The sequence below is a fragment of the Hemiscyllium ocellatum genome, chromosome 17 (assembly GCF_020745735.1).
Source record: "Hemiscyllium ocellatum isolate sHemOce1 chromosome 17, sHemOce1.pat.X.cur, whole genome shotgun sequence".
NCBI classification, from domain to species: Eukaryota; Metazoa; Chordata; class Chondrichthyes; order Orectolobiformes; family Hemiscylliidae; genus Hemiscyllium; species Hemiscyllium ocellatum.
The window spans coordinates 19,812,287-19,956,465 of NC_083417.1; the positions used below are offsets into that span (position 1 = coordinate 19,812,287).

The 144,179-nt window shown below is 41.6% G+C and overlaps 1 protein-coding gene across 1 annotated transcript; it reads right to left on the reverse strand.

Moving 5' to 3' along the window:
• Positions 1-221: 221 nt before the first annotated feature.
• Positions 222-72,574, reverse strand: LOC132823656 (hepatocyte nuclear factor 4-beta-like). The gene is made up of 10 exons (XM_060837605.1): positions 72,460-72,574; positions 39,627-39,801; positions 30,205-30,299; positions 21,182-21,288; positions 16,911-17,066; positions 15,875-15,962; positions 7,608-7,760; positions 6,212-6,448; positions 747-869; positions 222-361 (listed from the first exon to the last, which is right to left on the reverse strand). Exons 1-10 carry the CDS (start codon positions 72,572-72,574, stop codon positions 222-224), a joined length of 1,389 nt encoding a protein of 462 aa, XP_060693588.1.
• Positions 72,575-144,179: the final 71,605 nt, after the last annotated feature.

Consider the following 144,179-nt stretch of genomic DNA (forward strand, 5'->3'; position numbering starts at 1 on the left):
TAATATTTTTCCACACTTTTGACTTCGGTGCGTATTAATGATATGAGATGGTATGAAAACTATTGATCATTCTCTTTGTAACCACAGTATATAACAGCTCACAACACACATTGTTGTTTCACTTCCATATTAACTGACATTTGTGGTTTGGAGAAGTCCTGATATAATTTGGTATATGTTTTTGCACAGGATCAGTGTGGGATTACATTAATTTTGTTATTTTACAATATTTCCCGCTTGGGAGTGATGGTTTGAGGCAGCATGCGTGCAGATGGTGTCTGAATCTGAGCAACAGGGTGCAGTTTATATTCTTCATTTCCTGAGCCAGAAGATGGTGATGGAAGTGGTGTCTCTGGTGATGCTGCAAGGAAGAAAAAGTAATTCAGATTAAATGCCATTGTCAATCTGGAAACATCCAAACTAGTAAACTTCTTGCGCAAGAAAACTTCCTGCATATTCCAAAAAAAAGGTTCAAGTATTGAAAATCTTCAATTCCTTCTGATTGTATCACTTGCAATTCATTTAAAAAGATTTGCAATCGCTTCTCGGTAATAACCATGGTCATCCTATCTGGAAGGGTGAATGCCATCAAGATTATTAACAATACCTTCCCTTAATTTTCAATAAAAGTGGACTGCAGAATTCAAAATAAGTGTTAGTGCAATATTAAAGGAGCATTAGGTACTCTTCAAATTCGGACATTTTACAAAGACTAGTTTCTGTCAAACTCCAGTGAGGAAACTTACAGATCTGAACATGATGGATTGCTGAAGGCACACCCGTTGTAATCACTGCATGGCCACTTAGAGGATTGTGAAGTAGACCAGAATGTCCAGAGTGTGGATACTGAGTTACTTCAGTTGTGGATCCTGTGACAAATAAAGATTATAAAGTGAACATTTTCAAAAAGAAAGAAGCTATAAAGTAGGCTTAGGTAAAATAATGTGACAGAATACCAGTCCTGTGTGGTTGTTTTTTCATAATTCATCAGTCAGATGACCCCACTTGATTTACATTATTTTAAAGTATTCACCCATGATGAGTTAAAGAAAAACAAATGATGCTTATAGCCCTGAACTTAGACATAGTATGTGAACTATTCGTGTAGGATAGGAAAAGGATATTGTAGAAGGAGTTGTCCATTTAGTCCTTTGAGCCTATTCCAACATTCAGTAAGATCATATTCAATAGATTGTGATCACAACTCCACTTGACCGTCTGCTCCTCAAACTCCTGGTTCCATCGTCTGTCGAAAGTTCAGCTCAGTCATAAATAAATTCAATGACTGTGCCCCACTTTTTTTAGGGAAAAACATTCCATTGACCATCTCAGGAAAATAAATTCTCCTCATCCCAATCTTAAGAGGTGTGGGAAAAGATCTGCCATCCTGCCTACACATAATAGGCCCACACAGAACATAGGAAAGTAAACTTGATCAAACTATACCAGAAACACGCAGAATGCCTCAGCAGTGACCAAAAAGGCTGACAAGTGAAACCATACAGCAGATTGGTGTGGGTGTCCGTTGCTCACGATGCGGTCTCCTCTACACTGGGAAGACTGGACGCCTCCTAGCAGAGCGTTTTAGGGAACATCTCTAGGACACCCGCACCAATCAACCACACTGCCCTGTGGTCCAACATTTCAACTCCCCCTCCGACTCAGCTGAGGACATGGAGGTCCTGGGCCTCCTTCACCGCCGCTCCCTCACCACCTGATGCCTGGAGGAAGAACGCCTCATCTTCCGGCTAGGAACACTTCAACCCCAGGGCATCAATGTGGACTTCACCAGTTTCCCCATTTCTCCTTCCCCCACCTCACCCCAGTTCCAAACTTCCAGCTCAGCACTGTCCCCATGACCTGTCCTACCAGCCTATCTTCTTTTCCACCTCTCCACTCCACCCTCCTCTCTGACCTATCACCTTCATCCCACCCATTGTACTCGTTGCTACCTTCCCCCACCCTCCTCCCTGACCTATCACCTTCCTTCCCCACCGACTCACCTATTGTACTCTATGCTACTTTCTCCCCACCCCCACCCTCCTCTCAATTATCTCTCCATCCTTCAGGTACTCTGCCTGTATTCCTGATGAAGGGCTTTTGCCTGAAACATTGATTTTCCTGCTCCTCGGATGCTGCCTGAACTGCTGTGCTTTTCCAGCACCAATCTACTCCAGAATCCCATTTGGCCCTTCAAGTCTGTTCCTCCATTCAATATGATCATGGCTAATCCAGTACCCTGTTCCTGCTATCTTGTGAACATTTGGGAACCATCCTGTTGTTAGAGAAAAACAATTTGAGACCAGAGCATAGCCAACTCACATATCCTGTCAATTAGACAACGCACCCATTCACGCAGACTCTGTTTTTAGCCAGCCAGCCAGCCAATCTTTTATCCATGCCAGTACGTTATTCCCTATAACATGCGCTGCTTTGCAGAATAACCTCCATGTGGTGCTTTATAAATTTTCTTCTGCAAATCCAAGTACAGTATATCAATAGGCTCCCCTTTTTAATAGTGCACATTTCTCCTTCAAAGAACTCCAATAAATTGATTAACATAGGCTCCTTTTCACAAAAATCACTTGGACTCTTTCTGATTAACTTTTTCTAAGTACCCAACTATAGCCTCCTGAATGATTGATTTGCCTATGACAGACATCAGGGTAGACAAACAGGAGGTGGGAAGAATACAGCAAGCCAGGCAGCATCAGGAGGTGGAGAAGTCAATGTTACAGATATAATACCTGAAATGTTGACTTCTCCACCTTCTGATGCTGCCTGGCTTGTTGTGTTCTGCTAGCTTTCTGCTTCTCTACTTTGGACTCCAGCGTCTGCAGGTTTTTTTTGACTCTAACTATTACAGACGTTAAGCTTATTTTTAGATTAGATTAGCATCCCTACAGTGTGGAACAGGCCCTTCGGCCCAACAAGTCCACACTGACCCTCTGAAAGTAACCCATCCAGACCCATTTCCCTTTGTCTAAAGCAGCTAACACTATTGGCAATTTAGAATGGTCAATCCACCTGACCTGCACATCTTTGGACTGTGGTAGGAAACCGGAGCACCCAGAGGAAACCCACGCAAACACAGGGAGAATGTGCAAAGTCCACACAGTCACCCAAGGCTGGAATCGAACCTGGGTCCCTGGCACTATGAGGCTGTTTCCTACCTTGCTCCCTTCTTGAATAGCAGAGTTACATTTCTACTTTCCATTCTGAAGCTCTAAGTTCTGGAAAATTAATGCATCTACTCCTCGTTAGTCACTTATTTTAAGACCTTAGGATGAATGTGATCAGGAATCTGTTCTCTCAGTACCACTTCCTTATTGATCGCAATTTCATCCAGTTCCTTTCTTCCTTCTCCCACCTGATATGCAGGTTTTACTTTGATTTTTTTTTGTAACCTCTATGGTGAAAACCCTTCTTCATTTCATTTGCCATTTCCTTATAGTTTACTACTAACTCCATAATCTCACTCTCTGGAAGACCAACATTCAATTTATTCAATTAAAAGCAAAATACTGCAGATGCTAGAAATCTGAAACAAGCAGCAAATGCAGGACTAATTCAACAGGTCTGGCAGCATCTGTGGAGGGAGAGATGGAGTTAATGCTTTGAGTCCAGTATGCCTCTTTTTCAGAACTTATTTAATTGATTTGTTTCCCTTTTAGATATCTGTGTAAACTCCAACTATCTGTTTTCACATTCATAGCTAGCTTCTTATACACTCATTTCTTTCTCCCAATTAACCTTTTGGTTATTCTCTTCCATTCTTTATTTTCTGACCAATCATCTGACCTGCCTCTCGTCTTTGATGCATTTATTCACTTTTCCTTAAATTTTACACTTCGCTTAGCTTCTTTAGTTAAACATAGATGATGAGATATCCCTTTGGAATTTTGCTTCATATTAGGAATTTATTTATTCAGAGTATTCTAAAGTATCCCTTTAACAGTCAGCCACTGCTTCTCCACATATCTGTTGCTTAGCCAGTATCCCAGTTCAGTTTAGCTTGTTCAGCTTTCAACATGACACAGTTACCCTTATTTAAGTTTAAAACATTAGTCTTAGACTCAGGCTTCTCCATTTCCTGTGTGTAAATTTCAGTCATGTTGTGGTGCCAGCTGCCTAGATGTGCCCATGCGCTGAGGTAATTTTAACCCCCTCTCATTAAACAATATTGAAACTAATATAGTCTGCTCTCTTAATAAAAATATAATACTGCAGAAGCTGGAAATCTGAAGTAAAAACTGAAAATGCTGCTGACACTCAGCAGGGTTGGCAGGATCTGTGGAGATGATAACAAAATAGTAGGATGGGGAAATTTGACCCTTCTTCAAAACTTCTGAAAGTTTCCAACATTTTCTGTTTTTGTAACCTGCTCCCTGGTTGGTTCTAACCCGTACTACTCAAAGAAATGATCTTGGAAAGCATTCTGTGAACTCTTCACCAAAACTACCATAGGCAATTTGATTTTTCCAGGTACATATATATTAAAATGATCTACAATTATTGCCATTTCTTTATCATAAGCACCCAATATCTTTTCTTGTGTACTTTGTCCTACATTGTAGTTAATGTTAGAGGGACTGTAGATCACTTCCACAAGTGACTTCTTCTTCCAACTATTCTATAACTTTACCCAAACCATTTTGACAACCTGACTCCTGAAGGAAGCTCATCTCAAATTATTGTGCCAATGCCATCTTTCATTAAGGGTTCTACACCTCCACTTTTTCCCAGCTTGCTATCCCTCTTGAATGTTCTCTAACCCTTAATATTCAGGGCCCAATCCTTATCATTTTGCAGATCCACCTCTGTAATGGCTGTCAGATCATAATTATTTACATCAATGTGCACTATCAATTTGTTTATTTTGTCATGCATTCTATGCACACTCAGGTAGAGTCTTTAGTTTTTTTGTTAACTTTGTAATATTTATTCTTTACTGTTAGTATATTCTAGTATTTCTTTTATCTCTGTCCCTTCCTGCAAGACTGTTACATCCATTTCTCATGCTGCTATTTATTCTCCTGCTTCAATCCTACCCATCAATTTGTTAAATGTGCTGACGCTTGACCCCTGACTTTCCTCATTTAAGTTTAAAGCTTTCCCTCTGTTCCTAGTAATCTTTCTCAATAGAACAATAGCCCTAGCACAATTCAGGTGTAGATGCCAGTGACCTGAGAACTGGAATCCACAATTCCCACGGCAGTCTTTGAGCCAGGCATAAATGTCTTTAATCTTACTTACCTGATATTAATTTGCACATTGGCATAGTTAGTGATCCAGAGGTTACCTTTAAGATTCTGCTTTTTAACTTAGTGCCTAATTTCTCACAGTCCATCAGCAGAATCTCTTTCCTAATCCAGCTTTCAAGCAGTTAAAATGCCTTTACCTTTGAAAAACCATATCACATTGGAGTCTATTACTCAAAATAACATGGGGCAGCAGATGAATCAGAATCAAAAACCCTTAAATGGCTGAGAAAGTTCACTCGCTGGAGTGAATATTTGGAGAAATGTTACCCCAGAAGCAAAATGGAAGGAAATGTGGAGCTGCTTCACCAATCACATGTTCCTTCTCTCCTGCACTTGTTGCTGATTGGCTTGCTAAACATAATAGACGTAGAAATTTACAGTCCAGAAGGAAGCCATTTCACTCACTGGCCCAATGAGCTCATCATGTAAGCCTATTAGCAACAAAGGCAGGAGCAAAGCAACCTGTAACTGGAGGAGTAAAGAGCAGTTAGGTTCAGAATCATATCATTGAGGGAGTTGCTGGGGCATGCCTGTACAAGAGTTGGGCACTGGTGGCTGAGATCAGGGATTGAGGGTCTAGAAGCTGAAACTAAAATCCAAGGTAGGGTTTGATCGGCCTGGTTTGAAATGAGAAAAGGCTTTAATTTTATCAGTTGAGACAAGATTTATATCTAAGTCTCAGAAGTGAACAGTTTAACGTCTCAAGGCATCCACATATCACAATCTACCTATTATGTTAAAGTTTTTATTCATGGGCCCAACTTTCTATTTTCACAAATTGTTTTTGAATTTCTTTTCATCAACACTTAACATAGGAACAGCTTATAATTAATTGTACGGTAATGGAAATTCCTTATACTGTATAAACAGATTGTTTCACCATGAGTTACACAAATTAGCTTAGTCTTATTAACAGTCTATAACTAAAAATAAAACCAGCTTCTCACCTCCCAGCAGCATTTCCTGCAAAAGATTATCAATTCTTGCCACTCCGAAGAGTCTGGCAAACTGAATTTGTTCAATCATCTGCCATGTGATGCTCTGCAGTGATGGAAGAAGTAGGAGAATATCACCGAATCGTCCACGGGAATCATACTGACGATCATTGATATAATCCTCCAGGTTGACCTGCACTTGGAATCGCATGTTTTTGATTTTTGCTGAATCACTAACACCCCTGCAATCTGTGATACAAAGGTCACAGGAAATTAACACTTCGGTATAAAACACTACATTTTACAGGCATTTGTACTTTTTGATGAAAAATGGATAAATACAAGCAATTTAAAGTTAAATAACGGTGATAATTAAAGATGAGAAAACAAACAATTGTCTCACTAAGTTCTTCTCTCTAGTAGACTGTTACTCCTACCTTAACATCCAGGCAATCACATAAGCACCGTTGATTGTTGTAAAAACCCATCTCGTTCACTAATGTCTTTTAGTGAAGGAAATCTTCCTTCCTTACCTGGTCTAACCTATACATGACTCCAGACCTGCAGCAATGTGGGTGACTGTTAACTGCCCTCTGGGTAATTTGGGATGGAAAATATTCATTTAGAGTATTGTGAGAAGTCTTCGGTCCTGTATCAAGGGAAGGATGTGCTGGCCTTGGATGGGGTCCAGAGGAAGTTCACAAAAGTGATCCTGGAATGAAGGACTTGTCATATGACGAGCGTTTGAGGTCTCTGGGTCTGTACTCAATAGAATTTAGAAGGATGAGGGGGAAACTTACAGAATACTGAGAGGCCTGGATGTAGACAAGATACTTCCATTAGAAGGAGAGATTAGAACCCATGGATATAGTCTCAAAGTTAAGGGATGATCCTTTAGAACTGAGATGAGGAGGAACTTCTTCAGCTGGAAAGTGGTTAATCTGTAGAAATCATTGCTGCAAAGAGCTGTGGAAACAAAGTCATTGAATGTATTTAAGACAGAGATAGACTGTTCTTGATTGGTAAGAGGATCAAGGATTACAGGGTGAAGGCAGGCAAATGGGTTTGAGAAACATATCAGCCACACTTGAATGACAGAGCAGACTCAATCGGCTGCATAGCCTAATTCAACCCCTATATTGTATGGTCTTATATTTCAGTACATGACCACCATGTTAAATTTTCTTCATATAAAAACTGATCTGAGAAATCAGATTTTATTCTGCATTGTGAGAAGAGTCATGCCAGAATTGAAAGGTTAACTCTCGTTCTCTCTCTACAAATGCTGCCAGACCTAATATGTTTTCCAGCATGTTCTAAGGTTTGATTTTGTCCAGGAGTCTGGGATCATAATAAGTAATGAGCTATGTTGGTACCTAAACTATGTTTAATCAACAAAGACACTTACCTGGATCAAAAAATACCACAGCTTTGAGGCAAGCAAATTCATTCTCATCTATCTGGAGGTCATGTAATGGTTTCACCAGTTCATCCAGAATCCTGTTTGCAACACGCATAATCTCTAACTCTGGGCAGTGCCTGGGAATGATGTAATCATTTCCTGTAGAAAAGGGTGGATTTTATTAGCAATGTACCTTCAATTCTCAAAACTAATATAATTGAACATCTTTAAACATATCTGAAAATCATTTAAAAACAGTCAACACATAGATTATATTTATAAATGCAAATAGTCTAGTTTGCATCAAACTTAACAATCTATCCAATGTTTGGAAAATGTTAAGAAGTATTGTTAATCATGAATGAGAATGTAAGAGGAGCATGCAGGAAGGGCCAAGAGCAGCATTGACAAACCATTGTTTTTTAACAATGATGTGTACTAATAGTGACTGTGTTACAGTTGCTCTTGAAGTTTATAATCTTCTGCATGGTGCAATATAAACTACAATACTGTTCATAAAATATACATATTGCAGATATTTTTAAAATGTTCTCTATTTGGTGGGACCGTGGTAATGTCACGAGAGTAATAATCAAGAGCTCAACCTAACGAGTAGGTTAAATCCCATCATGGCAAATGGTGAACTTTGAAGTCATTGAAATTTGGAATTAAAATCTCACCTAATGGTGATCTTGTGACCTTTATCAACTGCCAGAAAATCCCATGGGTTTCAATAATGTAATTTAGGGAAGGAGATCTGCCCTCCTTATCGTGCCCGGCCTACATGTGACTCCAGACTCACTACAATATAATTGACTCTTAAATGCTCTCTGAAATGGTGGAGTTTTAACAAAATGCCAGACGTCTAAAGAAAGTAATGAAACCAGATGAATCACCTGGCAGTGATTGAGGCACCAGAAATGAGAACAACAAACCCAGACCCAATGATATTGCATTGTCTTCCTTACCAACAACTTGGGCTTGGATCAAAACCTTTCTACAGACTGATCAAGAAACAGCCCAACGCAGTCATGGTCAGGGAATCATAACTTACAATGTCCCAGATACCACCATCACCGAGCTTTGGAATATCCTGATCAATTGGCATATCTGACCCAGCAGAGATAGCAGCACAGTAACATACATCAGCAGAAAGTTTCCCCAGGCAGCCTCGACATTCACGCCAGATCCCATGAGGTGTCATGGCATCCAGTCAAACATGGGAAGGAAACCTCCCTGTTGATTATCACCTACCACATCTCCTCAGTGCTCCTCCATGCTGAAAAACACTTGAAAGTAACACTGAGAATGGTAAGGGCACAGAATAATTCTGGCTGAAGGATTTCAACATCCATCACCAGGAGTGGTCATATGCATCACTATTGACAGGACTATTTGTGTGCCAAGCAGCAGAAGCAAACCATAGCTTATTACAATGAACAAACCGTTAAAGTTTACAAAGGTTCATGGCCAGCTGAGCCTTCCTCAAAGTGGACTTTCAAATTAGAGTGTTAGAAAAGGACTGTGGAAAAATTTCACAAGCTACTCGGAGAATGGAACGATGCTTATACTTCTAAGAAGGAGTTGTGCTTTCTCTGAATAGGATGTGGTGTAAATTTGTGTTCTAACAAAACTTTGTCCTCTCAAACTCTCTAAAAAAATAAAGAATTAAGAATTAAGCTTGTACCAACACATGATGCCTTTCTAAATGAAAAACCTATTGCCTCCATGTGGTCTGTATCCCTCTATTCCCTGCCTATTCATATATCTGTCAAGACTCCTCTTAAACTGTTGATAATGTATCTACCTTCACAACCTCTTCTGGCAGTGCATTTCAGGGATTTACCTCGTACTGTGTAAAAAAACCTGCCTCTAACATCTCATTTAAAATTTCCCCCTTTTACCTGAAACCTATGCCCCCCGTAATTAAAAAATACTCTTGACTGTCCATTCTATCCATTCCATAATTATGTAAACTTCTGTCAGATTGTTCCTCAGCTTCTGATGTTTCAATGAAACAAACCAAGTTTGTCCAATGTATCCTCAAAGTTAATACACTTGTGATAGTGTAAACTTCAGAACTTTAATAATTTTTCACAGATTGAAAGAATGAATAAAGATAAGCTGATTAGTAAGTCTGCAGAGGACAGGAAGATTGGGAGAGTTGCAAAAAGTAAGGAGAATTGCCAAAGGATATAGCAGAACATAGATAGACTGGAGACTTGGGCAGAGAAAAGGCAGATGGAATTTAATCTGGATGACTGTGAGGTAAACAAAAGGATCAGCAATAATTTTAGCTGGAATAAACCAAACTTTTCATTAACTGATACCTATTGGACAGGATTGTGCCTATTGATCAAATATTCTGGTTGAATCAGATGTCCATATATTCAATGTAAGACAACCATAAGGCACAGAAAAGTAATGCATGGTCTATATACCTCACTGTTATACTTTATTTACAGCATTATCACAAATAATAATGCAACTTTGCCTTAAATAAACTTACTGACAGACAGCTTTCTCGCTTGCATCCTGAACTGACTACTTGGATAGTAAGGAGGTCACAATACTACAGTAAACCTGTGGTATTTAATACCTGCTTATTGAGAATGCCAATTTATAGCAGGGTGGTTGTTATGGGGGACTTTAACTTCCCAGATATTGACTGGGAGAGCTATAGCTCGAGTTCATTAGATGGGTCGGTGTTTGTACAATGTGTGCAGGATGGTTTCCTGACACAATATGTCGACAGGCCAACAAGAGGGGAGGCTATATTGGATTTGGTTCTAGGTATTGAACCAGGCCAGGTGTTAGACTTGGAGGTAGGTGAGCACTTCGGGGACAGTGACCACAACTCGGTGACTTTTACTTTAGTGATGGAGAGGGATAATCGTGCGCCGCAGGGCAAGAGCTATAGCTGGGGGCAGGGCAATTATGATGCTGTGAGGCATGACTTAGGATGTGTGGATTGGAAAAACAGGCTTCAAGAGAAGAACACTAATGAGATGTGGGGATTGTTCAAGGAGCAGCTACTGCGTGTCCTCGATAGGTATGTACCAGTCAGGCATGGTGTAAAGGGCCTTGTGAGGCAGCCGTGGATTAGTAAGGAATTGGAGTCCCTTGTGAAAGGGAAGAAGGCGGCATATGTAAAGATGAGGCGTGAAGGTTCAGTAGGGGCGATTGAGAGTTATAAGGTAGCCAGGAAGGAGCTAAAGAGGGAGCTAAGAGGAGCGAGAAGGGGACATGAAAAGTCTTTAGCTGGTAGGATTAGGGAAAACCCAAAGGCTTTCTATAGGTATGTCAAGAATAAAAGGATGACTAGGGTAGGTATCGGTCCAGTCAAGGATAGTAGTGGGAAGTTGTGTGTGGAGGTGGAGGAGATTGGAGAGACATTAAATCAGTACTTTTCATCAGTATTCACTCAGGAACAGGACACTGTTGCTGATGTGAATATGGAATCACAAATAATTAGAATGGATGCCCTGGAAATATGCAGGGAAGAGGTTTTGGGAATATTGGAAAGGATGAATATAGATAAGTCTCCTGGGCCTGATGGCATTTACCCCAGGATCCTATGGGAAGCTAGGGAGGAGATAGCAGAGCCATTGGCCTGGATTTTTATGTCGTCGTTGTCAACGGGAATAGTACCAGAGGACTGGAGGATAGCGAATGTGGTCCCATTGTTCAAGAAAGGGAGTAGGGATAGCCCTAGTAACTATAGGCCAGTGAGTCTGACTTCAGTGGTGGGCAAAGTCTTAGAGAGAATGGTAAGGGATAAGATTTATGAACATCTGGGTAGGAATAACGTGATCAGGGATAGCCAGCATGGTTTTGTGAAGGGCAGGTCGTGCCTCACAAACCTTATTGAGTTCTTTGAGAAGGTGACTAAGGAAGTGGATGAGGGTAAAGCAGTAGATGTTGTGTATATGGATTTTAGTAAGGCGTTTGATAAGGTTCCCCATGGTAGGCTAATGCTAAAACTTCGGAGGTATGGCATTGAGGATACATTAGAGGTTTGGATTAGGAATTGGCTGGCTGGAAGGAGACAGAGGGTAGTAGTTGATGGATTATGTTCATCTTGGAGCGCAGTTACTAGCGGTGTACCACAAGGATCTGTTTTGGGACCATTGCTTTTTGTTATCTTTATAAATGATCTAGAGGAAGGACTTGAAAGCTGGGTAAGCAAGTTTGCGGATGACACAAAAGTCGGTGGAGTTGTGGATAGTGAGGAAGGAAGTGGTAGGTTACAGTGGGATATAGATAAGTTGCAGAGCTGGGCGGAAATGTGGCAAATGGAATTCAATGTAGCTAAGTGCGAAGCCGTTCACTTTGGTAGGAATAACAAGATGATGGATTACTGGGCTAATGGTAGGCTACTTGGTAGTGTGGATGAGCAGAGGGATCTTGGTGTCCATGTACACAGATCTCTGAAAGTTGCCACCCAGGTAAATAGTGCTGTGAGGAAGGCATATGGTGTACTGGGCTTTATTGGCAGAGGAATTGAGTTCCGGAGTCCTGAGGTCATGTTGCAGTTGTATAAGACTCTGGTGAGGCCTCATCTGGAGTATTGTGTGCAGTTTTGGTCGCCATACTATAGGAAGGATGTGGAAGCTTTAGAACGAGTGCAGAGGAGGTTTACCAGGATGTTGCCTGGAATGGTAGGAAAATCTTATGAGGAAAGGCTGAGGCACTTGGGGCTGTTCTCATTGGAGAAGAGAAGGTTTAGGGGAGATCTGATAGAAGTGTATAAGATGATTAGGGGTTTAGATAGGGTAGATACTAAGATCCTTTTACCGCTAATGGAGTCAGGTGTTACTAGGGGACATAGCTTTAAATTAAGGGGTGGTAGGTATAGGACAGATGTTAGGGGTAGATTCTTCACACAGCGGGTTGTGAGTTCATGGAATGCCCTGCCCGTATCAGTGGTGAACTCTCCTTCTTTATGGTCATTTAAGCGGGCATTGGATAGGCATTTGGAAGTTATTGGGCTAGTATAGGTTAGGTAGGATTCGGTCGGCGCAACATCGAGGGCCGAAGGGCCTGTACTGCGCTGTATCCTTCTATGTTCTATGTTCTATAAGGTGTCAGTTGAAATACAGTTTGCTGTATTAGGGGACAAGGACAGACTTATACAGGGGATTGAAAGTAATTAGCCATGTCTGGGAGAAGAGGGAGTCAAAGCTACAGCAACGAAACAGTTCTATCAATTGCTTTATGAATGGCTGCCTCATGCCACAAGGACAACTAATTGATCTGCAGAATAACTTTAAGGAGTTAATCACAGGAGAGCTGTGATTTCAGAGAGTTAAGGCCAAATGTAACAAGAAACATTTCTTGATAAGAAGGCAAGCTGCAGACTTGATGGTTTCACAGGAGGAGTCAATAATTTGTATGAAACAATCTGAAGAATCCTTAATAATATCACAACATAGACCTGAAGGACAACTGTACGATATAAGAATCCAACACCAGAACTCTCCTTCAGCTGAACTTCAAAGATCAACACAGCACAAAGATCATGCTCTGGACATCCTGAGACTGACACTGTTAGGTGGAATCTTAGTTAAATTCCACCATTAATCATATAATAGCCAAATTGAGTTGTGAGGTTTAACTTGTTTATTTGGGGACTCTCATTTTGGTTGCTACATGCAATAAAATATAAATCATTGTTTCAGTACTTGGTTGGCTGTAACATTTCTTATTCAGTGGCTGAATTAAAGGTAACGTGTGCTGATTTGCCCACAACACCCTCCAAACTGGGCAACATCTGGTAAACTTTTCCTGTACCTCTCGAAAGCTTCCACATCTTTCCAGTAGTGTGGTGGCCAGAGTTATACACAATATTCAAAATGTGGCCTAACTAAAGTTCGAGAAACTGCAACATGACTTACCAATTTTTATACTGTATGCCTCAACCAGTGAAGGCAAGCATGCCATATGACTTCAAGACCATCTTATCCACTTTTGTTGCCACTTTCAGGCAATTATAGATCTGTAAGCCTAGATTCCTCTGTTGATGCTACTAAGGGTTCTGCTATTTACTGTTTACTTCCTTCCTGCAATACCTCACAGTCGTCCAGATTAAATTCCATCTGCCTTTTCTCTGCCTAAGTCTCCAGTCTATCTATGTTCTGCCGTATCCTTTGGCAATCCTCCTTACCTTTTGCAACTCTCCCAATCTTCATGTCCTCTGCAGACTTACTAATCAGGCCACATACATTCTCCTCCAAATCATTTATATATACAAATAACCGGGGTCCCAGCACCAATACCTGAGGAACACCACTGGTCAGAAACACCTTTCCACCACTACTCTCTGTTTTCTATGGTAAACCAGTTCTATGTCCATCTTACCAGCTCATCACAGATCCTATGTGACTTCACCTTTGGTATCATGAGAGACATTGTCAGAGGCCTTACTAAAGTCCACATAGACAACATCCACTGCTCTGTTCACATCAATGTACTTTGTCATTCCCTCAAAAAACTCAGTCATGTTTGTAAGATAAAATCTCCCCCTCCTTTTTTATATTGTCGAACCCTGGAATATCAACATATCCCTTTCTAAATTTAACACCTACCAAGTCCTCCTCCTTTGTGAATTCCAATGTAAAGTATTCATTAAGCACCTTACCCACCTCCTCTGGTTCCTTGCATAAATTCCTTTATCCTTGAGGGGACTTACTTTTGCCCAGCTACCTTCTTGCTACTTAAAAATCCTTAAGTGTTTTGGGATTTTCCTTAATCCTGTTTGCTAAGGATATTTCATGGCTGCCAACTCCTTGTTTAAGTTCTTCCCTGCTTTCTTTCTATTCTTCAAGTGCTTTGTCTGTCTTCAGTTCTCTAACCTTACTGCTGCCTTATTTTTCATTTTGACTAAGCTCTCAGTTTCGCTTGTCATCCAAGGTTTACGAATCTTGGATTTTCATTTTCACATTGCCTGGTAGACAATGCCCTCCATACAGTATCTAAAACAGTATATTTATTGGGAGGGCAATAGCCACAGGTTCTCTTGCACTGCCTGCCTGTCCCTTCTATGGTTACCCATCTTTTTTACCTGAACCTTGAGTGTGACCACGTCTGTAAAACTCCTGTCTATGACTCTTTATGCCTCCTGCATGTTCCTATGTGTGCTGCTCTAATACATTCATACAATCTGTCAGGAGCAGCAATTGATTAGATTAGATTCCCTACAGTGTGGAAGCAGGCCCTTCAGCCCAACCAGTCCACACTGACCCTCCGAAGAGTAACACACCCAGTCCCACTTCCCTCTGACTAATGCACCTTACACTATGGGCAATTTAGCATGGCCAATTCAAATAACTTGCACATCTTTGAGCTGTGGGAGGAAACCAGAGCAAACCCATGCAGACACAGGGAGAATTTGCAAACTCCATACAGACAGTCGCCTGAGGCAGGAATTGAACCCAGCTCCCTGGTGCTGTGAGGCAACAGTACTAACCACTGGGCCGCCGTGCCGCTCTAATTGGACACACTTCCTGCAGTTGTAGTTGTTAGGAACGTTCAAACTGTCTCTGATTTCCCACATTCCTCAGGAGAAGCATATTACCCTGCTGACTGCCATTTTTACCCTCTAGCTATTATTTAATTAAAAATAAATTTCTATTAAATTAATTTACAGCTAAATAGATGGCCCTTAGAGTTAGATTCTCACTTAAAAATACCCAATACACCATTCAGTAAACAACATTGATACTTTACAAATGGTCAAATGGCATAATTGTTTTTTAACTCCTTCATGAATATTTGATAGATAATTAAGTGTCTCTTTACAATGCCTGAAAACGTCACTGTAATTACTGGTGGAATGAAGTAATGGATTAAAAAACATAGAGAAACTGTAATATTCCGGATATTGATGTGAGATTTACGTCAAAGGGATAACCCTAATTATCTATCCTTAAATTACAACACTGGAGCACTGAAAATAAATTACAACCTAATATTTTCAAAATATTACAAATGCAATGGCATACACACTGTCATGGAGAAAACTTCAGTTTTTGAGTGGTACAGTATGGTCTAGTCAGAGCATAGATAAACCATTGGAGGTACATATGGAACTGCAGCTAGAAGCTACAGTTCATTAAATGTTCCTTTCAAATGTTTTCTTTAGTTTTCATGCTGTAGAGAAAAGAAGACATCTTGACAATGCACTTGGGTGGTCTTAAATGTTATCAAACAGTAAGCCAAAATAGTTTGAAAATTGTTAATCCTCTTGCAATATTAGATACAACAATCATTACCTAACAAGAGGATGTCCTTGTAAGGTATTGAACGTTTGGCCAGACCCAGCAGCAAATGTTCCCCTGCATGGGCTCTAAGTAATGCAACCTATAGAAATAAACAGACAGTGATAAGATCATAGGAATATAAGTGTTCCATTCAGCAACCAATTCTAACATGGTAACGAATTTGTATCTCAACCTAATTTATTTCCCATTGTTCCAAATCTTTAGATACTGTTGTCTTCCCAGTGATGCTTCATGCAACTCCATGCAACCTCTCTTCATAATGTAATCCTTTGAATTCCAGTTGCAGTTTTGTGAATCTACATTGTATCTCCGCCATGATCAATAGTACCCACAGATGTACAGTACCCAAAACTGAAAGGTGTCTGACTAAGGCTTTAAACAACTGAAACATCAGTTCCTTCAGTTTGTATTACAGTCCGTTGAGGTGAATGCTAGCAGTCCATTGGCTTGTTTGATAATACTTGGTGCTTGTAGTTTTATTGATTTCTTCACCAGGATACACAGCCTCATTCACTACAATATCATTCTTGACCCCCCATGTTTCATTAAGAACAGATTTTCATTTGTTTTCCCAAGATCCCAAGTGGATGATCCCACATGAACTCCAGCTGTCAGTATTGCCTACTCGCATAATTTATTTCTGTCTCTTTGTTCCATCCTGTTCCCATCTTCACAACTTACTAAATATTTTCAACTTCAAGTCAGCTGATGGGGTATTTATTGCAATTACACATTTTATCATCAAAACGTTTAACAGCAATCATTTTAATCAAAATTATTACTTATCATGTAGGGAGTCATTAGATACATAGCCAAACATTTTCAAGGTACCACTCAAACACGTATACAAAATATCTTGCATTATCTCTCACATGAATCACACTTAGTTTAATGACTATGCTTGTTCAATGTGAAAGATGTATAGTGCATTAACTGTCAACTCAGCTGGGTAGCACAAAAAAAAATATATTTAGGAATTTTTTTAACAAGAATAATGTGTTTTCTATTTGCCATGCCTTTCACTGACCTGATCATCCAATAGCAATTCGCAGAATGCTGGGATAGATTTTGCCCATTCGACTAAAACAAGCAGCTGCTGTTTCATGGATTCACTGACATCGTTGATCGTTGCAATCTTCTTCATTGCAATATCAGCATGATGGACAGGACTGAAACCAGACATCTACCATTGGAGAAACAAAGTCATTCAGTTATTTGAATTTGAAGAGAAATGTAAGTAGGTAATTGGTTTTTATTCATCATATATGAATTTGGCGCATCCATAGTTTTGTGCCTGCACTAATCTTAGTGAGTTCATAATTTTAGCCAAACTATTGAAGTGAGGTGTCAAGAATAAAAAGGGCATTTCTATGATATCAGAAAGAGTTAAATAGATCAGGTCACTGATGAGTTCTAATTGTCAAGGAACCTTTCTTCATTTACAGACCAAAGTAGAGCTGAATTTTAAGCTAAATAATGCAGGCAGTCAAATGAAATTGACCACATGGAATTAAGTTCAGGAGCCCTACTACTGTCCTATTACTGTTGATTAGGCTGTTTTTTAACAAAAAGGCTTTTTGACTATTGTTAAGCCAGTAATCTTCTCGAGATACATTTAGACGATTAAATCAGACAAGGAGAAGTGGAAAATCTGTAACCAGTTTAATGGTCAGCTAGGTATGTAATGAACAGAAGTGCAACATAGTAAGGAGTCTTTAATAGCTGCAATCTTCGGTTTGAGAAAGCAATTTATTCCCACTTTTTGAAAGGCATCTAGGGATAGGTAATCAATGTGGGCCCAGCCAGTGATGTGCATCCCATAAATGAAGAAAACCAAAACCATGTAAATAATTTCTTTACGGCTGTCCTGTGCGATGTGAGAGGATGTGTGTGTGGAGCGGTTAAGAGAGTTTGGAGAAATACTGAGTGATTCAGAGGAACTGCGAACGAGGTTTGCTAGGAAGGAACTGAGGAGATAGCTAGGTAACATTATGCTATGAAGCAATTATAATCAGTTTTTGTCTTGTACCTAATTAAAACAAGCACAGAGAAATAATCACAGATACTAAGGCAGAATATCAATGTGACATTTCCAAAGTATGCTCAGGTTTCTTGTGTCTACTGTATAACAAATGATATATCCGATGCAGAAGTAACAGAGGTCATACTGTCTAAATGAGGTGCTATCATGTGTAGTCAGTTGTATTTATAGATACTGTGAGTCAACCCATTCAGACATATTTTCACACACTTCTGAAGAAAGTAGGACTTGAACCCAGACTACTATGCATCTAATCGCTGTTTCAAAAATTGTTAATGTGGGCCTCAGCTGGCTAACCCAGCATCAATTGTCCAGAGGGCAGTTAGTGTTAACTATATTACTGTGGAACTGGAGCCACGACAGGTAAACAGAGTAGATTTCCTTCCCTAAAGTGCACTACTAAATAAGACTTTTAAAAAAATAAATGACAATTGACAATGTTCACATGGTCACCATTAGACTAGTCCTTTGTTTTAAAAGTTGAACTCAAATTTCACTATCTGCTATGGTAGAGTTTGAAACTGTATACCCAGAGCATTAGTATGGGGTCTCTGGATAATTTCCCTAGTGATATTAGCACAATGCCATTGCTTACCCACTGTGGGATTGATACACTAACATTAATTGAACAGAGCTAGGGGAATGAAAACACTTTAAGCTGCAATATTTGGTATGATTCCTACATATAAATACTTTGTATATACCTTTAATACAACATTGTATTTAATAAATGAGAGGTAATTTATTATTCTAAGATGTTAAGCAATGTTTAATTTTGCATGAACCTAAGCGCAAACATCCAAAAGCAATCTCAGCTGCTAATGATGGACATTGTTTGCTCTTTTCAACAAAAGAAATGATGAAGGTATCTGAGAATGATAGCGCTGAACCACCAGCGACTATCTCAGTTCAACATTTCACTCTTATTGTTGGTGAGCAGCAACACAAGACATGTGCTATGTCCATCATAATTAAATCCCCGCTGACAGCATGGATGAAAGAGCCAGCTTTGGACAGAGTTTGCCTCTCTAGGACTACCTGTAGTATCTTAGTTATTTTGACAGTTAATTATTGTATTTAATATTATTTTTCTAAATGACCTTTTCTCTTCACATTTTCATTAAATCCTAAATAAATATTTTACCCTCTCTCATAACAAGTTCATATTTAAATTTTTCCTATAAGCCATATAAGAGAGCATTAGATGACACAAAACAGGGATGAAAGGATAACTGAAAATAGAAGCGTAGTTAATGCTAGATGCCATGAAACTCAGCATGGGCTTATTACTGGAAGGATAGTGACTGAAAACCACAGCAGATTCCTTCTGTAATGGAAATGGCTGATAAAGTGCAAATAAGAAACTGCCCAAAATTAGCTGTCATTTGGCAATGATCACAAGACAATACAGAACCATTGTATTATCCTTCAGTATCGTGCAGTTACATATATTTCTGCATCAGTAGAACCTCTTCTCTCATCACACGGTTTACTCTAGCCCTTTCACCTTTATGACTACTATATTTCCTATCAACCTCTCATTCTTTTAAAAATATTGCTACTTCAGCAATCCACTCTGACAGGTTACTGGTGACTAAGTAACTCAATGGCTGTCATAACCTTTAGAGCACTCTAACTGCTTATAAAGACAAATACAGCACAAGAGCTAGATATATCACCATTTTAAGTGTCTGACAAAAAAAAAGATATGGTATCTAGATGCCCTGATGTGTTTCACATTTGTTTTTAAATATTGGAAGGGGAGTCATTGAAACCACAACAGATTCCCTCTGTAAGGGAAACGACTGATAAAATATAATTAGAAACTGTCCCAAAATTAGCTGGATGGTGTAATTTGACAGTAAGCAAAAGACATTGAAGTTGATATATTTTTAGTTAGGTGACAATAGAAGAATTCCCTTCCTCTTGCTTGAGTAGCAAAGTGGTTCTGTGGTTAGTACTGTTGCCTCATAACACCAGAAACCTGGATTTGATACTAGCCCTGAGTGACTGTCTATGTGGAGTTTGCACATTCTCCAGTCCAAAGATGTGTTAGTGATGCTAAATTGCCCATATTGTAGAGGGATGTGCAGGTTAGGTCAACTGGCTGTGGGAAATGCAGGGTTAAAGGGATGGGGTTGGGTCTCGGTGGGATGTTATTTGGAAGATTGGTGTGGGCTGAATGGCCTGCTTCTACACTGTAAGGATTCTATTCAAGGAGTGTACTTTTGTAGTCACTGTTTTATGGTAGGAAAGAGTGGGTTTCATTTTGTATGGAAGACAAGAGTGTATATGCAAACTCAGCTGACCCACTTTCATTTAGTGCTGAGTTCAGAGAGGCTCAGAGGATTAGCCATGGGAAATGGAGTGTTGCAGGGGTGAGGTGGTGGTGGTGGGGGTGGGGGTGGGGGGGGGGTGGGGGCGGGGGAGCTGGTTTCTGGGTGGGATACTCTTTGAAGAGTTGGTAGGGAGTTGTTGGGCTGAATGGGCTGTTTCCACACAGTAGGGATTCTACAGATGTCCCATTTTGGCTGTTCAAGGGCCTTAACTCAAAACATAGGGAGTAAATGGAAACACTCTGGAAAGTCAGAGAATTGTCATGACCCAATCTTCCTTGGCACTGGCCCATTCTCTCCTGGCAGTTAGTTCTGGTGTCAATGGGCACCTTTTACTGAATGGGTCCTGCAAGTCGAGATATTTGCCAACTCTAGCTGCCACTGCAGTAACCAAAATCGGAGTCACAGTATTCAATTTGTACACAGCAAGCCTTACTCCTGTCTCCACTTCCAGAGCTGCAATGCACTACTAACTCAATAAGAGTTCCTAGAGATGTTGATTGAGGGATAAGAATTAACCTGGAGGCAGAGATAAATTCCCTGCTCTTCTTGAAGATCATGTCATGGGAAGGGCCTTTGTTTAACATGGTATCCAAATGGCAGCACCTCTGAAAGTGCACCACTCCAAACTAGGACTAAAGGATTACCATCTTTGATATTTATTCTCAGGTCCCTAGAGTAGATTTGAACCCACATTTTCTGGTTCTGAGGTAAGATGACAAACTGGGTGGCTTCCATTGACATACCTGATGAAAACATATGACCTAATTAATTTTGTCAAATGCGCTAAGTGAACTATTTTTCTGGACATAACAGTATTGAAAATAATTGTTCACTTACATTTTTTATTGATTAAAAATGTGCATGATATCATTAAACAGCTTTGACTACCAGTATGTTAACTTGTTTTGGTGAAGTTACCTGCCTAGCCATTGCTTCTGCTTGGATCAGTGTAGCAATGGAAAGAGAGCCAATATCTTCATAGCTGGTTCTGCGAATGCTGATTCTGTCCCTTTCATTCTGCACAGCTTTGCAAAATATAAAATCACATGTTAAATCACCTGTATCCAATGCTCTAAATTTAACTTATACATCTCTCCCTGAAACCTTTTGTTTCCAGTAATTTAGTAGCAAGAATCAACTTTCATTTCCATAGCACCTTTTAGGATCGCAGAAATCCCAAATTACTTTACACCCATGGAAGTTTTTGAAGTTTTGTCACTGTTGTATAAAGTGTAGCAATCAATTTTCACATACAGCCCCACAAATCCTAATGGAATAGAAGACGGGGTGATATATTTTTAGTAGCATTAGATGACAATAGGAGAATTCTCTTGCTCATCCTCAAAAAGAGCCAGCACCTCAGTTCAATATCTTATCCAATGCTTTGGCTGAATTATTGCAGCCATACATTAAAGAAAAATTAGGATGAGGGTGTCACTGGCAGGGCAAAAATGTATTAGCCATCCATTAGAGGCTGAGGGGTGACTTTACAAAGGTTTCTAAAATCATGGGGGTCTTGAATAAGGTGAATAGCCAAGATCTTTTTCCAAAGGTAGGTGAGTCCACAACTAGAGGTGAAAATGTGTTGCTGGAAAAGCGCAGCAGGTCAGGCAGCATCCAAGGAACAGGAGATTCGACATTTCGGGCATAAGCCCTTCTTCAGGAATGAGGAAAGTGTGTCCAGCAGGCTAAGATAAAAGGTATGGAGGAGGGACTTGGGGGAGGGGTGTTGGAGATGTGATAGGTGGAAGGAGGTCAAGGTGAGGGTGATAGGCCGGAGTGAGGTGGGGGCGGAGAGGTCAGGAAGAAGATTGCAGGTAAGGAAGGTGGTGCTGAGTTCGTGGGATTTGACTGAGACAAGGTGGGGGGAGGCGAAATGAGGAAACTGGAGAAATCTGAGTTCATCCCTGGTGGTTGGAGGGTTCCTAGGTGGAAGATGAGGCGCTCTTCCTCCAACCGTCGTGTTGTTATGGTCTGGCGATGGAGAAGTCCAAGGACCTGCATGTCCTTGGTGGAGTAGGAGGGGGAGTTGAAGTGTTGAGCCACGGGGTGGTTGGGTTGGTTGGTCCAGGTATTCCAGAGGTGTTCTCTGTCCGGGTGTCCCTCCTCCCTACCTTTTATCTTAGCCTGCTGGACACACTTGCCTCATTCCTGAAGAAGGGCTTATGCCCGAAACGTCGAATCTCCTGTTCCTTGGCTACTGCCTGACCTGCTGCGCTTTTCCAACAACACATTTTCAGCTCTGACCTCCAGCATCTGCAGTCCTCACTTTCTCCTCCACAACTTGAGGGCATAGATTTAAGATGAGAGGGGAAAGATTTATAAGGGATCTAAGGGGCAACCTTTTCATGCAGAGGGAAATGTCTATATGAAATGAGCTGCCAGGGGAAATAATGGAGGCTGGTACAATTACAGCATTTAAAATTGGATGGGTATGTGAATAAGAAGTGTTTAGAGGGATATGGGCCAAATGCTGGCAAATGGGACTGGATTAATTTAAGATATTTGGTCGGCATGGATGAATTGGATTGAGGATCTGTTTCCGTGCTGTACAACTCTGTGACCTTATCCCTAATTGCTCTTGGCAAAATGGTGGTCAGCCTTCCTGAACCACTGCCGTACATGGGAGAGAGTTTGCAGCAGCTTGATACAACTGGAATGCCTTGCCAGAGCATTTCAGAGTCAACCACATTGTTAAATATATGCCAATCAAGGGTGGCAGATTTCTTTCCCTAAAATACATTTGTAAAGCAGATGAGTTTTCAGATAGTGGTTTCATGTTCACCATTAGACTGGCATTTAATTTCAAATTTATAAATTAATTTCTACCAACCACAAATCATGTTCGTAGAGTATTCACTCTGGGCTCTGGATTATTCGCGTGGTGACATTACCACAAAGCTTCCACTTCCCCAAACCACACTGAAGTGTTAGCCTGGATAGAATCATTGATTCCCTACAGTGTGGAAGCAGACCATTACACCCACCAATTCTACATCGACCCTCCAAAAAAGCATCCCACCCAGACCACCTCCCCGCAACCCCTGTAACCCTGCATTTCCCATGGTAAATCCACTTAGCCTGCACATCCCTGGACATTTACCATAGTCAATCCACCTAATCTGCATTTCTTTGGACGGTGGGATAAAACCGGAGCATCCAGAGGAAATCCTCTCAGACACGGGGAGAATGTGCAAATTCCACACAGAGGGTGAAGGATGCTGAGGGTGGATTCAAATCCAAGTCCCTGGCACTGTGAGACGGCAGCGTTAACCACTGAGCCACTGTGCCACCCTTTGAGCACTTAAATATTTGGAATTGGACCTTGAAGTCATAAATTTTAAGAACATCACCAGTGCTTCATTGGGTAGCATCCTGTTTTCTGAGTCAGAAATTTGTGAGTTCAAGCCCACTCAAAAACATTTAACATGTAAACCAGGCCAATACTCCTATTGTTGTTGCTGAAGGAATGCAGCACTGTCGAAGGGACTCACTTTTATAGGATGCTGTCATAATTGTATGCAGAGATTCCACAGCATTACTTTAAAGATACTTTAAAGAAGAACGGGGAAGTTTTCCCTAGTGTTCTAGCCAATATTTAATCCCACTATCCATACCACAGGAATAGATTATCTAATCATAATTGTGAGATCTTGTTGTTATGTTGCTCCATTTCCTATATTGGGACATTTCAAAACTATTATCTTTGCTGTAGAGCTCTTTGAGATGTTTTTGGTTTATATAAGATGCTATATAATTACAAGTAGAACTGCCTCTGAGTTAGAAAGAAACAAGATGGAAACAAAAACATTTATTTCACACTTATCCCTAAATCAAGGCTCCACCTAGCATGGAACTTAATGTTCTTCTAGCCATGGTCTGGAGGCTCTGGGCATTTAATGGGACACGAGGGTGGTGTTTCACCTTAAATCTTCCCATTTCTATCCAATCAAGACTGATATTCATTGAAGTCCTGAGGTAGGCAATAGTTAGTACCCACTTCAAAGCCTCAACTGCTGGTATTCAGTTTAGACTTTGGGAGTTGCGGAGGGTGTGGGGTGTGTATGGCTGTGGTGGTCCTTCATTCTAAGGCATTCAGTGCCCAGTAAGGGGACAAGGGACCCCCTCCCTACAAATCCTGTCCTAACCTTACTCACCTGCAGCCTGATTCCCTCATTGGACCGCTTTCCCTATTGGCACATTACCAACAGTAGTCACCACTTTGTGGTAACACCAACCGGCAATGGAATGATGCTTGCTTCTCATTGGCCAAATGCATTTGGCAGGAGGATTTTAAACCCAGGTTACAAAATCCTGGCAGATTGTGAATTAAGAGTCTGTTGAACTCTTCATTCAAGGGGCTTTCTCCAAAGAAGGTGACTTGGGTTGTGGTTGGTTCTCCATGAGCTGACAAAACCCAATCACCAACATCAATCCTCTTTTCTAGTAACCCGTATGCCAACACTATTTTTACTAAGGTAATGAATCAAAAATCATGGACAACATACTTTCACACAACACAGTTGGGGAGTGTAAATTTCTAATGAGCAGGCAATTTCCAATTTTGGCTCTTTTGTTTGTTGGGCAGTCCTGCATTACATACATTTACCAGTAGATGGAAACCAACTGAAACATCTTAATTACTATATTTCTTAAAATCTCCAATTGCTATAGAAAGAATTGGGTTTGTCTTTCAAACAAAGATGCAAGTCATGTTAAACACATTGTATATTTGAGTTATTCATTGTATCTTCTTTTTAATGGTTTATATGAAAATAATTCCAATGTTAGTACTCATGTATCAAATACAAATCAATATCAGTCATGTACCTTTAATAGGTAAAGAGTTTCTGTCTGTACTAGCTCTTCTAATATCAAAATTATACTTTAAAAGCATCTAACAAACACAGGAAACTTTCCTCCCTTTTTGGTATATCGTGATGGAGGCATATAACAAATGGTTTTCAAATTACTAATGAATTGGTAAATTTCAAAACTGCAGTTTTGCAGAATCTGTATCAAGACATTCAAGGTGACCAAACTTTCCTGGTTTTTTAGGGATTGTGACATATTTTTGAGTGTTTGACCTGTGTGCCATTTACAAATCCCATACGTCCCTCATTTCTAAGTCAGCCTGTGGGGTTCTGAGCCTGGGAGTCTCTACTAGTAGCCTTTATTTTGCCTCTTTATTTTGTGCGTGTATATTTGTACAATGAACTTGCGCCACTAGGGGGAGTAATGGTCACTAGAAACCTCCTGACCACTGATAGCCTTTGCACACTTAGGGTCATTTCTTCCCTACTGCATGTGTTTATGCTCACTATCATATTCACCCCTACATCTTCCCTCACCTCCCCCCACCTAGATCCCTATCTAATAGAAAAAAAATTTCAAAAAGCTGTAATACTTCAAAATGACCATATTTTACCTCCATCTTAAAGAACAAAGACAATTTTGAGTAGTATGTGTCCTACGCATGTTTTACTAGCTCTTCTTTACTTCCACAGAAATGACCTTGTTTTATTTCCTAAAAGTTGGTCACACTGAGCACACTATCAACTTATAATCTGCTATGGGTTTTTCTTATAAGACCAGGTGTTAATAAAGATTATTTCCTCTGTAACTCCTCTGAATGCATCAGATTTCACATTCTATAAAAATGATGAGGTCCACTTTATTTACTTTATGATAGGTAAATAGAAAAAAGATGTGCAAAACAGCTTGGGGTGGATGTTGGATTTGTTTTGCCAAGATTTTCATGGATAGGGTGAATAGTAAAGGTTTTCTCCCCACTGTAAAGGAGCCCAAAACTTGACAGCATCAGTTTAAGATAAAAGGGGAAAGATTTAAAAGGACTTAAGGGGCAAACTTTTCGCGCAGAGGGTGGTGTGTATTTGGAATGATTGCCAGAGGAGGCGATGGATGCTGGTACAATTAGAACATTAAAGAGGCATCTGAATGATAATATGAATAGGAGGGGATTAGAGTGCTATGAATCAACTGCTGGCAAATGGGGCTAGATTAATTTAAGATATCTGGTTTGTATGGACCAATTGGACCGACTGTTTCTGTGCTTTCCAATCTCTATGACTCTGTGACTGTGCAAAATAGGTTCAATGAAATCCAATCTCTATAAAAATATCATGACCTCCCTTTGAGGATAGTTGCAAACTGAAACTTGGTGCAATGTTTTTCGGGCACGTGGGACAGCTGTATATGACAGATGCTAGGCCCCTTGCAGGGACTAATGATGGTAACACTAAGTTCTCAAAGACTGAAGACAAACATTAGAAGATATCAAGTGACAAAAAGCTAAAAAAAAAATCTGGTGGTAGTAAAACCACAAGTTGCTGGAGAAGCTCAGCAAGTCTGGCAGCATCTGCGGAGAGAAAGCAGAGTTAACTTTTTGAGTCTGATATGATCTCCTTTGGAGCTTGTGGCGAAACTCTGTTGCATGTGGTAGATTAAGAATAAGGTGTGTTGAATCTGGTCCTATGAAAAACATCCATTTACTGTGGTTAGATTCTACAACACGGGCTAAATCAAAACTTTTTTGAAAGCTGTATTTCCATCTTTTATTTCTGATTGCTGACTTTTTAAAAAAGTGTATCACTGGCAAGTGTAGCTGGCCTGAACCAATGGATAGAGCAATTAGTACATACACAATCTCTGAAGAAGCAAGTTTTGTAGATTCCACTGTATCTCACTCTCAAGACAGCCAGATCTATTAAGAGCAGCAGTAAAAGGATATTGAATCCTTAAACCTTATTAACAAGAGTTTACGAAGTACATGAAAGATATTTGGCAAATGTTTAATGTTCATGGTTTTAAAATTTAATCTCCATACTTGTATCTATCTATAGAAAGGACTTTAACATTTCAAATTGTTTTCAAGCAGAAAGGGGATGACATCAATGGAAATAAAGATTGAGAGGAATGTAAAACAGCCTGTTAATTCATTGTCACTCACTTGACACAATTATACAAAATCAAGATCTGCCCAAATGGTGAGTAAGGTAGTGAAGGGATGCAAACCAGCTGATGGCTTTGTGGCAAAATGAACATCTCAATGTAGCAGCAAGCTACGCAGATTAAAAATAAAAGCAGAAATTGCTGAAGAAGCTCACCAGGTCTGGCAGCGTTTGTGGAGAGAAAGCAGAGTCCTGAAGAAGGGTCATTGTACCAGAATCATAACTCTGCTTTCTCTCCTCAGACCTACTGAGTTTCTCCAGCAATTTCCATTTTTGTTTCAGATCATCAGCATCCACAGATCTCTGTTTTTATACACAATGTTCAGTTTGTGCGGATTGGATCCCAACCCTTCAAATAGATTGGCCTCAGCATTTGGAGCAGGGAAGAAAAAATAGACCTGAGTTCTGTTGTGTAAGAGTTTTAAGATCTTGGATCAATGACATCACAGACCTACTCCTCACTAGGTCCAAATTGCAGAGTATGGGCAGATTGACAAGAGAAACACATGGAGACTATGCATAAGTATGCAGATCAGCCACATGAATATTAGAAACATGTGTAGAAAAGCACATGGAGCAGACTAGCTAGCATTTGGTGGTACAGTTTATGGAATAGTGTTTGAATATTGTAAGTTTAGACCCTGGCATATCTTTGAATGTCATGTATTGCAGTACTTAGTCTTTATAAGCAATAAACAGTGCTATAAAGAAGTCCAAGCATTAAGACAGTTCTTGACCATACCTTCTCCTTAACCAATCCGTCTTGAACAATAGTGCATGGATGTGACCATAAAACCACAAGTTCCCCGCTCCTGATTGTTATCCAGTGGTTTGTGTTGGGCAATCACATCCAGCATGGATAAGTCAGAATAAAGGTTTATGTGGTTGGCCAAATGCTCTCCATGTATAATCTGCCAAAGGCTCTTGTTCAAGCCTGCACGAAGACTTGTGTAACAAAGCAGAGAGCCACTATGTCACTGAAACATTATCCCAGCACTCAAGCACATGATAGAAAAAGAGCTGTGGGACATTCCAAAATTATTATAGTATATATTGACAAGCTTGGCATTTGTATTTTCATTACATTTATTTTTCTTTCTCCTTGGTGCCTAACTGCAAGGGATTTCACCACAGCGCTTTGTTTAATTCATCTGGTTGCTGCAGTGAGGAAGCAAGATGACACAAAGCACTGAATTTTCAACTTGTCATACCAGTAATTTGAATGCATTCTGCACAATCTTCAATGCACAAAGCAGCGTTTCTGGAGAGCTGAGGTTTCCCCACAATTTCCAATATATGTGAAACTTAGGCCAACATATGAACAGTTTGGTAACTGCAATACATCGATTCAATGCCACAATAAGCAATCCAACAATACCAAAAGGTACTGAAAATCTATTAAATAGATTTTGCTGAGATTATTAGACAAAACTGCATTTGATGAATATATATTTTGTTAATCTCTATAACTGCCTGCAACAGTAGTAGACACGCCAATTTTAAGGGCATTTAAATTGTCTTTGGATAGGCATATGGATGATAATGGAATAGTGCAGACTAGATGCTCTTCTGATTGGTTTCACATATTGGCACAACATTGAGAGCCGAAGGGTCTGTACTGCGCTGTCATGTTCTGTGTTCTATGTTCTATGCTTTTCCTGTGCTCTGTGTTTTTGTTACAGTTTATGGAATCATATAATTAAAGAATGGTTACCAGACAAAAGGAGGTTATTCAGCCTATTATGCCCAAGTGAACTTTCTGCAAGAACAACCCAGCTAATTCCATTCTTCCATTTCCTCCCCATAGTCCTGCACTTTGTGTTCTCTCCTCAGATAATTATTCAAATCTCTTTTGAAAGCTTTGATTGAATGTGCTTCCTTTTTTCAGCACATTACAGGTCCCAACCACTCGCTGTGTAAAATACGATTCCCTCTTTTTGCCATCACTGTCATTCCTCTGTCCAAAGACCCTAAACTACTATTTGACATCATCTTATATTCTCATCCAGATGTTTGAAGTGAGAGCTATAAGGCATCAGTGTGACTACAATATTCTGAAAACAAACAAGACAGCTAATTAAATAATTAATTGTGGAAACTCCATTAGGTTGTGAATATTATTGTATAAAATCAAATGCACTCAGATGTTTTCTTTTATACATTCACAGGATGTGAGCATCACTGGCCAGTCCAACATTTACTGCCCATCCCTAATTGCCTAGATGGCAGTTAAGAGTCAGCTACATTACTGTGGGTCTGGAGTCACATGTAGTCCATGCCAGGTAAAGATGGCAGGTTCCTTCCTTAAAACTCATTCATGAACCCGATGGGTTCTTCCTGACAATTAGCAATGGCCATCTTTGGAATGTAAATTTCAGATTTTTATTGAATTCAAATTCCACCATCTGCCATGGTAGAATTTGAACCTGGGTCCTCAGAACAGTAGCTGAGTCTCTGCATTAACAAATCCAGCAATGATACCACTGGGCCATCCCCTTTCCTTATTTGTATAGTGCCCAGTCATGATAAGGTTAGGTAGCAAAAGATTGCAGAATCACAGAATTTCAGGGCGTAGAAGAGAACCGTTCAGGCCCATTGTGCCTGCAATTTTACAATAAATCTGTCAAACTTTTCCTCATAATACTGCAAAGTAATGCACTTCACAATTGAAACCATTACAAATCATTGTAGGCACATTTGAATGCAGGCTGAATATAGAAGGAAGATTAAAGATAGCATTTGTAATACATAAATTAACCAGATGTGAAATTTAAATAGCAGTGCTTAGGATTATCAAAATCTTATCTTTCAAAAAAAACTTAAGAAATATGAAATTATCATGCCATTAATCTTTTTTGAACAGCAGTCAGAAATATGAACTATCTTTATAACACCTGACCGTACATACTGGAGTATGAAGTTTGCATAGATCTGTCTAGAGAATGCAATTGAACAGACAAATGCTATTACCTTCCTTTCTCATTCCAGCTCTGAAGCACTTCTTGAGCCTGCAGTATCTGCATTGGTTCCTCTTGTCCTTGTCAACCACACACTGCCTGCTAAACCTTTGGTGAGGAGAGATAAATTGATTATTCCACTTGTTGATATGGCCTATTAATTATACTCTCACCAAAATGTAGCAGAAGGTTCAAAATACATCTCAGAATCAAGAGTGTGGTGCTGGAAAAGCACAGCAGGTCAGGCAGCATCCAAGGAGCAGGAATATCGACTTTTCAGGCAAAAGCCCTTCATACTCCGTTTTTCCTGCTCCTTGGATGCTATCTGACCTGCTGTGCTTTTCCAGCATCACAATCTCGACTCTGATCTCCAGCATCTGCAGGCCTCACTTTCACCTACCCCTCAGAATGCCCAGTGTGCTGTGCACAATGTCAGAAATAAAGTTTCGAATGTCATCGAGAAAGAAGAAGCAATGAGAAGAAAAATATTGCATATTGCTGAGGCTCACAGGATTGACCTTCCAATCAGTGCCAAGTATTACTCTGAAATCAGAATAAAATATAGGATATGTGGGACCCTGAAACCCATAGAGTCCTCCATTGGCTGGACACAGGTAGCCACACCTAAATGATATAACAATAGCAAATTTTGAGAAGATTTGTAGCTCAGATTGAAGTTTTAGATGTAGTTTGCTCACTAAGCTGCAAGGCTCATTTCCAGATGTTTCGTTACCTTACTAGGTAACATCTTCAGTGGGCCTCAGGTGAAGCAATGCTGAAAATTCCTACTTTCTATTCATATCTTTGGGTTTCTTTGGGTTGGTGATATAATTTCCTGTGGTAATATTATTTCCTGTGGTGAAGTCACTTCCGGTTCCTTTTCTCAGGGGGTGGTAGATGGGGTCAGCATTCCTTCGCCTGAGGCCCACTGAAGATGTTACCTAGTAGGGTAACGAAATGTCTGGAAATGAACTTTGCAGCTCAGCGAGCAAACCTACATCCAATGATATAACAATAGCTGGGAGTCAGTCTCAGACAGCAGTACACTGAGGAAGGCGAATTGCTTGAGGCCCTGAAATGCCAATGTGTGAGAGCTTGATGGAAATAGAGTCAGGTAGCAATGCAGAATCTAGAGGTGACGTGTATTGTGATTGTAGAGAGCGCATCTAGTGGGAGGCCCTGCAAAACGGTTCTAGGGAGACCTGCTGGGAGGCAACAATTGAAGCAACACGTGCTATTGATAATATGACTCCTGGAGACCTGACCAACTTAGACTTCAAAGTGGATGATACACCGTATGTCTGGATCTATTGGAAGTCACCAATACAGGTAAGAGGCTGAGGAGATCTTCTCAAGCAAATACTAGATATCACCCCAACCCATACCATTTTTCCAGACTAGTGATACAAGAAAAGAAAACAGCCACTACTGAACATGCAAGCCATCACAGCACAATTGAATCTACTAATCCAATGAAATGTTCTGACCTGAAGTGTGGACTTCCATTCTGCTCTGATGCTACTTGACCTGCTGTGCTTTTCCAGCATCACTCTTTATCTGACTCTCCAGCATGTGCAGTTCTCACTATCTCCAATCTACTAATCACACATCAGCTGGGCAAACAGTCACAGTGTGCTACTTGTAGTTGACAGAATCGTAAACTTCAATTAGGAAAATATGTAATGGAATCTCCAGCAACTGGTTGTGATGGTGAGGAACGGCCATGGGAGCAGTTGAATGGATCCAGTCTGGAAGGAAAGGGTGTCTTCTTTGGAAGGAGGCCCCATAGGAGGAAGAAGCAGGAGGACAAAGGGTTCATTGATAAATATTAACCCCATGCTTCATTCATGTAAACAGTTGCTTGTTTAGTTTTCATTTTTATAACATCATCATGCAAGTGGAAAAAAAACCCCTCCTTGCTTCATGATCTTTGGGCTATCCCTGTGTTCAAATCTCATGTTACACAAGGATGGGAGAATTGGTCACAACACCACAGGGAAAGCCCAGAATCCTGACTCTGGCCATTACCCAATTACAGCAAAGTAAGTGGGTAAATGTATAATACAGGGGAATATGATGTTATTCACTTTGTTCATAAGAATAGATTAGTAGAATATTTTTAAAAGTTGAAATTTTCAGAGTTAAGAATTTTATAACTCTAAGTGTTCAGAGTATTGGGTGTTTTTGTACAAGGAATCTAAAAGTTTGCACACAGGTAAGCAATCAGGAAGACAAGTAACATGTTGGCCTTTATTATGAGGGGAATAAGGAATAAAGAAGTCTTTCTACATTTGTGTAAGGTTTCAATGAGATTAAATCTGGAATACTGTGTGATGTTTCTTGGAGGTATAGCGAAGGTAGACTATATTGGTTCCTGGGGTGAGAAGATTATCAGATAGTGCGAGGATGGGTAAACACACCCTATATTTCCTGGGATTTAAAAAATGAGGTGTTTTAATTGAGACATAAAAGAGTGAGAAGGGACTTGATGCTAAGAAGGCTGAGAGTCTATTTTGGGATACCTAGACCAAGAGGATGTAGTTTTAGGATAAGGGGCCAATCATTTAGAAATGAGATGAGGAGACCATTGATTCACCTGGAGAATTGGGAACCTTTGGAATGCCACAGAGGGCTGTGGATACACCATTTTTGAATATGTTTAGGGCTGGGAAAGACAGACTGCTGGTCTCTGGAGGAATCAAGCTATATGGGGAGCAGGCAGGAAAATGGAGTTGCAACCCAATATCAGTCATTATCATATTGAATGAAGAAGGACATGTATGTGGTGAAATGGTATACTCTTCTACCTCTTGTGTTCTTATCCAGCACAATTATCATTTGTTTTATGTTATGGGATTCAAACTTTGGCTTCTCAATTATTAGTTCAATAATATAGCCACTATTTTCAGTAAACCATTTGATAAGGTTCCCCATGGTAGGCTATTGCTGAAAATACAGAGGGATGGGATTGAGGGTGATTTCATGGTTTGGATCAGAAATTGGCTAGCTGAAAGAAGACAGAGGGTGGTAGTTGATGGGAAATGTTCATCCTGGAGTTCAGTTACTAGTGGTGTACCACAAGGATTTGTTTTGGGCCACTGCTGTTTATCATTTTTACAAATGCCCTGGATGAGGGTGTAGAAGGATGGGTGAGTAAATTTATGGATGGCACTGAAGTCGCTGGACTGGTGGGCAGAGGGACATAGATCAGCTGCAGATTTGGACTGAGAGGTGGCAAATGGAGTATAATGCAGGAAAGTGTGAGGTGATTCACTTTGGAAGGAGTAACAGGAATACAGAGTACTGGCAGTGTGGATTGTTTTTAGGTTAGATTCCCTACTATATGGAAACAGGCCCTTTAACCCAACAAGTCCACACTGACCCATTCCCCTACATTTTACCCCTGCTTAATGCACCTAACACTATGAGCAATTTAGCGTGGCCAATTAACCTGGCCTGCACATCTTTGGATTGTGGGAGGAAACTAAAGCATCCAAATGAAACCCACGCAGCGAATGTGCAAGCTCCACACTGACAATCACCCAAGGAATTGAACCCAGACCCCTGATGCTGTGAAGCAGCAGTGCTAACCACTGAGCCAACATGCCACCCTAATGAGCAGAGAGATCTCGGTGTCTATGATCCCTGAAAGTTGCCACGCAGTTTGATAAGATTGTTAAGAAGGCATATGGTATGTTAGCTTTTATTGGTAGAGGGATTGAGTTTTGGAGCCATGAGGTCCTGATGTAGCTGTACTAATTTCTAGTGAGGCCACATTTGGAGTATTGCATACAGTTCTGGTCACCGCATTATAGGAAGGATGTGGAAGCTTTGGAAAGGGTACAGAGGAGATTTACCAGGATATTGCCTGGTATGGAGGGAAGGTCTTATGAGGAAAGACTAAGGGATTTGAGGCTGTTTTCATTCCAGAGAAGAAGATTAAAAAGTGATATAATAGCAATATGCATGGTGATTGGAGGATTAGATAGGGTGGACAATGAGAACCTTTTTCCTCAGATGGTGATGGCTAGCATGAGGGGAGATAGCTTTAAATTGAGGGGAGATAGATATAAGACAGATATCAGGGGAATGTTCTTTACTCAGAGTAGTAAGGGCGTGCAATGCTCTGCCTGCAACAGTAGTGGACTTGCCAACATTAAGGGCATTTAAATGGTCATTGGTTAGGCATATGGATGATAATGGAATAGTGTAGGTTAGATGAGCTTTAGATTGGTTTCACAGTCAGTGCAACATCGAGGGTCACAGGGTTTGTACTAGGCTGTAACATTCTATATTCTATGTTCTACAATAATGTACCAGTGAAGAAATAATTTGATTTCTATTGTTAATGCAATGGATGTGGATGTTGAAGTTACATAGAGCCAATGCATTGTGCTTTTATAGAGAACACTGCCTGGTAAAGATTTAACTAAAGATCTGGTCTTGATGATCCTGCTGTATTGTTCTTGCTGCCTGCAGGAGTAACCCATGAAACAGGAATTCAAATCTCATCATGGCAGTTTCTGAATTTGAATTCCATTTCAAAGAAATGTGAAAAATGAAAAATGGTACCTGTAAAATGACTATGAAGTTGTCAATTGTTATTATAATTCCATTGGTCTGTTAGAGAAGGTAATCCACTATCTTTGTTTCATCTGACCTATGTGTGACTCCAGTCACTCAACAATGTCATTGATTCTAAGCTATCCTCTGAAATGGCCTAACAAGCCTCTGAGTTATATCAAGCTGCAACTACAAAGTATTCAGGGCAACAAGGAGTGGACAATAAATGCCAACACTGCAGCAACGTTCAGGCCCAGAGAGCAAATTATTTAAAAAGATTCAGTTATGAAGGTGTGAAGGGAGCTGATGTGTTGTCATGGAATAAGACCCAGTCGCATTAGAGAGATTTAAACAATCCTTGGATAAACACATGGATGATAATGGGATAGTGTAGAGGGACAAGCTGAGAGTAGTTCACAGGTTGGCGCAACATCGAAGGCCCAAGGGTCTGTTCTGCACTGTATTGTTCTATGTTCTAAGATGGGTTGTGGTTTGAGAGAATATCCTTGATTTGTAAATGGGAGAAAACAGCACCTTTGAATACTATGTAGGAGCAATGATTTGAGTTCTGACGCCTCTTTGTATGTGAGCATTGATTATCTTGGTCAGATTCGTGGATGGTTGGTTCCAGTTGAGCAAATGTCCTTTTGTAAATCTTGCTAAATCCAAATTTCCCTGAAGTATAAGTTTTGAAGAGAACAGACTGGGATAATTTGTCTTGATTCCCAATCTTGAGCCTGCTGCAATGCAACCTTGACTGGGAAAAATGTCTGTATGCTCAACACCTTGATGGTTCCCTCAATAAACAGGAAAAAAAACAGTTCAATGGAGCTGCACAGCTTCATAAGGTGTGCGGACCACTTTTTTGAGCTTTCAGTATCCATGGGAGATTGAGTTAGGCTTTCTTCCTCAGTACCCAGTACCTCAATATTATCCTGCCTTCAATGGGCAGCAGAAAGTCAAGTTGTGTAGTTCAGTGTTTAAATGCAAGAAACTTAATCCCTAAGCCAATGCCTGAAGTCAGTTTCAATGCAATGAGTACCCTGCCTCATGAATGCTCCACATTAGAAAGAAAGGACACATTGATCCCTCTGCCACATTGTATCTTGAGACATAAAGCTGCAGATGCTGGAATCCAAGTTGACTCTTGAAACATTGACTTCTCCACCTCCTGAAGTTGCCTGGCTTGCTGAGTTTTTCCAGCCTCCTGTTTGGTTACATTGTATCTTGAAGCCTAATTTAAATTTAATTGCTGGCTGAACAGGTTTTCAAGGTTTGGGAAATCTAGCTGGGAATAAAAAGGGGTTAATGCCTCCGAAAGGTAACGTGCTTTTTAAAAGTGTGTTTCCCTTGCACCTCAGTGAGAATCTTGGCCTCCACACACCCAATCTTGACTTTCATTCAGACCCCTCACCCCTGAGATTGGTGCAAGTCCCAGTCTACCGCTTGCTAATTCCTGTCTATTCCCCGGGTCTGTCCCCTGCTTTCAAGGTTGCAAAATCCCACACCCAGCTGGGAAGAAAACATGAACATGGATCTGGTATTAAATCTGGCACTATATCCACATCCTGAGCCTGCTGCCAGATTTCGTAAGCAATGCCAGATTTTCCATTTCACACATCCAGCTAGCTGTGGCAATATCAGAGCCCAGGTGTTGATATGATTTAATTTATAATTTATGGCTATAGAAAGTTTAGTTTTATTCATTTCCAGAATGCGGATGTTGCTGGCCAAGCCAACATATAATATCCATCCCTAATTGCCGAGAGGGCAACTAAGTATGAACCAAATTACTGTGTGTCTGGAGTTGCATGTAGGCCAGGCAGGTAAAGATGGCAGATTTCCTTTCATAAATCCAGGTGGGTTTTAAACAAAAATTGACTCTTGACATTTGACCAGTATTAAGTCCAGATTTTTACTCACTTCGAATCTCTGCCATAGAGGGATCAGAACCTTAGCTTTGGATTCTGGATTACTAGTCTAGTGACATTTCCAACATGACACTACCTCCCAGCGGTATTAAAACTCTCCAGAAAACCTTAGGCTCACAAACTCCTCACTTCCACTTTGAACAGATTAGTTTAGCTGAAGTGGTATAGTTCAGGGATAGGCAGGAATGTGAAGTTGAGATCACCAACGGAACAGCCATGATTTTATTGAAAGGAAGGGCAGGCTAGAGGGGCTGAATGGGCTACTGCTGATCCTAGTCTGTATGGTTGTATGTGCTCTATCTGTTCTAACAGATTGCACTAGCAATGCAAGGCCAGGAAGCTTACATCTGCGGCTCTACTCAGACATTCCAAAGGAGGTCAGCAGGGCTGTGTTACAGGGGAACTCCCAATGCATGATTCTCTGTGTCAACTCTTGCAGCCCCACAACTCTCAGATATCAATGCTCCTCCAATTCTACCTCCTTGAGCAATGCTGATTTTAATCTCTGCCCCATTAATGGCTACGAATTCAGTTGTTGATAAACTAGTTCTAGAATCCCATCCCTAAACTCTCCCTTTTCTCCTTTTCCCTCCTTTAAGACCCTCCTTAAAACCTATCTCTCTGAAAACACTTTTGACCACACGGCCTAACATTTCATTACACGTATCAGTGTTAAATTCTTCTTTGTACCAATTCTGTGAAGCAATTTGCAATATTTGATAATGTTTAAAATGCTGCATAAAGACAAGTTGTTGTTGAATATTTAAAAAGTATGTAGGAACTCTACAGGCAGAGTGGGGCGTTGTGTGTTTTGAGTTGTGAAAAGCTCACTAGTTTTACTGCCAAATACATTTCTTGTGCTTGTAGCATTTATGCAAAAAAAAACGTGTTTTTGTTGAAATGTGTTAATGTTGTAGTCCTCTCCTCCAAGAGTGTGATTACAGATTTAACTTGTGAGGGCCAGGCAAGGGGCTTGATTTGATATTCAAAATTCTACCTCCAAACAACTAATACCCAGCCACCATAACAATAATGCTGGTGATTCAGTGACCTCTGGACTAGGCTCCCAACAGAAGTTGGCTTAAAATGTAGAAATCATAGACGGGTTACATTATTTGTTATGTAACATCTCCTTCTGGAATGTGCCTTTACAAAGGAAATTTGGAGAGATATGCAATGGTTTGTGTGCTCTGTAGTCTGTTCACCAGGATGCACACCAAGATAAGTATGCCTGAAGCACCATCAACTCAGTGAAAGACATTCTTTACTGCTTTTCATATATTCCATTCATATTAATTTAGAATGGCATTTTTCCAGATCAGCGTACCACAGGATTGCAATGTGACTCAACTAAGGTCTCTTTTGTGCATGTGTGACTTTCATTTGAAGTATTATTTTTTATTATTTATTTCAATGAAAAGGGAAGGTATGGAAAACATTGTATTTTCTGGGAAATTTTGCATAAGCATGATGTGATCTGTTATGAAAATAGTGCAAAAGACATTTCAGGAACAACCATTTGCGTAGATTATCTCTTTCAGGCAGAAATGAAATGGTGCTTCAGCTGACTAAGTTGATGCCTCCACACTAGTGTTGAAGACTGGTGTTCCTCCAGTACTGCATCATTCAGTTTAGCATCTATCCGCAATCTCGGAACCTTCCATTCAAACATCACCCAATCTCGCATCTAATTGCTACTTTATCATTCCCTGCCCTACTTTATGATTAATTAGATTAGATTTCCTATAGTATGGGAACAGGCCCTTCGGCCTAACTGACCTTCTGAAGAGTAACCTATTTCCTCTAATACACCTAACACTATGGACAATTTAGCATTGCCAATTCACCTGGCCTGCACATCGTTGGACTGTGGCAGGAAACTGGAACACCTGAAGGAAACCCACGCAGACACAGGGAGAATGTGCAAACTCCACGCAAACAGTCACCCAAGGCTGGAATCGAACCTGGGACCCTGGTGGATAAGCTCCTTCAACTATTTAGGACCCCTTTGAGTAAGGGTTTTTTTAATTTAAATTTATATTCTCTAGCCTTATTGATTTTAAGATAGTAATCTGAATGCACTTATGTTGCAATATTGTTCTGAATTTATCTTATTCATGCAATGTATTCCTTTATACCAAGTAAACACATGCTCAACTCCTTCACTGAACTGTCAAGCTTAAGCATTGGTCTATCATGGTCATGGACCCCAAGATCCTTCTGTTCCTTTTTGGCAAAATGGGGGAACAGAGTGACCTTGGGATGCGTGTCCATAGATCTCTCAAAGTTGCCACCGAACTTGATAGGGTTGTCAAAAAGGTGTGTGATGTGTTGGTTTTCATTAGCAGGGGGATTGAGTTTAGGAGCTGTGAGGTTATGCTACAGCTTTATAGAGCCATGGTTAGACCACACTTGGAATATTGCATTCAGTTCTGGTTGCCTCATTATAGGAAGGATGTGGAAGTTTTAGAGGGGTGCAGAGGAGATTTACCAGGATGCTGCCTGGACTGGAAGAAGAAAGGTTAAGGAGTTAGGGCTTTTCTCATTTGAGTAAGCAGGATGAGAGGTGACTTGATAGAGGTGTACAAGATGAAGAGAGGAATAGATAGAGTCGATAGCGAGAGATTTTTTCCCAGGGCAGAAATGGATATTACGAGGGGGTATAATTTTAAGGTGATTGGAGGAAGGTTTAGGGGAGATGTCAGAGGTGGGTTCTTCACACAGAGAGTGGTGGGTGCATGGAATATACTGTTAGCAGTGATCATAAAGTAGATACATTAGACACATTTAAGCAACTTGTAGATACGCACATGGAAGATAATACAATGAAGAATATGTAGGTTAGCCTGATCTTAGGGTAGGATAAAAGTTCAGCTGTTCTATGTTCTACATTCTATCTTAATCATGTCTCAGATCTCTCAAAGTCTAACATGAAGCCTACCTGCATGTGTAGACATGATTTTTTCGGACACTTCTCCTGAAGAAGCCTTTGCATCCATCACAGCTAGATGCACCGTAGTGTTTCCCTGTTGCACGGTCACCACAGATTGAGCACATGGCATTGATACCATTGTTCATCAACACAGTAATATTACTCACTTCTGATGGAATAGTCTCTGTGTAGCAAAAAAGAAAATGCAGTACAGGCATTAGAATTTCAATACTCATTACCTGCTCAAATACTTATCCTTTGCCAATGAAAAGGGAGCACCCAACAGACTTAGACTCCAAACAGTGCGGAAACAGGTCTTTCAGCCCAACAAGTCCACACTGACCCTCTGAAGAGTATCCCACCCAGACCCCTACATTTACCCCGACTAATGCACCTAAACTCCACATCCCTGAATACTATGAGCAATTTAGCATGGCCAAATCAGCAAATTTTGATGACTTACATGTTAGGTTTCTGTTCGTAAGGCCTGTCAAGGTTCCTTGTGCAACCTTCCCAAACTTGCTTCAACACCCAATGGCACCTTGGTCATCGCAGTGTCTCACTAACTAAAGGCAAAAGCACTTGGCATTGCTGGGATAGACTGGGATCCTTGGCACTGACACCACGTTTAAAACCCAGCTGTGTACCCTATCCAGCATTGACAATCTGCAAATCCTTTCATTGGGCATATAGTGGAAAAGAAACTACAAACCAACACTTCTCAAGGAACATAGATGACACAGCTGATAATTTATTGAACTTACAAGTGCAGATTCTAACATCTATTGTTGTTTAAATACAAAGCCACACAGCTTCCCTGTTCTTAGTCCCATCCCATTTATAATCCTGTCTGAGACAAGACTACACTTTTCCCAGTGCTCAGTGTGGTCTAATATCTTGAGAAAATCTTGAGAAAAGTTTGGACAACACTGAGCATTGGGAAAAATGTAGTCTTGGCTTAGACAGGGTTAAAATGTAGGGACTTCATACACTGGAAATGATTCAAATTGTTCAAGACATTCATTTTTATTCAGCAACACAAAAGAAAGCAAAAAAAAAAGACACAGCCTACAAGTTGTCACTAGCAGAGATATGGATATTGTCTTTTGAGGACCCACAATTACAGTCAAGGAGAGATCACAACTCACATCTGGTCAAACTAGGTATCAAGTCAAAGCAACCAGTTACATAAAGGTTGCGTGGAACTGTTACCTTAGTGGTCACTGGGATAGGGTGGCCACCAACCCCCACAGTGTCCCATTCCAGAAACTGTGACACTCTCACAGGACATCCCTTATCTCTTCATGTCATGGCTGTTCAGAATCTGCAGGATGCCACTGCTGCTCCTAACAGATCTGTATTTTTATTTAGGGGATGTGCATGTCACTATGCCACCATTTATTTCCCATTGCTAGTTGCCCTTGCGAAAGTTTTCTTAAATCACTGAAGTTCATGCACCATGGGTAGTCCACAATGTCCTTAGAAAGGGAATTCCAGGATTTTGACCCAGCAATACTGGAGGAATGAAACTAGGAGAAAGTGAGGACTGCAGATGCTGGAAATCAGAGCTTAAAAATGTGTTGCTTGAAAAGTGCAGCAGGTCAGGGAGCAGGAGAATTCCTGAAGAAGGGCTTATACCCGAAACATCGATTATCCTGCTCCTTTGATGCTGCCTAACCTGCTGCGCTTCACATTTTTAAATACTGGAGGAATGGCAATATACTTCCAAGTCTGGATGGTGAGTGACTGGGAGGGGAACTGGCAGACATTCCCATGTATCTGCTTCCTTTGAACTGCTAGATAATTGTGGTCATTGGTTTAGATGGTACTGCCCAAGGATCTTTGCTGAATTTCTGCAGTGTAACATGTGGCAAGTAACATATGTGCCACATAAATGACAGGGAATGACCATCTCCAATAAGAGACAACCTAACCACCACCCCTTGACATTCAATGGTGTTACCATCACTGAATCATCCACTTCATCATCCTGGGGGTCATTATTGACCAGAAACTCAACTGGACCAGCCACATAAACACAATGGCTATAAAAGTAGTTCAGAGGCTAGGGGTCACTGCTTTGAGTAACTCACCTCCTGACTCCCCAAAGCCGGTCCACCATCTGCAGGGAACAAATTAGGAGCTGATGCAATACTCCCCATTTTCTTGAAAGAGTGCAGCGCCAACAACACTGAAATAGCTTGATATCATCCAGGACAAAGCAATCTACTTGTTTGGCACCACATCCACTAGCATGCAATCCATCCCCCACTGACACTCAGTAGCAGCAGTGTGTACTATCTACAAGATGCACTGCAGAAATACACCACAGATCCTCAGATACACCTTCCAAACCCAAGAATATTTCCATCTAGAAGGACAAGGGAAGCAGATACATGAGAACATAGCCACTTTCAAATTCCACTCAAAACCATCCTGACTTGGAAAAAAATCAACTTCCTCCACTATCATTTGTTCAAAATCCTGGAATTTCTTCCCTAAGGGCACTGTGGATTAACCCACAGGACATGGACTGCAGTGGTTCAAGAAGGCAGCTCCCCACCACCTTCTCAAGAGTATTTAGGGACAAACAATAAATGCTGACCTAGCCAGGGTCACCTACATTCCATGAATGAATATACAACATAAATGAGGTAACTGACGTCCAGCCAGTATATACCTGTACTGTATATACTCGAGTAATAGTCGATCTCATGTAAAAGTCGACTCCCTATTTGTGTCCAAATAATCTGGAATTTTCCATATATTTCATGTAAGAGTTGACCCTGTTCCTTCACAGGTAACAGATCAACGTTTATGAATCAGTGTGCCGACCATCACATCCCGCTCCAGCTTTCCAGTCTGTCAGTTACCAAAAGAGAAAATGCTGGAAAATCTCAGCAGGTCTGGCAGCATCTCTAAGGAGAGAAAAGAGCTGACGTTTTGAGTCTAACTGACCCTTTGTCAAACATCAAACATCAGCTCTTTTCTCTCTTTACAGATGCTGCCAGACCTGCTGAAATTTTCCAGTATTTTCTCTTTTTGTTTCAGATTTTCAGCATCCGCAGTAATTTGATTTTATCCAGTCTGTCAGTTGTTCCACTCTGCTCCCGGTCTTCCAGTCCACTGACTGTTAAATCCACTCTGGGTTTTCAGAATGGCCGTAATTTGTTTTTTTTTTCTTTGTTTACAGATCATTTGGGCTTCTAGTAATGATACGGTATGAATTTTGACGGGCATGAACTTCAGCCCCTCAAAGGTAGTATCCATATGATAGTCGACCCCATAAATTTCACCTTAAAAAGTAGTCAAAATAATTTGACTATTACTTGAGTATAGGAGAAAGTGAGGATTGCAAATGCTAGAGATCAGAGCTGAAAATGTGTTGCTGGAAAAGCGCAGCAGGTCAGGCAGCATCCAAGGAGCAGGAGAATCGACGTTTCGGGCACGAGCCCTTCCTGAAGAAGGAGAATGCTTCTCCTGCTCCTTGGATGCTGCCTGACCTGCTGCGCTATTACTTGAGTATATATAACAACTCCAACAAGCAAAGATTTCCTCCTGATACCCATTGATTCCAGTTTTGCCAGGGTTACTTGGTACCACACTCAGTGAAATTTGGCCTTAATGTGAAGATTTGTCATTCTAACCTCCCTTCTAGAATTCAGTTCTTTTGTCCATGTTTGAACCAAGGCTGGAATGAGGTCAGGAGCTGAGTGGCCCTGGTGGAACCCAAACTGGGTATCACTAAGCACGTTATTGCTAAGCAGGTGCTGTTTGATAACACTGTTGATGGCACCTCCTATCACCTTACTTATGAGTGAGAGGAGACTGATGGGGTGATAATCAGCCATGTTGGATTTGCCCTGCTTTTTCTGGTCATATCAGTAACCCTCAACGTTTAGCAATTTTTCGTATTGTCAAGCAGTTTTGAGTGTTATAGCTATTCTGGAACATGGGGGCATGGTGAGTATGGAACATACATCTTCAGTACTGTTGCTGGAATATTGTCATGGCTGTCAGCCTTTGCAGTATCCAGTGGCTCCAGCCAAGTTTTCATATAATGTGGAGAGAATCATATTGACAGAAGACAGACATCTGTGATCTTGGGATCCTCTGGGAGAGGCTGAAATGGATTATTCACGCGGCACTTCTGCGTGATGATTGCTGTGAATACTTCAGCCTTACCTTTTACACTGATGTGTTGGCCTTCCCCATAATACGTGTGGGATAATTCTGGAGCCTGCTTCTCCAGTGAATTGTTAAGTTGCCCACTACCAATCACAACCAGATGTGGCTGGTCCACAAAGGTTGTTACAATTACAACATTTAAAAGGCATCTGGATGAATATGAATAGGAAGGATTTAGAGAGATATGGGCCAAGTGCTGGCAAATGGGACTTGATTAGTTTAGGATATTTGGTCAGCACGTCTGAGTTAATAGACAATAGACAATAGGTGCAGGAGTAGGCCATTCTGTCCATCAAGCCTGCACCACCATTCAATATGATCATGGCTGATCATCCTTAATCAGTATCCTGTTCCTGCCTTATCTCCATAACCCTTGATTCCACTGTCCTTGAGAGTTCTATCCAACTCTTTCTTAAATGAATCCAGAGACTGGGCCTCCACTGCCCTCTGGGGCAGAGCATTCCACACAGCCACCACTCTCTGGGTGAAGAAGTTTCTCTTCATCTCTGGCCTAAATGGTCTACCCCGTATTTTTAAGCTGTGTCCTCTGGTTCGACACTCACCCATCAGCGGAAACATGTTTCCTACCTCCAGAGTGTCCAATCCTTTAATAATCTTATATGTCTCAATCAGATCCACTCTCAGTCTTCTAAACTCAAGGGTATACAAGCCCAGTCGCTCCAGTCTTTCAGCGCAAGGTAGTCCCGCCAGTCCAGGAATTGACCTTGTGAACCTATGTTGCACTCCCTCAATAGCCAGAATGTCTTTCCTCAAATTTGAAGACCAGAACTGCACACAATACTCCATGTGTGGTCTCACCAGGGCCCTGTACAGCTGCAGAAGTGCCTCTTTGCTTCTATACTCAATTCCTCTTGTTACGAAGGCCAGCATGCTATTAGCCTTCTTCACTACCTGCTGTACCTGCATGCTTACCTTCATTGACTGGTGTACAAGAACACCCAGATCTCTTTGTACTGCCCCTTTACCTAAATGGATTCCATTTAGGTAGTAATCTGCCTTCCTGTTCTTGCCACCAAAGTGGATAACCATGCATTTATTCACATTAAACTGCATCTGCCATGCACCTGACCACTCAGCTAACCTGTCCAGGTCACCCTGTAATCTCCTAACATCCTCCTCACGTTTCACCCTGCCATCCAGCTTAGTATCATCAGCAAATTTGCTAATGTTACTATTAATACTATCTTCTAGATCATTAATATATATTGTAGAAAGCTACGGTCCCAGCACTGGTCTACGGTACCTGCGGTACCCCATGGTCACTGCCTGCCATTCCGAATTGGAGCCGTTTATCACTAGTCTTTGTTTCCTGTCAGCCAACCAATTTTCAATCCAAGTCACTACTTTGCCCCCAATACCATGCTTCCTAAGTTTGCTCACTAACCTCCTATGTGGGACTTCATCAAAAGCTTTCTGAAAGTCCAGGTACACTACGTCTACTGGATCTCCCTTGTCCATCTTCAGAGTTACATCCTCAAAAAATTCCAGAAAATTAGTCAAGCATGAGTTCCCCTTCATAAAGCCATGCTTACTCTGACCTATCTTGTTACTACTATCAAGATGTGTCATAATTTCATCCTTTATAATAGACTCCAGCATCTTTCCCACCACTGAAATCAGACTAACTGGTCTATAATTTCCTGCTTTCTCTCTCCCACCTTTCTTAAAAAGTGGTACAACATTAGCCACCCTCTAAACCGCTGGAACTGATCCCGAATCTATCGAACTCTGGAAAATAATCACCAATGCATCCACGATTTCTCGAGCCACCTCCTTCAATCCCATGGGATGTAGACCATCAGGCCCCGGGGACTCATCAACCTTCAGACCGAACAGTCTCTCCAACACCAATTCCTGGTAAATACAAATTCCCTTAAGTTCAGGTCCTTCAGCCACTGTTACCTCAGGGAGATTGCTTGTGTCTTCCCCAGTGAACACAGGTCTGAAGGACAATTCAACTCTTCTGCCATTTCTTTGTTCCCTGTAATATAGTTCCCTGTTTCTGTCTTCAAGGGCTCAATTTTAGACTTAACCATTTTTTTGCCTTTCACATACCTAAAAAGACTTTTACTACCCTCTTTAATATTTTTGGCCAGTTTACCTTCATATCTCATTTTTTCTCTGCGTATTTCCTTCATAGTAATCCACTGTTGTTCTTTAAAAGCTTCCCAGTCCTCCGTTTTCCCACTTATCTTTGCTATGTAATACTTTTTCTCTTTTAACTTTATATGTTTCTTAACTTCCCTTGTCAGCCACGGCCGCCCATGCTTCCTCCTAGGATCTTTCTTCCTTTTTGGAATGAACTGATCCTGCATCTTCTGCATTATACACAGAAATATCTGCCATTGTTCCTCCACTGTCATCCTTGCTAAGGTATTGCACCATTGAACTTTGGCCAGCTCCTCCCTCATAGCTCCACAGTTCCCTGTATTCAACAGAAATATTGTCAGTTCCGATTGTACCCTCTCCCTCTCAAATTGGAGATTGAAGCTTATTGTATTATGGTCACTAATTCCCAATGGCTCCTTCACTTCGAGTTCCCTGATCAATTCTGGTTCGTTGCACAATACCAGATCCAGAATTGTCTTCTCCCTGATAGGCTCCCGCACCAGCTGTTCTAAGAATCCATCTCGGAGGCACTCCATAAAGTCTCTTTCTTGAGGTCCATTACCATCCTGATTCTCCCAGTCTACCTGCATGTTGAAATCCCCCATAACAAATGTAGTAATATCTTTGCGACAGGCCAATTTCAGTTCCTGATTCAACTTACATCCGGCATCCTGGCTACTGTTTGGGGGCCTGTAGGTAACTCCCAAGAGGGTCTTTTTACCCTTAGAATTTCTCAGCTCTATCCACACTGACTCTACATCCCCTGATTCTAGGTCCCCCCGCGCAAGGGACTCAATATCATCCCTTACCAACATGGCCACCCCAACCCCTCTGCCCATCAGTCTGTCCTTACGATAGCACGTGTAACCTTGAATATTCATTTCCCAGGCCCTGTCCACTTGAAGCCACGTCTCAGTTATCCCCACAATATCGTATCTGCCAATTTCCAAAAGAGCCTCAAGCTCAACCATCTTATTTCTAATGCTTTGTGCATTCATATATAGTATTTTTAATTTGTTACTGCCCTCACCCTTCCCATCAACTCCTATTTCACTCATCCTTACAGCATGATCCCTTTATGAGTTGGACCAAAGAGTCTGTTTCCGTGCTGTACATCTCTATGACTCTATTATCCATTATTAATTAATTAACTCTGTCTTTCTGCTTCTGCTTTTGGCACATGCCTAGTCCTGTATGGTTGCTTCACCAGAATAACACCTTATTTTTAGACACTGCTCTTGGCATGCTTTCTTGCACTCTTCATTGAGCCAACCAATCATTTCCCATTTCTGATTGTCAATCACACACCTTATCTACTGTGTCCCATCTCCTCCGATGTGCTAACATCACCCATCTTATTTATTGAGATGTCCCTTCACAATTATTGTAACCGCTGCATTCCAGCATGCTGCCTTTTATCCTCACAGCTGACTGTCCCAACTTCCCCATCACACCGATGGTCCCTGATGACATTCATTGAGCTCTTCACCAGGAGTGGCCATGTTCCACCCACACCCCTAACTGTTTTTGACAGACAACCTGGACTGATGACTGACCAGACCCCTGGCTGCTCGCATGCAGCTCTTTGATTGACTGACCGTGGCGTCCCAGTTTGTTTGCATTCAACCTGCAAGACGGACTGTGTGGTCTGTGGTGATAAGGACCCCTGATCACAACTATTCCAAGTGTCCAACTGACAGTGTCCAAGCCTCTGGACTGATAGCAGAGGCTGCCCTTTACTTACTGTGCCCGGAGCCCCTAACCAAAGCCTGTTTTCTTTGACTTGACAGAAGTCTACTCGCCATAGACTTTGAGACTGGCATCAGTGGGTCGATGCACATGTAGTGTGTTTGCCTTATATGCTGCTAGACCATGGTGGAGTGGTGCGATTGACATATCACCTTGTAATACAACAGTGTGTTCACCCATTGACTGGTGACTGCAGATAACCATGACAGCCTGCCTGGCTTTGTGTCTATGCAAAACAGAATGACACGATTCAGTCACTAATATCTGGCTCATGGATCAAAGAGCAAAAGGCAAGGCAAAGCAGGGGAGCTGTGAGCATACAAGCTGTGAACACAAAGTGAGTGAGTGCTCAGAGAGCGAAGGACCAGTCTTGAGATGCAGCCTGGCCATATTAATGAACTCAGTGCCTGTGCCTGTGTGTTCTGGAGGCAGTATTCCAATGAAACATGCTGGCACACTCCAAAATGGAACATTGAAGTGCAGCACCATGTTGCAAGTAGATCAGCGATGTGCCATGAAGTTGTCATGATGATGGTAGATGTCAGATGCCAATGTCTATGGATGGGATTGCATGCTGGGTATGTTGGTGACATGAATAGAATATGTGCTGACAGTGGGTGAGTAGTTGGTGACTGCTGTCTCATATAGGGGTACAGATGATCAAGCAACGAGCTGGTGTCACCAAGAAACCGCTCTGACTGTCACGTTGGAAATTGGCCATTTTGTTTCTATCTGGGGGGGGGGGTGTTGGGAGAATGGAATGCTGTACATTAATAAGGCATTTTGGTGAATAATGAGAGGGTAATATGTGCAAATAGTCCCCTTGCCTCTCACAAGTGAAAATTCCATTGTGCCATTCGACACGTGGTTAGAAAATGGATCTCTTTCCTCACACATTTGGGAGATTCCTGACAGGTCATTGCACTCAGTTTTCTCGCCAATGCTTACATTGTTTAGTGACAGGAAGATACTAATCTCTGTGATTAACACACGAAAACAAGCCCTAATACAGCTGTATCTTAAAACTCTACACTAATGCAGAACAATTGGCATGGAAACTGCATTTTCCAAGTGTCTCCCAGGACAAGGAACCTCACCCACTGTCAGCCCATATACTATTCATGAGAAGAAGGTCTCATACTCAATTTCATGACTTTCAATAAAGTCCCACTGACAAAAAAACTTTGCCCATTGTAAATTACTGTTTCTATTTGAGGGTAAAGTTGAGAGGATTTGGGTTAAACGGCAATGTTCACAATCACAAACATTATACAGTCATAACGATCATTTGAAGTATAGTCATTGTTGGAATGTTAGAATCTTGGCAGCCAATTTACACACAGATCACAGATGCAACTACCAAATGATCAGTTTGTTTATCTGAAATGCATATTGAGCAGGCTATGGGGAATGCTCCCTAACTCTTCTGAAAAATAAGTTCAAGGGGATTTTTTTACAGACAGACACATTTGAAAGGACAGACAGTGCAGATCCACTATCATATTTGAATAGTACCTCCAGAATGTAACATATTCAACATGTTGCATATGTACAAAACTGCGAGTAACATAGCACCAGCTGCACTGTTAGCCTTGCTAATGCATTGTAGGAAATAGTCTTAACAATTCACTTAAGCACTTCATCATTTAAAACATTTTGTGTTACATTTATGCAGCTCCATCCTCACATTTATTTCCATACAATAATATATCTCTCATTTCTCACAGTATATTTCAATTTCCTTCATTAGTTTCAATCATTTTTCTACGTTCGGAAACTTAGCAATAAAATTGGGAAGCCGGTTAAAAGAGGAATGTTCCACAAACATTAAATTGCATTCACTAATTCCAATAATAATGATTATGAACCATTAGAGATTACTTATCATTGTTTGTAACACTAGATTTTGACTGTGTTCTAGGATGGGAAAATGCATAATGGGTGAGGATCAGTAACCATTCATTTGAATAAGTTTTTTTAAATTTAAAATTTATTGTTATTCTTGAGGCATTTGAAAATACATTTGCAAGGATGCCGCAGGGTGACATAAGTCTTACCTAGTCTTCCTTCTCAATTTCAAACAATTCCTTACCTCATCAAAAATAAAATCACGTAGTGATATAATTGAGTTAAAAATCACACAACACCAGGTTATAGTCCAACAGGTTGATTTGAAAGCACTAACTTTCAGAGTGCTGCTCCTTCACTAAGTTGTTGTGAAGCCTCCACAACCACCTGATGAAAGAGCAGTGCTCCAAAAGCTAGTGCTTTCAATTAAACCTGTTGGACTATAACCTGATATTGTGTGGTTTTTAACTTTGTACACCCCAGTCCAACACCGGCATCTCCAAATCATGATATAATTAAAACTGACAAACCTAACATCATGTATTAATGCGATGGAGCAATGAACCATTATAGTTCAATGTGCTTAAATATGTTGTGATATAAAATTATATTCCCTTGAATGCTGTTAAAGAGTATCATTTTTCTATGGGGAGTCTAATATGATAGCAGCTTCATCAGATTGGATTGTTTTTTGATACATATTATGTACATATTCTTTAAACAAATTCTAATTTTGGTCAAATATTTGGGGCTGTGCTCATAGGTTAAGCTTGGAATGTAATAGGCTTGGCGGAGAGCCCAGAATCCCATAAATGGTTTTATTTTGTCATAGAATTCCTACAGTGTGGAAATAGGCCATTTGGTCCAACAAGCCCACACCGACCCATTCCCCTACTTTTCTATGTTTACCCCTAACATACACACACCTGAACACTATGAGCAATTTGGTATGGCCAGTTCACCTAACCTGCACATCTTTGGACTGTGGGAGGAAACCTACACAGACATGGGAAAGAACATGCAAACTCCTGAGGCTGGAAGCAAACCTGAGTTCCGGGCATTGTGAGGCAGCAGTGCTAACCATTGAGTCAATGTTCACACAGCAAGGGAGAAGTGAAAACTTTAACTTACAACTTCTGTGTAAAGTGTGTACTGGATCAATAATCATAGAAGTGTCATGAGTTGGCATAGAGAGTGTGATGGGTGATTTGGACTGGGTGGGGCAGGGACATGTGTTGGCATGGAGGCAGCATGTAGAATGGCTAGGGGTGAGAGGCAGTGTGAGAGCTAGAGTGTCTAAAGTATTAGCAAATAACTGGGACAAAGTCCGGAGAGCCAAGTCTGGCCAGTTAAACTGCCCGCGTTGACACTAAGCCAAACATATGGCTGCATGCAGTCTATTGAGCAGTACTCACGGCTGAACTGATTTTAACCTCAATTTTTCATTCTTGCCTACTCCCGATAAATGTTCACGACTTTGCTTACCAATTTCTGCTTTAAAAGTAAGCAAAGATTCTGTCTCCATTGCCTTTTGAGGGAAACAGCTCTAAAAGCACTCAACCCTGTGAGAGAAAAGCATTTCTCCTTATCTCTGTCTGAAATGGGTGAACCATTATTTGTAAACAGTGACCTTAAGCCTAGATTACTCCATGGAAAAGTAAAGGTAACATCACCATAAATTATAAAATCAAAGGTAAAGGAGAAGGTAGGCCTGCTGGTTAGTGATGGGATTGATTGTTACTAGAACATTAAAGGAATAGACAGAATTTGTGAATGCCATACTGTATCAGGGAACCATAAGGGTGTAGAGAAACCTGATAATAGATAAAGATTTTGTATCTTAATGCATGAAGCATTCCAAACAAGATAGATGAATTGATGGTACAAATCTTGGCAAATCGAGGTTATAAAGCCTTTAAAATAGTTAACGGGGGGAGAGGGGCCAGCAAAGGTTATTAAAGTTTCCAAAAAAAGTAATGGTGTACGGAAAGGTCAGGAATCTAATTTCAGACACAGCAAATAAGGAGCCAACTATGAGAAAAGGGGCAGTCAACGTAGGAATGAGGGTGTTATGCTTAAATGTTCACATATATGATACAAGGGTAAATGAGCTTGTGGTGCAGAGTGAAATGGATGGGATGTTGTGGTTATCACAGAGATGTGGCTGTAAGGGGAACTAAATAAGTAAGGATACCCATCCAATCAGAAGAACAGGCAGGTGGACAGATGGGACAGGATTGCCTTCTTAGTAAGAAATGAAATGAAATTGATAATGAGAGGTTATATAGGATGGAAGGCGTAGAATCTGTGTGGCTGGAGTTGCGGAACCGCCAAGGAGAAAATACCTTGATAGAAGTTATGTGCAGGCCTCCTAAGTGCCTGTGTATGTGCGTGCATGTGAGAGTGTATAGTGTAGTGGGGTTACCTGAAGTGTGACACGAACCCAAGGTCCCGGTTGAGGCCATTTCCACGGGTACCGAAGTTGGCTATCAGACTCTGCTCGGGCACTTTGTGTTGTTGCCTATCCTGAAGTCCCCCTTGAAAGATAGTCACCTGAAGATGCTGAAGAAGGGCTTATGCCCAAAACGTCGAATCTCCTATTCCTTGGATGCTGCCTGACCTGCTGCACTTTTCCAGCAACACATTTTCAGCTCTGATCTCCAGCATCTGCAGACCTCACTTTCTCCTCCAGTCACCTGAAGATCCAAGGCCCGAAGTCCCTGACCGCTGAAGTGCGTTTCCCCCACTGAGAGGGAACACTCCTGTCTGGTGATTGTTGCGTGGTGTTGTTGATTTTTAACTTTGTCCATCCCAGTCCAACATCGGCTCCACCACATCCTTACAGTAATCATGGGTGACTTCAATTTGCAGATGGGCTGGAAAAATTAGTTTTTTCCGTGTCCCATGAAATGGATTCCGTGGAATATTTGGAGCAGTTTGTAGTAGAACCCATAGGGATTTGGTGATGTGTAAGAGGCAGGCCTGATGAGGGGACTTAATGTGAAGGATCCCTTAGGGAGCAGTGACCATAACATAACAGAATTCATCCTGCAGATTCAGAGGGAGAAGCTGGAATCATATAACAATATTTCAGTTGAGTGAAGGTAAGTACAAAGATATGAGGGAATAGCTGGCCAGAGTTGAGTCGAAGGGAAGCCAACAGGGAAGATGGTGGGGTAAAAAATGAGGTCTGCAGATGCTGGAGATCACAGCTGCAAATGTGTTGCTGGTCAAAGCACAGCAGGCCAGGCAGCATCTCAGGAATAGAGAATTCGACGTTTCGAGCATAAGCCCTTCATCAGGAAATGGGGAAGATGGTGGAGCAGCAATGGCAGGGGTCTCTGGGGGTAATTCAGGAAGGTGCATGAGAAATTCATCCCAATGATGAAGAAACATACTGAGGAGAGGATAAGGCAACAATAGCTGACAAGGGAAGTCAGCCATAGCACAGAAGCAAAAGAAAAAGCATACAATATGGTGGAGATCAGTGAAAAGCCAGAGGACTGGGAAGCCTTCAAATACTAGCAGAGGATAATTTTAAAAAAGCAATAAGGAGGAAGAGGATAAAATACGAGAGGAAGCTAGTTGGTAATATGAAAGAAGATTGCAAGAGTGTTTTAGATATTTAAAAGGTAGAGAGGCAAAAAAGGTATTGGACCACTGGAAAATGAGGCTGCAGAAGGAGTACTGGGGAATAAAGAAATGGTAGAGGAATTGAATAGGTACTTTGCATCAGGTTTCATGGTGGAAGACACCAGCAGCATACCAGAACTTCGAGAGAGTCCGGGGGCAGAGGTGAATGTAATGGCTAACACGAAAGAGAAGGTGCTGGAGATGCTAAAAGGTTTTGAGGTGGATAAATCACCCAGATCAGGTAGATTACACCCCAGGTTTCTGAAGGAGATGGCTGAGGAGATTGTGAAGGCACTGGCAGTAATCTTTCAGGAATCAATGGAGTCAGACAGAATCCTGGAGGATTGGAAAATTGTAATGTCACAAACCTGTTAAAAAAAGGAGGGAAACAGAAAACAGGAAACCATAAACCAGTTAGCCTGATCTCAGTTGTTAAGGTTTTAGAATCCATTATTCAGAATGAGATTGCAGAGGACTTGGAAGTGACTGGTAAAATAGGGCTGGGTTTTGCAAAGGGGAGATCACACCTGTCAAACCTGTTAGAACTTTTTAAGGAGGTAACGAGCAAGTTACTCAAAAGAGAGCCAGTGGACATGATTTATTTGGATTTCTAGAAGGCCTTTGACGCATTGCTGCACATAAAACAGCTCAATAAGAGCCCATGGTATTCGAGGCAAGGTGCTGGAATGGTTAGAGGATTGACTGATTGGCAGAAGGCAGATAGTACAGATAAAGGGTTATTTTTCAGGATAGCAGTTCTGCAGGAGTCAGTGTTGGGCCCACAACTGTTCACATTATACATTAACAATCTGGACAAAGGAACTGTGGGAATTTTGCTAGGTTTGCAGATGACACGAAGATAGATGAAGGGACAGGTAGTGAAGTGGAGAGGCTACAGGAGGAACCGGACAGTCTAGGAGAGTGGGTAAAGAATTGGCAGATGGAATACAATGTGGGAAAGTGTGAGGCTTTGCACTTTAACAGGAAGAATAGAGGTTATACAATTTACCAAATGGCAGAAAGTTTTGAAATTTGAAGCACAAAGGGACTTGACAGTCCTGATTCAGGATTCTTTTAAGGTTAACATGCAGGCTCTGTGGTTAGGACTGCTGCCTCACAGCGCCAGGGACTTGGGTTTGATTTCAGCCTTGGGTGACTGTGTGGGTTTTCTCTGGGTGCTGCAATTTCCTCCCACAGTCCAAAGGTGTGCAGGTTAGGTGAATTGGCCATGCTAAATTGCCCATTGTGTTCAGGGATGTGTAGGTTTACATACATTAGTCAAGGGAAATGTAGAACAATGGGGTAGGGGAATGGATCTGGGTGGGCTATTCTTTGGAGGGTCAGTGTGGACTTGGGACAAATGACCTGTTTCCATGCTGTAAGGATTCTATGACAAGGGCAGAGATATACTGCTGCAGGTGTAATAAGTCTCTAGTCAGGCTACGTTTGAAATGTTGTGAGCAAATTCTAGGCCCCACGTACAACGTAGGATATGTTAGCCCTGGAAAGGGTCCAGAGGAGGTTTACAAGAATGATTCTGGGGATGATGGGCTTGTCATATGAGAAGCAATTGAGGACGCTTGGTCTGTACTCAATGGAGGATGGTGGGGAATCTCATTGAAACTTACAGAATACTGAGAAGTCTAGATAGAGTTGATGTGGAAAAGATGTTTCCACGAGAAGGAGAAACTGGAACCCAAGAAGACAACTTCAGAGTGAAGGAATGACCCTTTAAAACTGAGATGAGAAGTAATTTCTTCGGCCAGTGGGTGGGGAATTTGTGCAATTGTTTGCCACAGAGGTCTGTGGAGGCCTTGATATTGGGCATATTTAAGATAGAAATAGATAGGGTCTTTATAGAACATATAAAGCACAGAAAAATACAGCACAAGAACAGGCCCAACAGCCCACCATGTTAATGCTGACCATGATGCCGTTGAACTAATCCCATCTGCCATTTGCATATGGTTCACTCCCCTTTATTCCCTGTCTGTTCATGTGTCACTCTAAATGCCTCTTAAATGTTGGATCTGCTTCTGCCACCTTCCCTGGCAACATGCTCAAGGCACTTACCACCCTCTGTGGGAAAAACTGTGGCACACATCACCTTTAAACTTTCCCTCTCTCAGTTTGAACCTATACCCTGTTGCATTTGGCACTTCCACCTGGGAAACAGACTCTGACTATCCACCCTATCCATGCCTCTTATAATTTTATATCCCTATCAGGTCACCCCACTCAGCCTTCCTCACTCTCACAATTAGTAAGGGGTCCAAGTTTGCGGGAAGAAGGCAAGAGAATGCATTTGGAAAAGATATCAGCCATAATTAAATAGCAGAGAAGCCTTGATGGGCCGAATGGCCTAATTTGCTCCTATATCTTATCATCATATGAGGCGAATAGTTTTAGAGGTATGAGTTTAACCTCAGGGTCACCACCCCTCGAACAAGGGTGATGTCGAGAAGGCAGGACCTTCATGGTAACCTCAGCAAGTGCAGGATGAAAGGTGTGTACGAGGTCTCATTCTCCCACCAGAGGTAGCATCAGCCTGGATTTCCTGACAATCAGATAATCATTTCTGAAGTGAAGATGGAAGTAGCATCTTGGGAGCCAATGGAACGCCCATCTTAACTGATGCCTGAACTTTCATGGAAAATTGAAGATTCCGCTGATATGTTTGCCCCTGACATAATTGCCCACACCTGGAATCTACTCACCTATCTTCCTACCCCCTGACATATTACCTATACTCACCTGGTACCCAACACAACTAGTGCCTTACTTACCTGGCATCTTTCCCATATTCACCTGGCACTTTACCTACCTGGTGCCCGACACTCCTACCCAACTGGTACAATCACCTCACAATTACCTTATGTACTTTCCCTTTCACAGGAGCTGGCAAAGTGCCTGTCTACAATGGTTGACTTTCCTACCAGGGAATCAAGCAGCTGACTGCTGTCAATAGGGGTCATGGTTTGTCTTTCCACAGCAGTTCTGTATGACGAGGGACCCATCAGAATTTCTGAAGAAGCCCTGATCATACTCTCCTCAGAAATGTGGAACTCTTTCATTTCGTCAGAAAGTGGGTTGGGGGGGGGGAGACAATCTACATGTGATTGCCAATCCTTGGAAAATCCACCCATCCTTTCCACATCCATCCTGTCCAGTCTCCTCAGGGCCTTGAATGTTGAATTCAAATCACTTTTTACTCTCCTAAATTCCAGCAAGTACAAGCCCAGGTGGTGCAATCTTTCCTTATATGACAGCGTGCTTATTCCATCTTTCCTTCCCATTCACCTTTATACCCTTAAGCCGAAATTGGGTTTGATGGGGCACCTTTTACCATAGCTGATTCGGGAAAATTTCCCAAGCCAGTTAAATCTGAGCAAGCTTGAAGATAAAAATGCAGCCCAGGATCTCTGACAATGCAACATTTCTTTATGACTTTATTAAGTATCAAACTAAATCATAAGTCTGAGCCATGAGTGTGAGCTCTAATTTAAAAGCTGTTATCACAGCCTTTTCTCTAGATCAATACTTTTGGATATGAATCTGTTGTTTATTTCTACATGAACTAAGCTGACTGCTCTTTGTTTTTGTTAATTCCAAAGGAATTGGAGCAAATTTTCTGCTTTCATTTCAGCTCATTATCAAAGCTTTGTTTAAATTCTGTATTCTTAAGATCCCCCAATGGCGCATATATTCTTTACAGATCATTCTGCTATAATGTGCGTTTCATCAAAGCGAATTGGCTGTAATACGATTGACAAATAGACAATATTTCTATAACACAAACGTTTAAAATGTGTGTTGGCTATAATGTGATTACATCAGCAACACTTTATGTGCTATTTTTATTGTGTAATTTTTATCTAGTGCAGGGTCACACAAGAATGCAACCATTACGTTATAGGTGAAATGACTGTAATTTGGATCCCTCGGACATTTGAGGATAATGAACACAGACACACAAACATCAGTACGGTTGGTCCAGTTTAATTCTCATAAATATTCAAGTATTCTGCTAACAAAAGACATATGTGGATTTGCTATTCTGCACATTGGCCATGAAATCAAGAGGTTTTCTTTCATAGCTCACATACTCATTCCATCGTCAACTCAGGGCTTAAACAGGAAAACAATGTCACGAAACATTCCCATCACGATGAAGTTATCAAAATGCATTGTCTCCTGCAGTATAGGTTGGTTGTAAACTTCAATTTAGAAAATTGGACCCTGAAAACTAATCAGTTACTTTTGGATTGGAACTTTGTCATTAATTGTTTGGGTAGATGAATAGTTCCAGATAATTTGAGTGAACAGGAAGCGATTTGGTGCATTATTATTCTATGAGGTATTTGGAACCAATGTTTCAGAACTGTTATTGCAAACTTGCAGCAGAGAAAACATGAAAATATGCTTTTGACTTGTCACTGAATTGCCATCTGTTGTATTTTCTTTCAGTTGGACTATGTCGTGAATGCCATGTCAGCCTTTGGAGTAGCGAATATAAATTATATTCCAGAGATTGAGGATGGTCAAATTACTAATAAAAAATGAGGAATTTAAAGTATTTAATAACAGCAGAGAAAAATTATTGGACAAACTTAAAGGACTAAAAGCTGACAAAGCTTAAGGGCATGATGACATTTTAAGAGTCTACATGAGGCAGCATTCTCATGGATTGTGGATGCACTGTTAATGATTTTTCAATACATCTTCCATACATATGAACAGCTTTGCCAATTGTTAAAAATGTATAGTGCAATTCAAGAAAGGCGAGAGAGAGAAAAAAAATGAACTATAGGCCTGTTCGACTGACATCAGTCAACAGGAAAATATGAGAGTTCATTATTAAGTAGGCCTTAACAATGAAATTGGAAAAATCATTGTATAATCTGACCTAGTCAACTTAGTCTTTTGAAAGGGAAATTTATTTGAATATTTTGAAACTGTAACTATTAAGGTCAATAAATCGGAGCTAGGAGATGGATTAAACTTGGAGTTCCAAAAGATTTTTAATAAGGTGCCACACAAAAGGTTGACACACAAAATTATGGTGGGGGTTAGGGTGTTTTCATAAAGGTGTGGTAATATGTGAGCATGGATAATGGATGTTTCATTAGATAGGAAGTAGAATAGGGATAAATGCGATATTTTTGAATGGGATTGTTCTCACTAATGTTGTGTTATGAGCATCGATGTTGGAGCTACTGCTGTTTGACCTCTATATTAATGCCTTACACATAGATACCAAGGTGAATATATCAAGTTTGCTAATGATACCAGTTGAGTGGGGAAATGTGAGATTATTCACTTTGATAACAAGAATAAAAATGTAGAATATTCCGTGAAATGTGTGAACTTTTTCAATGAGCTACATCACAGTGCAGCACCCAAGAATTACAAAAAGCAGAAGAAAAATATGTGTACAATGTTTTCAAGAAAAATGAGGACCCAGTAAACACAATCTGCCGATTCCTCAGAAACAAACCCAAACAAGCAGACACAATGCAACCAAAAACTATAGCCACATTACCTTACATCAAAGACAGCTCAGACCCCTTGGCATCATGGTAGCCCACAAACCTATCAACACAGTAAAACTGTAACTGATGAACCGAACGGATCCAGTAGATACCACCAGCAAAACTAACGTCATTTACAAGATAATATGCAAAAACTGTAAAAAAAACACTACATCGGACAAACTAGCAGGAAACGTGCCACCAGGATAAATGAACACCAACTGGCCACTAAAAGACACTATCACTAGTTTCCATGCATACAGACAAAGAAGGACACCACTTTGACTGGGACTACACACACATCCTAGGACAGGCGAAACAAAGACATGCATGAGAATTCATAGAAGTATGACATTCCAACCAGAACTCCATTAATAAACACATTGATTTAGACCTTATCTACCTTCCCTTGAAAAAAAACCTGGAAATGACATCACCTACCTTAAGAAACCAAGACCTATAAATAGAGTGGCAGGACAGACCACCAATGCTTCACCAGAGATTCTCACTGATAATGTTACATAACATCTGAAAATAAACCTTCAAGGTCAGTGAGCTAACTGACGTACTTGTGTGAACTTCCTCTACTTTGAAATTCAAAGGGACTTGAGGAACACAGAAAGTTTGAATAGAAGTACACAGGCCATTAGGGAAGCAAATGGCAGATTGGCCACAACTGCAAGGAGACTAGTGTACAGGAATAAGGATGTTTTGTTGAAATTGAACACGGGTTTGGTGACATTACACCTGGTACTGCATGTGGTGCAGTGGAGGTTCATTAGATCGGATCTAAATTTGGCTTGCGATGAGAGGTGAGTGAATCGGACCTACACTCTCTGAAGTTTACAAAAATGAGTTGCAGTTTCATTACAATATATATGATTCTGAAGGGCTTAACAGGATAGAACTGAAGAGTTGTTTCCCTTGACTAAGGAAAATAGAGCACAAGGGTATAGCCTCAAAATTAGGAGGCAATTATATATAACTGAGATTAAGATTTTCTTCTCAGGAGTTATAAATATTTGGTGTTCTGTAGCTATAGAAATGTGAGTGTTTCATTGTTGAATGCATTTAAAGTTGAGATAGATCAATTTTTGATTTCTCAGGACTCAAGATACATGGGAAAGGGACAGGCACATGATGTTGAAGCAGAAAATGAACCATGATCGAGTGGCCTCTATTTTCATAATGGGACTGAAATACTTTGGGGAGTGTCAGTGCCACCAATTCTTCGAGCTAGGATTAGTTTCAAGTACTAATACCATCTGGGAAGGATGCCCACACAAAGTCATTGGCAGAAGACAGGTTCAGTTTTGATGATCAGTAAACTACTTAATAGCTGGCTACGTTTTATTTAAGCACTTGATATATTCTTATGCAGGTTCAATGTAAGAGTGGATTCACATTACTATGACTGAAACCTTCTCACACAACTTCACCTTCAGACAGTACAGAACAATTTGCTCTTCCCAAGAACAGTCTTTAATATCCTAATGGACATCTTGTGATATCATTTTTTTTCAGGTACTAACTTATATAAGGTAACCTTGCTCCTATTTATTACATTATTCTTTTCTTAATGTTTAAGTCTGGAAAAGTCATGTTACAAATGAACGTTAATTCTGTATAAATGTTTTTTTGTTAATGAATGGAGATCTCAAACAATCTTAGTGCTGATTTTAAAACCTTTCTTCCATTCCACGCACTGAAATTCCTCCATTATTTTGCCAGTTTCCCTAATCTGCACAATAGATCAAGAGGTGATTTCTTGTGGCTTTTTCATTTTTAAAAAATGTCTACTGGTGAAAGAATGTTTTAACCCCACTCTCAACCTCCCCTTCCCCATTTAACCCTTCTTTCTAGTCCCAGTGGAGCTTTGGTACAATTTATAAGCAAAAACCCAACATTCCAGGATAAGTTTGATGGTCACAAGAAAGTGTGATGCAATTCGGTACAAGATTAATTTGCATTGTGTCCAGTCATTGGTATTTGGGAGGGTCTTGCTGAAATATAAATGCTAATTGTCAGCATCATTATTGGGTACCAGAAGAGTTGATGTCAAAGTTATTGTTATGTATTGAATTATTTTGAATGATTTGGACTTAGACAGAGAAAATCAAGTGTTACAGATAATTCCAAGCTTAGTGAGCTTCCACCTTGACAACAGCTACTGGATCAATAACTTTTAAATTCTCTTATAGGTAACAAGCTCAAAACTGGTTATAGGAAGCTTCCACTGTGTGGGCTGTACAAAGAAGGTATTGTCCCTCTTAAGAAGGCCAGTCAATTAATGAGCCTTTTGAACATCCACTTTCTGCTCTCCTGTTCACCATTCATACCTCTTCATATCTCCAAGCTGTCTTACTCCATCCTAGCTGCAATGAGACATTAAGTAATTACAGCAGGCCTTAAGTTTAAGGCCTGAGTTTGTTTGTTAGATACACTATTAAGCAATACATGACTGGTGCAACAAATGAAATGCTTGCAGAGCAGCACGTGATTGTATCTGAAAGTATTTTGTTGATCAAACTGCCACGTATTTGTGTTCTGATGAAAGGTCACAGACCTGAAATCCAACTCTATTTCATGTTCCATGGTAGCAGATAGACCTGATGAGTATTTCCTGCCCTCTCTGTCTTTATTTCGGAATTTTGACACACAGTATTTTGCTTTTGCATATTTTTGATTATCTTCATAATTTTGACTCATCTACAGGAAAGGGATGTTTCAAAAAAAAAGTCAACATTTATTTTGACCTGGAGAAGATGGTGACACATGCTTTTTTTTCAAACCATTGCTATCCTTGATGTATAGGGACACCCGCAGTGCTCTCAGGAACAGACTTTCAGGATTTTGATTGAGCACCAGTGAGGAATGGTGATACAGTTCCTAGTCAGGAAGTTGTCATGGTGGTGTTCTTGTGTATTTGCTGCTCTTATCTTTCATGGCAGCAGAATCATAGTGTCAAAGAGTCATAGAGATGTACAGCATGGAAGTAGACCTTCAATCCAACTCATCCAGATATCCTAAATTAATTGAGCCACATTTGCCAAAATTTGGCTTCTATCCCTCTGAACCCTTCCTATTCATTTACCCATTCAGATGTCTTCTAATTGTTGTAATTGTACTTCTTCTGGCAGCTCATTCCAGACACACATTGCCCTCTGCATGAAAAAGCTGCCTCTTAGGTCCCTGTCATATAATTCCCCTCTCACCTTAAACCTCGTCTTTCTAGTTTTGGACTCCTTGAACCCGGAAAAAAGGCCATGGCTATTCATCCTATCCATTCCTCCCATGATTTTATAAACCTCAGCCTCTGATGCTCCAGGGGAAAAAACAGCCTATTCAACAACATCCTCATCAATCTCTTCTGCAACCTCTCGAGTTTGGCAGCATCTTTCTGACAAGGTTGCAGATTTGCAAATTGCTGTCGAAGGAGCTATGGGAGGTTGCTACGATGCACAGTGGCTCAGAGGTTGACACTGTTGCCTCACAGCATCATGGACCCGGGTTCAACCTGGGTAACTGTCTGTGTGGCATTTGCATATTCTCCCCGTGTCTGCGTGGGTCTCATCCCAGCGCTCCTGTTTCCTCTCAGAGTCTAAAGATGTGCAGGTTAGGTGGATTAACCATACTAAATTGTTCTGCAGTATCCAGGGATGTGTAGGCTAAGTAGGTTAACCATGGGAAATGCAAGGTTACATGGATAGGGTAGGGGAGTGGGTCTGGGTGGGACGTTCGTCGATGTGTTGGTGTGGTTGACCCAATGGGCCGAATAGTCTGCTTCAACAGTGGAGAGATTCTATGAATGTATCCTGTAAATGGGTGATATGCTACTATTCTGTATCAGTGGTGAAGGAAGTGAATGGTGAAAGAGATAGATGGGATTTCTCCTGGACGATGTCAAGTGTTTTGAGTATTGTTGGAGTTGAACCCATATGGCAGGCGGCAAGTGTTCCATTACACAGCTGACTTATGTCTTGTGGACAGGCTTTAGGCAGTCAAGCGGATATTTACTCACTGCAGAATTCCTACCCTCCGTCTTGCTGTTGTAGACAAAGAATTAATATTAAAGGTCCAATTCACTTTGTGATCTTTAGTAGCCTACAGGATTTTATTAGTGAGGGATTCTTTGTGGAAATACCATTAAATGTCAAGGACTACTAAGAGGTGAGGAAATAGCAATACTTATTTTTTATCTCAGCGGTGTCCACAGTAACCTCCCTGGCTAGAACTCACTCCCTGGAGCAGGATGAAATGTGCTTGTGTTTCTTTTTCCAGGAAGTCTCCAGAGGGAATTCTGAGACCAGCAGCCAGAATGAAGAACACAGTTTAATAATGTCGTCAGTTACATCAGTTTCAGAATTTCCTGTTTGCAGGTTCCAACCACCTCCTCTTTACCATGGTCATGCAATCCCATTACACATCCATCCCTCGCCAGGATGGTTTCAGGACTGTCCTCTTCATCCGAAAAAAAAGGCCTGACCAGTCTCCACCATCACCCTCCTCCACCTGCCATGCTCCTCTTCATGCTGAACAATTTCTCTCTGGGTACGCACATGGGCCCCAGTTATGACTACCTCTTTGTGGGGTATGTGGAAAATTCCTTGTCTAGTCCTATTCTGGCCCCCACCCATAACTCTTTCTCCAATGTATTGATGATATCATTGGTGCTACTTCCCTCTTTTGTTCAGAAATGGAAAACTTTATCAATTTCGCTTTCAGTTTCACTCTCACCTTCACCTGGTCCATCCCTGACTCCTTCCTTCCCTTCCTCAACATCCATTTTGGGGATAGACCGGACACCAATATTCACTATAAACCCACCGACTCCCACAGTTACCTGGACTATACATCCTCGCACCCTGCTTCCTGTAAAGACTCTATTCCATTCTGCCAGTTCCTCTATCTCTATGGCACCTGTTCAGACGATGCCAACTTTGACTTGGGGGCTTCCAAAATATCCACTTTCTTCCTCAAATGAGGATTCTCAGCACTGTCGTTGACAGGGTACTCACGCGGGTTTGACTCATCTTCCGCACTTCAGCCCTCATCCCCTCTCTTCCGTCCCACAACAGCGATAAGGTGACCCTTGTCCACTAACATCCCACTAGCATCCATATCCAGAGGATCACTAGCTGCCATTTCCACACACCTCTAGTGGGATGCCACCACCAAACACATATTCCCCTCCCGTTTCAGCCTTCCACAAGGACCGTTCCCTCGGGACACCTTGGTCCAGCCCTCCTTCATTCCTAACACATGCCCACAGCCCTATGGCACCTTCCCCTGCAACCACAGAAGGTGTAATACCTGCCTGAATACTTTCTCCCTCCTCAGTATCCAAGGGCCCAAGCACACCTTCCAGGTGAAGCAGCCAATTACCTGCACTTACCACAATCTAGTCTACTGCATTCACTGCTCACGATATAGTCCCCTCTACATTGGGGAAACGAAGCATAGACTGCATGACTGCTTCACAGAACATCAACATCCTGTCCGTAAAAAAGATCCTGAACTTCCAGTTGCTTGCCACCTCAACACACCACTGTTCCCTGGCCAAATCTCTGTCTCAGACTTGCAGTGCTCTAGTGAAGCTCAGCGCGAACTGGAAGAACAGTACCTCATTTTCCATTTGGGTACTCTACAGCCTTTTGGATTCAATATCGAGTTCAAAAATTGAAGCTTAAACAGCTCCCCACTGCTTTCCCCCATCCCCATTAAGCAGGTTTTGTTTTCACATCATCTGCTATTATACAGAACCCATCGTTAGCCTCTAATACGCTTCATTAGTAGCTATTCATTCTCCTAAACTGATTGTTATCCACCCCTTTGTCTTTCCAATTGTTTTGATTTACTCTTTCTTGGGATCCATGTACACCTATCATTTACTCTTTAGCCCCACTCCCCATCCTGTCGTTCCTAGCTCCAATGAGTTCTGAAGAAGGGTCACTGGACCTGAAACGTTAACTGATTTCTCTCCACAGATGCTGCCAGTCCTGCTGACTTCTTCTAGCAATTTCTGTTTTTGTTTCTGATTTCCAGCATCTGAGTTCTTTCGCTTATTTATTTGCTAATGTCATTGAGGTCTGACATTTTGATATCAGCAAATCTTTTCATAGCAGACTGTATGACGTGAAGTTCATAGACAGCATGGCCTTCCTTTCATTCATATTCCCTATCACAGAGGTCTTAGCTTGCATTTTACAGGGAAAGTTGATAACTGCTAACTCTGAACAAGCTGAGTGAAGTCAGCCATTCTTTACAGGAGAATAAAACTACCAGGAGTGAAGATTTAACAGCTGAGTTGTAATTTCCCCTATTAAATTTGATTGGGCACGCCCTGACAGCAATGTATAAGAAATTCTCAACTCCCCCTTCTTGCCTTTTCCCCATAACCCTCGATCCCCTTACTGATTTGCCTCTCTCAGCTTTGGATATACTCAACAACCCAGCCTCGATAGCCATCTGCAAAGCAAGATTCCACAGATTCACTACCTTTAAGAGAAGAAATTCCTCTTCTCTTTCTTTAACGGATGACCCCCTAACTCTGAGATTATGACCTCTAGTCCCGGAGTCTCCAATGAGTGGATCAGACACTCAGTATCTACTCTGTCAAGCATCTAAGAATATTATATATTTCAACAAGGCGGCCTCTCATTCTTTTAAACTCAATTGTACTCAATCTCATCTTTTAACAAGTCCCTCCATACCTCAATCAACCAAATGAACCTGTCTGGACTGCTTTCAATGACATGATATCTTTCCTTAAATAAATGGACCAGACCTGTTCACTGTATTCTAAGTGTAGTTGACCCGTGATTTGTATAGTTTTTTTTGCAATATTTTCCTACTTTTATTTCTATTCCCTTTGAAATAAAGGAGGAGAAAGTTAGCATGGCACATGCTGGAGATCAGAGTTAAGAGTGTGTTGCTGGAAAAGCACAGCAGGTCAGGCAGCATCCGAGGAGCAGGAGAGTCGACGTTTCAGGCAGAAGGGTTTATGCCTGAAACGCTGATTCTTCTGCTCCTCAGATGCTGCCTAACCTGCTGTGCTTTTTCAGCAACACACCCTTGCCTTTGAAGTAAAGGTCAAAATTCAATTTGTTTTCATTACTACCTGCAGAACATGTGCACTAGGTATTTGTGATTCATGCACAAAGACTCCAAAAGCCCTATGTGCTTTCTCGGGTCTTTTTCCATTTAAAGTATATTCAGATTCTGTATTCTTGGTGCCAAAGTGTAAAATCTCACATTTTTCTGCAATATACTATGTCTGCCAGGTTTGTGCCCAATGACGTGACCTACCGTAGTCTTCTGCAGATTCTTTGTGTTATTCTCAGCTCTTTCCTTCCCATCTACTTTTGTATCATCTGCAAACCTAAATATAGTACATTCACTTTGCTCATTCAATTCATTTATATCTTGTCAATAATTATGGCCCCAGCACAGATCCTTGTGGCACTGTATCCTGAAAATGTCACATTGTTCCCAAATCTCTGTCTTCTATTAGTTCACAAGTCCTCTATCCATGCTGATGTATTATTTTCAAAACTTCAGTGTAAAACCTGCTTCCTAACACTGTGCCAGGAAAAGGTCTTTGACAGAATATCACAAATCTATGTGATGGAGGGGCATTCCAAAATGGGACCTAGGAATGAAATCAGTAATTGAATCCAACCTGTCTACACAAATGGGCAGCATGGTGACACAACGGTTAGCACTGCTGCCTCACAGGACCAGAGACCCAGGTTCAATTCCCGCCTCAGGCAACTAACTATCTGTGTGGAGTTTGCACATTCTCCCTGTGTCTCCGGGTTTTCTCCGGGTGCTCCAGTTTCCAAAAATGTGCAGGTTAAGTGAATTGGCTGTGCTAAATTGCCCATAGTGTTAGGTGAAGGGGTAAACATAGGGGAATGGGTCTGGGTGGATTGCTCTTCGGAGGGTCAGTGTGGACTTGTTGGGCTGAAGGGCCTGTTTCCACACTGTAAGTAATTTAATCTAAGTAATCTAAACATTAGGCATGCAGTTTCAATGAATGAAAGGGAATCAGAAAGTTTGTCAATCAAATCTGGAGTCAGACAGAACTACCCTCTCCACTCTGTGCCACTTGTATGTTGAATAGAACCATTTGCTGAGTTCATCATAAGACATCTGGCTTAAGATATCCCAGGCAGTAAAGGCCTGAAAATCTAAGCCTCCCTCTGCACAGATTATGATGCTGTTTATTGCACAGACCCATAAGCACCTGTGACCAGCTTGTAAACTGGAAGGAGTGTATCACCAAGTTCAGGCAGATCTTGGACATGTGGGAGCCTCTCTCTTCTCTCATTTGCAGCTAAGAACCTGGTCACCAGGACAGAGGTGCTCTCGGTGTTATTGAATGTAATGCAGGTCAGGCCCATTCCAAGACTGTGTGCAGGAGTGACCCAAGCCACCATTTACTTATCTAAAAGTCAAAGCTGGATTGTGCTGTCAGCTGTATTAAAGTGTCTGACCATTGATATTAAAGCAGCAAATGTCATTTTATGCTGAGGTTTTATTTGTGCTTATTGCTGCCCACAATACTGAAGAATGCTCTAAGTAGTTGGTTGCTACTGTATTATTTGTTCTCCATGGAACGGTTTGTACAGAAAATACCTTTAACCTCAAGTCCATCAGATAGCAGTCAACACATAACATTCTCAAGATCCGACATGAATAAAGGAATGATTGATCCGCAGACTGTCAAAGTCATTTAGCAGGATGCCTCATTGATGAAAGTTTCAAACAAGCATCAGGACATAACTTCAGATATTGTTCTAAAGATTCGTAACAGATTAGAAATGTTATCTCTGGTTTTGCCTTCACTGGTGCTGCCAGGCCTGTTAGAGTTTCTCCAGCAATTTGTATCAGATTTTCTGCATCTGCATAATTTTGCTTTAATCTAAAACTTGGCTAATGGGGAGAGAACACTCCCCATCAGTTTCTTGATGCACACCCAAATCTTTTGTCTCATCGAATCCAACCTTGAGATAGCCTGTGGTGAAGATACCATTCCATTGCATATCATCTTCTGAAATATGACTTTGCACAGGACATCTGGAGAGGAATACTGTGGTTTGCACAAGGTTCATCCTGAGCAGTTCTACGATACAGAATGCTGCTCCCAGGGATAGACACTGAAAAATATCAACTGAACCCAGAGGACCACAACTCAATGAAAAGCTCTCTGTATCTCCCTGAATCTTGCTGCACTTCCAGTGCAAACAGTTGTCATCAACTGAGTCTTATAGATTTTCAAGTTCATGGACTATGTATGAAAGGACAGTCTAAAGCTTGGGGTAGCCACCCAAAATATGGCACAGGGAAAGACATGGGCTAAGGCCTTTTCATCTTCATTTATCAAGGTGCTGATGACTTCTCGAACTCCTTGGGCTGTCAGTTTTGTCAGTGACTGTATGTAATACATGTCCAAAATATAAACTACAATTAATTTGAGGCCATCTAAGCATACAAAATGCACAAGAGAGAAGAGTTGCAATTTATTGAATTTTCTATAATTTGAAATGACTTGGAATGCTCTTTCAGTTATATTGTGAATTAAGTACAGTTTATAAAAATAAAGAATGTGAATTTTCCATGACTGAATGTTGCAGCCTGGCACATTCCCATGCTCAGGACTACATGTAAAGTGGTGCTCTAAAGCTTGGGGAAGCTTCAACAGAGGAGCAGTCAATAAAAGGATTTTGTCCAGTCTATGTTCATCTGCCATAGTGTAGCAAAGAATAGAAAACCATGCAAAACCTCTCATGAGGCATCTCTATTATGGAAAGTACTTTGCAAATACTATGGGTAATTGCAATTGTATGTAGGCATCTCAGAATATGACATGCTGATATTACAAGAGCTTAAACTGTATTTCACTTTTGATAATATCCAATCCGAGCGGTTATAAAATATTGGTTGATTTTTTTTTCTGCATAACGTATATACTTGGGAACAAAATGCTTTATCTGGTTAAGTGGCCTACAAAAATCCATAAAGGAACTGAGGCAGACTACTCAAAGAATATTCCAGCTGGGATTACCTTTCCTCCTCCCAGACTCACTGTCCTGACTCGCTCAATGTAGCAAGTTCCTGTTCTGTCCATCCAGTGATCTACACTGCAGTATCTGACTGTACCTGCATCCCACTGGATAAATGTAAACAAGACCAGAAGCCAAATTTCACTCAAGCCTCAGACAGTCTTTGATTTTCCTTTGATGTGCATAGGTTGTTTATTGCAACGTGCAATGAATTCCAGATCTGTGGCCACACGTGTGTAGCTAGGAGGGAACATTGATCTCACACCAACATAGGTCAAAGTGGGGTGCCTGGCTGTGTGATTTGCTTCATATTTGTGACCAGGTCATTCACAAAAATCAAATATGCCCCTTTGATGATTGCGGCATGCTAATTTTATTATATATCTCTGTATTTATAATTTATACTAGGTAATTTATTTTGTTTGTACAGAAGCAGGTTTTATTTTCAAGTCCGTATATTTTCCATAAATAGTCAATGAATCAAACCGGACTGGAGTAGAAAGAATTTTTTAAAAATTGACTGCAGAGATTTTATAGTGCTCTATGTATATTCCTTTACAATAATGGAAATGATTGAAGCCATAGTTATATGCAGATTTGATGCCTATATTACTCATACAAAGTAAAGAGAACGAATTCAAAGATCTGACCAGATTTACTTGTTGCAGGTAAAACATACGTAATATTAAAGTGTAGTTTAGTACAACATTTAGCACCAAGTGACACAAAATATGAAGCTTGAAAGGGTTCAGAAAGGATTTACAAGGATGTTGCCACAGTTGGAGGATTTGAGCTACAGGGAAAGGCTGAGTAGGCTGGGCTGTTTTCCCGACAGCGTCAGGAGCTGAGGAGTGACCTTATAGAGGTTTATAAAATCATGAGGGGCATGGATAGGGTAAATAGACAAGGTCTTTTCCTTGGGGTGGGGTAGTCCAGATCTAGAGGGCATAGGTTTAGGATGAGAGGGGAAGACATAAAAGAGACCTAAGGGGCAGCTTTTTTAAACAGAGGGTGGTGCGTGTATGGAATGAGTTGCCAGAGGAAGTTGTGGAGGCTGGTACAATTACAACATTTAAAAGGCATCCGGATAGGTGTATGAATTGGAGGGTTTGGAGGGATATAGACCAAATGTTGGCATATGGTACTAGATTAGGATATCTGGTCGGCGTGGACGAGTTGGACTGAAGGGTCTGTTTCCATGCTGTACATTTCTATGACTCTATGATTCTATAAATCAGCATCCTGTAATTTGGCAATCTCATTCAAAATGGAATAAGCCTTGTTTGCTCAATAGCAATTATAATTTATATTGTGGTAGAACTTCCAAAGATCATCCACTGCATCATGGTGTAAAGTATGATTCCTAGCCACCTCACAAAAATTACAGAATTCTTAGGGCTTAGAAGGTCATTTAGCCCATTGTCACAGAATCATAGAGGTGTACAGCACGGGAACAGACCTTTTTGTCCAACTCTTCCATGCTGATCCAATTTCCTAAATAAACCTAGTCCCATTTATCAGCATTTGGCCCACATTCCTCCAAATCTTTCCGATTCATATACCCATCCAGATGCCTTTTGAATGTTATTATTGCACCCGTCTCCACCACTTGCTGTGGCAGCTCATTCCATACACACACCACACACTGCATTAGGTCCCTTTTAAATCTTTCCCCTCTCACCCTAAATCTATGCCCTCTGGTTTTGAACTCTCCCATGCTAGGGAAACCATCTTGACTACTCAACATATACATGCTCCTCATGATTTTATAAACTTCTATAAGCCTCAGGGAAAATAGCTGCAGCCTATTCAGCCTCTTCCTATAGCTCAAACCCGCCAACCCTCACAACATCCTTGTAAATCTTTTCTGAACCCTCTCAAGTTGCACAACATCCTTCCCATAGCAGGGAAACCAGAGTTGAGCACAATATTCCAAAAGTGGCCGAATCAATGTACTGTACAGCTATAACATAACCTCACAGCTCCTATCCTCCATGTGATAACAACTTACGCCCTGAATTAGATGAGTGCCAGTGTCTTGGAGGGCTGTGTAACTGGTAGAGACTTCAGAAATAAAATGTGTGCTGAATAGTCAAGTTTTAAGTTAGTAGCATCCGAGAAAGTGGATTTCAGTGAAAGGGTGGAGATTGGATCAGTGTTGGGCAATGTAATGGCACTGGAAGCTGGCAGCTTTGATGGTAACATGAATCTGTAGTCAGAAGCTAATCCTGAGCTCAAAGATAATACTGAAGTCGCAAACAGGCTGCCACACCCTCTGTATCAGGGGGACAAATGGTGGCTTGAGAATTGAGTTTGTCACAGGGACCAAAGGTAACTTGACTTGCCCAATATTTAGTTGGACAAAATTTCTGTTCTACTGGATGTTGGATTCTGGTAATTTGCCAAAAATGGAAGGGTGGAAGAAAGGGATGTAAGAGGTAGTGATGAGATTGAACTGGGCATCACCTTGTGAAACTGTGAAAATGTAAAATTATGTGTTTGGATGAAGTTGCCAGACACTACTAGCATGCAGAAAGAAAACTGGAGGGGAGCAAAGATAATTTTTTTTTGAGGGACATCCCAGTCAGCAGTTAGGTAATGAAGAGAGAAGCTTTACAAATGACTATCTGGTAAAATTGGTAAGCAGCTGAATGTAGTCTCATCGAGCTCGATAACAAAGGAGAGGAGTTGGAGAAGGATGGTGTGTAAATAGCTAAAAACATAGAGAAGAACGAGAAAGAATAGTTTACATTTGACACAGTCATACAGGATGTCATTGACTTTGATAAGAGCCGTTTGTATACGATGGTTGGGGCAGAAACCTGATTGGAGGGATTGGAACTGGGGATTTCTGGGAAAGGTCAGCAAGGATTTGGGAGGTGATAATAGATTCATGGACTTTGGAGAGGAAACAGTGGGCAGGGTCAAGGGACTTTTTATTGCGGTGTCATTTTCAGATTATAAAGGAAAAACAGTTGAGTAGTTGTTATTAATGTTAATTAACATTTTGACAGGCTTCCAATTGTCCTTATTGTATGATGTTGAATTATGAAATGATACATTTAACAATCTGATTTCAACACAAGTACTGCTGAAATTTGGTTAAAGTTTAACTACAAATTAAATAAACCTCTAGTGACCCAGATACCATTAGCCTTTAAAGTTGGGCTGCGAATTCCTATAAATTTTTCAAAATGCTTTAATATTTTTATGTATTCCTTGCTTTACATGAAAAGGAAACGAAGAACGACAAATATGTTTTTTGCTGTTTTTTTTAACCATGCCTTTTTTCTGCTATCACTAAATCAATAGACTGACATAAGTGCAAACCTCATGACAATTCAATGACAGCTAAAGATTCAGCAATCTATTTTAGTTGTTTTTAATGCAATGATAGTTTGTTCATATTCACCCTGTAAATTGATGAAGTTATAAATATTAAACTTACTTATTGTGTGACACAATTAAAATCCTCTGAGTTTTGTAATTCAGTTTTCATTTTGTTGCTGTCTTTCCAATTGGAATTTGGATTTGTGACAAACATTTAGTAATTTTTAAAATTTTTTTTGTGGTTCATTTTAAAGCAGAAGAATTATTAGAATTAGTCAAGTTATTATTCTAGTTAAAGCACAGCCCACACAAATACATCAAACTCCTCCACTAAACAAACAAGTTCACCTAGCCATCAAAACTCACCGTTATTTGGTGGCAGTACCTTCAGGCTATCAAACTCAAGCATGGTATAAGATGAATCCAGCGTTTCGGTGTAATCAGGCCTACTCATATCCATCATGGGTTCACAAAGCTTCATTATTATGATCTGACAACGAAGTCATAAGTCAGCGGTCGCAGCTTCAAATAATTAGGGAAGGAATATGACAGGCAGTGTGCCTGTCAACTCTTCACCAACTGCGGAGGACTGCCGAAACTTCCCTACATGTTCATTGAGGTTCTGGAAGACTAACCCACTGGCACTCCCAATACCGTCTTTCTCGTAGTATGAGCATATGACACTGATAAGGCTTGAATCTATCTAGATACCCAACATCCCTGTTTTCATGCAATCTGCTTATCTGTGTTACTGTGTACACAACATAAAAAGTGTAATACCTTATTGGTTTTTGTGGAGCCACCCATGCAATTTATTCCTGAACAACCAATAACATTATGGCACAATGCTGTTGAACAGAACAATATATTCTTTTTTAAGTGCAGACCATGATTTCAAATGTTATCTGCCAAGACTGCTTAATCTCTTGATACATTAAAATAGTAAAGAAGCAGCATTTTCTGCATTGTTACTGTTAAGTTTTAAAGAAGCCATTTGAGTGATCTGAGTGTAGAGCAAATCAGACAATTGGGTGTGGTGTTCTGTCTAGTTGTTGTCCAGCCATACGGAAAACTGTTGGTCCTTTCTGTCAGAAAACCCTGACTATTCAAGATGACACTATTCCATCAATCATCACAGGCCACACATCCTGCAGCTTTGTACATAATATCCTGGCAGCAGTCACCATTGATTCATATTGTGTTGGGTTTCTGTTCCGCCCTTGGTTTGAGTTAAGCCTCAGGTCACAGGCTGACTGCAGGGCATCAAAGATTACTCTCTTTGGCCATGACTCATGATATCTGTCAGGGGATCAGAGATAGCTACTGGACTGGCTGACAATGAGTCCCAAATCAACCAGTGTTTTTCTTACCGAACAACTTATTCCAATGACCTTCTACAGGGTTCAGCAGAGTCCCCTACATTTTGCCATACATATGAATAATGTCGACTTAAAGGTCGGGTGCAGAATTAAGAAATTTAGAGATGATATGGTTCACAGTGATGGAGAAAGCTTTAGATTCGCAGGAAGCTATCAAAGGAATGATCAAATAGGTAGAAAAGTAGCAAATAGAATGCAGATGAGAAGTGTGAAGTAATGTAGGTGGGGAGAGCAAACAGCCGAACAAATAGTGGCATTTCTGTGGTGTATAGAGCAACAGAGGGATCTTTACAGTTCACACATCTCTGAAAATGATAAAGCAGGCAGCTAAGGTGGTTAATCAGTTGTGCCATAGAATATAGGAGCAGGGAGGTTTTGTTAAAACTATATAAAAGGGTAAAAGCCAAAGTTGCCAGACTATCAGGGAATATGCAACATGCTAGTACGGTTGCAGTTAATGTATTGCTTCAAATTTCGGTTGCCACTTACAGGAAGAATGTGATTACACCAAGGAAATGTTTATAAGTTTCCCAAGGAAGTAGCCAGGAATTGAGATTTTAGCTATGAATGCAGACCAGGACTGTTTTGTTTGGAGTAACAGATGTAGCAAGCAATTTAAATAGATGAGTAGAAAATTATGAGAGGCCAAGATACAACAAATAGAAGGGATCCATTTCCCTTAGCAGAAAGGGCAATAACTAGAAGCATAGTGACCATCCCCACTTCTGACCTTATGATGAAAGGAAGGTTATGGATGAAGAAGCTGAAGGTGGTTGTGCCTCAGACATGACCCTACAAAACTCCTGCAGCAATCTGCTGGAACTCAGCCATCTTGCTTTGTCTCAGGTCTGACTCCAACCAGTGAAGAGTTTTTCCTTTAATTCCCAATTTTACCACGTCCAATTCGTCTGATGCTCCTTGATGATAACGGCTTTTACTCTCACTTCACCTCTGGTATCTTTGGGGCAGCATGGTGGTTAGTACTGCTGTCCCACAGTGTCAGGGACTCTGGTTCAAGTCTGCCCTCAGGTGACTGTGTGCAGTGTGCACATTCTCCTGTGTCTGCATGGGATTCCTCTGGGTGCTCTGGTTTCCTCCCACAGTCCAAAGATGTGCAGGTTAGGTGGTCTGGCCATACTCATTTGCCCATAGTGTCCAGGGATGTGCAGGCTATGAGAATTAGCTATAGAAATGAAGTGTTACAAAGATAGAAGGGGTGGGTCTGTGTGGGATGCTCTTCGGAGGGTCAGTTTGAATAGGATGGCCTGCTTCCACACTGTAGTTATTCTATGGTTCTGGAACTCAGCTCTTTTATCCATGTTTGCGCAAGTTTGTAATAATGAATGGTGCTAAGCAGTCCTGACAGAAATCAAACTGAGCATACTGGTGAAACAGTGGCAAAAGTGAGGACTGCAGATGCTGGAGATCAGGGTCTAGATTAGAGAGGTGCTGGAAAAGCACAGCAGGTCAGGCAGCATCCGAGGAGCAGAAAAATCAACATTTCAGGCAAAGACCTTTCATCAGGAATGAAGGCAGGGAGCCGCTGGGGTGGAGAGGTAAATGGGAGGGGGGGGTGGGGCTGGGGAGAAGGTAGCCAAGAGTAGAATAGGTGGATGGAGGTGGGGATGAAGGTGATAGGTCAGAGAGGAGATGGAGAAGATAGGTGGGAAGGAAAATTGGCAGGTAGAATAGGTCATGAGGATGGTGCTGAGCTGGAAGGTTGGAACTAGGGTAAGGTGGGGGAAGGGGAGATGAGGAAACTGGTGAAGTCCACATTGATGCCCAGGGGTTGAAGTGTTCTGAGGCAGAAAATGAGGCGTTCTTCCTCCATGCGTCAGGTGGTGAAGAATTGCTGGTGGAGGAGGCCCAAGACCTGCCAATCTTCCATCCCACCTACCTACTCCACCCTCCTCTCTGACCTATCACCTTCATCCCCACCTCTATCCATCTATTGTACTCTTGGCTACCTTCTCTTCAGCCCCACTCCCTCCCATTTATCTCTCCATCCTGGAGGTTCCCTGCCTTCATTCCTGTTGAAGAGCTTTTGCCCGAAACCTCGATTTCCCTGCTCCTCAGATGCTGCCTGACCTGCTGTGCTTTCCCAGTACCACACTAATTTAGACCCTTGGTGAAACAGTGTTAACTTTCACCTACAACGTGCCAAAGAAAGAAAGGCTGTAATGAATTGTGATTTTGGTGGGAATGATGTAAGTGAGAGGTATAGCTGGTAGGATGGTCGACTGTGAGTTCAGGAGAAGCAAAATGAGAAAATTCAGAGAAGGTTATTGATAAAATAAAGACACAAAAGATTAGATTGAGTTTGAGAAATTACTGAATGTGTATGATGAAAGATGAATCAGCGAAAAGGATGCTGAGTTTCTTTGTGCAACCTGAAGATATAAGCCAAGATGCCTCAAAATGTCTTGGTTTGCAATCCCAACATAAAGGGACAATGTTTGGTGATGCCTTCCATTACAGCTTGGATGTGATTCAACTTAATTCACGTGTGATAGGAAGGCCCAGTGTTGTTATGACCATATCCCTGGCCAAACCCCACGGAAACTAGTTTTACTACTTCACTATTTGGATGGAAATTGAATTTTCCACTTCAACCTTTCAAATGCCTCCTTCAAATGCCAGAAAAAAAGATGATGGATCTTCTCATTTCTTTCAGAATGAATTGCACATTTTGTGCTGGCTGCATGTGAGGTACCAATCACCACAATGATGTTTGAATTGAAAATAAGCTCAGGAGAGGGATTTCACGGTTGACACAATCCACTGTCCCCACTCGGACATCTGTTTTGATTCTAACTGGGTTGTAATGGGTGACTAGAGAGTTTGCCCTTCACAAAGCATTGAGGTAGCCCTTGAAAGTTGGGTTTTCCTGGTTTTTCTAGCTACCTCATCACTTTGCTCCCGAGTTAGAACAGGAAACGAGTGGAAGCTTCACAGAGATTCAGTCTGTAATATTTATCAGATTGATAATGTTTATATAAAGTATTCCTTATCTGTGCCTTATTTGCATAGTCAGCATTGTATTCTTATTCTGCTTTGCATTTTCTGATGAACATTATAAAATTAAATAGTCCGTTTCTAGCAAACAAAAGCTTTTTGTTTTATAACTAGTACTTGAAGTGTTATTTATAGGTAAAGCTATATTTCCTTTATAAAATACATAGGCAGTTCATTAATGGAACTAATTATTTGCTTTACTATAACCAAAGGAAGATGATACATTAAAGCGAGTGATTCCAGCCCAAAAATCTTGCATGCAATCAAACCAAGTCTGCACCTTATCCTGTGGTATATTTGCTGCCAGCAACCTCTTACAATTGCAAAGGCAGCATTTTTGCTTTTCTTTTTTTTGGTTGTGGACTGAAGTGGGGAAAGAAAATGTTTTAAAACCAAGGACTGCAGAGGAAATGCCACACTTTTGAGAACAAGTTACTGGTACTCGTCGTCATTGTGTTTACACAATTGTTTTTCCATCATTAGGAGAAAATCAGATTAGGCAGCACAGCACCTGGGTGTGTGTGTGTGCAGACTGAGGTCTGACCAGTAACCGATTACTGATTGGTTTATGTAATTATGACTAATTGTGAATGCCAGAAGTCATCAGCATGACTATAGTTCTCTGACTGGCTCGTTGACAAGTGAACAGCTTGAGGGTTCGCAATAGAAGGGAAGAACCTTCTAGATTGCTAGAAGATCAGGTTATGTGTCTCAATTTCTCTGGAAGAAAAGTAGTTGATGCCTGAAGCTAGATATTTTCTCCCATCAATTGCTGTAAGCTGGGCCTTTAACCAGTAATGCAGAGACTTTGCAATTAGTGTACAAATTGCTCAGTGCCTCTATGAAGAACTGAAAGAACATGGAGAAAAGGGACCAAAGAACAACTACTTTATCCATTTTCCAATCTAATAGTGAACTTACATTTATTCCTCAATTGAGTCTGGTGTGTGTCTGCTGCACTAAAATTAGACTTTGGTCATATGCCTGCTGACTCTCTTCATCTTGGTGTGCTATATTAAGTGAGGTAGATAAATACACATTGTGTAAAATCTGATCCTAATATCAGATATCAGGTAATTCTGATTTTAGATGGATTAAAAACCTGACTTATTGTTCAGTGGATTATTGTTTACACCCTTTGTCCCCTGACATTGGGTTCTGGAGGAATATAGTTTCATGGAAGGTTTCTGTTGTCATAAGTGACATTCTTGCATAATTCTGGACAGTGTTTACAGGCAGATTATTCATCGCTTTGGGGCATCAAGACTGAGTCCAATCTGATCCTCAGCAGCAAAAACTTGCACAATTTAAATCACACCTTACATGTAGTAAAATGACCTTTGACACTTCACAGGAGCATTACCAAATAAAATTTGACACCCAACCGCATAATGTAATGACACAGGACAAATATTTGGTCAGAAAGGGAGATGTTAAGCAGTACTTTGAACAGCAAAGAAAGGCTAGAAAGCTTTGGCATGGGGTTTCTAGAGCTTTGACTCCTCAACTGCCTATGGAGAGAGTGGATTTAAAAGGGGTTTAAGGCTTCAACATGATTGAAATTGAGCAGAATCAGAAAAGATTTTGTAAGTATATTAAGGGCAAAAGGGTAACTAAGGAGAGAATAGGGCCCCTTAAAGATCAACGTGGCCATCTATGTGCAGAACCACAGGGAATGGGTAAGATACAAAAAAAGGTTGGGTCAGTATTTACTGTGGAGAAGGACATGGAAGCTAGGGAAATAGAGGAAATATTAGTGATGACTTGAAAGGAGTTCATATAAAAGATGAGGAGGTGCTGCAAGTCTTAATACATATAAAAGTAGATAAATCCCTGGGACTGATCAGGTGTTTCCCAGAACTTTGTGGGAAGCTAGGGAAGAGAACTCTGGGCCCTTCCTGAGATATTTGAATCATCTACAGCCACGGATGAGGTGCTGGAAGACTGGTGGTTGGCTAATGTGGTGCCATTATTTAAGAAGGGCAGCAAGTTAAAGCCAAGGAACTATAGTCCAGTGAGACTTATATCAGTAGTGGGAACTCTGAGGGATAGGATTTACATGCATTTGGAAAGGCATGATAGTCAACATGGCATTATGTGTGGGAACTCGCATCTCACTAACTTGATTAAGTTGTTTGAAGAGGTGACAAAGAAGATTAATCAAGGCAGAATAGTAGACATTGAATGGATTTCAGCAAAGTAGTCAACAAGATTCCACATCATAGACTGGTTAATAAGGGTAGATCACATGGGATCAGGGGAGCTAGCCAATTGGATACAAAATTGGCTGCGAAGTAGGAGACAGAGGGTGGTGGTAGAAGGTTGCTTTGCAACTAGAGGTCTGGCACAGTGGTGTACTACAAGGATCAATGCTGGGTCCACTGCTTTTCAACATTCGTGAAAACAATTTGGATTGATATGGACTGTTTGGACATAAGTGTCAGTTTCTGTGTTCTATGACTGTATGAACTCAAAGTAGTTGGTGTTGTGGACAATGAAGAAAATTATCTCAGAGTCCAATGGGACTTTGATTAGATGGGCCAATGGGCCAAGGAGTGTTAAATGAGTTTAATTTTGATAAATATGGGGTGTGGCATTTTGGTAAGGCAAACTAGGGTAGGATTTATATAGTTAATAGTCAGGCCCTGGGTGTGTTGCCAAACCAAGAAAGTTAGGCGGACAGGTGCTTAGTTCCTTGAAAGTGGAGTTGCAGATGGAAAGGTTGGTGAAGGAGGCCTTTAGCATGTTTGCTTTCATTGGTCCGAACATTGAGTACAGGAGCTGGGAGGCCACTTTTAGAAAGCTGTGTACAATTCTGGTTGCCCTTCTATAGGAAAGATGCTGTTCAACTTTAAAGCACACAGGAAAGACTTACAAGGATGTTGTCAGGTTTGAAAGGTTTGAGTAGGCTGAATAGGCTGGGGCTTTTTCCCTCGAGTGTCAGAGGTGAGGGATGATTTTATAGAGGTTTATAAAATTTCACCTTTTTAAAAAATTGTTAAAAGGTGTAACGTTTTGTTCATTCAGAATGGGGTGTATGTACAGATTGAGCTGCTAAAGGAGGTAGTGGAGATGGATACAATTCCAACATTTAAAAGCTGTCTGGATGGGTCCATGAATAGGAAGGATTTGGAGGAATATGGGCCAAATGCTGGAAAATAGGACTAGGTCAGATTGGGATTATGTTCAGCACAGATACATTGGACCAAAGGTTCTATTTCCATGCTGTATGACTCTATGACTCTATGACTAGTAGAATTGTATGCGGTTATTTCATAGTTTTATTTGCTTGTGGCTAGAACTTAATTATTAGTGCTAAAATCACTCATGTTGCATATGGGAATCTGGTCCATGTTTTCCAATAACCTGATTCCATTAGACAGGCAATTTGGGGACTTGTGAACTTTGATTAAATCATTAACTTTTGCAGTGGAAGTGGGTGTTCATGGAGCTTGAGAATCAGTGCACTAGAGGTTTTCAAAATCATGCGTGGGCTGAACAGAGTAGATAGGGAAATGTTGTTCCCACTTGGAAAAGGAAGAACTGAAGGGCATAGATATAAAGTGAAATCATGACGGGTATAGATAAGGTGATTGGAAGGTGTCTTTTCCCTGGGGTGGGAGAGTTCAAGACTAGTGGGCATACTTTAAAGGTGAAAGGAGAAAGATTTTTAAAAGACATGACGGGTAATGTTTTTACACAGAGTGGTTTGTGTGTGGAATGAACCTTCAGAGGAAGCGATGGATGCAGGTACAGTTACGATGTTTAAAAGACATTGAGATAAATTCATGAATATGAAATGCTTGGGGGGATATGGGCAAGAGCAGGCAGGTGGGGCTAGCTTCATTTGAGATTATGGTCAGCACGGACTGGTTGGATCAAAGGGTCTACTTCCATGCTGTATGACTCCATAACTCAATGAGTCTAAGCAAAGAGTATGTGAGAAATAGGTAGTGATTCAACAAATTTCTCAGCCTTTGGGTCTTCTCTGTACTTACAGCAAATACCTGTTTTCTAACACAAAGATCATAGTCAACATTGCACCAAAGTCAGAGTTTAATAACTTTCTATTTGTCAGTTAGATCAATTGATTTACATGACTGAGAAGAACAGTAATTCAATTAAAAGTCTTATGTTTGATTAAAGCTTTGCCATTGAACTCAAATAGATTTATGAAATCCTCTTCTCAAACTCCCAACCTGTAACCGCAAATTGTGCACATGAACCAATGAGTTGAAAATACAGCATGATGTTCACCATTGAACTGTATGTGCTCAGTATTAATATTTGCGCAATACATTTAGAATTTTTTTTCCCTGAGCATGACCTCACCAATTGATATCAGTTCAAGGTGTATCAGAGGCAGAAGCAAACTCTACTGAAGTTCCAATTATCTTATCTCAAGCTCAATTTGAATGCATACTATTGCCTTTACTCAAGAACTTAGTAGAAGTTTTACAGTGATGATATGATGCATGCCAACTTGAAGATAAAGATTAATTGACAATGTTACCTTGAGAGCTTGATGAAGAATACAAAGTTATTCCCAGAAGGCCTTTAACATGGTGCTGCACAGAGAGCTGCTAAATAAGAGCACGTGGTGTGAGGGGGAAGGTACTGGCATGACTAAAGGACTGGCTGTCTGGCAGAGAGCTGAGACGGGTGATAAAAAGGTATTTTTCAGAATGGCAGCCAGCAACTAGTGGGGTTCTGCAGGGATCAGTGTCGGGAAGGCGACTATTCACATTATACGAGTACGATCTGGATGAGGGAACTGAGCATTGTTGTGAAGTTTGCAGATGACACAAAGATAGGTGGAGGGATAACTAGTGTTGAGGATGCAGGAGGCTGCAGAATGACTTGGACAATCTCAGCAACTGGGCAAAGAAGTGACAGATGGAATACAATATGGGAAAGTGTAAGAGGTTTTGGTAAACAGAATAGAGGCGTAGATTATTTTTGGAATCTGAATCACAAATAGAATTTGGACTCAGTTCAGGATTCTCTCATGCTTACATGCAGGTTCAGTTGACTGTTGGAAAAGGCAAATTTAATGTTGATATTCATTTAAAGTGCAAGTTGAATCCTATGCATGGTCCTCAGTTTGTTAAAAGATCTGTTCAAATCTTTTCCTGACTATTCCAAGCAAGATTCAGCTCCTCAAATCCAAACCGTCACTTTGATTGTTTCAGTTTGTAAAAAAAGAACGGAAGCAATTATTTACCTCCGGAACCACATCAAAATTTGAAAATAATGTAATCTCTATTATAAGCATAATTAAAAATTGACAATTGGCAGACATTCCCTCAGCTGCCATGACTTCAGCAAGTGAATGGATTTTCACTGAAGTTACATCAAAGAATGGGGAAATAAGCCTGAAGAAATTTCTGCTTAGTATTTTAACTTGTTCATTGTCCTTTGGACAATTATATTCTTACCACAAAGCACTCCTAATATCACTAAACAATAAGCCTAAGATTCAGTTATGGATCACCTTTGTTTTTATTTCAAAACTATATTCATATAAAGTCTCTGTGTGTATACATTGTTACAAAAACAGTTTGGTTCTGTAGGGTTGCATGTCAAGTAAACAAACAAAACATTGGGCTTTGACTCTATCCAAAAAAATCAAAGACCTCTCTTATACATGTAATACTCTTAAACATTAGTTACATTATTTGAGACAATGGGAGCATCCAATAACTGAACAGACTTCCATTTACCTTCAGCAGGAAGACCTCAATGATTTTTCCCCACTGTGCCTTAGCAGCAGCTGCTCCAAATTTTAGTGTGTCGAAGGGAGACCAAAAATCAACTTTCACTAAGTTGATGGTCCTCCAGGCACAGTCAATGTTTGTCTCAGTGTGCGTCCTGGAGAACAGGCCGGAGAGCACTGAGTCCCACATCACAGACCTGCTGGAGATGAACCTTGACAAAAACCATTGCATCTTCCTCCAGACCTCCTTTGTAAAGGCACATTCCAGAAGGAGATGCGTGACAGTAGCAACTCCTTTGCAGCCACTTCAAGGGCAGCATGTGGTGGCGTAGACTGACCAAGTGTACATGAATGATCTCACAGGATCTCACCAGCCAAACTTATGATTGTCTTGTTGCTGTTTGGAAAGCTCTGGTGATGAGACATTCTGCCAAGTTACTTTGACAGTCTGCCCTGGGATCAACACAACAAGATCCACCCTCTCCTTTTAACGCAGGGTCTCAAGGATGATATATGCTGATGATATATGCTTGATAGATTTGTGGTCAAAGGTCACTTTCTTTGCAAATGTCTGTATGAAGGGCAGGTGATACAGAACATTCCATGGCAAAAAGGCCAGTCCCATCTTTTGCAACACCAGGGACAGGTAGAACCTCAGTATGTAGTGACACTTGGTGTTTGCATACCGAGGGACTACGCACAGCTTGATGCAGGCACACACAAAGGTGGCCATCAGGATGAGGCAACAATAGGTATGTTCAACCTCCCCTCCCCCATTATCTAGAGTTTTGTACATGGAGTCCCTACAGACACAGTCCATTCTAGACATCCAAATGAAAGGGAAGATGGCTCGGGTGACTGAAACAACACATTTTCGGGGAATGGGCCAGACTGCACGACGTACAAAAACAGAGAGAGTGCCTCACATTTGATGACCAAGTTTTGGCCCACAGAGGAGTTAATTAGTGATTCCCCATGGGCCTTGGAAGGGTTTTCACACACACCTGCTTCCTTGTACATTTGCTCTTGTTTGTTTTGCTCTTAGTAGAGAGGACACATTCCCTTAGTTTCACAATTTAATTTACACCCATTTTACATTTCTTTTTATCTCACAGTGCTGTTTGAAAACCCCTTTGTCTTTTGCACTGAACCCTGCCTCTGTCAAATGCACAAAATACCATTTTCTAACACCTTTCAGTTTTGAAGAAGAGCCATACCAGACACAAAATATTAAATCTGTTTCTCTCTCCACAGATGCTGCCAGACCTTTTAAGTTTCTCCAGCATTCTGGTGTGTTTGTTCCAGAAGATTCTATGCCTGCTATTAAGTCTGTCAGATCTCTGTCTCATGAGTGAGCCCCAGTGAACTCAATCATAAGAAAAATAAAATTGACATTAATTCATGATGTTACTTATGATAAGAACCATACGGGTGAGTGAAGAATGAACATTGAAACAAGACAGTGCAGTTTGGCTGTGCTGAAATAATAAGCTATTCATGGTTGCTCATTAAAAAAGATATATTGACTATGTGGACAGGGACAAACTGTATTCCTAATGCTGCCACGTGAAATAATCTGAGGAGAAAAATTCCAAAACATCTTTTTTATCATTTGTGCATTAGCCATCAGGCACAGTGATTGATTTTCCAAACTTTGGCACTGAGTACTTGAATTTGGTCCATGGTGATGAATAAATTGATATTTCTTTTCTGTTACAGCATTCCAACAATTGAGATATATTTGATTCAAATCACCATGGTCCTTCAAATTGAAGTCTGTTGTGCATTAGGCCTACTTCACTGCTCTTTGATAGGCTCCTGGTCACTCTATTTGACTGGCACGTGGTCTAATACACTAAATAATCATCTGCTTTTGTTTGTATTCATCTGTCTTCAGTATTCCATCCATACAAATGTACTTAAAAACTGTAGGAAAACTGACACGGTTTTTGAGATATTCTTTTGACATATTCTTTTTCAGATGTCTGTCAAATCTCTGGTGATTATTCTTCCAGGTCCAGTAGAATGCCATGATTTTTATACCTGGGGCAGGTGAAGAGCAGTCTACATCAGCCAGAAAGGGTTTCAAATCCCAACGTGTTGGAATGACTCTGACGCACGTTGTCACCATCTAGCCAACTGAGCCAACAGTACCCCCTATATATAGAATAGCACAACCCAAACCAATGCAGAGTGTTAGTTTTACAGGGGTCAGTTAGCTGGATAGCTGATTTGCCAAGCAGAGTGATGCCAACAGCATGCATTCAGTTCCTGCATCAGCTGAGGTTAGCACGAAGGATTTAATTTCTCAACCTCTCCCTTGCTTGAGGAGTAGTGACCCTGAGGCTAACCCACCAACAGTCATCGCAGTCAAATGAGAAAGCAGCCCTATGGTCTGGTTAGAATGGCGACTTTACCTTTTATTTTGAATAGGTAAAAGGAAAAGGCACTATAGTCCCATTATCTTATTAGGAGGAGGCAATTGGTGGTGGTTGAACCTGTATGATACTATTGTCTCAAGCACAGTGTGGGGTCAAGAAGGGGACCTTCATTGTGCCCTCAGCTGGTATGAGACTTAACCCACATAGTCAACATTACTCAGCATCACAAACCCATCCATCCACTCAAATGAGTTAGGGAATTGAATGCTTTGAACTAATGTCTCTACAGGATCATTGGAGAACAATTAAAATGTTTTATAGCTTTGCCTAAAAGCAGCTAGATATTGGGCTCTTTACTAAAATATAAGTATATGACTGGTACTGAAAACCAAAGTAAATCTTAACCTTGGACTTTGCTATGTTTTTGACTGCAATGTCAATCTCAGCGTGATCACTGTCTGATTAGAAGTCATACTTTCTAACACAACAAGGTTGTTAGGCGATAGTTTTGTAATGGTAACTGCTCCTCATCAATTGTGGAGGTGGGGTAGGGCCATATATGGAATCTGTCAGAACAACTTATCTTACATAGAATCTTCAACACCTCAGTATTGGTAGGTCAATGATCAGAGCGCATTATATGAAGCAGGTTGTATGGAAACAGCGTTGAGTGAATTTTGTTATCCAGTCACATTATAATTCATCACACAGTTTTTCAACAATATCACTGCATTAATGGAAAGAATTTAGAACACAAAAGAGTGAAAATTAGAGTGCTACAACCCTCTGGTTAGATCCTATTTAGACACTGCATTCAATTTGGACAGCACATTTCAGAAAGGGTGGCTCACAGATTCACCACGATGTTATCGGAGCCAATTGAAAGGACTGGTTGTATAAACTAGACTTGTATTCCCTTGGGTATAGAGGGCTGATCTAACCGAATTATTTTACATAAATGGAGGAACTGGTCAGGCAGAGAAAAGAATTCCTTCGAGTGGGGGAGTCCAGGTCAAAGGTGAGTAACCTTAATATCAGATTTTCGGGGTGATGTCAGGAAGTACTTCTTCATACAATCATAGAAGCCCTACAGTGTGGAAGCAGATTATTTAGCCCAACTAGTTCACTTTAAGCCACCAACGAGCATCCCACCCACACCACCGCCCTTCCCTATTTTTATAACCCCCCACATTACCCATGGCTAATCCACCTAGCCTCCACATTCCTAGGCACTGTGGGCAATTTCTCATGGCCAATCCACTCAACTTGCATATCTTTGGACTATGGAAGGAAACCAGAGCACCCAAAGGAAACTCACACAGACATGGGGACAATATGCAAACTTCACACAGTCACCCGAGGGTGGAATTGAACCTGGGTCGCTTGTACTGTGAGGCAGCAGGAGTAATCTACAACTCTGCCCTCAATAATTGTTGAGGCTAGGGGCCAATGGAAAATTTCAAAAGTGAAGTTGATAGATTTCACTTTAAGCTAAGATATCCAGGGTTATGGAGACAAGGCAGTGGAGGGAGGTAAGATACAAATCAGCCATGGTCTAACTGAAGGGTGGAATAGGCTGGAAAGGCTGAATGACATATTCCTGTGTTTATATTTTGATGAAAGAAATACAAACAGTGTACTTAATGCAAACAGTAAATGATTAAAGTATACAGCAAGTCAGGCAGCACCTTTGGAGAGAGAAATGGAACAAATGGGCAGAATTTTAATACTTACAACCTTATCACAGCAGGTGAGCTAAACACCAGGTCAGGGAGCAGACCATTGCTGGAGGAGCTTTACAGTGACTTTTTTTAACTCAGGCATGGTATCAGCATCGTGTTTCCAGGTTTCCCAAATGATTTGAGTGGGGGAGCATCAATGCAACTTGCTTATGACAGTTAAAGGTTCTCTATGTTGACTTCCCAATAGGGGAGAGAATCTTTCCATTACACAACTGCCATGATAGGGGAAATAGAGTACAATGATGGAGGGGCACCATGGGAAGCCTGATCCTCAGTTCTCTGAGATGTCCCTGGGGCTGATTCCTGAGGGAGACCACAGTCCTCCCAATGGGTAGAAGAAGCTAATTTCTGTACGCTAAGCAGGTGTGGCACAAAATGGCGCAGGAGATCATGCAGCAGGATTGTGATACTTCACACATGGCACTGAAAGAGATTCAGGGCAGAAAAATTGAGTGGCATCCTCTATTAAAATAACACCTATACTCTGACTTACCCCACAATGATAAAAATCCCACAACAATAGGTTATAGTCCAACAGGTTTATTTGGAAGTGCAAGCTTTCAGAGCACTGCTCCTTCATCAGGTAGATACTTCTACTTCCAAATAAACCTGTTGGACCATAACCTGGTGTTGTGGGATTTTCAACTTTGTCCACCCCAGTCAAATACCAGCACCTCCACATTATTTCTTAGATCAACAGAACTCACAGTTCCACTCATTCTGCCTCTCAAGGCACAGTCTTATATCCCAATCTGAACAGCCACCATTAATATCTTATTGCATCACACACTCATGCTCACAGTCACCCTCTCAAAACATTTCATTTCTTATGTCCACAACCACCTGAATTAACACTTAACTCCAAAGAGAGGTGAAGAACCAAGTGTGATATTCCTGAAGGTGTAGAAGAGGAGGTCATGCGGTTTCATGCAATTCAATGGTTTTTCAAGAATAAAGAAAATTTCAACAATTTCTGAATCACTGCCTATCCAGATCAGTTAAGAGATATGTCTTCAGAATATGTACATGCAGTTTGACTGTTGTTTTTAACCACAGCGAAAGATTAACTTGCAATTTTATAATGTCTTAAACAGCTCTGAGAAAATCTACACTGCACTTCATAAAAGTAATTACTATGGAGTTATCAACTGTTGTTTTCTTGGGAAGTAAACCCACCATTTTTCATACAGGGAGGTTTTGCATTGGCAATGAAATGAATGAGTAATTGATTTTGGTTTATGGAGGACATTTACCAAAATGCCAGTACAGCTTCTCTAGCCTTGGAATAGTGTCACTGGATCTTTAATATCCAGAATCCACTTGAACCTTGATATTCACGTCTGGCAATACAACACACCCTCAGTACCACCTGAGTTGTCAACACAGGATCACTACAACCCAGTTATCCAAACTTACCCAGACATAACATCAATAAGACTTATCCCACAGCTTTTGAGAAGGTGCAATTGGTGTTAAAATACCATTGTAACCTTGTGAAAAATCACAGGAAAACAGTACATAGTATCATAGAGAAAAGTTGAACAAAAAAAGTGTTACCGATATTGATTTTCAGCCTCAGATAATGGTGAGCCACCCACACAGATAAGAGACGATTGAAACATTCAGTTTTGCTTACACTGTAATTTCACGAGCAATAAAATCAGTTACTCATTAAGTATAATGCTGCACTACATTAAATGGAGAAAAACAATGAGTATTTGAAAGCACTGTGACAGATATTAATGTAGGAATCCAAACTGTGCATAGGTGGAAGGCACAAGTCAACTATCTGCATAGTTAATTACTTTTACCTGTGTTTTTTTTTAATGTAAATGAATATGTTTACTCAAATAAATGGCTAGTCCAGCATTATCAGTGAATACTCAATCTGATTGGATTTCCTTGGCTTGCGAATTAACACAGTGATAGTTTACAAAATAAATTCCTGGGATGAAAGGGTTGTCCAATGAGGCTGAAGGGACTTGAGAGGATACGGAGAGGTTGTATTCCCCTTCCCCTACACTTTCCCCCACCACCAACCTACCCCCCAAAAAAAAAGCTGGAGAATCTAGGACATGGGGCACAGCCACAGCATTAGCAACTATTTTGACGGAGATGAATGGATTTTTTTTTACATGAATCTTTGGAATTCTGTGTTCTAGAAAGTTGTGGATACTCCGCTGCCAATTGTACTTAAGGCTGAGATAGACAGATTGTGGTCTCATGGAATCAGGCATTACAGTAAGAGTGGGAAAGTGAAGTTAAACTGGAAGGACAGAAATGATGAGCATATTGAATGTCCGAACAGACCCGAGGGGTCAAACCATCTAAATTTGCTCTAATTTCTTATGATCCCATTTTCTTATATGCCATCAAAAACAGTGATTTGTTACAGCAGTCCTGTGGTAGTGTGATTGTATGTGGTGCTGGAAATGTAATGTTATCTGACTCATTAAACATAGTGCGTTTATATAACCGTATGTATACCACCGGGCAGTCGGGATCCCCACTGGAGGGCTCTCTGCTTGGGAGTCCTCCCCCTCTTCTCGCGGATCTGGGGTGGAGGGTGTTGCTTGCAGCAGTCCCCTGCAACCGCAGATTGCAGTGGTTTATGGACTCCCACCAAACCGCTTGCTCTGCGGTACTGTGCAGTCTGCGGACCATGTATGGGGTGTGGACGACTGCATTCTCATTTTAGTTTTCTTAAAGACCTTCTTTGATGTTTTTCATTGCAATGTAGCCCTACACTCCTAATCGTTGGGCACCGAGTGCGGAGGGCAGGTCAGAGAACCTCCTCGTGGGTATGCACCTGGGCCAGGCTCAGGTCCGGGCAGCAGGTTGTGGGTGGGGTCGTTAGGGCCGATTGCCTGTTCCTCTTTCATGGTTACGTTCGAGACTGGGTGTCCCTGGAGAAGGAGCATGCGGTGTCCAGCAACACCCTCGAGGTTTTCAGGGAGAGGTGGGCACCGCAGGGTGTGAAGCATTTTATTTCCCCCTCTGACTCTATTTTGGTTTAATCCCTTCCCCCCCTTTCATTTTTTTGAACCTCAGCATTGCCTTGTCACTGGACACTCGGGGTGTTTTTCCTTTCTTTTGGTGATGGAATATAAATATAGATTTATGCACTTGTTGTTCTGTATGCACACGACATGGGTGCTGAGGGAAAATAAGCACTACCTCTGTTTAGTGGTAGTGTGAGGGTTTTTATTTAAACACTAGTGATTAGAATCACCTCAGTTGAGGACTGACTCCAAACTGGCTAGCCACAGCCTGTGTACTGAGCATTACTAAAGAAAGGGTGGCATGGTGATGAGATACTGGCAGCTGTGCAGTTATTTCAGTACCCCAAAGAAAGAAACATAACCATATGCAGCAATTCAATTGTACTGATCCGATGAAATCTTGTGCAACATTCCGTTGAGCTCAATTTCGTTCTGGTGTTACTTACCTGTTGCTGGTCCCACTTCAGTACTTTATCTCACATTGAGAGGGGCTCCTTGAAATGTAACTGTGTAAATGACAAACTGCTCCCCTATCCTGAGAACTAAACCATGGGAGAAATCAAACAATGAAGTGGAAAACATGAAGTTAGCAAGGAAACTACCAGAAATCCCAAACACAGTGGAATGTGATGGTGGACCATCAATTCCCCCCATTGTCAACTGACAGCTAATGCAAGTGAATAATCTCAGTGGATCTGCACAGTATCTCATGGTGAATCTCAATCCAAGGTATGTGCAGGAGAATGACAGGTCTTTGAAGGTCAACACTGCAATGCATGCAGTGGGAGACATTTATAATACACCGCTGTTTCTGCAGCAGGGGTCTTCAGAAAGCCTTATGTCTGGCATAGCACATGCAATCTTTCTTTTGTGAACAGCCTAAAGAATTATGCTATCCAAATGGAAAAACAGAACTACCCTTATAACATCCCTAATGGGGGGTGGGGAGTGGGGAGGGGTGGAATAATGGCGCAATGATTAGCACTTCTGCCTCCTAGCGCTAGGGGCTCGGGTTTGATTCCACCCTTGGGCGACTGTATGTGTGGAGTTTGCATGTGCTCCGCATGTCTGCATGGGTTTCCTTCCAGTCCTTCAGTTTCATCCCACAGTCCAAAGATGTGCAGGTTAGGGGGATTGGCCATGATAAATTACCCATATTGTCCAGGGGATGTGTAGGATTAGCCATGGATATGCAATGTTACAGGGATAGGGTAGGGGGTGTGGGTCTGGGTGGGATGCTCTTCAGAAGGTTGGTGTGGATTTGATGCGCTGAATGGCTTGTTTTCACTCTAAAGATTCGATGATACTAACAACAGTGTGAGTCCATAATAACCACTCTGCACTGAACAGTGAAATGTCACCATCAATTACTGAGTTACAAAATGGATAGTAAAGCTATTCAGTTTCTTAGCTGAATATAGCATGAAGACTTAAGCCTCCTCTGTCAGAATTACACAATATTTGAACAGTTTTCTGTTCAAATGACCACCCATTCTTAGCTTCAAACACCTTCTCTGTAGATCCATCCAGGAACTAGAGAGTGTCTCCACCCTTATTGGAATGAAATCAGTATTGAACTTCAATTACTGTAAGTCTGAACTCTTTCTCACAAGACCCTTGTCTTAGAGAAATCCATTTGCAGATACAACACAATCCAATCTAATACAGCATTTAATGGATAGAAGTGCTCAAAGTAATATTTCATGGTAGGTATGTTTTTAATTTCGATGGGTGAATATTCAGTAAAATTAAATGGGCAGAGCACAGTCTAGGTTGATGTAATCTTATCTGTAATATTTTACCATCACTCAATTTACGTAGCAGATCATAAATACTGGGAAAGCTACTGTTGGAGGGATGGATAGAAGTCCCTCATTGCTTGACCTGAAGGCAATTGACTCTATTCTCCTCAAATGTCAAAATTACTTAATGATAGAGACTTCTCTGTCTCATCTCTCCAAAGTTATTTTTTCCCTTGTAAAGTTCCACATATATTCTAGTCTTAGAAGTAACATGCTTTCTTATTTGGCTAATCTCTTAATGGATGGTCGTTCCTTCTTCAAATTAGAAGATGATCAGCTGATGAAACAATGAGCAAGGGGTTTGTGATTTTTGTTGTTTCTATTCTGGGATGCTTTATCACTTGACCCCCTGCCTCCAAGCAGTATTCTCTTTGCTATCACCAATTACTTTACACAAAATAAGTAAGAGTATTCAGTATAATTCAAAGTGGGATTCATTTTATTGCTGTTTAATTTTGTTATTGTGTTGACTGCATGAGGGTTCATAACATTAACTGTTGATTGACAAATAGTCCAGGTCAGCATTGGGAAGCTTGGGAATCCAAAGGTTTTCTATGTTACAATGGTGATGACACTTCAACAGTACCTCATCGGTTATAAAGTGCTTAGGATGTCAGGGGTTGTGAACACTGCTTTTCAATCATCTTGTAACAGTAATTATTTTATTCCTAAGAGATTCAACAAAACACCAATTTCGATGAAAATGTGATCAACACCCATTGCATTGATGTGAAATGTATAAATGTATAATGTTTGTCTTAAATTGGCAGTGTCAAATTAAGTTGCTGTACTTGGTTTCATTAGCAAACAATGCTTTCCTCATCCCAGCAAAGGGTTGATGAAGTTTTACCCCAATCAATCTCCAAGTTGAAATTAGCTTTCATTCCTTGCTAATCTTTCCAAGTCCTTTTTCTACTTCAGTTTGAATGATTTGATTTATTTATTGTTGCGTGTATCTCAGAGACATAGAATCAGAGAGATGTACAGAATGGAAACAGGCCCTTTGGTCCAACCCGTCCATGCCAACCAGATATCCCAACCCAATCTAGTCCCACCTGCCAGCACCTGGCCCATATCCCTCCAAACCCTTCCTATCATATACCCACCCAAATGTCTTTTAAATGTTGCAATTGTAATAGCCTCCACCACTTCCTCTGGCAGCTCATTCCATACATGTACCACCCTCTGTGTGCAAATGTTGCCCCTTAGGTCTCTTTTAAATCTTTCCCCTCTCACCATAAACCTAAACCCTCTAGTTCTGGACTCCCCAACCCCAGGGAAAAGACTTTGTCTATTTATCCTATCCAAGTCCCTCATGATTTTATAAACCTCTATATTGTCACCTCTCAGCCTCCGACGATCCAGGGAAAACAGCCCCAACCTGTTCAGCCTCTCCCTGTAGCTCAAATCCTCCAACCCTGGCAACATTCTTGTTAATTTTTTCTGAACCCTTTCCAGTTTCACAACATCTTTCCGATAGGAAGGAGACCAGAATTGTAGGTAGTAGTCCAACAGAGGCCTAACCAATGTCCTGTACAGCCATAACATGACCTCCCAACTTCTGTACGTAATACTCTGACCAATAAAAGAAAGAACACCAAATGCCTTCTTCACTATCCTATCTACCTGCAACTCCACTTTCAATGAGATATGAACCTGCACTCTAAGTTCTCTTTGTTCAGCAACACTCCCTAGGATCTTAACACAAAGTGTATAAGTCCTGCTAAGATTTGCTTTCCCAAAATGCAGCACCTCACATTTATCTGAATTAAACTCCATCTGCCACTTCTCAGCCCATTGGCCCATCTGATCAAGATCCTGTTGTAATCTGAGGTAACCTTCTTCACTGTCCACTACACCTCCAATTTTGGTGTCATCTGCAAACTTACTAACAATACCTCTTATGCTCACATCCAAATCATTGACATAAATGATGAAAAGAAGTGGACCCAGCACCGATCCTTGTGGCACTCCACTGGTCACAGGAATCCGGGCTGAAAAACAACCCTCCACTGCCACCCTCTGTCTTCTACCTTTGAGCCAGTTCTGTATCCAAATGGCTAGTTTTCCCTGTATTCCATGAGATCTAACCTTGCTAACCAGTTTTCCATGGAGAACCTTGTCGAACGCATTACTAAAGTCCATATAGATCAGGGCTACTGCTCTGCCCTTATCAATCCTCTTTGTTACTTCTTCAAGAAACTCAATCAAGTTTGTGAGACAGAGTTTCCCATGCACAAAACCATGTTGACTATCCCTAATCAGTCCTTGCCTTTCCAAATACATGTAAATCCTGACTCTCAGGATTCCCTCCAACAACTTGCCTACCACCGACGTCAGGCTCACTGGTCTATAGATCCCTGGCTTGTCCTTACCACCTTTTTTAAATAGGAGCACTACGTTAGCCAACTTCCAGTCTTCCGGCACCTTACCTGTGTCTATCGATGATACAAATATCTCAGTAAGAGGCGCAGCAATCATTTCCCTAGCTTCCCACAGAGTTCCAGGGTACATCCAATCAGGTCCTGGGGATTCATCCACTTTTATGCGTTTCAAGACATCCAGCACTTTCACCTCGGTAATATGGACATTTTTCAAGATGTCTCCATCTATTTCCCTACATCCTATATCTTCCATGTCCTTTTCCACCGTAAATACTGATGCAAAATACTGGTTTAATATCTCTCCCATCTCCTGTGGCTCCACACAAAGGCCACCTTGCTGAACTTTAAGGGGCCCTATTCTCTCCCTGGTTACCCTTTTGTCCTTAATGTATTTGTAAAAACCCTTTGGATTCTCCTTAATTCTATTTGCCATAGCTATCTCATGTCCCCTTTTTGCCCTCCTGACTTTTCTCTTAAGTAGGAGTATACTCTTGTACAAAATACAGTGAAAGGTGTTGCATGGTGTCGCCATAATAATAAACTAAAACATAGGATATAAAGGCAGAAAAATGGGAAAAAAAGTATTCACCTTTCCAGTCCTTTTTAAGTGCTCCATCACAGGCCAGGGGCCCGGTGCCCAGGCAGGAGTCCCCTTTGCTGTGCTGTTACCACTGGAACAGAAGTCGCCCACTCTTCACCACCATCTTGCCTCCATTGGCACCCTCACCACAATGATTCCTCGATGGATGTCACCAATGTAAACACCACCTATGCCATCAGGTACTGCACTGGCCCAAACTAAACCCTGCTGGGGCCATGAGTCCACTTTGCAGACACTGATGCAGACACTGTTGATGTTGCTGGGTCTCATACTGGGCACAAACTCGCCTACACCACTGCCTTCATGACTTTGCACTAGATATAGATGGCACCAGGAACCCAAACTTGCCTCTGCCGCAGTAGCCATGAGTCAGAGCTAGGGAACCCAAACTTGTCTTTGACAAAATTAAAAATCACTCAACACCAGGTAAAGGTCCAACAGGCTTAATTGGAAGCACTAGCTTTCGGAGCACTGCTCTTTCATCAGGTGGTTGTGGAGTACACAATTATAAGACACAGAATTTATAGCAAAGGTTTACAGTGTGACATACCTGAAATTACACATTTAAAAATACCTTGATTGTTTGTTAAGTCTCTCATCTGTTAGAATGACCATGTTAGTTTCACTTCTTTCATATGTAACTCATAAAACCGCTTTTTTCAAAGTTACATTCTCAGGTTAACTTTAACAACTGGTGTCAGCCCAGATAATGTGTTGGACGTGTTGACCCCCTGTGTGCTGTTGTCTGTGCCATAATGTTTAGACTGATTCTAAAAAATGACTTAACAGAGTCTTACATGGATTCATGCAGTTTTTGAGCAATGTAAAATGTAACTCTGCAAGTATAAATTCACCCCACAAAGTATATGTATATGCATGCATGCATGTGGGTGTGTGTGAGAGAGTGTGTGGGAGTGTATGTGTGCGTGTGTGTATGTGTGAGTGTGTGTATGTGTGAGTGTGTGTATGTGTGCATGTGTCTGTGTATGTGACTGTGTGTGTGTCTCTGGGGTGGGGGGTTGTGAGTGTGAGATAGAGTGTATATGTGTGTGCATGTGAGTGTAGAGTGTCTAAGTCTGTGAGGGGGTGGATGTGTGAGTGTGGGAATGTGTGTGTCTGTAGGAGTGTGTGTGTGTGTGTGTGTCAGGGGTGAGGGGTGTGAGTGTCTGTGAGAGAGTGTATATGTGTGTGTGAGTTTAAAGGGTTCTACGTTTGTGAGAGGGTGCATGTGTGAGTGTGGGAGTGTGTGTGCATGTAGGAGTGTCTTTGTGCATGTCTGTGTATAGGAGTGTCTGCGTATGTCTGCATATGTCTGTGTATAGGAGTGCACACGTTTGTGTGTATGTGTGCATGTGTGAGTGTGTGTGTGGGAGTGTCTTTGTGTGTGGGAGTGTCTGTATGCATGTGTGGATGTGTGTGTGTGAGTGTGTATGTGTGGGAGTGTCTGTGTGTATGTGTGTATTTGTGTGTGTGTGTGTGTGTGTGGGAGTGTCTGTGTGCATGTGTCTATGTATGCGCATGTGAGTGTGTGTATGTGTGCATGTGTCTGTGTGTGTGGGGGGAGTGTCTGTGTGCGTGTGTGTAACTGTGTGCATGTGATTGTGTGTGTCTCTCTGTGGTGGGGGATTGTGAGTGCGAGAGAGTGTATATGTGTGTGTATGTGAGTGTAGAGTGTCTAAGTCTGTGAGGGGATGGATGTGTGAGTGTGGGAGTATGTGTGTCTGTAGGAGTGTGTGTGTGTCTGTGGTGGGGGGGTGTGAGTGTCTGTGAGAGAGAGTATATATATGTGTGTGTGTGTGTAAAGGGATCTAAGTTTGTGAGAGAGTGCATGTGTGAGTGTGGGAGTGTGTGTGTCTGTAGGAATGTGTGTGAGTGTCGTGTGCGTGTCTGTGTATAGGAGTGTCTGCGTATGTCTGTGTATAGGAGTGCGCGCGCGTGTGTGTGTGGATGGGAGTGTCTGTGTACGTGTGTGAGTGTGTGGGAGTGTCTGTGTGTGTGGGAGAGTCTGGGTGTGTGGGAGTGTCTGTGTGCATGTGAGTATGTGTGTGTGTGTGTGTCTGTCTGTCTGTCTGCATGTGTGTATGTGTGCACGAGTGAGTGTGTGTGTGTGTGTGTGTGTGTGTATGTATGCACGTGTGACTGTGTGCGTGTGTGGATGTGTGTGCGTCTGACTGTCTGTGTTTGTGTGTGTGTTTATTGTGCAATGGTGGTCAAGTGTGACATGAACCCAAGGTCACGGTTGAGGCCATTCCTATGGGTACCGAACTTAGCTATCAGCCTCTGCTCAGCCACTTCTCACTGCTGCCTGTCCCAAAGTCCGCCTTGGAGGATGGTCACCCGAAGGTCCGAGGCGGATATATCCTGGACCGCTGAATTGTTCTCCAACCGAGAGGAAACACTCCTGTCTGTTGATTGTTGTGCGGTGCCCATTCATCTGTTGCTGTAGCCTCTGCTCGGTCTCACTAATGTACCATGCCTCAGGGCATCCTTGCCTGCAACGTATGAGATAGACAATGTTGGCTGAGCCACATGAGAACCTGCCACGTACAAGGTGGCAGGTGTCCCCATGCGTAATGGTGGTATCCATGTCCACACTCTGACATGCTGCTGGGCCCATTTTGAGTCCGTGCTGCTGGGCCCTACTCGTGTCTTTGCTGCTGGGCCTACTCGAGTCCACGATGCTGGGTCCCACTTGATTCTGTGCTGCTGGGCCTCAATCGAGTCTGTGTTGCTGAGCCACATTTGAGTCCATGCTGCTGGGCCCTCCTCGAGTCGGTGCTGCTGGGTCCCACTCAAATCTGTGCTGCTGGGCCCCACTCGAGTCTGTGCTGCTGGGGCTCACTCGAGTGTGTACTGCTGGGCCCCACTCGAGCCTGTACTGCTGGGCCTTACTAGAGTCTGTGCTGCTGGGTCCCATTCGAGTCTGTACAGCTGGGCCTTACTTGAGTCTGTACCGCTGGGCCCCACTCGAGACTGTGCTGCTGGGCCCACTTGAGTCTGTACTATGGGCCCACTCGAGTTTGTGCTGCTCAGGCTCACTCGAGCCTGTACTGCTGGGCCTTACTTGAGTCTATACTCCTGGGCACCACTCGAGTCTGTACTGCTGGGCCATACTTGAGTCTGTGCTGCTGAACCCACTTGAGTCTGTAATGCTGAGCCCACTCACGTCTGTGCTGCTGGGCCACAAACGGGTCTGTACTGCTGGGTCCCACTCGAGTCTGTACTGCAGGACCTTACTTGAGTTTGTGCTGCTAGGCCTCACTCGAGTCTCTACCGCTGGGCCTTACTGGAGTCAGTGCTGCAGGGCCTTGCTTGAGTCTGTGCTGCTGGGCCGTACGTGAGTTTGTACTGATGGTCCTTACTTGAGTTTGTGCTGCTGGGCCTTACTCGAGACTGTACTGCTGGGCCCCACTCGAGTCTGTGCTGCTGGGACTCACTCGAGTCTGTGCTACGCGGGCTCACTCAAGCCTGTACTGCTGGACCGTACTTGAGTCCGTGCTGCAGGGCCTCACTTGATCTGTATTGCTGGGTCCCATTCGAGTCTGTACAGCTGGGCCTTACTTGAGTATGTGCTGCTGGGCCTCACTCGAGTCTGTATTGCTGGGCCTTACTTGAGTCTGTACAGCTGGGCCTTACTTGAGTCTGTGCTGCCTGGCCCCACTCAAGTCTGTAGCGTTGGGCCTTACTTGAGTCTGTATTGCAGGGCCTTACTTGAGTCTGTGCTGCCTGGCCCCACTCAAGTCTGTATTGCAGGGCCTTACTTGAGTCTGTACTGCTGGGCCGTACTGGAGTCTGTACAGCTGGGCCTTATTTGAGTCTCTACTGCTGGGCCCACTCGAGTCAGTACTGCTAGGACTTACTTGAGTCTGTACAGCTGGGCCTTACTTGAGATTGTACTGCTGGGCCCCAGTCAAGTCTGTATTGCAGGGCTTTGCTTGAGTCTGTGCTGCTGTGCCCCACTCGTGCCGTACTGCTGGGCCTGACTTGAGTCTGTGCAGTTGGGACTCACTCGAGTCTGTGCTGCTCGGTCTCACTCGAGCCTGTACTGCTGGGCCTTACTTGAGTCTGTACTTCTGGGCCTTACTGGAGTGTGTAATGCTGGGCACCACTCGTGTCTGTGCTGCTGGGCCGTACTTGGGTTTGTGCTGCTGGGTCCCACTCGGGTCTCTGCTGCTGTGGCTCACTCGAGCCTGTTCTGCTGGGCCATACTTGAGTCTGTACTGCTAGGCCTCACTCGAGTCTGTACAGGTGGGCCTTACTTGAGTCTGTACAGTTGGGCCTTACTTGAGTCCGTGCTGCTGGACACACTCAAGTCTGTATTGCTGGGCCTTACTTGGGTGTGTGCTGCTCTGCCCACTTGAGTCTGTGCTGCTGTGCCCCACTCGAGCCTGTTTTGCTGGGCCTTACTTGAGTCTGTGCTGCTGGTCCTTACTTGAGTCTGTGCTGCTGGGCCCCACTCGAGTCTGTACTGTTGGGCCTTACTTGAGTCTGTGTTGCTGGGCCCACTCGAGTCTCTACTACTGGGCCCAATCGAGTCTGTGCTGCGGGGCCCCACTCGAGTCTGTGCTGCGGGGCCCCACTCGAGTCTGTGCTGCGGGGCCCCACTCGAGTCTGTGCTGCTGGGCCCCACTCGAGTCTGTGCTGCTGGGCCCCACTCGGGTCTCTGCTGCTGCAGCTCACTCGAGCCTGTTCTGCTGGGCCTTACTTGAGTCTGCACTGCTAGGCCTTACTCAAGCCTGTTCTGCTGGGCCTTACTTGATTCTGTATTGCTGGGCCTTACTTGAGTCCGTGCTGCTGGGTCCCATTTGAGTCTGTACTGCTGGGCCTTATTTGAGTTTGTGCTGCTGGGTCCACTCCAGTCTGTACTACTGGGCCCACTCGAGTTTGTGCTGCTGGCTCCCACTCGAGTCTGTACTGCTGGGCCTTACTTGAGTCTGTGCTGCTGGACCCCACTCGCGCTGTACTGCTGGGTCTTAATTGTGTGTGCTGCTGGGCCCCACTCAAGTCTGTCCTGCTGGGCCTTACTTTAGTCCATGCTGCTGGGCCTCACTCGAGTCTGTACTGCTGGGCCTCACTTGAGTCTGTGCAGCTGGGCCTCACTCGAGTCTGTACTGCTGGGCCTTACTCGAGTCTGTGCTGTTGGGCCTTACTTGAGTCTGTGCTGCTGTGCCTTACTTGAGTCTGTACAGCTGGGCCTTACTTAAGTCTGTGCTGCTGGGCCCCACTCGAGTCTGTACAGCTGGGCTGTACTTGAGTCCGTGCTGCTGGGCATCACTCGTGCTGTCCTGCTGGGTCTTAATTTTGTCTGTGCTGCTGGACCCCACTCGAGTCTGTACTGCTGGGCCTTACTCAAGTCTGTACTGCTGGGCCCCACATGAGTCTGTGCTGCTGGGCCCCATTCGTGCTGCACTGCTGGGCCTTACTTGAGTTTGTGCTGCTGTGCCCCACTTGAGTCTGTATTGCTGGGCCGTACTTGAGTCCATGCTGCTGGGCCTTACTTTAGTTGGTAGTGCTGGGCCCCACTCAAGTCTGTTCTGCTGGGCCTTACTTTTTTCCATGCTGCTGGGCCTCACTCGAGTCTGTACTGCTGGGCCTTACTTGAGTCTGTGCTGCTGTGCCTTACTTAAGTCTGTGCTGCTGGGCCCCACTCAAGTCTGTTCTGCTGGGCCTTACTTTTTTCCATGCTGCTGGGCCTCACTCGAGTCTGTACTGCTGGGCCTTACTTGAGTCTGTACTGCTGGGCCTTACCTGAGTCTGTGCTGCTGGGCCTTACTTGAATCTGTGCTGCTGGGCCCCACTTATGCTGTACTGCTGGGCCTTACTCGAGTCTGTGCTGCTGGACCCCAACCGAGTCTGTGCTCCTAGGCCTTACTTGAGTCTGTGCTGCTGGGCCCCACTTGAGTCTGTACAGCTGGGCCTTACTTAAGTCTGTGCTGCTGGGCCCCACTCAAGTCTGTACTGCTGGGCTGTACTTGAGTCCGTGCTGCTGGCCCTCACTCAAGTCTGTACTGCTGGGCCTTACTAGAGTCTGTGCTGCTGGGCCTTACTTGAATCTATGCTGCCGGGCCCCATTTGAGTCTGTATTGCTGGGCCTCACTCAAGTCTGTGCTGCCGGGCTCCATTTGAGTCTGTATTGCTGGGCCTCACTCAAGTCTGTGCTGCCGGGCCCCATTCGAGTCTGTGATGCTGGCCCCATTTGAGTCTGTGATGCTGGGCCTTACTTGAGTCTGTACTGCTAGCCCCACTTGAGTCTGTGCTGTAGCAACGTAGCTTGTACCATTTCCGCAGTGTTTCCCCATGAAACTGCAAATGTTTACTCTTCAAGTGCTTATTAAATTCTCCGTGAAAGCTGTAACTGACTGTATCACATTTCGTGCATTGCATTTTATGACCATTCTCTGCTTTATAAAGGACTTTGTCATGCTGTTATTGTTTTTTTTTTAGATTAGACTTACAGTGTGGAAACAGGCCCTTCGGCCCAACAAGTCCACACCGACCCGCCGAAGCGAAACCCACCCATACCCCTACATTTACCCCTTACCTAACACTACGGGCAATTTAGCATGGCCAATTCACCTGACCCGCACATCTTTGGACTGTGGGAGGAAACCGGAGCACCCGGAGGAAACCCACGCAGACACGGGGAGAATGTGCAAACTCCACACAGTCAGTCACCTGAGTCGGGAATTGAACCCGGGTCTCAGGTGCTGTGAGGCAGCAATGCTAACCACTGTGCCACCGTGCCGCCCACGTTTCTTTCGTGAATAATCTTATAATTAGTGCCCTCTGGGTTATTGAATTGGCTGTCATTGAATACAGTTTCTCCCTTAGTACTGTATCAAGATCTCTTACAATTTTGAACACCACTATCCATTCAGCTCCCAAATGTCTTTTCTGTGAGTACAACCACATGTTTCTCCAATTTATCCATGTGACTGAAGTTTCTCACTCCTTATATCATGTGTTATTATCATGGCAATTACATTCGATTGTGTCTAAGTAAATGATAGACTTCACTCTGCACAAGTTGTCTTTACACTCACCATGAACTGCTGAAAATGTGTTGCTGGTTAAAGCACAGCAGGTCAGGCAGCATCCAAGGAATAGGAAATTCGACGTTTCGGGCATAAGCCCTTCATCAGGAATGCTGAAGGGCTTATGCCCGAAACGTCGAATTTCCTATTCCTTGGATGCTGCCTGACCTGCTGTGCTTTAACCAGCAACACATTTTCAGCTGTGATCTCCAGCATCTGCAGACCTCATTTTTTACCCTTTACACTCACCATGCAATGATTCATCTTTTCCTGGGTGGTTTTATCTGATTGTACCACGGTTCCACGAGCACTGCCCAAGAAACTGATTTTAAATTGATCTTTGCTGAATGAATTGCTGTTGCAAACTGTGCAAATATTTTATGGTGCCTTTCCACTTACAGTTCTCGTAAAGTTCATACTCCAGTTTATTTTTTGTTTTATGCACCCATCTATTATTCCTTGTGAAAGCCTTCCTGTTTTCTTTCAAAACCGTATTTTATCACAACACAAAATTCCTGATTTCTCCCACAATAGTGTTTTATATTTCTGAAGTAGCTGTGTGACCTACCAATATTAAGCAAGATGTAGGAGCAATCTCTGGAGCAACTTTGTTGCATGTATATAGCTCTGTCCAAATTTTGGCTTTACTTGTGTCGTGGTCACAGATTAACATCCACATGATGCTAAACCATACATGACATGTTAAAATGTTAGTACTGATGATGAAAACTTATAAATGGAAATAATCTAAAAATGTATCTTGAAATCTTCAAATGATGGAGATATGATTATTTCCTCTGGTAGCTTTTTGCATTGTTGGATTGTCCTTGGATGGAAAGATTATTAACACAACAGCTTGGAGACAAATTTTAGTTTGTGTGGATGGCTATTTCATGTTTGGATATTGCTGGAGATCACTGAGTGTTTGTTTCCAGCAATTCCCACCAGTCCATTCCATATTTCATAAAACATGATCAGTCTACTTGCAGATGGAGTGTTCAACCAAATATAAATTCACGGGAATGAATACAATATAGGTCAGGAAAGATTTGCTGTGTTGGTGGTAGGAGATAGGGGTGGGAGCAAGTTACTGCTGAGGGCTTCATGCTCCTGTTTAGTGGAAAGGATCATAGTCTTAGGCAGAATCTAATGTTAATATATAAATGTAAAAAATGGAATTGCAGGCACACAAGGTAGTGAAGAAGACATTTGGTATGCTTACCTTTCTTGGTCAGTGCATTAAAGGTAACAAAAAAGAGAGAAAATGCTGGAAAATCTCAGCAAGTCTGGCAGCATCTGTAAAGAGAGAAAAGTGCTGATGTTTTGAGTCTAACTGACCTTTTGTCAAAGCTGTGACAAGGGTCAGTTAGACTCGAAACGTCCGCTCTTTTCTCTCTTCACAGATGCTGCCAGACTTGCTGAGATTTTCCAGCATTTTCTCTTTTTTTGGTTTCAGATTCCAGCATCCACAGTAATTTGCTTTTATCATTAGAGGTAGCAGTTGGAAAGTCATGTCGTGGCTGTACAGGACATCAATTAGGCCATTTTTGGAGTATTTTGTGTGATTCTGGTCTCCCTCTTATAGAAAGCATGTTGTGAAACTTGACAGAAAAGATTTACAAAGATGTTGTCAGGGTTGAGCTATATGGAATGGCGGAATAGGCTGGCTATTTTCCCTCGAACATCCGAGGCTAAGGGGTGACCTTATCGAGGTTTATAAAATCATGAGGGGCATGGAAAAGGAAAATGGACAAGGTCTTTTCCCTGGGGTGGAGTAGTCCAGAACTACAGGGCATAGGTTTAATGTAAGAGAGCTAAGATATAAAATGGACCTAAGGAGCAAAGCTTTCACAGTTTGGATGGTGTGTGTATGGAATGAGCTGCTGGAGGAAGTGGTAGAGGCTGGTAGAATTACAACATTTAAAAAACATCTGGATGGCTATATAAATAGGAAGGGTTTAGCGGGATATGGGCAAATGCTGATGAATGGGACTAGATTAATTTAGGATATCTGGTCAGCATGGACGAGTTGGACTGAAGGGTCTGTTTCAATGTAATACATCTCTATGAGTCGAGCTGAATTATGTATAAGATTGCATGGCAATTCATAGCAAATTGCTAATAATGTAAGCATATTGTTTTATAATAACATAAGCTTTGTAATGTGACAGTTTAAATCAATTCAGAAATGGACTACAAATAATGCAGCTCTCTGCCTTATTGGCAAAACTAGCTGGCCTGTCATTTGTAGCAAAAACACTGATACAATTAGAAAGGGAGACAGCACTGAAGGAAAGGGTGACAATATGCCACAAAAAAGAATATATTTTCTGCCTTTGAAATGGAAGGCTTTTTCACCCTGTGGCAAACAACATTAACTGACATTGATAAAAAAGATCTTAATCAAAAGAATAGTTCTTATTGCAGAGGGTAAAAAATTCTTAGTAGTGTTGAAGCAGGCAGTAGGTTCTATCAATAAGACTGCTCACAGTTTTCACCATTATCCACCAATCTATTTAGTAATTCCCATGTAAAATAAGTGCCTTTGTTGGGAAAGTGCCACACCTTAAGATAATAAACAGAACAATTCTGCAAAAAAAAGTCTCTACAAATGAGATAATTGACTTATGTACTGTATTATAAATAACTTAGCATCATAAAAGTTTAGTAATTCTAATAATAAAATAATAAAGCATTAATGTGTCAGAATCAAATCTATGGAAAATGTATTCATATGTAACTTATAAATAAGAAGCAAGATATAAATTTATTCCCTGAAAATAAAGTGCTCTTCAGGGAAGAACATTAGCCATGGCATATGTCAATAGATGGCGCCATGTTGATTATAACCTCTAAAAGACGATGGCCCGATTTTGCAATCGTAGCAACAGTGGAATTGTCAACATCCATTTTTATTGCTCTTCAATTACTGTCAGCAACTTCTGGAGCCTGCAGCAGGACAGTTAAAAACAGAAATGCCAATGGTGCCATCAGTCATTTAAGACTTTTGCGCGGGATACGATGTTGTAGTTTACCCAGATGGACATCATGTAAAATCATTGCCCTGATAAGAACTTGCCCTTTTATTGCTATTGCTTGTGCTGTGAAAACTTTGAAGGAGCTAAACTCTGTGTAATGAAGAGTAGTTGATTTTCTTTTAAAAAAACTTTGTTTATGGTTTGTGTGAATCACTGGCTGGGGCAGCATTTATTGCCCATCCCTAATTGCCCTTAAGGAAGTGGTTGTGGTGAGCTGCCTTCTTGAACCATTCCTGATGAAGGGAGTATGCCCGAAACATCGATTCTCCTGCTCCTCGGATACTGCTTGACCTGCCGTGCTTTTCCAGAACCACACTCTCGAATCTGATCTGCAGCATCTACAGTCCTCATTTTCCCCAATGCAAGTAGTTTTGTTTGGTAGCCAGGTTGACACCTTATTTTAGGTATACCTGGTGCTGCTCTTGGGAAAACCCAGGAAGAAGGAGAGAGCTGTCTCCAGTCCTGTTTCAAATCCATCTCTTTTGCTCTGTGAAAGCAGTTGCTTGAAGGATTTTTGTGTCTAAGATAATTATTTCCAGGCTAAATAATTGCAGGTGAGTCTTCCAACTCCAACATGTGAAACGTATCATATAGTAGTAAAAAATGAGGTCTGCAGATGCTGGAGATCACAGCTGAAAATGTGTTGCTGGTTAAAGCACAGCAGGTTAGGCAGCATCTCATAAAATCCAACGTATCATATACGTGTAAATTAAAAATAGGAAATACAGAGCCAATTGATTTGTTTCTGTCTCTTTGATAACATGCAAATTTCAGTTCACACTGGTTCTTGTTTATTACTAGTTTCTTGAAGCTTGGCTTAACCTGTGGTCAGGTGATCACTGCAGCCATTTTTAAGTCAGTGTTTATTCCTCTTTGAAACTATTTTATTTTGTGGAAGTGCTGGATATTAAAATCTCATGATGGAAGTCAGAAAATTGATAGGCCACACTTTACAATATCCTAACATCCATCTAGACTCATTGGCAAAGTGCAATGAAATTCAATCCCCACTGCCTTAAAATCACCACAGAAGTTAAAGTTTTCAAAAGAAATATGCAAAATACCCAAACTACCGAGTTTTCAAACAAAAACATGGACCAGATTTCTGTACTTGACAAGAAGTCATTATTTATTCCAGGTCATTAAATTCCAGCGACAGGCAACTTAGTATAATGAATTAAGCAAATTCTAACAATTACAGCTCTAAGTGTCTTACAAACTCATCTTTACACAGAAGACAGATAAACATAAACAAGAGGAAAAAAATAAACACATGGATAGAGGGTAGACTAGGAAAAAAATTCTTTGTTCATAAAATGTGGGTTGGTTCTTGCTGATCTGAAGATTTCTCCTTGACATCCATTTTTCAAAATGCTTCCACTGGTTGATAAGCAGCACAGGGTGGCTGTTCCAATTATGAAAGGTCTCTGATTATCCAATTTAAAATCACAATTTGCAGTATTTGCTGAAAGAAAGATAAGCTGATTTTTTTGCATGGTCCCTAGTCCACAAACTAGTCAGCTTCTCTTGTAAGGGTTGTTAAGAAGGCATACAGTGTTTGACCTTTATTAATAGAGGGATTGAGTTCCGGAACCAAGAGGTTATGCTGCAGCTGTACAACGCTCTGGTACAGCCACACTTGGAGTATTATGTACAGTTCTGGTCACCGCATTATAAGAAGGATGTGGAAGCTTTGGAAAGGGTGCAGAGGAGATTTACGAGGATGTTGCCAGGTATGGAAGGGATGTCTTGCAAGAAAGGCTGAGGGCCTTGAGGGCCGAAGGGCCTGTATCGCACTGTAATGTTCTATGTTCTATGTTCTGTTAAACAGCCCCTCAACTCCAGTTAATTTGCACATTGCCACAACCCACAGGGCGGCACAGTGGCACAGTGGTCAGTACTGCTGCTTCACAGCGCCAGAGACCTGGGTTCAATTCCCCCTTCAGGTGACTGACTGTGTGGAGTTTGCACGTTCTACCCGTATCTGCGTGGGTTTCCTCCGGGTGCTCCGGTTTCCTCCCACAGTCCAAAGATGTGCGGGCCAGGTGAATTGGCCATGCTAAATTACCCTTCTGTTAGGTAAGGGGTAAATGTAGGGGTATGGGTGGGTTGCGCTTCAGCGGGTTGGTGTGGACTTGTTGGGCCGAAGGGCCTGTTTCCACACTGTAAGTAATCTAATCTAAACCCACAACTACACAAACAGAGTTCACAACAGATATCAAATTCTTTCCTTTGAAAACATACAGCCATCCTTCAAATTCTCTGAGTTTAGTTCATATTTTTACAAAAAAGCACAATTAAAAGATATGGTCTTTATACAATACAGTGAGCTACTATGAGATCTCAGATCTTAAGGACAGCCAGCAGCATGTTCACAATAGTTTATATTTCTTTGTAGGATTTTCTTCGGCCCAGAGTGTCATAGATGCAACTTAATAGATATCTGCCGTCAAAGCTTGTGATAATATGAACTGTGGGAGCTACAATTCCTTCAGGATGCAGCAGTGTGACCATAGGCACAGAAACATACAAATAAATGCCCATTGCGATGCTTTCATCTACAGACAACTACAGTACATGCTTTATTCAAGTCACAAAGAACATTGCACAATTTACTAATAGAAGGTAAGAATGCCTTTTGCATCCATGGCTAAATGGTAACAATCAGATATTCAGTCAATGTAATGCAATGAGGCATACATTTTGATTGGGACAACCACCAAGTTTTCCCCAACAAATCTATGTCCCAAGAACCTCTGAAAAGGTGGTTTAGATTTCCTACTATACAGTCTATCTATGCTGTCTCTTCAGGGTATTTACTGATCCTTCACTAAGATCCAGAGGATTCTGCAGAAATTCTGCCTGAAGCTGACAAAGTCCATGCTGCACAAATTCGCTCTCCACTTATTTGGGTGGACTCATTGCAAGAGGAACATTATTCTCTGCAGCTAGATATTCAAACTAGGACTTGGCATTATGTTACCAAACACTGCCCTGTTCAGTGATCAACTGCAAACCATCCAATAGGAACCAATCCTATAACTGACTCATTTACCAACTTTCTTTCTCCAATGAATAATTTCCAAAACAAAAACAAGTGTGCTGTCAACAAATAATGTGAAAAGTATGACCAACCACGATTTTTGTTCCATGTGTCTGTGTTTGCATGCTTTTCTGTCCATGGATGTTTCATGAAGTCCAATTACTCAGCCCTTGCATATTCATCAAAGACATCAAATGTTGGAGTGATAATTTAGCTTTGAATTCAGAAAGTAGTATCTACATATGCTTTCAATCATGAAATTTATTAACCAAGATGAAATGATTTGTCATTTTTTTTTACAAAACTAGCTGGTTGGTTAAGATAAAAACCAGACTTTTTTGGGTTTCTCTTAAACACTCGGGTTGTGTTTACTCAAAACTCATGCAAAAAACTAGGCTTGGTTAGATTTGAATCTTTTTTTGTGGTTGGTTGCAAAACTCTCCACATGCAGTTGAACACTGCTTTCAGCTGCATGTTATTAGTCAGCAAAATGGGAGAGCTGCAACCTGTTTGGAAGGTGGGGATAGCTTAGATTGGTTGAGCTTGTTGAAATTGTAACCCTGTTGACAGTGTGTTGTTAAAGTATGTATGTGACTTGAAAATATGCAAAATCAGGTAGTTAGGGGATTTCGCATATTTCTTTTAGAAGCATTACATTTGTGGTAAGCATTACATTAGTGAGCAAAATTAGGGTGCATGGTATTGGGGGCAAAGTACTGACTTGGATTAAAAATTGGTTGGCTGACAGGAAACAAAGATAAACGGCTCCATTTCGGAATGGCAGGTGGTGACCAGTGGGGTACCGCAGGGATCAGTACTGGGACCGCAGCTTTTTACAATATATGTTAATGATATAGAAGATGGTATTAATAGTAACATTAGCAAATTTGTTGATGAATCAAAGCTGGGTGGCAGGATGAAATGTGAGGAGGATGTTAAGAGATTACAGGGTGACCTGGACAGGTTAGGTGAGTTGACAGATGCATGGCAGATGCAGTTTAATGTGGATAAATGTATGGTTATCCACTTTGGTGGCAAGAACAGGAAGGCAGATTACTACCTAAATGGAGTCAAGTTAGTAAAGGGGCAGTACAAAGAGATCTGGGTTTTCTTGTACACCAGTCAATGAAGGCAAGCATGCAGGTACAGCAGGTAGCGAAGAAAGCTAATAGCATGCTGGCCTTCATAACAAGAGGGATTGAGTATAGAAGCAAAGAGGTTCTTCTGCAGCTGTACTGGGCCCTGGTGAGAACACACCTGGAATATTGTGTGCAGTTCTGGTCTCCAAATTTGAAGAAAGACATCCTGGCTATTGAGGGAGTGCAGCATAGGTACATGAGATCAATTCCTGGAATGGCGGGACTATCTTATGTTGAAAGATTGGAGCGACTGGGCTTGTATACCCTCGAGTTTAGAAGACTGAGAGGGGATCTGATTGAGACGTATAAGATTATTAAAGGATTGGACTCTCTGGAGGCAGAAAACATGTTTCTGCTGCTGGGTGAGTCCTGAACCAGAGGACACAGCTTAAAAATAAGGGGTAGGCCATTTTCGACAGAGATGAGGAGAAACTTCTTCACCCAGAGAGTGGTGGCTGTGTGGAATGCTCTGCCCCAGAGGGCAGTGGAGGCCCAGTCTCTGGATTCGTTTAAGAAAGAGTTGGATAGAGTTCTCAAGGATAGTGGAATCAAGGGTTATGGAGATAAGGCAGGAACAGGACACTGATTAAGGATGACCAGCCATGATCATAATGAATGATGGTGCAGGCTCGAAGGGCAGAATGGCCTACTCCTGCACCTATTGTCTATTGTCTATAACACTCCAAATTGCTGTGCCTAGTTTTCTGATGTGCTAAGTTTGTTGTTTGTTTGTTAAGTCTGTCATCTGTTAGAATGATCATGTTAGTTTCACTTCTTTCATATGTAAATCGCAAGACTTTTTTTAAAAGTTACATTCTCAGGTTAATTTTTACAATTGGCGTTTGTCCGGATACACACTATTCAACACACTATCTGCTATAAATTATGTGTCTTACGATCTTCTTCTCCATAACCACCTGATGAAGGAGCAGTGCTCTGAAAGCTACTGCTTCCAATTAAACCTGTTGGACTATAACCTGGTATTGTGTGATTTTTAACTTCTTTTAAATTACATTCTTAAGTTAACTCAGCTTTTTAAATATTAGGTGTATAGTCTGTCTGTGTCCCAATGCTGTATCAGACTGACAAATCTCTGTATAGTCTTATAGAATTTTACATGGATTCATGTAGTTTTTGAGCAAATTAAAATGAAATTCTTCAAAAACTATTTCACCCCATAAACTCGTATGTGTGTGTATGTTGGAATGACAGATTAAGTATGCATGTGGGTTTGAGTGCACATGATAAAGTGTGAGTACATATGTGTGTGTGTGTAAGCTTGGTTAAGCATATGTGTGAGTGCGATGGGTATGTGTAAAAGAGTGTGTGTGCTGGTTTGTGTGTGTGAGGGGTGTATGTGTGTGCATTTGAGAGCTTATGTGTGAGCAAGGGTTCGCATGGCTGTGTGAGTATGTAGAAGTGTGTGTGTGAGCTTGTGGGTGTGGGTGTGGGTGTGTGTGTGTGTGTATGTGTGTGTGTGTGTAGGAGTGTCTGTATATGTAGGAGTGCCTTTGTGTGTGTGTGTAGTGTGGTGGGGTCACCTGAGTCTGACATGAACCCAAGGTCCTGATTAAGGCCATTCCCATGGTTACTGAACTTGACTATCAGCCGCTGCTCAGCCATTTTGCATTGTTGCCTGTCCCGAAGTCTGCCTTGGAGGATGGTTACCCGAAGGTCGGAGGCCTAATGTCCCAGACCACTTATTGAGAGGGAACACTCTTGCCTGGTGATTGTTGAGTGGTGTCCATTCATCCGTTGTCGTAGTGTCTGCTCTATCTCACCAATGTACCATGCCTCAGGGCATCCTTGCCTGCATCGTATAAGAAGGACCACGTTGGCCAAATCACGAGTACTTACCGCATACATGGTGGGAGGTGTCTCCACATGTAATGGTGTTATCATGTCGATACTCTGACATGTCTTGCAGTGGCTGCTATGACAAGGTTGTATGGTGTTGTTGTTCTGAAGGCTAGGCAGTTTGCTATGAATCATGATCTGTTTAAGGTTTGATGATTGTTTAAAGGCTAGAAGTGAAGGCACGGGGAAGGTCTTGGCAAGGTGCTGAACTTCATCGATAGTGTGGTGCAGGCTGCTAAGAACATGGCATCGTCGTTCAGCTCCCAGGAAGTACTGGACAATGAAGGGTGCCCTGTCTGTTGCAGCCTGCATCTGTCTCCTGAGAAGGTCAATATGATTTCTCGCTATGGCACACAGGAACTGTCAGACAATGAGTTGAGCATCATACCCTGTTCTTATGAGGGCAACCTTGAGCATTTTCAAGTGTCCATCATGTTCCTCCTTAGCCGAACAGAACCTGTGTATGCAGAGGACTTGTCCTTAGGGGATGGCTGTTTTAATATGTTTCAGGTGGATTATCGAGTGAATGTTTTTGCAGAATTACATTTTATTTTGTTCAAAAACTGCATGAATTCAAGTAAAACTATACAGACGGTTTGTCAGTCTGACATAGCATTGGAATACACACAGACTTCACACCTGTTGTTTAAAAAGCTGGACTAATTTGAAAACGTAATTTAAAAGAAGTTCAGGGATTTACATAACAGAGAGCAGAAACCATCATATCCCATTATAAAAGATGAAAGTTTTCATCTAATAGTCCTTGACACTGGACTCCTTTGGCTATAAATTCTGTGAGCATGCTCTTAACCTCCACAACCACCTGATGAAGGAGCAGTGCTCTGAAAGCTAATGCTTCCAAATCAACTTGCTGGACTATAGAGTGGTGTTGTGTGATTTTTAATTTTGTCCACCCCAGTCCAACATCGACACCTCCAAGTCAGAACGAAACCAATAAAACAATATTCATAACCTAATCTTCTTTACAGCAAGCAATTCAGAAAACATAAGGGGACAGAGGGTTAATGTTTAATGCTGCACTAGCAAAAACACAAATGAAAATAACAAAATTAGGAAGACATTGACTATAAAATTTGGCTCTGCAGCATGTGCTCATTTGCATTCTCAGAAACTGCAATTTCAAAAATTGCCAATTTCCAGCTGGCAAACTTCTGCTGCTTGGAAAGCTTTCAACATGGATGTAACATGTGTACGCCAGAAGAATATGGTTAAAGGCAGATTCATCACTTAGCAACTCACCCTCCTCCCAACTTATGCCTTTTGCAATATCTGCCTGGTTTATCAAATGAAGTGTTTTTGACTTTGTTTTACCACTGCAGATTTAGTGGGAAACTTTTGAAGTTGCTGGAAGAGCTCCTCAAGTCTATTGGTGTTAGAAAGCTACATTTTCCAAGGAATTTAGTGGAGCTTAAAGATCTCTGACAGAACCTACTACACCTCAGGAGAACTGTAGTTGCAGTCCCTCTTGGATTGCACATGGCAGGGAGATGGAACATAGACACCAGAGAGAGAAAGATGTTTGAAGAGAATGCCAAAGGAAGACTTTCAAAGCTAGACAATACTCACAAAAGACAGACTCCTTCTATCTCTGTGTCATCCTGGAGCTGTGCCTGAAATGACGAGTACATTTCCTGCAGCTGAACTTGCAGCAAGAGGAACAGAATGACACTGCCTCAAAATCATTCTGATTCTCAACTTCTACACCTCAGGAATTCTCGGGCTGGGGACCAATGACATTGCCAAAATCCCAATGATTGTCATTTTGCATTGTATCCAGGATAAATGGAAACCCTGTATAAAAGGAGGAGGGAATCAATGTTCGTCTATCTAACTACAGGATGTTAAGACCATAAGACCATAAGACATAGGAGTGGAAGTAAGGCCATTCGGCCCATCGAGTCCACTCCACCATTCAATCATGGCTGATTGGCATTTCAACTCCACTTACCAGCATTCTCCCCGTAGCCCTTAATTCCTCGAGACAACAAGAATCTATCAATCTCGGCCTTGAAGACATTTAGCGTCCCGGCCTCCACTGCACTCCGTGGCAATGAATTCCACAGGCCCACCACCCTCTGGCTGAAGAAATGTCTCCGCATTTCTGTTCTGAATTGACCCCCTCTAATTCTAAGGCTGTGTCCACGGGTCCTATCTCCTCACCTAATGGAAACAATTTCCTAGCGTCCACCCTTTCCAAGCCATGTATTATCTTGTACGTCTCTATTAAGTCTCCCCTCAATCTTCTAAATCCAACGAATACAATCCCAGTATCCTCAGCCGTTCCTCATATGTTAGACCTGCCATTGCAGGGATCATCCGCGTGGATCTCCGCTGGACATTCATTGGACAAGAGGAATGGGTTTTGGTTTTACCAGGGTGGTGGAATTCCAAAACATGCAGAGATGTAACGAGGTTACACATATGCCTCTACAGAAGCCACACTTCAGTGGGAAGCTGTACCAGAACTGCAAGACATAGCACTCACTTAACATGCAGTTGCTGTGCAGTCATGCAGAGACGGGTAGACAGGAAGTGGTGGATAGCCTACCGGTTAGCTGTTCTGGTCACCTTTGGACTGTCAACATAAACCAGAGGTTGGCTGCTCACAGGCAAGGGCTACCATCTTCATTCTGACCAAATGTGGATAGGACACAATAGGAGAATCATGTTGCCACCAAGAATACCATAGAGCAAACCATTGGCTTCATAAAACACAGTTGCCTTGTCTGGACCAATCAGCAGGGAGACCTGCAGTACTGGAGCAAAATATTCAAAGTAAAAAGCTTTTGTCCAGAATATTGAGAGGAGGAAGAGAGATAGAAAAGAAGTGGGGAAGAAGTACTGCACTATGCCTGTCATCAGCCTTAATATCCTCAAAAAGCATCCACGCATTATCATTTCTTTGCAATCTCTTGTCTTTCTATCCTTCTGTTACAGATTGCAATACCTTCCAATTGGCAACAATCTTTAAAGAAAAAAAGCACTTCATTCATAGACACAGAGACATAGAGATGCACTGCACGGAAACAGAGCCTTCGGTCCAACTTCTCTATGACGACCAGATATCCCAATCTAGTCCGACCTGCCAGCACCCGGTACATATCCCTCCAAACCTTTCCTATTCACATACCCCTCCAAATATCTTTTAAATGTTGCAATTGTACCAGCCTCCAGTACTTTGGCAGCTCATTCCATACATGTACCACCCTCTGCATGAAAGAGTTGCTCCTTAGGTCTCTTTTATATCTTTCCCCTCTCACCCTAAACCTATGACCTCTAGATCTGGACTCCCCCACCCCAGAGAAAAGACTTTGTGTATTTACCCTATCCACGCCCCTCATGATTCTATGAATCTCTATAAAGTCACCCCTCAGCCTCCGATGCTCCAGGGAAAACAGTCCTAGCCTATTCAACCTCTCCCTATAGCTCAAATCCTCCAACCCTGGCAACATCCTTGTAAATCTTTTGTGAACCCTTTCAAGTTTCACAACACCTTTCTGATAGGAAGGAGACCAGAACTGCATATAATATTCCAACAGTGGCCTAACCAATGTCCTGTACAGCCGCAACATGACCTCCCAACTCTTGTACTCAATACTCACCCAAAAATAATCCCTAACTACTTTATCCAAAAATATTTCCAATGATACTTTTTAAAAATAAAACTTTTCATTCCCTTCGTGCATGCCTTTTTGGTGTTTTTGCCTTGTTCAGAAAAAAGCCAGTTATCATTCTTGTTCTTGCTGACCTCCATTGGCTCGATGTTAAACAATGCCTTGATTTGGAGAAGCCGGTGTTGGACTGGGGTGTACAAAGTTAAAAATCATACAAGGAGCGTCGCTCCGAAAGCTAGTGCTTCCAATTAAACCTGTTGGACTGTAACCTGGTGTTGTGTGATTTTTAACTTTGAACAATGCCTTGATTTTAAATTCTCACCATTCTTTCAAATCCTTTCCTGGTCTCTGCCCTATATCAGCCACACAACCCTCCAAGATAATAGCCTTGATCTAATTCTGCTGTCTAGAATTTCTCATTTTAATTGCTTCCCATTGGGCTGGCTGTGCCTTTAGCTCTCTAGGTTCTACACTCTGGAAGTCTGTCTCTACATCTTTACCTTTCTACTTTCTTGAGCAAGCTTTAGGTTGTGTACACTCATATCAACTTTATGTGGCTCAATGTACACTAGTGTTGCTGTGAAGCACCATGAGATAATTTCCTATGTTAAGGATATTGTAATAAATGCAGGATTTGTTGTCTAAAAATGTCCAGTTATTGCCTCCTGAGTTGTATTTAATTACATATGGATCTGATGGGGCAGGCATTCTTTGATTCACTGTTCTTCACAAGGATTTGATGAGCAGTTCCATTTTAACTCTGGGAGACCAGCAAGAGAGACATCCAGCAACAGAAGAAGTAAACTGACTTCTTCCATTTTGATGGTTAGCTCTCATTAATGTGGTGGTAGCCAACTTTCATAGAACATAGCACATAGAACATTACAGTGCAGAACAGGCCCTTTGGCCCTCGGTGTTGCACCAACCTGTCATACCAATCTGAAGCCCATCTAACCTACACTATTCCATATGCTTGTCCAATGGTGACTTAAATGTAATTAGAGTTGGTGAATCTACTACCATTGCAGGCAAAGCATTCCATACCCTTACTACTCTCTGAGTAAAAAAACTACCTCTGACATCTCTCCTATATCTATCACCCCCCAATTTAGAGCTATGCCCCCTCGAGCTCGCCGTCACTATACTTGGAAAAAAGGCTCTCCCTGTCCACCCTATCTAACCTTCTGATTATTTTGTATGTCTATATTAAGACACCTCTCAACCTTCTTCTTTGTAACGAAAACAGCCTCAAGTCTCTCAGCCTTTCCTTGTAAGTCATTCCTTCCATACCAGGCAACATCCTAGTAAATCTCCTCTGCACCCTTTCCAAAGCTTCTACATCCTTCTTATAATGCGGTGACCAGAACTGTACACAATCCTCCAAGTGCGGCCGTACCAGAGTTTTGTACATCTGCAGCATAACCTCTTGGTTCCGGAACTCAATCCCTCTATTAATAAAAGCTAAAACACTGTATGCCTTCTTAACAACCCTGTCAACCTGGGTGACAACTTTCAAGGATCTGTGTACCTGGACACCGAGATCTCTCTGCTCATCTACACTACCAACAATCTTACCATTAGCCCAATACTTTGCATTGGTTACTCCGACCAAAGTGAATCGTCTCACACTTGTCCGCATTAAACTACATTTGCCACCTCTCAGCCCAGCTCTGCAGCTTATCTATGTCTCTCTGCAACCTACAACATCCTTCATCACTATCCACAACTCCACCTTAGTGTTGTCGTAAATTTACTAACCCACCCTTCTACACCCTCATCCAGGTCGTTTATAAAAATGACGAACAGCAGTGGACCCAACACTGACCCTTGCAGTACACCACTAGTAACTGGACTCCAGGATAAACATTTCCCATCAACCACCACCCTCTGTCTTCTTTCAGCAAGCCAATTACTGATCCGAACTGCTATATACCCCACAATCCAATTCCTCTGCACTTTGTACAATAGTCTACTGTGGGGAACCTTATCGAACTCTTTGCTGAAATCCATATACACCACATCAACCGGTTTACTCTCATCTACCTGTTTGGTCACCTTCTCAAAGAACTCAATAAGATTTGTGCTGACTATCCGTAATCAAATTATTCTTTTCTAGATGATTATAAATCCTAACAACTAAAGTAAGACTCACTGGTCTATAATTACCAGGGTTGTCTCTACTCCCCTTCTTGAACAGAGGAACCACATTTGTTATCCTCCAGTCTTCTGGCACTATTCCTGTAGACAATGCCAAAGGCTCGGCAATCTCCTCCCTGGCTTCCCAGAGGATCCTAGGGTAAATCCCATCTGGCCCAGGGGACTTATCTATTTTCAAACTCTGCAGGATTTCTAATATCTCTTCCTTGTGAACCTCAATCCCACCTAGTCCAGTAGCCCGTATCTCAATATTCTCCTCGACAACATTATCATTTTCTAGAGTGAATACTGTTGAAAAATATTCATTTAGTGCATCCCCTATCTCCTCTGACTCCGCACACAACTTCCCACTACACTCCTTGATTGGCCCTAATCTTTCTCTTGTCACTCTTTTATTCGTTAAATACCCACATAAAGCCTTAGGGTTTACCCTGATCCTATCCGCCAACAACTTCTCATGTCTCCTCCTGGCTCTTCTGAGCTCTCTCTTTAGGTCTTTCCTGGCTACCTTGTAACCCTCAAGCACCCAACTGAGCTTTCACATCTCATCCTAACATAAGCCTTCTTCTTCCTCTTGACCAGAGATTCCACTTCCTTTGTAAACCACGGCTCCCACGTTCTACAGCTTCCTCCCTGCCTGACAGATACATACTTATCTGGACACACAGGAGCTTTTCCTTGAATAAACTCCACATTTCTAAGGTGCCTATCCCCTGCAGTTTCCTTCCACATCCTATGCTTCCTAAATCTTGCCTAATCGCATCGTAATTGCCTTTCCCCCAGCTGTAACTCTTGCCCAGTGGTATACACATATCCCTTTCTATCACTAAAGTAAACATAACAGAATTGTGATCGCTATCACCTAAGTGCTCACCTACTTTCAAGTCTAACACCTGGCTGGACTCATTACCCAGTACCAAATCTAATGTGGCTTCGCCCCTCGTCGGCCTGTTTACATATTGTGCCAAGAAGCCCTCCTGCACACACTGGACAAAAACTGACTCATCTATAGTACTCGTACTTTTGTGTTCCCAGTCAATATTTGGAAAGTTGAAGTCCCCCCCATGACAACTACCCTGTCTCTCTCACTCCTATCGAGAATCATCATTGCTATCATTTCCACTACATCTCTGGAACTATTCGGAGGCCTATAGAAAACTCCCAACAGGGTGACCTCTCCTTTCCTGTTTCTAACCTCAGCCCAACTATTTCAGTTGATGAGTCCCCAAACATCCTTTCTGCAACTGTAATACTGTCCTTGACCAACAATGCCACACCTCCCCCTCTTTTACCATCAGAATGATTTCTTTGAGGATTCATTGGGAAACAATTCCCCAGCTTTCAAAATTAGGATGCAAAAACCTCTGACATGACCACAGTAGATGGTTCTTGGCACAAGGTGGTGGGTGTGGAAGCTTGGTTTGTGCAATGGGGTTTATGATGGGGGAATCTGAAGGCTAAAGGAAACCCAACATCACTCTGTGGGACCCAATCAACCACTTGTTTTCTTAATGGTCAGCAAGAAACTACTAAAACAAAGGTTATACAGCTTGCCTTTTAGTCCTGGCTGCTGTACATAGGAAATATGGCACGTTTCACAAGCCATCACCAGCCCAGCATTGGGTTAAAATAACAAAAAACATCTCTGACAATCTCATTCAAAGAGGTCCCTGTTAGTTTTCAATACACCAATATGATATTTGGAAATGTGGTGGAGGCAGGTTCAACTGAGGAATGAGACATTGAGATACTTCAGTTGTGGGGACAGATTGAGCCTTTGGGATTGTCCTTGGAGTGAAGAAGGCTGAGGGAGAGCGGCTACTTAGGATAACTAGGTAGAAGATATTCTCTCTTGTTGAAGCAGGGAACCAAATAAGAGGACATAAATTTAAATTGATGTGCAAAAGAAGCAACAGTAACATAAGAAAAACCTTTCTCACACATTAAGTAGATGGGGTCTAGAAGGTGCCATCAGCAAGTGTAGTGGAGGCAGGTTCAACTGAACCATTACAGAGGTTATTTGGGTAGGAATAGTAAGCAAGGGTTTGGGGAGAAAATCAATAGATTAGCACAAAATAATGATGAGTCAAAAAGTGTGGTGCTGGAAAAGCACAGCCAGTCAAGCAGCATCTGAGGAGCAGGAGAGTCAATGCTTTGGGCATAAGCTCAACATCAGGAATTCCTGATGAAGGGCTTTTGCCCAAATATCGATTCTCCTGCTCCTCAGATGCTGCCTGACCTGCTGTGCTTTTCCAGCACCACACTTTTTGACTCTGATCTCCAGCATCTGCAACCCTCACTTTCTCCTACTAAATATCGATGCTTGTTTGTAGAGCTGATGCAGGTACCTTGGGCTGAATGGCCTCCTTCTGCATTGTAATAATTCTAAGATGATGCCAGGCTCGTGGACAAGATGTCTAAGGCCATTGGCCAGTCCCCAGCAGTCAATTCAGTGAGTGGAGTGGCGGGTATTTGTTGTCATGGAAGAGAAGCCTTGGGTTATAATGTGTCTTTTGGGCTCACAGGATCAGTTCTGCTTTTCCTGACTCAAAACTGAATTTTAAGTTTCTTGATCTGTGCTTTTCTATTTGGGTTTCCTGAGTGAGGCCAGAATTAAGTTTGTGACAAAGCGACAATAGTGTTGTATTTTGATTAATATCATTCGACCTTGATTTTTACAACTTCATGAGGCCTTTAACTACTTGTCATGACAGCATCATAAACCTGGAGTAATACAGTCATAGAGATGTACAGCATAGAAATAGATCTTTCAGTCCAACTCATCCATACCGACCAGATATGCTAACCTAATCTAGTCTCAACCAATAAAAATGTTACTTTGTGAAGTTACTAGTGCAACAGCAAATTTCATTTATGCATCAACAAAACAGCATGTTTTAAATGAAAAGTGTCTGCCACGTTTGACAATCCTCAGGATTCTCAGCATTTTCTGCAACTGTCCATGACTTTGGCAACAATTAGAATCATAGAGTTATCGAGATGTACAACAAGGAAACAGACCCTTCGGCCCAACCCATCCATACCGACCAGATATCCCAACCCAATCTAGTTCCACCGGCCCTAATTCCTCCAAACCCTTCCTATTCATATACCCATCCAAATGCCTCTTAAATGTTGCAATTGTACCAGCCTCCACCACATCCTCTGGCAGCTCATTCCATACTCATACCACCCTCTGTGTGAAAAAAATTGCCCCTTAGGTCTCTTTTATATCTTTCCCCTCTCACCCCAAACCTATGCCCTCTAGTTCTGGACTCCCCCACCCTAAGGAAAATAATTTGCCTATTTACCCTATCCATGCCCCTCATAATTTTGTAAACCTCTATAAAGTCATCCGTCAGCCTTTGACATTCTAGGGAAAACAGCCCCAGCCTGTTCAGCCTCTCCCTACAGCTCAAATCCTCCAATCCTGGCAACATCTTTACAAATTGTTTCTGAACCCTTTCAAGTTTCACAACATCTTTCTGATAGGAAGGAGACCAGAATTGCACGCAATATTCCAACAGTGGCCTAACCAATGTCCAATCCAGCCACAACATGACTCCCAACTCCTGTACTCAATACCAATAAAAGAAAGCATACCAAACACCTTCTTCATTATCCTATCTACCTGCGACACCACTTTCAAGGAGCTATGAACCTGCACTCCAAAGTCTCTTTGTTCAATAACACTCCCTAGGACCTTACCAATAAGTGTATAAGTCCTGCTAAGATTTGCTTTCCCAAAGTGCAGCACCTCACATTTATCTGAATTAAACTCCATCTGCCACTTCTCAGACCCTGTTGTAATCTGAGGTAACCCTCTTTGCTGTTGCTCACAAAATTTAAGGGCAACTGTTAAAACTCATGACACCCATTGAAAACACAGTGTGTGAGGGTGGGTTGAATGTCCAATTAATAGGTTAATACTCAGATTTTGAGCTGTAGGGAGCTATTTGCCAGCACTTGGGACCCATAAGCCTTCCTATTCATATACCCATCCATATACCTTTTAAACACTGCAATTATACTAGCAGGTTGACATTCCTGTTTGTTATCGGATTAGATTGAAGTTCATATCAGAAGTCTCAATCAGTTCCTTATTCCACGTTTTCAGTCTAGTTTTGGTTTCAAACTAAATTAATATCTCACTAAAGCCTAGTATCACAGTAAAACCATAAGTGGTAATTCAATGCTTTGACAAATTTCTTAAAATCTTCTTAATCGTTAAGATGAGGATTGCACTACAACAGATAATGCTAATCTGACAATCCCTTTGCAAAGGGAAACCAAGTAAACATCTTCAAATCAAATTACATATCCTGCTAGACCAGTTGAGTTTTTCCAACACTTCTGTTTTTGTTTCAGATTTCCAGAATCCACAATGTATTGTTTTGTGTTAAATATAATCTCATGGCTACTATTTTCTGAACATTTGTTTTAAAATAAATCCCTTTTTATGTGTGTTGCTATCGATTTACGATTCCATAGCTGGCTTCTGTTATCAGTTCCTAGAAAACCAAATCCAGGTATTTATAGAAGACCACATAAATCTGCTCTCAATGTCAATCCACGAGCAAGTTTTGGGCAAAGTTTGATAAGTAATTTTCCAGAAAACCTCCCATAATTAAAGATATATTCAATTTATTAAAAGCATATGCAGGCCCTTGATTTTGGTTTCTATTGCCAAAACCAATGCATCTTTCCAAGATAAATTTGACACCAAGTCAAGCTGTTGTTGCCAGGGTACTCTGTATTTTGGAACTGCCATCAATCAGGTTCAGAGCAATAGTTAAGACCATTTTCTTTATAATGGAGTTAGTGAGCCAAAGGCTGATAATTAAACATGATAACTATTGTTGCAAGCTAATGAAACACTTGGGATACATTCATTAAACTTATGAACAATAGTGATTAAAATTATTTCCAGTAGAAAATCCAGGTGTTGGAATGAACTGTGGAAGAAATTGTGAATCCAATTATCAACCCATTAAGCACAATTAACTACACGATGAGTGGAAAAATCTAATGATTGCTTCCATTGATAATGTGTTCAGAAACACCCATCACACATTGGAATATTTTGGTAACATGTTTAGTGTGAATTCTAATAAGCTGTGTATCATTTGGGACAAAACAACGGAACGTATTAAAACAAACCTGATGCTACATTATTGATAAAGGGGCATGTTTTGGACAACTATTTCCAGAATTTTAAATCTTTCTTTGTTAACAATTCAAAAGTTAACAGCTTACTGCTTTTGGCAGCAATTTGGATTGTAAATTGGAACTCGCTATGAATGAGTTACTAGTTTGTTGAGAGATTTTGCATGTTGGTTTACATCTGATTATGAGCTTGAATGTGGCGTATTTCTCCATCGCGGTGAGTCAGCCAATAAAAATGTGAAGTTACTAGTGCAACAGCAAATTTCATTTATGCATCAACAAAACAGCATGTTTTAAAAGAAAAATGTCTTTGCCGCATTTGACAATCCTCATGATTTTCAGCATTTTCTGCAAGTGCCCATGACTTTGGCAACGATTGCTCCCAAGATTTAAGGGCAGCTGTTAAAACTCACTGCACCCATTGAAAACACTGTGTGGGGGTGTGTTAAATGTCCAGTTAATAGTTTAACACTCAGATTTTGAGCTATAGGGAGAGGCTGAATAGGCTGGGCTGTTTTCCATGTAGCGTTAGAAGCTGAGGGGTGACCTTACAGAGGTTTATAAAATCATGAGGGGCATGGATAGGATAAATAGAGAATGTCTTTTTCCTGGGGTGGAGGAGTCCAGAACTAAATGGAATAGGTTTGAGGTGAGAGGGGAAATATATAAAAGAGACCTACGGGGTAATTTTTTCACACAGAGGGTGGTACGTGTATGGAATGAGCTGCCAGAGGAAGTGGTGGAGGCTGGTACAATTGCAACATTTAAGAAGCATTTGGATAGGTACATGAATAGGAAGGGTTTGGAGGGATGTGGACCGGGTGCTGACAGGTGGGACTAGATTGGGTTAGGATATCTGGTCGGCATGAATGGTTTGGGCCAAAGGGTCTGTTTCCATGCTGTACATCTCTATGACTCTATGTCTCTATGCTGTGACAATCAACAGTCACACATAACATTAACCTGCAATCTCCTGCAATACAAAGATAAGGACTAGAAGCAGGAGAATACCCCACAATCCCTGACTCCGATCCATCATTCTGAACCTTGGAATTTTTTTTTAGATTAGATTACTTACAGTGTGGAAACAGGCCCTTCAGCCCAACCAATCCGTACCGACCCTCTGAAGAGCAACCCACCCAGACCCATTCCCCTACATCTAATTCACCTAACCTGCACATCTTTGGACTGTGGGAGGAAACCAGACCACCCAGAGGAAACCCTCGCAGACACAGGGAGAATGTGCAAACTCCACACAGACAGTTGCCTGAGGTGGGAATTGAACCTGGGTCTCTGGCGCTGTGAGGCAGCAATGCTAACCACTGTGCCATCATGCTGCCAATTTTGTGTTCAACAATTTAGTCTTTGATTGTGTGTATCAGTTGAGTGGGCTGTGAGTGTGGTTGCAGAAAAACTGAAAACAAGCAGTCAAAATGATCTTAAAACTTGCAAGAAAGATGCAGATATAATTCTTAGGATGAAAGTGATCAAAGGTTGTGGGAAGAAAGCAGGATCACGGTACTGCATTGGATGATTAGCCATGATCATATTGATGGATGGAGGAGGCTCAAAGGGCCAAATGACCTACTCCTCCTCCTATACTCTATTTTCTATGTTAAAAACATTTGTAATTAGCTCCTGTTCACTCAAAGAACCCATTGCGAATCATCTCCATGACATAAAAGGCAACATTTAACATTGAAGATCCAAAATAGACTAAATTTATTGATTCCAGTATCTTTTATTTCTTGGATGCAATATCTATTTATGCCATGCAGTCAGTATTTATCAGGATTCAAGACTTAGGCACTCTTGAAGCTTATTGCATAGTCCATAGATACCAAACACCCACAAGAAGCTAAAAAGGACAGGAACTTTAAAGATTCACACAAGTTAATGTGCTAAAATGTATAAACGTTTCAGACAGTATTAGCAAAAGTAAAGTGACTTTTAACATCAAAGAGCACACAATCACTGATTTTGCATGAAACTGCAAATCTTTTTATACATGAGAAGTTGACAATAGTTGGCAATGTACAATGTACTGCATGAAGCAAGCTGAGAATAATAAGAAGCTCATGAAATACACAAAGAACTGATCAAATAGTAGAGTGCACCATGAGCTGATATTGTGTACAAGCACAAATATTTAGTCCAAAATTGCTGCACCATGTATTGTATCTTGAAAGACACTTGGGGGTTATTAAGATGAAATAATGAACCTGAAAAGCAATCTGGTCATCAACAATATATGGCTTTGTCTTAGATGGTGTCAAGCTTCTTGAATGTTGCTGGAGCTGCAGTCATCCAGGCAAGTGAGGATAATTCCGTCACACTCCTGGATTCTGCCTTGTAGATGGTGGACAGGCTTTGGAGAACTAGACGATGAGTTTCTCGCTGCAGGGCCCCTAGTCTTTGACCAATGTAGCCATTGTATTTACCTGGTTAGTCCAGTTCAGATTCTGGCAGAATGCTGACAGTGGTGGACCCAGCAATGGTAATGTTATTGAACGTCAAAGGGTGATGACTGGATTCTCCCTTTTTGGAAATGGTCATCACTTGAAACTTGCAAGTTGTGAATGTTACTTGTCACTCAAGTGTTTGGATGAAAGTAGGACAGTTGATATAGTTTATGTGAATTATAGCAAAGCCTCTGACAAGTTCCTTCAGTGGGGAAATTGACAAAGACGGGAAAAGCTGACAAGGCCTAGTTTAACTTGGCAAATTGAATCCAAAATTTTCTTAGTAAAAGGAGGCAAAGGGTGGTGGTAGAAGATTGTTTGCCCAATGTGCAATGGCTTACCACAAGGATCAGTGTTGGGTCCTTTATTGTTTGTGATAACTAATTGATGTAGATGAGAATGTGAGGGAATAGGATGTAAGTTTGCTGATGACACAAAAAATAGCCAGGTGGTTGACAGTGAGGTGATGCACTGTGGAAGGAGGAACAAGACACGGGAGTTTTCAACCAATGACAGGACATTAGGAAGCTCAGAGGAACAGAGGGATTTTAGGGGTGCTTTTCCACAGATCCCTGACGGTAGCAGGACAGATTAATTGGGTCATTAAGAAGGTGTATGGGATGTTTGCCTTTATTAGTTGTGGCATTAATTATAAGATCAGGGAGGTCATGTGGAAATTACAGAATGTTGCTTAGGCCACAGCTGGAGTACTGTGTGCAGATCCAGTCACCACACTATGGGAAGGATATAATTGCACTGGAGGAGGTGCAAAGGAGATTCACCAGGATGTTGCCTGGGATGGAAGGTTATAGCTATGAAAAGAGGCTGGATAGGCTCAGGTTTCTTTCCTTGGATCAGGGAAGGTTGAGGGTGGACCCAATAGAGAGGAATAAGATCATGACGGGCGTGGACAGGGTGAGTAGAAAGCACTGTGCTTCCAAACTTGTCTTTTGACCCTGGTTGTTGTTCCTGGAAGGTTGGGTGTATCTGATTAACTTTGGTTAAAATAGCGCAATTGGCTAAAAGACCTGATTGAAACCTGAGCTACACATTGAAGGAGAACCCTGCTGGTCTGGGGAGGAGATGGCTTAGGATTTAAAATTGCAGTCAACCAAACCCAGGCAAGAAAACATCAGGTAAGTTCTCTTCATTTTAATTGTTTCACTGCTTGGTTCCTCTGAGTGCTGGGTGTTATTTACTGTAATGTGCGACTGTACTATATTGTAAATGTTCAAGATCCCGGAGGAGTGGCAGCACTGAACTCAAGGCTCGCCTGCTCCCATCTGCTTTCTTTCCCTTTGCTGTTCGTTTCTTCTTTTTGGCTTTTGCTGTTTTTCTTTTCTTTCCTTAAACCCTGGAGAGTGGTGGGTAGAGGAGGAGGCCTCTAGTGGTTAGAGATAGTGACAGCAATGCCAGGGTGAGCCAGAAACGGCTCCACCCCAGCCCAGCCCAGTGAGCGAGGAGCAGGTCCTGGGCAAACTCCCTTGGCCTGGACTCACAGACTGAGCCAAAGCTCCAGGGCCATAGCTCGGCCCAGGCATCTGAAGGAGCAGTAGCGTTGCCAAATGGGATGGCAAAGGACCCCAACGACCAATGACCACCAGCAGCAAGTGGAGGAGCATCGGAGGGGAACAGGAGGAAGCGAACCTGTACACCCCCAGGCTCACAGCTCTAGTTTAAACACAGCAGTCACAATTGTGGTGGCTGTGGAGGCCTATAACCAAGACCCCAGAGCCCATTACATAGACCCGCGAGCCTGTTCAGAGATTTCTGTCAAGCAATGACTGGAGGAACAGTGGAGGAGGAACAAGAAGAAGAGAGGAAGCTGAACTCTATTGCAGTAAAATCTTGCATTATATTCAATGTTTTAAGATGGCGTTGGAATATGGTGACACTTCGTGTATAACATGTGAGAAAACACTTCAGACTGCATTTTTGAAATATATGTGACAATAAATCTAAATCTAAATCTTTACAAAAGAAAACATAACACCTATGAGAATTGAACAAAAACTCTGAATTTGTCTTACAGCTTGTCTGGATGTCAGTCATGATGATATGCTGTGGAATTCCAAATCAAAGTCAAACAGAACAGTGACTGTTAAACTTCACATCAGATTTAAAAAGTTAGCAAAGGCAGTGACTTCCCTCAGAATAATACATAGGAGCTTTCAATCCATAGATATTGCAGCCCCAGGCTGATATATCCCAGCGATGCAGAAGAGGGCAGCCTCAGCGTGCGAAGACGATCAGAGTTTGAGCAGCCAAGATCTCAGGTAGTAATTGTAGAGTCAAACCGTTTGGGTTCCTTTGAACAGGCTGAGTTAGAAAGCAGCTTTAAAAGCAACATTCCAACCCGTGAGGTAGCAATACTTTCTGTATGCTTGAGGAATGCTTGCTCTAGGGATATGTGCCCGAAATGAAGGTGGTTCAGTTTGCTGTGGATAACATTTCTCACATTGTGATTTAAACACTTTGATATTGTATTTGTTTAAAAGACAATAAAAACAAGTCAGTTTAATTTTGAAGAGCAAAATTTCAAGAATCAGATTATCACTTTTACCAAACCCTCTATTAATTATAAAGTAATGCTATCTTCCCATTAACTTCCATCTGGATTTAAAATCAGACTCACATGGAAATTCTTAACAATGATAGAGTTTTTCTCCATATAGTGTACTCAACTTTCATGTTGTTTACTTTTACAAGCAATGATTTACTATCATTTTAAAGTAGTAACAAACATTCTTTCAGATAAGGAAAACATTTCTTATAATGTTGCAATGTAAATGTAGATCATCTCTCCTCTTTAGTATCCCTGTAATTTTATAGGTGCTCATTATATTTATTGCCTTCTGGTAACTGTGCAGAACAAATCCAAAGTGCACAGCAAATGGATCATGTCTCTTCTATATAATGACACATCATATGACTGTTCCAGTCATAATAAAGAAAAGGATTTTGATGACCAATAGACAACATGCAACATAATACTTCAATTGCCAGAAGGCAGCTTAGAGCAAATTGGTTAGAAACATAAGCAATGTTACAGCTAGATTCAATCATGTGTATTTTATTAACAATCAAGGTCATACATCGGCTATAACATTGTCTGTGAGCTCAGTTTCAAATTTAATTATAACAACTAGAAATTAAGATTTGTAGTGTCACTGCTGTTGGCATTGCAAAAGTCAAAGTTCCTCAAAATAAGACCCACAGGATTTTCAACCTCTTCTGTCACAATCCTGCTGTGTCTCACACCAGAAAGGGTGCCCACACCCTCATGCTGTACTGAAGGTTTCCCAGTTGGCAGGCTACGGTATCAGACAGTCATTCTGGAAGATTCAATGCACATATTCCCAACTTGGACGGCAGATATCCATTAATCCATTTGTTTATCACTTACTGAAGAACAATGTGTTCAGCTGAAAAATTGACACCTCACTGGTGTCATTCAAAGGTCCAGGCATCCAACTTGCAAGCAAGATAATTTAGACTAAATTCTCAGCCTTAAGTGTATCCAAGGATGAATCATCCCCAATGCTTTCTGGTAGACAACTTCAAAAGTACACAGCATGAGGTGAAGAAATTTCTTATCATTTCAGTCCTAAATGGCCAAACCCCTTAACTTGGCACTGTGCCCCCATGTTCTATATTCCATACCCTCTCCATTAACTCTGTCAAATCTCCCAACAAGCTTGTTTCAATGAGATCATTTATTTTCTTCTAAACTTCAGAGACTTGAAGCCTAATTTATAGACTAGGGATGGCAGAATAACAGAATTGTTACAACATTGAAGGAGGCCATTCAGCCCTACATGACAGCACCAGGTCCTCAAATGGACACCATTACCAAGTTCCAATCCCTTGCTCATCCCTTATACACTTGCTCACTGCTTTTATCCAAATAATGATCCATTGCCCTCTTTAATGCCTCAGTTGAACTTGCTTCCACCATGTTTCCATTGCATTCCAATGCATTCCAGACTCCAACTACTCATTGAGTGAGAAAGTCTTTCCTCATTTTGCCCTTTCCTCTTTTGCACATCACTTTATAACTATGTTCACTCGTTCTTATTCCTTCTTTGAGTGGGAATGGTTTCCTACTATCTACAGTATCCAGCCCACTCATGTATTTGGTTATGATCAATTTCCAGATGAATTTCCTCGTGTTTTGACAATTCCAGATGGATTGCCACAAACATTTAAATTCTAGTGTATGAACTGGCTCCCATTTCTTCATTCCCTGACTCCCTTGGTTGGTCACAGCAAGGATCCCCTCCCTTGTGAATATTGTTTTCCCACACCAAATGTATTGATGTTTTAATAAAAAACAATTTAACCAGACTTTCTTGAATTAACAAACATGCGTTTTCAGTTACTAAACATGAAAACACTCGAGGGACGGAATTGCCTGTGCCTGTTGCTAGTTCTTCTTGTTTTATGAAATAATAATGCAACACAATCACTCAGACAAGAAGTGTAATGTGAGTCCACAAAAGAATAGACATTAGAAGATATATGGATTGATCGCTAGGTTGTTCATGAAGCATAGGTAGTGATTCGATAATAATTGAGCAGATGATTTCAAGGTTCTTGATTTTGTAGGTTAGCTGAAATTTTCTTGCCCTGCTCACTTTGAATTAGCTTTCTGACTGATGTCTAACACTCAGAGTAAGAGACTACCTTACCTGCAATGCACAGGTTCTTCCACCATATCTTTCACAGCACATTAGCACTCAAACTCTTGCTAGTACCTACAAGTGTCCCAGCTCATTAGCACGCACTGACTTGGGCTGAAACTCACTTTGAACATCTGTCCCAATAGATTCTTGAAAGGAAGGCTGCAATTTCATCTGTTGCCCTGACTGCTTGCTGCCTTTTCTCCCGTGAAGATCATTCTGAGGTACTGAGATCTCAGAGAAAATGGGTGAGATTCTTAATGAGTACTTTGCGTTGGCATTCACCAAGGAGAGGGACATGACGGATGTTGCGATTAAGGATAGATGTTAGGTTACTTCAGGTCAAGTCAGCATAAGGAAGTGAAGGGTATTCTAAAAGGCATTAAGGTAGACAGGTCCTCAGGTCCAGAGAGAGCTTTCTCAGGTTACTGAGGGAAGCAAGACAGGGAATAGCTGGGGCCTTAACAGATAGCTTTGCAGCATCCTTGAACAGTGGGGAGGTCCCAGAGGACTGGAGAATTGCTAATATTGTCCCCTTGTTTAAGAAGGGTAGCAGATATAATCCAGGTAATTATAGAACCATGAGCCTGACATCATTGGTAGGGAAGCTGCTGGAGAAGATACTAAGGGGATAGGATCTATTTACATTTGGAAGAAAATAGGCTTATCAGTGATAGGCAACATGGTTTTGTACAGGGATAGTCACGTCTTAGTGACAAAGTTGATTCATGAGGGAAGGGCTGTGGATGTCATATACATGGACTTCAGTAAGGTGTTTGATAAGGTTCCCCATTGGTAGGCGGATGGAGAAAGTGAAGTTGTGTGGGATCCAGGATGTTTGAGCTAGATGGATAGAGAACTGGATGGGCAGCAGGAGACAGAGAGTAGTAATGAAAGGGAATTTCTCAAAGTGGAGACCTGTGACCAGTGGTGTTCCACAGGGATCTGTGTTGGGATAACTGTTGTTTGTAATATACATAAATGATCTAGAGGAAAGTATAAGTGGTCTGATTAGCAAGTTTGCAAATGACACAAAGATTGGTGGAGTAGCAAATAGTGAAGGGAACTATCAGAGAATGCAACAGAATACAGATAGATGGGAGAGTTGGGTGGGGAAATGGCAGATGAAGTTCAATCCAGGCAAATGCAAGGTGTTGCAATTTGGAAGATTCAATTTAAGAGTGAACTATGCAGTAAATGGAAAAGTCCTTGGGAAAATTGATGCACTGTGGGATCTGGGTATTCAGGTCCATTGTTCCCTGAAGGTGGCAACACAGATCAAGAGAGTGGTCGAGTAGGCATATGGCATGCTTTCCTTCATCAGATGGAGTATTGAGTACAAGAGTTGGCAGGTCATGTTACAGTTGTATAGGACTTTGGTTTGGTACATTTGGAATACTGCGTACAGTTCTGGTCGCCACATTACCAAAAGGATGTGGATGATTTGGAGAGGGTGCAGAGGAGGTTCACTAGGATGTTGCCTAGTTTGGTGAGTGTCAGCTATGAGGAGCTGTTGAGCAGACGAGGATAATTTCCATTAGAAAGGCAGAGGTTGAGGTGGGACCTGATTGAGGTATACAAAGTCATAAGAGGTATAAACAGAGTGGATAGTAAGAAGTTTTTTCCCAGAGTGGGAGATTCAATTACGAGAGGTCATGAGTGCAAGGTGAGAGGGGAAAGGTTTAAGGAGATATGCATTGTAAGTTCTTTACACAGAGGATGGTGGGTGCCTGGAACACGTTGCCAGTGGAGGTGGGAGATGTGGGCATTATGGCATCATTTAAGATATATCTAGACAGATACATGAATGGACAGGGAGCGGAGGGATATAGATCCTTAGAAAATAGGTGACAGTTTTAGATAGAGTATCTGGATTTGCACAGGCTTGGAGGGCCGAAGGGCCTGTTCCTATGCTGTAATTTTCTTTCTTCTTTGTCCTTTGTCCTTTGTTCTTTGTTCAGGACACAGGAAATGACAGTTTAATTTGTAGTGCATTTCTCTCTTTTAAGTTTCCTCACGATGTTCATGTGTGACATTCCAGGGTTTCTCTCCAGACAGCTGCTGAATTTCCATTAAATAAAAAACAAAAGAACTGCAGATGCTGGAAATCAGAAACAAAGGCAGAGATTGTTGGACAAGCTCAGCAGGTCTAGCAGCATCTGTGGAAAGAAATCAGAGTGAACATTGTGGGTCCAGAAATCCTTCCTCAGAATTGAGCTCTGAGAAAGGCTCACTGGACTAAAAACACTAACTTTGATGAATCTCTATAGCTGCTGCCAGACCTGCCAAGCATTTCTAGCAATTATTAATATTGCAATTAAAAGCTCATTATGTCCATATGTGACTCAGGTTTGACATGAATGGCCATGACATAATATAATGATAATGTCACTGGATTAGTCATCCAGAGACTGAGGCTGCTATCCTGGGGACATGGAATTCCATCACAGTAACTGGCAGAATTTGAATTCAATTGCTCAATTTTAAAAAAAACTGCAATTAAATTTAATTGATTGTGGGAGAAATCCATCTGGTTCACTCCTGTCCTTTGGAAGAGAAAAATTGGCCATCTTTACTTTATCTGCCCTACATGTGACTCCAGACCAATGGCAATGTGGCTCTTAAATGCCCTCTGAAATAGCCAAGCAAGCCACTCAACTGAAGGATAATTAAAGGCAGGCAACTATTCCATGAAATATTTTTTAAAAACTCAGCATCTCACCATAGGTCAACTTTCAGTCCAGGAGTCAATGTTTCTTGTCCTGTATCTGAGGAAAGTATGTTCTTCCTTACACATGGAGACTAAAGAATGGAGAGATGTTCCTAAGGGCAGTTGACACCTGCTGGAAGGAAACCTCCAAAATCCCCTCAAATCTCTGTCTTCAAGGTGTGAGCCCTCAACTCCATCTTGCTACCCCCCAGCAGTTCAGACCATCCTCAATCAGCTGAGGGTACGAAAGGTCATCCAATCTTTAAACAACAGCAAGGTATCAGGAGCAAGTGGAATCCCTCAACACACTAAAGTATGGCATAGGAATGCTATTAGCATTAATACACAGCCTCATTTCCCCTTTTTAAAGAAGCAGACCATGCTCAAAGATCTCAGGGATGCCATAATTGTGACCATCTTTGAGAAAGTTTACAGGTCCAATTGTGATAAGTATAAAGCAATTCCCCTGCTGTCAGCCACAGGAAAAGTTATCACAAAAATCAACTTCAATCACCTTTCCTCCAGTTGATGCAATTTTTCCACAGTCGCAATGTGGATTCTGACCACTAAGGGGCACAAAAAACATGATTTTTTTTATTATTATTAAAGCACAAGGCAGCAACTAATTATCCCAATTACCAAAACCCATGATGGTGCTTTGGACTATTTTCTTTCCTTTTGCAGACTGCTGTCAACAAGGGCAGACATTGACTATGAGGTTCAGCAGTGCTTTCAGCTCTCCAATGTAGCCCTCACTCACCTGAGGAAGAGTTCCACATCCATCAAAGTTTTACCTGCACATCCACTAATATCATTTATTGTATCTGTTGCTCCCGATGCGGTCTCCTCTACAATGGGGAGATTGGGCACCTCCTAGCAGAGCGCTTTAGGGAACATCTCCAGGGACACCCGCACCAATCAACCACACCGCCCCATGGCCCAACATTTCAACTCCCCCCCCCACTCTGCCGAGGACATGGACGTCCTGGGCCTCCTTCACCGCCACTCCCTCACCACCAGACGCCTGGAGGAAGAACGCCTCATCTTCCGCCTCGGAACACTTCAACCCCAGGGCATCAATGTGGACTTCAACAGTTTCCTCATTTCCCCTTCCCCCACCTCACCCTAGTTCCAAACTTCCAGCTCAGCACTGTCCCCATGACTGTCCGGACTGGTCCGACCTGCCTAGCTCCTTTTCCACCTATCCACTCCACCCTCTCCTCCCTGACCTATCACCTTCGTCCCCTCCCCCACTCACCCATTGTACTCTATACTACTTTCTCCCCATCCCCACCCTCCATGCTTCAGGCTCACTGCCTTTATTGCTGATGAAGGGCTTTTGCCCGAAACGTCAATTTCACTGTACTTTGGATGCTGCCTGAACTGCTGTGCTCTTCCAGCACCACTAATCCAGAATGAGGAAGAGTGTGCTTGAAGACCAGGGCTTCAAACCTGGCACCAAGCCACAAGGCAGTTGTGATACAGACTCTCAATCTGGCTCAGAGATGTGGATTCTGCAGAGCAGTCTCTTCAAAACCTTGGAGAGGTGCCACCAGCCCTTGCCCTTGCAAGATGATGCAAATCCGTCAGGACGGATGCACCAATGTCACTTTTCTCACTCAGGCTAACATTCCCAGCACTGTAGCATTGGCCCTGCGGATTGACCGCATCATCCATCTGCCTGACATGAGACTCCCTAAACAATGCTCCACTCAGAGATTCGACACAAATGAGCCCCAAGAAGACAAAGGAAATGTTTCAAGGATAACCTCGACACCTCCTTGAAAAAGTTCAACATCCCTATCGAAATCTGGAAAGCCCTGACTCAACCCCACCCAAAGGGGTGGGAAAACATCTGTGAAGGATCTGTAACTCCTGAATGTTTACTGCTGATGGCAAACTCAAGACAAGCATTGATAGAGGAAGGAGTGCTTGGCACACAGTAATCCTTCCTTCCAGTCTCCTAACTGCTCTCTGCCCCTCCTTGATAAGAGACTATCGATCATGTAATATATTCTTCAGTCATTTGGGGCCTCACTATTAGTGGAAGCCAGGCATCCTCAATCTCAAGGGACTGCATAAGAAGACAATGTACTCACAGTGTCCACATTGTGTTCACAAAAGCCTTTTAAATTGTAATGTGATTTCCTTAGTCCTTTGCACCAATCCCCCTAATTGTTTTAGTACCTGAACACTAAACTTTTGCAATTCTTAGACAGTGTATCAAAGCCATCTGCACAAAACATTTAAAAGTTTCATTCTTTTCATTTCTGCTTTTCTATTCTTTATATAAAAGTGATCAAACTTGGGCATTTCTACATTAGATTCAGTCTTCCACCTATTGCCCATTCACTTATCTTGTCCAGATCTCTTTTCCATCTCTTTGTATCCTCCTCACAGCTTATTTGTCCATCTAACTTTGTAATTTGTTGAAATACGATGGAGATTTTGATTTTCTCACTCTTTCATTTGTAAAAACAACACAAAGTACACTCCCGAACTCATACTCCCTAATACAATTAAACACGACACTACAACATGATATAAACTTAATAGGAGGTGTTACTGCACCAACACAGAGAGGCAGTTGATTATAAGGGTAATGACAGAGGGCTGTTGTACTGCTTCTAGGTATGCAACCCAGTAGAGTGATCACGTCAAGAATGCAGCAAGGAGAATCTCTGGCGAGGATGAGGACCAGGAAGGAATATAGGAGAATATATCATCACTCCTGATTAGTTATCTTGTGTGTCTATTCTCATCAACATTACTTTGCAATAAATTCCATCCACAATGTCAAAAGAAGGCACCTTCTTTACCAGAATCTTGCAATGAAAGCAGTCAACAAAAATGTTGCCATTACATCTTTATCGAACAGCACATGCAATTATACTGGGCAAACTGAGCTACTTTCCCCGTGTGCACTCTCTTACCACATGTTTTGCAGGTTTCTTTGCCTGCCCTTGTTGTGCAGTGCAATCCGATCCTATTTGCTGCAGATACCTGATGGAAGGCTCCTGACTTTCAGTGGGGAGAATTAAAGGTGAACATGTAAGGTTCCCTCGAGTAGCTCTGGGTCTTGAGGAACCTTCTTCGCATATACCATCTCAACATGAGTGGCAGAATTCTGAGCTGGCTGTTTGATGGGTAATAGTATCGGTATTGGGTGGAGTGGCAGTAGTGAAGTATGAGTGATGTCATCCCAAGAGAAAACAACAGCTTCATGCACAGTAGACGCACTGCCCCTTGTTTCTGTGAGACAATGGCCTGTGAGAGTGTGATTATCCTCCAATGATCTGCCGACCATAGCTGAATAGCTACGTAGAGGGAGATGGAAATGGTAGGAGGTACGTTTGAGTTTGACCAAGAAATGTGTGTGGAGGTGAAATGGTGTCTCTGGAAGTTAGATATGAATTGTCTGTGGCAGAGACCTCGATTGTGGAAGTGATAGAGGTGTGGTACTTTGAGTAGCACAAGAAGCTGATAGAGTATTGGACATAAGCTCCTTGGATGGTGCATTCATTAACCTCCCACATCCACAAGTTCTGCTGCTGCCCCGTGCTTGGGACCAGATCTTTGGAGTGGGGGGTGGGGGTGTTATCTGCTTGGCTGCCCATCCCTCACCATTCTACCCTGAGGAACCACTTTGAAAGCTCACTGTTTTACACTTCCTGATTGCAGGCAATACTGTAAATTGTTAAAGAAATGGGGAAAACTTACACTGATGCTCTTAACTGCCAATCTTTTACTTTCTCTCTGTCTCTCACCTTATCTCCAGTATAATGTAAGGATTGCAAGACAAAAGTAGCAAGCAATACTTTGTTTTAATTTTCTCTCTACACTTGTCAGTCTCCACCATTAAGACTATCAACAAATACCTTTGAACTTAGGGGCCACCTTTCTTGTATTTTTGTTAATGCTCCATTTTTGCATATTCCCCAACCTCTCCCACCAACCCCGGACACATGCCAATACACCAAACGTATTCCATAGGTGAGGGCAGATTGTCTTGAAGAGGAGCCACCTAGCTGTGGCATGCATTACCAGCACACCTTGCTCAGTCCCTCGTTCAGTACTCAGGCAATAGGCAGGGCTGGCCCCACTTGGACCAGTGATATAATCAGTTGAGTGAGGAGGCAGGACAATGTTTGTAGCTGTTGCCTCAATCGGTCTCAAATCATGATAAAGATAAAGCTCTCAGAATATTACCAGACCATAGGGCTGCTCTCTCATTAGAGAGAGACAACCTGAACATCACCATGTCTCAGGTAAAGAGAAAGCCCTTTGTGGTAACCTCAGGTGGTGGGGAATCAAACCCATGCTGTTGGTATCATGAGCCAGCCATCCAGTCAACTGAGCTAACCAATCCAAAACTCCACATCCTGACCCCAGTGCTTAATAATGGTGCAAACTATAGCAGTGTTTTAAAATATCTTAGGTTTTTTTGCAGTAATTTTCCCACTAGGTGGAGCCAAATAAACTTATCCAACATTTGTTGAGCTTGAGTATAAACATGACTTGGGGTGGACAAAGTTAAAACTCACACAACACCAGGTTATAGTCCAACAGGTTTATTCGGATGCACTAGCTTTCAGGACACCACTCCTCCAACTGATGAAGGTGCAGCACACCGAAAGCTAGTGCTTCTAAATAAACTTGTTGGACTATAACCTGATTTTGTGTGAGTATAAACATGTTTGAATTCACAGACAAGGTTAATTTTAATGTTTTGAGTGCTGGTATTTTCAGCTGCTTCTTCTGTATGTGTTGCACGTATTGCAAGCTTCAATGAAATAAAGATGGATATTAGGGAAATGCAGGCTTTAACCAATACAGCTTTACCTAAATCCATTTCTCCTCTTGAACTCCACCAGCACCAGTGAAGTAATTTCTTTTGACGAAACCTTTCTTCTAGTTGACAAGGTTTAAGAACAAAACTGATCAAATCTAAGATAATTTCTAGGAGCAAACTTGGTAACTTATTTAAATTACCAGTCCTGTTATTGCTAATGAGCATGGATGGACTTTCAAACATATTAAATATCAATCTAGAGCAAACCCTTTGATTGGAGATAATAGAAGGAGCAGACAGTTTTGCAATTAACCAGGGGCAATGACAATCCAGCAGAGAGCCAAAGAGAGCTGTTCAGGGATCACATGACTTGGCAAAACACCAAAGAAGGCAGGCAGAAGAGTGAGATGCACAAAGGCAGAGGAGTAAATTATAAGAGCAAATGGCTGAGACAGTGTGCAAAAAGAAGAAGGAAGAAGAACGCTGAAGCCTATGGAAAGCATGTATCAAACTTTGAATTAAAACATCATGGCTTCATAGCTTTGATGTAGCATAAGTCTATAGTTGAAAAATGTGTTGCTGGAAAAGCGCAACACGTCAGGCAGCATCCAAGGAGCAAGAGAATCGACGTTTTGGGCATAAGCCCTTCTTCAGCTCTGATCTCCAGCACCTGCAGTCCTCACTTTTTCCATAAGTCTATAGAACAAACCATGAGGGTTTATATCCCTGAAATGAAACCTTGGGCTAGATCTTGACTCTATTTAATATCTTGGATCTGAATATCTTGGATAAAAAATATTGGCCAAATTCCTTAGAACCAACGATGACAACTTCCATTTACATCATGCCTATAAATTAATGACACATGCCAAGGAGCTTCATATAGCACTGCAAAATGAATTATGAGACCAGGCTATGAAAGGACATAATGGATCAGAATAGATCAAAAGCTTCAGGGGGAGGTTTTAAGAAACCTATTTTTGAGTTTTGACGTTTGGTTGCTGAATTTCCCTTCACTCAAGCACTCACCCATCTCCCAACTGAACCTTTAGCTTAAAACCCTTTCCATTGCCCTTGTTCAGCAATTAACCAAGATATTGGTCCCAACCAGGTTAAAGTGGGGTCTATTGCAATAGATTAGTTCTATCTTTATTGACGACTGATGCCAGTACTCTATGATTTGAAACTCCTCTTCCTCACATAATTGTTTGGGATAAGATTCCTAATCTTTAAATTTACCATTTAATTACACAGGGTCAGACATTTATATTTTCATTAAAATTAAGGGAGGGATATCCCTTTAAGAGACCATCATACAAATTAACCAAGGAGCTGGGATGTTGTCTCATGTCCCTAGGCTGGCTGCTTTATAGCACTTAAAACACTGGCTATTTCTGGGTATTACTCTGTAGCATATGAATTAGCTGTAAATAAACTTAAGAGACATTTCCAAGTAAACAAAATCCATGCATCTCATTTGTGTCACATATGGACAACACAAGAATAGTACGGCATGGTGTACAGCTTTGATTTTTAATAAATCAAAAATGATATCAGTCTTACAAGCTTGAAGGCTGCTGGGAGCCAGCAGCAAACAAAATATAACAAGATCCCAAAATAGACAACACAGAAAAAAAGGTTCTTTGCAAACTGAATATCACTGAGTTGCACAGGTTTGTTCATGCAGTCAGGTAAACCCAACCTGCCTTCCCTAAAAGCTATTGCACTGTTTGAATGGCCCTCAGGAGTCATGCTGACCTCAGGAAACACCTAAATTCATGAAACAAAAACAAAATTGTATTCAAGAATTGCATGGGAGAAATGAAAAGCAATTCTAAAACAAAACCTAGGGCAGTTTAAAGAAAAGTACAATACTGAAAGCACAGAATGGGTGTGCAAACATAAACATAAAATGAAAAGGTTAAAGAACAGTAGAATGAAGGTTAAAAAAAACTCCATAAATTGGAAAACTAAGGATCAACTGTATCTAAATTCAAACTTTTGAAATTAAGAATGCAGCATTGCATTTTAGATCAAGCAGTTGCAGATTTGATTGTGCTGTGAAGTTACTGATAACAGTTGGCAATGAGGTGTTGTATGGTGCCAAACTTTCAGTCTTATATGAAGATGACCAGAAAGATCCCACAAAGTTGCATTGGTTGTCCTCTTCAAAGATTCCTGAAGAAGGGCACATGCCCGAAACGTCGACTCTCCTGCTCCTTGGATGCTGCCTGACCTGCTGCGCTTTTCCAGCAACACATTTTCAGCTCTGATCTCCAGCATCTGCAGTCCTCACTTCCTCTTCAAAGATTGTTAAGATTCTGTAACAATTCATTTAGATTAGTGGATGGCAAATGTAACCCCACAATGTAAAAAAGGAGGTAGAAAGAAAACAAGGAATTCCACATCAGTGAGTCTGACGTTGTTATAGGGGAAGATGCTAGAATCCATTATCAAGGATTTTATAGCAGACAGTGGTAGAATCAGAAAGAATCAATATGGACTGACAAGAGGGAAATTATGCTTGACAAATCTACTGGAATTCTTTGAGGATATAATGAGTAGAATTGCGTGGGGAAGCCAGTGAATGTGGTTAATTTGGACTTTCAGAATATTTTCAACTAGTCCTGCATAAGATATTAATGTGTAAAATTAAAGCTAACGGGATTGTGGTTAGTGTTGTGAGATAGATGGAAAATTGGTCAGCCGACTGGAAAAAAGAATAAGAATTAATGGGTCATTTTTGAAATGGCACAAAGTGTCTAGTCAGATTTGTACTAGGACTCCAGCCTACATATTCACAATATATATCAATGACAGAACGAAATGTTATGTTTCAGCATTTGTAAATGTTACAAATAATAATCTTCCCTCTTACTTTTGCTACCAAAGTGGATAATCTCACATTTATCCACACTATACTTCATGCCATGCATTTGCCCACTCACTCAATTTGTCTAAGTCATGCCAAAGTATCCCCCCTTCCAACTTTGTATCATCTACAACTTGGAGATATTACATTTCATTCCCTCAACTAAATCATTAACATATATTGTGAATAGCTGGGATCCAAGTATTGAGTCCAAGTCCAGGTACCCCACAATGTTACTGCCTGCCACTTTGAAAATTACCCATTTATTCCAACTCTGTCTCCTGTCTGCTGTCTCTGTTAACCTGTTCTCTATCCATGTCAGTACACATCCACAAATCCCTTGCATTTTAATTTAATTTAATTTAACATAATTAAGCCAAAATATTTCTTCAAGCTACAGGTTTTTCCCCTAAGCAAAGGAAAATCAATTAATCTGTGACTTTCTGAACTGAAAGCCTAATATACAATTGTTTATTTTGTTCATTTACAAAGAACACAAAAACCCATTGCACACTCTCTGTCTTATACCAGTTTTGAAAAGAAATCATCATGGCTCCAGAACTAGTTCCAAGTTAATCACTAAGACACACAGACTAAAACCCACATGCCACTAGCTTCAAGCTCTAAAATAAATGATATTAAATTACAGATAATTCAGACACCTTACATACATATGTGAACAAAGACTGCTTCAGTTTTGTCTTAAAAACATAAACTATTGTCAATGGCACTGGTTGGAAAACCAATATATCAGGTTGACTAGGATTTTCCCACATATAATCCATATTCTGTGCTTAGTCAGCTAATTAAGGCAGTGGTTAAAAAATAAGCACAGTTGACTAAAGCTATAGAGTGGATGTGAAATATTTGTAGACTAACTTCTATTGGAAAATGTGTTGCATGGGCATAAGACAAGGAAAGGATCTGATTTAATTGTGGACCCCCTGGGTGAATGATGGTCATCACAGGAGTTTACAGGGAATGGTTAGTATCATGGAACTGCACCATTGCACATGTCAGCACCTTCAAGGAAAGAGAGAATTGGTGGGAGTGGAAAGGAAAATAATGACAAACTGGAGCTCTTGTTAACGTTAGATCTGATTATTCCAGTAATTTCTCAGTGAGTTCATCCAGGGAGACTTTGGGCTGAAGTTTTCCATTTTTTGGCAAAGTGCAGTTTCAGGGAGATTCAGGCTGGCTGGTGCACCAAGCTCATGTCGACTTTTCTCATGCCCTCATTCACCCTTCGGTTCGCTCATTATACAACTGATTTCTTTGGCATTGGCTCATTCAAATTGTGTAGTGGGAGTGGCTGAAGTGTTTGTTGCTAATGGGTCTTTGTAATGTTCACATTGCCGATACCATCTTTAAAGCCTAGCTCCAAAGGTTTTCAGTTATGCAAGTGTTGCACTTCACTGGGGTGGATTCTTTGTGGCCAAGTGATGTAAGAGGAAAACCTTCCCTGATAGCAATCACTATAATGTGCAGTTACAGTAAATGAAACACAGACTCTATTGCACAATGCATCACATACTCAAGGCACTGGCACTCATTTGTACAATTTAGATGGTTGATTCTGTTTGTTTCTCTTCTCTCTGGGGTTGGAAAAAATTTGATTCCTAAGCATGAAAAAGTCATGGAGTATTCACATTCCAATCTGTAATTGAAAGGTCAAGTCTCAAACCAACTGATGAAAATTTTTATCCAAGAGTAAGGCAGTTAAGTTGAAGATTTGGAACTTGAATGTACAAAAAAAGAATTTGCATTTACACAGAGCCTTTCATGTTTAAGGATATGCCAAAGCATTAATTACTTTTGAAGTACAGTGTTTGCTATGTAACCATTTACCGCAGCCAATTTCCACACAATTGAATCATAACTTCAAAGAATAGTTACAGAATAGAAGGAGTTCATTCACCAGTTGATTCCATGCTGACTCCCTAAACAATTCAGTTGGGCCTACATCCCTGCCCTGTTGCAATTTCCCTGTAAGTTATTCCTTCTATTCGAAAGCTTTGATTCAATCTGCCTCTCAGACCAAGCATTCCACTTTCTAACCCCTCAAGTGTAAAAACATTTTTTACCTCATGACGCTTTTTGTTCTTTTTCTATTCACTTTGGGTTGATAGCCTTTTATTTTCAACAATTCCGCCAATCAAATGTTTCTCTCTATCTACATTGTCTAGAATATAGATTTTGAACATTGTAAGATACCAACCTTATTTTTTGGACTGTGGATTAAAAATGAGAATAATTGCACTTCTCTAATAAGGGGAGAGAGAGTACCAGTCACTTATAATTTTGGGAGAACATTTGAGCCTAACAGATGCTATTGAAACATTAATTCTGGAGATATGGAGTCCAGGCCAAGTGACACCATTTATTATGGGTTCAGAAAAGTGTAGCATATCATCACGTCTCTGATTGATCCGATTGCAATTTAACACAGATTCTATGAGGGAAGTGCATCAGACAGAAATAGGAGATTTCCTGAAATTAGCTACTTCAGTCTTTTCCATCTCAGCTTTCTCTGTCAAGTTGCTTTCTCCAATTTCCTGCAGAGCATACAGTAAATATACATTCAGAGATGCTAAAAGAAACTCTAAAGTGCAAAGAGAACTGGTCCAACTAAGCAATCAGTGATCTACAGGCTGATCACCACTGCGGAGATAACATTGTGGAATCATTGAGGGTTGTGGAACCCAACCCATCTAGTTTGTGATATTGCACTGTTGATACTGAACTGTGTTCCTCCAATATTCTTTCCCTTCCACTCATAATACTTATTTTTGTCTGTATTCCTTTGTGTTCCTGGGCATATATGTGTGAGAACTTTAAAATGGTAAAGCTTATGAACATGATTTGGAAATCTTACTCTTTTACTCATGATTTGGAGATGCCTGTGTTGGACTGGGGTGTATGAAGTTAAAAATCACACAACACCAGGTTATAGACTAACAGGTTTAATTGGAAGCACACTAGCTTTCACAGCGACCCTCCTTCATCAGGTGATCACCTGATGAAGGAGTGTCACTCCGAAAGCTAGTGTGCTTCCAATTAAAGCTGTTAGACTATAACCTGGTGTTGTGTGATTTTTAACTTTGCTTTTTTACTGTTCTTGTTAAAGTTAAGATGTTACAATAATCATTAATTTTTGTTTTTATCCTGGCAAATTCTACTCTGATTTGCCTTAATACTGGGTAGCTAGGATTCGAAGGCAAATTGGAATTCATGATAGCTACACCACACGTTCACATTTACCACAACTGTGGAAATAGTGGAGTTTGATTTCCGGTGCTCTATTCCTGTGAGTCATGACAACACCTCGAGTAATTCCCCTCCCAAACTGCTCTTTTCCAAACTGCTAATTCCAGATTTTTCAATCCATCCATGTAACTGAAATGCCTCAACCGTGGAACCATTCTCATAGTGCTACTTAAGGAAATAAATGTTGATCAGGAGACACTACTTGTGAAGTAATGCCCATCTGAACAGACTGGCGATGGGTTATGTTACCTCCCAGTCAGAAACATAGCCAAGTGGCAACATGGCCTGTGTGGGAAGGACATCCAGAAAGCTCAGTTAACAACCCAAAGGCAGGCTATTTAGCCAAACAGATTTATGATGATGATTAGAACTTGACCAAACTCCCCCAACCCAGTTTCATCTAAGCCTATCAACATATCTTCTGTTTCTTTCTCCCTCTTGTGTTTAGCTGTGTGCCTTTTAAATGAATCTTCACCCCTTTAATTCCTTTTTCTCATGAGAACCACATTGCGACCAAATAAAGTTATCAAACGGGCAGAAAGGAAACATTTGGTTGTTTCATTTCACATGTTCGCAGTCTGTAATAACTTCCACTATCCCCACATTATGCCGAAAAAGCCAAAAACTAACCATCAATTGTTGTGTTATATATTTAGCATTGTGCTCTGTGCTGGGAGGCACGAGCATACAATCCCAGTCAAAATGTTAAATGCATGTTATGGTGAAAGTACTTAGTCAGCTGTGTGTGTAAGCAAGAGAAGGTTTATTCATGTGGGAACTAATCCATTACAGGAATAGTAAGTGGCTAGATTTGAATCAGCTAAAAAACAGACACAACTAGTCCTACACAAGCATACACAAACACTGTCAAAGAACTGACTGGAGTCTGGTAAGGAGGGTACACAAGAGGGTTTATATGGTCACTGTCAGCTATGATTGACTATTAGTGGCTTGCCGCAAGCTAAAACATAAGGTTTAACTGAGAGAGGAGGCAAATTGGCACCAACTGGGATGTAAGCTGCTCCACCTCCACAAACCTCCCAAACCCCACCCCACATCACACAAACACTGCCACCCACAGAACCACAGAAGCCTGAAGGAGGCCATTCAGTCCCGCCATGCCTGAACCTCTTCAAATGAGCATCAATACCTCTTGCCAATCTTCTGTTTTTCCCCAAACCATTGCATGGCACATTAGTTTATCTGAGCAACCATCTAATGCTCTCTTGAATCCCTCAAATTAACTGCCTCCATCCCACTTCCAGGCATCATATTTCCATACCCTAACTGCTCACCAAGCAAAAAAATTCTTTCTTATATCTTTCTTGCTTCTTTTGCGAATCTTTTTTAAATCTGGGCCCTTTTATTCTTGTTCCTTTAACAAGATGGAAACGTTTCTTCCTAACTATTCTACCAAGCCCATGTACCATTTCGAAAACTTCAATCAGATCTCCTCTGCGCCCTCTTCACTTCATTCTTGTAAATCCCCCCAAAACCTCAAAAACACCCCATAGCAACAAGTTCCACCTGCTCACCACTTTTAGGGTAAAGAAGTTCAACACATATTCCTATTCAACCTTCATTTTCATGGAACAAAGGCTACTTGCCCCCTAGCAATATATCATTTCTGTCACTCAACAGATGTCATCGAAGGTTGGCCATTTACGAAGGGAAGAAGAGAAATTACTTCACCCCGAGAGTGGTGAGCCTATGGAATTATCTGCTACAGAAAGCAATTGAGGCTAAAACATTGATTGTTTTGAAGAAGGACTTAGATATAGTTCAGGAATGGGAGCAAATTACTGCAGATACAGAATCTGTATAGAAAACAAAAAATGCTGCAGATCACAACCAGTCAAGGCAACATCCATGGAGATAGAGCAAGCTAATGTTTCAAGTCGAGATGACTCTTCATTATCAGAGCTAACGATGAAGAGCCATCCATACTCAAAATATTAGCTTGCTCTCTCTGCATGGATGCTGCCCAACTTGCTGTGATTTCCAGCATTTTTTTGTTTCCAGCTTAAATATAGTTCTTCAGGCTAAAGTAAGCAAAACTATGGAGACAAATGGGAACAGAGTCCTGAACTGGATGATCAACCCTAACTTTTTTTAAAATAAACTCCCCACAGTGTGGAAACAGGCCATTTAGCCCAACAAGTCCACACCAACCCTCCAGAGATCATCCCATTGAGACCATCCCCTTGCTC

Excerpts from the sequence above, each read along its gene's own strand:
- LOC132823656 (XM_060837605.1), bottom strand. The coding sequence starts at position 72,574 with ATGAAGCTTTGTGAACCCATGATGGATATGAGTAGGCCTGATTACACC. Across the intron at positions 15,963-16,910 it reads AATTGCTATTGGATGATCAG|GTTGCATTACTTAGAGCCCA; the intron begins GTCAGTGAAAGG and ends TTATTTCTATAG. Across the intron at positions 7,761-15,874 it reads CAAGGACATCCTCTTGTTAG|GAAATGATTACATCATTCCC; the intron begins GTAATGATTGTT and ends CCTTTTCTACAG.